Raw genomic sequence first — 144,179 nt, 5'->3', positions numbered from 1 at the left:
CCAGCTCATACACAGTGCATAAAATATATTTATATATATACCCTTATACACCAATTTAATTAAAAATCTCACAAAATTCTTCTAAGTCCCTCGGGAAGAGTGAAAGACGCGCACGTTCAATTTCAGAGCTCCTAGACCTTCCTATAAGAAGTTAGCCAAAAAGTAGCTTCGAAAAACGCTTAGGTTAAGTTTCAGAGTTGCTTCTAATGTACCCAAGCTGGACTTAGACATAATTTCACTCTCACAACATTATGGCTGGTTGGAGACAGTCCGAACCACAAGTACCGGGTCCATGGTTCTGGGCGTATACTGGGGGGACGGGGACGACTCCCATTAACCCCTGACTATACCGGGGATACGCTTATCACAATGCCTTTCTGGTCTGTGCTGAAGCAGGGCATTCTGGCAGCCAAGTGGCTTGACTTTTTTGTTAGTGAGCCTGGTTACCCCCTCTCGGAACTACAGACTTAGAAATCGCCAGCTCATATACAGTGCATAAAATATATTTATATATATACCCTTATACACCATTTTAATAAAAAATATCACAAAATTCTTCTAAGTCCCTCGGGAAGAGTGAAAGACGCGCACGTTCATTTTCAGAGCTCCTAGACCTTCCTATAAGAAGTTAGCCAAAAAGTAGCTTCGAAAAACGCTTAGGTTAAGTTTCAGAGTTGCTTCTAATGTACCGAAGCTGGACTTAGACATAATTTCACTCTCACAACATTATGGCTGTTTGGAGACAGTCCGAACCACAAGTACCGGGTCCATGGTTCTGGGCGTATACTGGGGGGACGGGGACGACTCCCATTAACCCCTGACTATACCGGGGATACGCTTATCACAATGCCTTTCTGGTCTGTGCTGAAGCAGGGCATTCTGGCAGCCAAGTGGCTTGACTTTTTTTAGTGAGCCTGGTTACCCCCTCTCGGAACTACAGACTTAGAAATCGCCAGCTCATATACAGTGCATAAAATATATTTATATATATACCCTTATACACCATTTTAATAAAAAATATCACAAAATTCTTCTAAGTCCCTAGGGAAGAGTGAAAGACGTGCACGTTCATTTTAAGAGCTCCTAGACCTTCCTATAAGAAGTTAGCCAAAAAGTAGCTTCGAAAAACGCTTAGGTTAAGTTTCAGAGTTGCTTCTAATGTACCAAAGCTGGACTTAGACATAATTTCACTCTCACAACATTATGGCTGGTTGGAGACAGTCCGAACCACAAGTACCGGGTCCATGGTTCTGGGCGTATACTGGGGGGACGGGGACGACTCCCATTAACCCCTGACTATACCGGAGATACGCTTATCACAATGCCTTTCTGGTCTGTGCTGAAGCAGGGCATTCTGGCAGCCAAGTGGCTTGACCTTTATTAGTGATCCTGGTTACCCCCTCTCGGAACCACAGACTTAGAAATCGCCAGCTCATACACAGTGCATAAAATATATTTATATATATACCCTTATACACCAATTTAATTAAAAATCTCACAAAATTCTTCTAAGTCCCTCGGGAAGAGTGAAAGACGCGCACGTTCAATTTCAGAGCTCCGAGACCTTCCTATAAGAAGTTAGCCAAAAAGTAGCTTCGAAAAACGCTTAGGTTAAGTTTCAGAGTTGCTTCTAATGTACCAAAGCTGGACATTGACATAATTTCACTCTCACAACATTATGGCTGGTTGGAGACAGTCCGAACCACAAGTACCGGGTCCATGGTTCTGGGCGTATGCTGGGGGGTCGGGGGGGACTCCCATTAACCCCTGACTATACCGGGGATACGCTTATCACAATGCCTTTCTGGTCTGTGCTGAAGCAGGGCATTCTGGCAGCCAAGTGGCTTGACTTTTTTTAGTGAGCCTGGTTACCCCCTCTCGGAACTACAGACTTAGAAATCGCCAGCTCATATACAGTGCATAAAATATATTTATATATATACCCTTATACACCATTTTAATAAAAAATATCACAAAATTCTTCTAAGTCCCTCGGGAAGAGTGAAAGACGCGCACGTTCATTTTCAGAGCTCCTAGACCTTCCTATAAGAAGTTAGCCAAAAAGTAGCTTCGAAAAACGCTTAGGTTAAGTTTCAGAGTTGCTTCTAATGTACCGAAGCTGGACTTAGACATAATTTCACTCTCACAACATTATGGCTGGTTGGAGACAGTCCGAACCACAAGTACCGGGTCCATGGTTCTGGGCGTATACTGGGGGGACGGGGACGACTCCCATTAACCCCTGACTATACCGGAGATACGCTTATCACAATGCCTTTCTGGTCTGTGCTGAAGCAGGGCATTCTGGCAGCCAAGTGGCTTGACCTTTATTAGTGATCCTGGTTACCCCCTCTCGGAACCACAGACTTAGAAATCGCCAGCTCATACACAGTGCATAAAATATATTTATATATATACCCTTATACACCAATTTAATTAAAAATCTCACAAAATTCTTCTAAGTCCCTCGGGAAGAGTGAAAGACGCGCACGTTCAATTTCAGAGCTCCGAGACCTTCCTATAAGAAGTTAGCCAAAAAGTAGCTTCGAAAAACGCTTAGGTTAAGTTTCAGAGTTGCTTCTAATGTACCAAAGCTGGACATTGACATAATTTCACTCTCACAACATTATGGCTGGTTGGAGACAGTCCGAACCACAAGTACCGGGTCCATGGTTCTGGGCGTATACTGGGGGGACGGGGACGACTCCCATTAGCCCCTGACTATACCGGAGATACGCTTATCACAATGCCTTTCTGGCCTGTGCTGAAGCAGGGCATTCTGGCAGCCAAGTGGCTTGACCTTTATTAGTGATCCTGGTTACCCCCTCTCGGAACCACAGACTTAGAAATCGCCAGCTCATATACAGTGCATAAAATATATTTATATATATACCCTTATACACCATTTTAATAAAAAATATCACAAAATTCTTCTAAGTCCCTCGGGAAGAGTGAAAGACGCGCACGTTCAATTTCAGAGCTCCTAGACCTTCCTATAAGAAGTTAGCCAAAAAGTAGCTTCGAAAAACGCTTAGGTTAAGTTTCAGAGTTGCTTCTAATGTACCAAAGCTGGACATTGACATAATTTCACTCTCACAACATTATGGCTGGTTGGAGACAGTCCGAACCACAAGTACCGGGTCCATGGTTCTGGGCGTATACTGGGGGGACGGGGACGACTCCCATTAGCCCCTGACTATACCGGAGATACGCTTATCACAATGCCTTTCTGGCCTGTGCTGAAGCAGGGCATTCTGGCAGCCAAGTGGCTTGACCTTTATTAGTGATCCTGGTTACCCCCTCTCGGAACCACAGACTTAGAAATCGCCAGCTCATATACAGTGCATAAAATATATTTATATATATACCCTTATACACCATTTTAATAAAAAATATCACAAAATTCTTCTAAGTCCCTCGGGAAGAGTGAAAGACGCGCACGTTCAATTTCAGAGCTCCTAGACCTTCCTATAAGAAGTTAGCCAAAAAGTAGCTTCGAAAAACGCTTAGGTTAAGTTTCAGAGTTGCTTCTAATGTACCGAAGCTGGACTTAGACATAATTTCACTCTCACAACATTATGGCTGGTTGGAGACAGTCCGAACCACAAGTACCGGGTCCATGGTTCTGGGCGTATGCTGGGGGGTCGGGGGGGACTCCCATTAACCCCTGACTATACAGGGGATACGCTTATCACAATGCCTTTCTGGTCTGTGCTGAAGCAGGGCATTCTGGCAGCCAAGTGGCTTGACTTTTTTTAGTGAGCCTGGTTACCCCCTCTCGGAACTACAGACTTAGAAATCGCCAGCTCATATACAGTGCATAAAATATATTTATATATATACCCTTATACACCATTTTAATAAAAAATATCACAAAATTCTTCTAAGTCCCTCGGGAAGAGTGAAAGACGCGCACGTTCATTTTCAGAGCTCCTAGACCTTCCTATAAGAAGTTAGCCAAAAAGTAGCTTCGAAAAACGCTTAGGTTAAGTTTCAGAGTTGCTTCTAATGTACCGAAGCTGGACTTAGACATAATTTCACTCTCACAACATTATGGCTGGTTGGAGACAGTCCGAACCACAAGTACCGGGTCCATGGTTCTGGGCGTATGCTGGGGGGTCGGGGGGGACTCCCATTAACCCCTGACTATACCGGGGATATGCTTATCACAATGCCTTTCTGGTCTGTGCTGAAGCAGGGCATTCTGGCAGCCAAGTGGCTTGACCTTTATTAGTGAGCCTGGTTACCCCCTCTCGGAACTACAGACTTAGAAATCGCCAGCTCATATACAGTGCATAAAATATATTTATATATATACCCTTATACACCATTTTAATAAAAAATATCACAAAATTCTTCTAAGTCCATAGGGAAGAGTGAAAGACGCGCACGTTCAATTTCAGAGCTCCTAGACCTTCCTATAAGAAGTTAGCCAAAAAGTAGCTTCGAAAAACGCTTAGGTTAAGTTTCAGAGTTGCTTCTAATGTACCAAAGCTGGACTTAGACATAATTTCACTCTCACAACATTATGGCTGGTTGGAGACAGTCCGAACCACAAGTACCGGGTCCATGGTTCTGGGCGTATACTGGGGGGACGGGGACGACTCCCATTAACCCCTGACTATACCGGAGATACGCTTATCACAATGCCTTTCTGGTCTGTGCTGAAGCAGGGCATTCTGGCAGCCAAGTGGCTTGACCTTTATTAGTGATCCTGGTTACCCCCTCTCGGAACCACAGACTTAGAAATCGCCAGCTCATACACAGTGCATAAAATATATTTATATATATACCCTTATACACCAATTTAATTAAAAATCTCACAAAATTCTTCTAAGTCCCTCGGGAAGAGTGAAAGACGCGCACGTTCAATTTCAGAGCTCCGAGACCTTCCTATAAGAAGTTAGCCAAAAAGTAGCTTCGAAAAACGCTTAGGTTAAGTTTCAGAGTTGCTTCTAATGTACCAAAGCTGGACATTGACATAATTTCACTCTCACAACATTATGGCTGGTTGGAGACAGTCCGAACCACAAGTACCGGGTCCATGGTTCTGGGCGTATACTGGGGGGACGGGGACGACTCCCATTAACCCCTGACTATACCGGAGATACGCTTATCACAATGCCTTTCTGGCCTGTGCTGAAGCAGGGCATTCTGGCAGCCAAGTGGCTTGACCTTTATTAGTGATCCTGGTTACCCCCTCTCGGAACCACAGACTTAGAAATCGCCAGCTCATATACAGTGCATAAAATATATTTATATATATACCCTTATACACCATTTTAATAAAAAATATCACAAAATTCTTCTAAGTCCCTCGGGAAGAGTGAAAGACGCGCACGTTCAATTTCAGAGCTCCTAGACCTTCCTATAAGAAGTTAGCCAAAAAGTAGCTTCGAAAAACGCTTAGGTTAAGTTTCAGAGTTGCTTCTAATGTACCGAAGCTGGACTTAGACATAATTTCACTCTCACAACATTATGGCTGGTTGGAGACAGTCCGAACCACAAGTACCGGGTCCATGGTTCTGGGCGTATGCTGGGGGGTCGGGGGGGACTCCCATTAACCCCTGACTATACCGGGGATACGCTTATCACAATGCCTTTCTGGTCTGTGCTGAAGCAGGGCATTCTGGCAGCCAAGTGGCTTGACTTTTTTTAGTGAGCCTGGTTACCCCCTCTCGGAACTACAGACTTAGAAATCGCCAGCTCATATACAGTGCATAAAATATATTTATATATATACCCTTATACACCATTTTAATAAAAAATATCACAAAATTCTTCTAAGTCCCTCGGGAAGAGTGAAAGACGCGCACGTTCATTTTCAGAGCTCCTAGACCTTCCTATAAGAAGTTAGCCAAAAAGTAGCTTCGAAAAACGCTTAGGTTAAGTTTCAGAGTTGCTTCTAATGTACCGAAGCTGGACTTAGACATAATTTCACTCTCACAACATTATGGCTGGTTGGAGACAGTCCGAACCACAAGTACCGGGTCCATGGTTCTGGGCGTATGCTGGGGGGTCGGGGGGGACTCCCATTAACCCCTGACTATACCGGGGATACGCTTATCACAATGCCTTTCTGGTCTGTGCTGAAGCAGGGCATTCTGGCAGCCAAGTGGCTTGACCTTTATTAGTGAGCCTGGTTACCCCCTCTCGGAACTACAGACTTAGAAATCGCCAGCTCATATACAGTGCATAAAATATATTTATATATATACCCTTATACACCATTTTAATAAAAAATATCACAAAATTCTTCTAAGTCCATAGGGAAGAGTGAAAGACGCGCACGTTCAATTTCAGAGCTCCGAGACCTTCCTATAAGAAGTTAGCCAAAAAGTAGCTTCGAAAAACGCTTAGGTTAAGTTTCAGAGTTGCTTCTAATGTACCAAAGCTGGACTTAGACATAATTTCACTCTCACAACATTATGGCTGGTTGGAGACAGTCCGAACCACAAGTACCGGGTCCATGGTTCTGGGCGTATACTGGGGGGACGGGGACGACTCCCATTAACCCCTGACTATACCGGAGATACGCTTATCACAATGCCTTTCTGGTCTGTGCTGAAGCAGGGCATTCTTGCAGCCAAGTGGCTTGACCTTTATTAGTGATCCTGGTTACCCCCTCTCGGAACCACAGACTTAGAAATCGCCAGCTCATATACAGTGCATAAAATATATTTATATATATACCCTTATACACCATTTTAATAAAAAATATCACAAAATTCTTCTAAGTCCCTCGGGAAGAGTGAAAGACGCGCACGTTCAATTTCAGAGCTCCTAGACCTTCCTATAAGAAGTTAGCCAAAAAGTAGCTTCGAAAAACGCTTAGGTTAAGTTTCAGAGTTGCTTCTAATGTACCCAAGCTGGACTTAGACATAATTTCACTCTCACAACATTATGGCTGGTTGGAGACAGTCCGAACCACAAGTACCGGGTCCATGGTTCTGGGCGTATACTGGGGGGACGGGGACGACTCCCATTAACCCCTGACTATACCGGGGATACGCTTATCACAATGCCTTTCTGGTCTGTGCTGAAGCAGGGCATTCTGGCAGCCAAGTGGCTTGAATTTTTTTTAGTGAGCCTGGTTACCCCCTCTCGGAACTACAGACTTAGAAATCGCCAGCTCATATACAGTGCATAAAATATATTTATATATATATATATACCCTTATACACCATTTTAATAAAAAATATCACAAAATTCTTCTAAGTCCCTCGGGAAGAGTGAAAGACGCGCACGTTCATTTTCAGAGCTCCTAGACCTTCCTATAAGAAGTTAGCCAAAAAGTAGCTTCGAAAAACGCTTAGGTTAAGTTTCAGAGTTGCTTCTAATGTACCGAAGCTGGACTTAGACATAATTTCACTCTCACAACATTATGGCTGGTTGGAGACAGTCCGAACCACAAGTACCGGGTCCATGGTTCTGGGCGTATGCTGGGGGGTCGGGGGGGACTCCCATTAACCCCTGACTATACCGGGGATACGCTTATCACAATGCCTTTCTGGTCTGTGCTGAAGCAGGGCATTCTGGCAGCCAAGTGGCTTGACCTTTATTAGTGTGCCTGGTTACCCCCTCTCGGAACTACAGACTTAGAAATCGCCAGCTTATATACAGTGCATAAAATATATTTATATATATATATACCCTTATACACCATTTTAATAAAAAATATCACAAAATTCTTCTAAGTCTCTCGGGAAGAGTGAAAGACGCGCACGTTCATTTTCAGAGCTCCTAGACCTTCCTATAAGATGTTATCCAAAAAGTAGCTTCGAAAAACGCTTAGGTTAAGTTTCAGAGTTGCTTCTAATGTACCAAAGCTGGACTTAGACATAATTTCACTCTCACAACATTATGGCTGGTTGGAGACAGTCCGAACCACAAGTACCGGGTCCATGGTTCTGGGCGTATACTGAGGGGACGGGGACGACTCCCATTAACCCCTGACTATTCCGGGGATACGCTTATCACAATGCCTTTCTGGTCTGTGCTGAAGCAGGGCATTCTGGCAGCCAAGTGGCTTGACTTTTTTTAGTGAGCCTGGTTACCCCCTCTCGGAACTACAGACTTAGAAATCGCCAGCTCATATACAGTGCATAAAATATATTTATATATATACCCTTATACACCATTTTAATAAAAAATATCACAAAATTCTTCTAAGTCCCTAGGGAAGAGTGAAAGACGTGCACGTTCATTTTCAGAGCTCCTAGACCTTCCTATAAGAAGTTAGCCAAAAAGTAGCTTCGAAAAACGCTTAGGTTAAGTTTCAGAGTTGCTTCTAATGTACCAAAGCTGGACTTAGACATAATTTCACTCTCACAACATTATGGCTGGTTGGAGACAGTCCGAACCACAAGTACCGGGTCCATGGTTCTGGGCGTATACTGGGGGGACGGGGACGACTCCCATTAACCCCTGACTATACCGGAGATACGCTTATCACAATGCCTTTCTGGTCTGTGCTGAAGCAGGGCATTCTGGCAGCCAAGTGGCTTGACCTTTATTAGTGATCCTGGTTACCCCCTCTCGGAACCACAGACTTAGAAATCGCCAGCTCATACACAGTGCATAAAATATATTTATATATATAACCTTATACACCAATTTAATTAAAAATCTTACAAAATTCTTCTAAGTCCCTCGGGAAGAGTGAAAGACGCGCACGTTCAATTTCAGAGCTCCGAGACCTTCCTATAAGAAGTTAGCCAAAAAGTAGCTTCGAAAAACGCTTAGGTTAAGTTTCAGAGTTGCTTCTAATGTACCAAAGCTGGACATTGACATAATTTCACTCTCACAACATTATGGCTGGTTGGAGACAGTCCGAACCACAAGTACCGGGTCCATGGTTCTGGGCGTATACTGGGGGGACGGGGACGACTCCCATTAACCCCTGACTATACCGGAGATACGCTTATCACAATGCCTTTCTGGCCTGTGCTGAAGCAGGGCATTCTGGCAGCCAAGTGGCTTGACCTTTATTAGTGATCCTGGTTACCCCCTCTCGGAACCACAGACTTAGAAATCGCCAGCTCATATACAGTGCATAAAATATATTTATATATATACCCTTATACACCATTTTAATAAAAAATATCACAAAATTCTTCTAAGTCCCTCGGGAAGAGTGAAAGACGCGCACGTTCAATTTCAGAGCTCCTAGACCTTCCTATAAGAAGTTAGCCAAAAAGTAGCTTCGAAAAACGCTTAGGTTAAGTTTCAGAGTTGCTTCTAATGTACCCAAGCTGGACTTAGACATAATTTCACTCTCACAACATTATGGCTGGTTGGAGACAGTCCGAACCACAAGTACCGGGTCCATGGTTCTGGGCGTATACTGGGGGGACGGGGACGACTCCCATTAACCCCTGACTATACCGGGGATACGCTTATCACAATGCCTTTCTGGTCTGTGCTGAAGCAGGGCATTCTGGCAGCCAAGTGGCTTGAATTTTTTTTAGTGAGCCTGGTTACCCCCTCTCGGAACTACAGACTTAGAAATCGCCAGCTCATATACAGTGCATAAAATATATTTATATATATATATATACCCTTATACACCATTTTAATAAAAAATATCACAAAATTCTTCTAAGTCCCTCGGGAAGAGTGAAAGACGCGCACGTTCATTTTCAGAGCTCCTAGACCTTCCTATAAGAAGTTAGCCAAAAAGTAGCTTCGAAAAACGCTTAGGTTAAGTTTCAGAGTTGCTTCTAATGTACCGAAGCTGGACTTAGACATAATTTCACTCTCACAACATTATGGCTGGTTGGAGACAGTCCGAACCACAAGTACCGGGTCCATGGTTCTGGGCGTATGCTGGGGGGTCGGGGGGGACTCCCATTAACCCCTGACTATACCGGGGATACGCTTATCACAATGCCTTTCTGGTCTGTGCTGAAGCAGGGCATTCTGGCAGCCAAGTGGCTTGACCTTTATTAGTGTGCCTGGTTACCCCCTCTCGGAACTACAGACTTAGAAATCGCCAGCTTATATACAGTGCATAAAATATATTTATATATATATATACCCTTATACACCATTTTAATAAAAAATATCACAAAATTCTTCTAAGTCTCTCGGGAAGAGTGAAAGACGCGCACGTTCATTTTCAGAGCTCCTAGACCTTCCTATAAGATGTTATCCAAAAAGTAGCTTCGAAAAACGCTTAGGTTAAGTTTCAGAGTTGCTTCTAATGTACCAAAGCTGGACTTAGACATAATTTCACTCTCACAACATTATGGCTGGTTGGAGACAGTCCGAACCACAAGTACCGGGTCCATGGTTCTGGGCGTATACTGAGGGGACGGGGACGACTCCCATTAACCCCTGACTATTCCGGGGATACGCTTATCACAATGCCTTTCTGGTCTGTGCTGAAGCAGGGCATTCTGGCAGCCAAGTGGCTTGACTTTTTTTAGTGAGCCTGGTTACCCCCTCTCGGAACTACAGACTTAGAAATCGCCAGCTCATATACAGTGCATAAAATATATTTATATATATACCCTTATACACCATTTTAATAAAAAATATCACAAAATTCTTCTAAGTCCCTAGGGAAGAGTGAAAGACGTGCACGTTCATTTTCAGAGCTCCTAGACCTTCCTATAAGAAGTTAGCCAAAAAGTAGCTTCGAAAAACGCTTAGGTTAAGTTTCAGAGTTGCTTCTAATGTACCAAAGCTGGACTTAGACATAATTTCACTCTCACAACATTATGGCTGGTTGGAGACAGTCCGAACAACAAGTACCGGGTCCATGGTTCTGGGCGTATACTGGGGGGACGGGGACGACTCCCATTAACCCCTGACTATACCGGAGATACGCTTATCACAATGCCTTTCTGGTCTGTGCTGAAGCAGGGCATTCTGGCAGCCAAGTGGCTTGACCTTTATTAGTGATCCTGGTTACCCCCTCTCGGAACCACAGACTTAGAAATCGCCAGCTCATACACAGTGCATAAAATATATTTATATATATAACCTTATACACCAATTTAATTAAAAATCTTACAAAATTCTTCTAAGTCCCTCGGGAAGAGTGAAAGACGCGCACGTTCAATTTCAGAGCTCCGAGACCTTCCTATAAGAAGTTAGCCAAAAAGTAGCTTCGAAAAACGCTTAGGTTAAGTTTCAGAGTTGCTTCTAATGTACCAAAGCTGGACATTGACATAATTTCACTCTCACAACATTATGGCTGGTTGGAGACAGTCCGAACCACAAGTACCGGGTCCATGGTTCTGGGCGTATACTGGGGGGACGGGGACGACTCCCATTAACCCCTGACTATACCGGAGATACGCTTATCACAATGCCTTTCTGGCCTGTGCTGAAGCAGGGCATTCTGGCAGCCAAGTGGCTTGACCTTTATTAGTGATCCTGGTTACCCCCTCTCGGAACCACAGACTTAGAAATCGCCAGCTCATATACAGTGCATAAAATATATTTATATATATACCCTTATACACCATTTTAATAAAAAATATCACAAAATTCTTCTAAGTCCCTCGGGAAGAGTGAAAGACGCGCACGTTCAATTTCAGAGCTCCTAGACCTTCCTATAAGAAGTTAGCCAAAAAGTAGCTTCGAAAAACGCTTAGGTTAAGTTTCAGAGTTGCTTCTAATGTACCCAAGCTGGACTTAGACATAATTTCACTCTCACAACATTATGGCTGGTTGGAGACAGTCCGAACCACAAGTACCGGGTCCATGGTTCTGGGCGTATACTGGGGGGACGGGGACGACTCCCATTAACCCCTGACTATACCGGGGATACGCTTATCACAATGCCTTTCTGGTCTGTGCTGAAGCAGGGCATTCTGGCAGCCAAGTGGCTTGACTTTTTTTAGTGAGCCTGGTTACCCCCTCTCGGAACTACAGACTTAGAAATCGCCAGCTCATATACAGTGCATAAAATATATTTATATATATACCCTTATACACCATTTTAATAAAAAATATCACAAAATTCTTCTAAGTCCCTCGGGAAGAGTGAAAGACGCGCACGTTCATTTACAGAGCTCGTAGACCTTCCTATAAGAAGTTAGCCAAAAAGTAGCTTCGAAAAACGCTTAGGTTAAGTTTCAGAGTTGCTTCTAATGTACCGAAGCTGGACTTAGACATAATTTCACTCTCACAACATTATGGCTGGTTGGAGACAGTCCGAACCACAAGTACCGGGTCCATGGTTCTGGGCGTATGCTGGGGGGTCGGGGGGGACTCCCATTAACCCCTGACTATACCGGGGATACGCTTATCACAATGCCTTTCTGGTCTGTGCTGAAGCAGGGCATTCTGGCAGCCAAGTGGCTTGACCTTTATTAGTGAGCCTGGTTACCCCCTCTCGGAACTACAGACTTAGAAATCGCCAGCTCATATACAGTGCATAAAATATATTTATATATATACCCTTATACACCATTTTAATAAAAAATATCACAAAATTCTTCTAAGTCCATAGGGAAGAGTGAAAGACGCGCACGTTCAATTTCAGAGCTCCGAGACCTTCCTATAAGAAGTTAGCCAAAAAGTAGCTTCGAAAAACGCTTAGGTTAAGTTTCAGAGTTGCTTCTAATGTACCAAAGCTGGACTTAGACATAATTTCACTCTCACAACATTATGGCTGGTTGGAGACAGTCCGAACCACAAGTACCGGGTCCATGGTTCTGGGCGTATACTGGGGGGACGGGGACGACTCCCATTAACCCCTGACTATACCGGAGATACGCTTATCACAATGCCTTTCTGGTCTGTGCTGAAGCAGGGCATTCTGGCAGCCAAGTGGCTTGACCTTTATTAGTGATCCTGGTTACCCCCTCTCGGAACCACAGACTTAGAAATCGCCAGCTCATATACAGTGCATAAAATATATTTATATATATACCCTTATACACCATTTTAATAAAAAATATCACAAAATTCTTCTAAGTCCCTCGGGAAGAGTGAAAGACGCGCACGTTCAATTTCAGAGCTCCTAGACCTTCCTATAAGAAGTTAGCCAAAAAGTAGCTTCGAAAAACGCTTAGGTTAAGTTTCAGAGTTGCTTCTAATGTACCCAAGCTGGACTTAGACATAATTTCACTCTCACAACATTATGGCTGGTTGGAGACAGTCCGAACCACAAGTACCGGGTCCATGGTTCTGGGCGTATACTGGGGGGACGGGGACGACTCCCATTAACCCCTGACTATACCGGGGATACGCTTATCACAATGCCTTTCTGGTCTGTGCTGAAGCAGGGCATTCTGGCAGCCAAGTGGCTTGAATTTTTTTTAGTGAGCCTGGTTACCCCCTCTCGGAACTACAGACTTAGAAATCGCCAGCTCATATACAGTGCATAAAATATATTTATATATATATATATACCCTTATACACCATTTTAATAAAAAATATCACAAAATTCTTCTAAGTCCCTCGGGAAGAGTGAAAGACGCGCACGTTCATTTTCAGAGCTCCTAGACCTTCCTATAAGAAGTTAGCCAAAAAGTAGCTTCGAAAAACGCTTAGGTTAAGTTTCAGAGTTGCTTCTAATGTACCGAAGCTGGACTTAGACATAATTTCACTCTCACAACATTATGGCTGGTTGGAGACAGTCCGAACCACAAGTACCGGGTCCATGGTTCTGGGCGTATGCTGGGGGGTCGGGGGGGACTCCCATTAACCCCTGACTATACCGGGGATACGCTTATCACAATGCCTTTCTGGTCTGTGCTGAAGCAGGGCATTCTGGCAGCCAAGTGGCTTGACCTTTATTAGTGTGCCTGGTTACCCCCTCTCGGAACTACAGACTTAGAAATCGCCAGCTTATATACAGTGCATAAAATATATTTATATATATATATACCCTTATACACCATTTTAATAAAAAATATCACAAAATTCTTCTAAGTCTCTCGGGAAGAGTGAAAGACGCGCACGTTCATTTTCAGAGCTCCTAGACCTTCCTATAAGATGTTATCCAAAAAGTAGCTTCGAAAAACGCTTAGGTTAAGTTTCAGAGTTGCTTCTAATGTACCAAAGCTGGACTTAGACATAATTTCACTCTCACAACATTATGGCTGGTTGGAGACAGTCCGAACCACAAGTACCGGGTCCATGGTTCTGGGCGTATACTGGGGGGACGGGGACGACTCCCATTAACCCCTGACTATACCGGAGATACGCTTATCACAATGCCTTTCTGGTCTGTGCTGAAGCAGGGCATTCTTGCAGCCAAGTGGCTTGACCTTTATTAGTGATCCTGGTTACCCCCTCTCGGAACCACAGACTTAGAAATCGCCAGCTCATATACAGTGCATAAAATATATTTATATATATACCCTTATACACCATTTTAATAAAAAATATCACAAAATTCTTCTAAGTCCCTCGGGAAGAGTGAAAGACGCGCACGTTCAATTTCAGAGCTCCTAGACCTTCCTATAAGAAGTTAGCCAAAAAGTAGCTTCGAAAAACGCTTAGGTTAAGTTTCAGAGTTGCTTCTAATGTACCCAAGCTGGACTTAGACATAATTTCACTCTCACAACATTATGGCTGGTTGGAGACAGTCCGAACCACAAGTACCGGGTCCATGGTTCTGGGCGTATACTGGGGGGACGGGGACGACTCCCATTAACCCCTGACTATACCGGGGATACGCTTATCACAATGCCTTTCTGGTCTGTGCTGAAGCAGGGCATTCTGGCAGCCAAGTGGCTTGAATTTTTTTTAGTGAGCCTGGTTACCCCCTCTCGGAACTACAGACTTAGAAATCGCCAGCTCATATACAGTGCATAAAATATATTTATATATATATATATACCCTTATACACCATTTTAATAAAAAATATCACAAAATTCTTCTAAGTCCCTCGGGAAGAGTGAAAGACGCGCACGTTCATTTTCAGAGCTCCTAGACCTTCCTATAAGAAGTTAGCCAAAAAGTAGCTTCGAAAAACGCTTAGGTTAAGTTTCAGAGTTGCTTCTAATGTACCGAAGCTGGACTTAGACATAATTTCACTCTCACAACATTATGGCTGGTTGGAGACAGTCCGAACCACAAGTACCGGGTCCATGGTTCTGGGCGTATGCTGGGGGGTCGGGGGGGACTCCCATTAACCCCTGACTATACCGGGGATACGCTTATCACAATGCCTTTCTGGTCTGTGCTGAAGCAGGGCATTCTGGCAGCCAAGTGGCTTGACCTTTATTAGTGTGCCTGGTTACCCCCTCTCGGAACTACAGACTTAGAAATCGCCAGCTTATATACAGTGCATAAAATATATTTATATATATATATACCCTTATACACCATTTTAATAAAAAATATCACAAAATTCTTCTAAGTCTCTCGGGAAGAGTGAAAGACGCGCACGTTCATTTTCAGAGCTCCTAGACCTTCCTATAAGATGTTATCCAAAAAGTAGCTTCGAAAAACGCTTAGGTTAAGTTTCAGAGTTGCTTCTAATGTACCAAAGCTGGACTTAGACATAATTTCACTCTCACAACATTATGGCTGGTTGGAGACAGTCCGAACCACAAGTACCGGGTCCATGGTTCTGGGCGTATACTGAGGGGACGGGGACGACTCCCATTAACCCCTGACTATTCCGGGGATACGCTTATCACAATGCCTTTCTGGTCTGTGCTGAAGCAGGGCATTCTGGCAGCCAAGTGGCTTGACTTTTTTTAGTGAGCCTGGTTACCCCCTCTCGGAACTACAGACTTAGAAATCGCCAGCTCATATACAGTGCATAAAATATATTTATATATATACCCTTATACACCATTTTAATAAAAAATATCACAAAATTCTTCTAAGTCCCTAGGGAAGAGTGAAAGACGTGCACGTTCATTTTCAGAGCTCCTAGACCTTCCTATAAGAAGTTAGCCAATAAGTAGCTTCGAAAAACGCTTAGGTTAAGTTTCAGAGTTGCTTCTAATGTACCAAAGCTGGACTTAGACATAATTTCACTCTCACAACATTATGGCTGGTTGGAGACAGTCCGAACCACAAGTACCGGGTCCATGGTTCTGGGCGTATACTGGGGGGACGGGGACGACTCCCATTAACCCCTGACTATACCGGAGATACGCTTATCACAATGCCTTTCTGGTCTGTGCTGAAGCAGGGCATTCTGGCAGCCAAGTGGCTTGACCTTTATTAGTGATCCTGGTTACCCCCTCTCGGAACCACAGACTTAGAAATCGCCAGCTCATATACAGTGCATAAAATATATTTATATATATACCCTTATACACCATTTTAATAAAAAATATCACAAAATTCTTCTAAGTCCCTCGGGAAGAGTGAAAGACGCGCACGTTCAATTTCAGAGCTCCTAGACCTTCCTATAAGAAGTTAGCCAAAAAGTAGCTTCGAAAAACGCTTAGGTTAAGTTTCAGAGTTGCTTCTAATGTACCCAAGCTGGACTTAGACATAATTTCACTCTCACAACATTATGGCTGGTTGGAGACAGTCCGAACCACAAGTACCGGGTCCATGGTTCTGGGCGTATACTGGGGGGACGGGGACGACTCCCATTAACCCCTGACTATACCGGGGATACGCTTATCACAATGCCTTTCTGGTCTGTGCTGAAGCAGGGCATTCTGGCAGCCAAGTGGCTTGAATTTTTTTTAGTGAGCCTGGTTACCCCCTCTCGGAACTACAGACTTAGAAATCGCCAGCTCATATACAGTGCATAAAATATATTTATATATATATATATACCCTTATACACCATTTTAATAAAAAATATCACAAAATTCTTCTAAGTCCCTCGGGAAGAGTGAAAGACGCGCACGTTCATTTTCAGAGCTCCTAGACCTTCCTATAAGAAGTTAGCCAAAAAGTAGCTTCGAAAAACGCTTAGGTTAAGTTTCAGAGTTGCTTCTAATGTACCGAAGCTGGACTTAGACATAATTTCACTCTCACAACATTATGGCTGGTTGGAGACAGTCCGAACCACAAGTACCGGGTCCATGGTTCTGGGCGTATGCTGGGGGGTCGGGGGGGACTCCCATTAACCCCTGACTATACCGGGGATACGCTTATCACAATGCCTTTCTGGTCTGTGCTGAAGCAGGGCATTCTGGCAGCCAAGTGGCTTGACCTTTATTAGTGTGCCTGGTTACCCCCTCTCGGAACTACAGACTTAGAAATCGCCAGCTTATATACAGTGCATAAAATATATTTATATATATATATACCCTTATACACCATTTTAATAAAAAATATCACAAAATTCTTCTAAGTCTCTCGGGAAGAGTGAAAGACGCGCACGTTCATTTTCAGAGCTCCTAGACCTTCCTATAAGATGTTATCCAAAAAGTAGCTTCGAAAAACGCTTAGGTTAAGTTTCAGAGTTGCTTCTAATGTACCAAAGCTGGACTTAGACATAATTTCACTCTCACAACATTATGGCTGGTTGGAGACAGTCCGAACCACAAGTACCGGGTCCATGGTTCTGGGCGTATACTGGGGGGACGGGGACGACTCCCATTAACCCCTGACTATACCGGAGATACGCTTATCACAATGCCTTTCTGGTCTGTGCTGAAGCAGGGCATTCTTGCAGCCAAGTGGCTTGACCTTTATTAGTGATCCTGGTTACCCCCTCTCGGAACCACAGACTTAGAAATCGCCAGCTCATATACAGTGCATAAAATATATTTATATATATACCCTTATACACCATTTTAATAAAAAATATCACAAAATTCTTCTAAGTCCCTCGGGAAGAGTGAAAGACGCGCACGTTCAATTTCAGAGCTCCTAGACCTTCCTATAAGAAGTTAGCCAAAAAGTAGCTTCGAAAAACGCTTAGGTTAAGTTTCAGAGTTGCTTCTAATGTACCCAAGCTGGACTTAGACATAATTTCACTCTCACAACATTATGGCTGGTTGGAGACAGTCCGAACCACAAGTACCGGGTCCATGGTTCTGGGCGTATACTGGGGGGACGGGGACGACTCCCATTAACCCCTGACTATACCGGGGATACGCTTATCACAATGCCTTTCTGGTCTGTGCTGAAGCAGGGCATTCTGGCAGCCAAGTGGCTTGAATTTTTTTTAGTGAGCCTGGTTACCCCCTCTCGGAACTACAGACTTAGAAATCGCCAGCTCATATACAGTGCATAAAATATATTTATATATATATATATACCCTTATACACCATTTTAATAAAAAATATCACAAAATTCTTCTAAGTCCCTCGGGAAGAGTGAAAGACGCGCACGTTCATTTTCAGAGCTCCTAGACCTTCCTATAAGAAGTTAGCCAAAAAGTAGCTTCGAAAAACGCTTAGGTTAAGTTTCAGAGTTGCTTCTAATGTACCGAAGCTGGACTTAGACATAATTTCACTCTCACAACATTATGGCTGGTTGGAGACAGTCCGAACCACAAGTACCGGGTCCATGGTTCTGGGCGTATGCTGGGGGGTCGGGGGGGACTCCCATTAACCCCTGACTATACCGGGGATACGCTTATCACAATGCCTTTCTGGTCTGTGCTGAAGCAGGGCATTCTGGCAGCCAAGTGGCTTGACCTTTATTAGTGTGCCTGGTTACCCCCTCTCGGAACTACAGACTTAGAAATCGCCAGCTTATATACAGTGCATAAAATATATTTATATATATATATACCCTTATACACCATTTTAATAAAAAATATCACAAAATTCTTCTACGTCTCTCGGGAAGAGTGAAAGACGCGCACGTTCATTTTCAGAGCTCCTAGACCTTCCTATAAGATGTTATCCAAAAAGTAGCTTCGAAAAACGCTTAGGTTAAGTTTCAGAGTTGCTTCTAATGTACCAAAGCTGGACTTAGACATAATTTCACTCTCACAACATTATGGCTGGTTGGAGACAGTCCGAACCACAAGTACCGGGTCCATGGTTCTGGGCGTATACTGAGGGGACGGGGACGACTCCCATTAACCCCTGACTATTCCGGGGATACGCTTATCACAATGCCTTTCTGGTCTGTGCTGAAGCAGGGCATTCTGGCAGCCAAGTGGCTTGACTTTTTTTAGTGAGCCTGGTTACCCCCTCTCGGAACTACAGACTTAGAAATCGCCAGCTCATATACAGTGCATAAAATATATTTATATATATACCCTTATACACCATTTTAATAAAAAATATCACAAAATTCTTCTAAGTCCCTAGGGAAGAGTGAAAGACGTGCACGTTCATTTTCAGAGCTCCTAGACCTTCCTATAAGAAGTTAGCCAAAAAGTAGCTTCGAAAAACGCTTAGGTTAAGTTTCAGAGTTGCTTCTAATGTACCAAAGCTGGACTTAGACATAATTTCACTCTCACAACATTATGGCTGGTTGGAGACAGTCCGAACCACAAGTACCGGGTCCATGGTTCTGGGCGTATACTGGGGGGACGGGGACGACTCCCATTAACCCCTGACTATACCGGAGATACGCTTATCACAATGCCTTTCTGGTCTGTGCTGAAGCAGGGCATTCTGGCAGCCAAGTGGCTTGACCTTTATTAGTGATCCTGGTTACCCCCTCTCGGAACCACAGACTTAGAAATCGCCAGCTCATACACAGTGCATAAAATATATTTATATATATAACCTTATACACCAATTTAATTAAAAATCTTACAAAATTCTTCTAAGTCCCTCGGGAAGAGTGAAAGACGCGCACGTTCAATTTCAGAGCTCCGAGACCTTCCTATAAGAAGTTAGCCAAAAAGTAGCTTCGAAAAACGCTTAGGTTAAGTTTCAGAGTTGCTTCTAATGTACCAAAGCTGGACATTGACATAATTTCACTCTCACAACATTATGGCTGGTTGGAGACAGTCCGAACCACAAGTACCGGGTCCATGGTTCTGGGCGTATACTGGGGGGACGGGGACGACTCCCATTAACCCCTGACTATACCGGAGATACGCTTATCACAATGCCTTTCTGGCCTGTGCTGAAGCAGGGCATTCTGGCAGCCAAGTGGCTTGACCTTTATTAGTGATCCTGGTTACCCCCTCTCGGAACCACAGACTTAGAAATCGCCAGCTCATATACAGTGCATAAAATATATTTATATATATACCCTTATACACCATTTTAATAAAAAATATCACAAAATTCTTCTAAGTCCCTCGGGAAGAGTGAAAGACGCGCACGTTCAATTTCAGAGCTCCTAGACCTTCCTATAAGAAGTTAGCCAAAAAGTAGCTTCGAAAAACGCTTAGGTTAAGTTTCAGAGTTGCTTCTAATGTACCCAAGCTGGACTTAGACATAATTTCACTCTCACAACATTATGGCTGGTTGGAGACAGTCCGAACCACAAGTACCGGGTCCATGGTTCTGGGCGTATACTGGGGGGACGGGGACGACTCCCATTAACCCCTGACTATACCGGGGATACGCTTATCACAATGCCTTTCTGGTCTGTGCTGAAGCAGGGCATTCTGGCAGCCAAGTGGCTTGACTTTTTTTAGTGAGCCTGGTTACCCCCTCTCGGAACTACAGACTTAGAAATCGCCAGCTCATATACAGTGCATAAAATATATTTATATATATACCCTTATACACCATTTTAATAAAAAATATCACAAAATTCTTCTAAGTCCCTCGGGAAGAGTGAAAGACGCGCACGTTCATTTACAGAGCTCGTAGACCTTCCTATAAGAAGTTAGCCAAAAAGTAGCTTCGAAAAACGCTTAGGTTAAGTTTCAGAGTTGCTTCTAATGTACCGAAGCTGGACTTAGACATAATTTCACTCTCACAACATTATGGCTGGTTGGAGACAGTCCGAACCACAAGTACCGGGTCCATGGTTCTGGGCGTATGCTGGGGGGTCGGGGGGGACTCCCATTAACCCCTGACTATACCGGGGATACGCTTATCACAATGCCTTTCTGGTCTGTGCTGAAGCAGGGCATTCTGGCAGCCAAGTGGCTTGACCTTTATTAGTGAGCCTGGTTACCCCCTCTCGGAACTACAGACTTAGAAATCGCCAGCTCATATACAGTGCATAAAATATATTTATATATATACCCTTATACACCATTTTAATAAAAAATATCACAAAATTCTTCTAAGTCCATAGGGAAGAGTGAAAGACGCGCACGTTCAATTTCAGAGCTCCGAGACCTTCCTATAAGAAGTTAGCCAAAAAGTAGCTTCGAAAAACGCTTAGGTTAAGTTTCAGAGTTGCTTCTAATGTACCAAAGCTGGACTTAGACATAATTTCACTCTCACAACATTATGGCTGGTTGGAGACAGTCCGAACCACAAGTACCGGGTCCATGGTTCTGGGCGTATACTGGGGGGACGGGGACGACTCCCATTAACCCCTGACTATACCGGAGATACGCTTATCACAATGCCTTTCTGGTCTGTGCTGAAGCAGGGCATTCTGGCAGCCAAGTGGCTTGACCTTTATTAGTGATCCTGGTTACCCCCTCTCGGAACCACAGACTTAGAAATCGCCAGCTCATATACAGTGCATAAAATATATTTATATATATACCCTTATACACCATTTTAATAAAAAATATCACAAAATTCTTCTAAGTCCCTCGGGAAGAGTGAAAGACGCGCACGTTCAATTTCAGAGCTCCTAGACCTTCCTATAAGAAGTTAGCCAAAAAGTAGCTTCGAAAAACGCTTAGGTTAAGTTTCAGAGTTGCTTCTAATGTACCCAAGCTGGACTTAGACATAATTTCACTCTCACAACATTATGGCTGGTTGGAGACAGTCCGAACCACAAGTACCGGGTCCATGGTTCTGGGCGTATACTGGGGGGACGGGGACGACTCCCATTAACCCCTGACTATACCGGGGATACGCTTATCACAATGCCTTTCTGGTCTGTGCTGAAGCAGGGCATTCTGGCAGCCAAGTGGCTTGAATTTTTTTTAGTGAGCCTGGTTACCCCCTCTCGGAACTACAGACTTAGAAATCGCCAGCTCATATACAGTGCATAAAATATATTTATATATATATATATACCCTTATACACCATTTTAATAAAAAATATCACAAAATTCTTCTAAGTCCCTCGGGAAGAGTGAAAGACGCGCACGTTCATTTTCAGAGCTCCTAGACCTTCCTATAAGAAGTTAGCCAAAAAGTAGCTTCGAAAAACGCTTAGGTTAAGTTTCAGAGTTGCTTCTAATGTACCGAAGCTGGACTTAGACATAATTTCACTCTCACAACATTATGGCTGGTTGGAGACAGTCCGAACCACAAGTACCGGGTCCATGGTTCTGGGCGTATGCTGGGGGGTCGGGGGGGACTCCCATTAACCCCTGACTATACCGGGGATACGCTTATCACAATGCCTTTCTGGTCTGTGCTGAAGCAGGGCATTCTGGCAGCCAAGTGGCTTGACCTTTATTAGTGTGCCTGGTTACCCCCTCTCGGAACTACAGACTTAGAAATCGCCAGCTTATATACAGTGCATAAAATATATTTATATATATATATACCCTTATACACCATTTTAATAAAAAATATCACAAAATTCTTCTAAGTCTCTCGGGAAGAGTGAAAGACGCGCACGTTCATTTTCAGAGCTCCTAGACCTTCCTATAAGATGTTATCCAAAAAGTAGCTTCGAAAAACGCTTAGGTTAAGTTTCAGAGTTGCTTCTAATGTACCAAAGCTGGACTTAGACATAATTTCACTCTCACAACATTATGGCTGGTTGGAGACAGTCCGAACCACAAGTACCGGGTCCATGGTTCTGGGCGTATACTGGGGGGACGGGGACGACTCCCATTAACCCCTGACTATACCGGAGATACGCTTATCACAATGCCTTTCTGGTCTGTGCTGAAGCAGGGCATTCTGGCAGCCAAGTGGCTTGACCTTTATTAGTGATCCTGGTTACCCCCTCTCGGAACCACAGACTTAGAAATCGCCAGCTCATATACAGTGCATAAAATATATTTATATATATACCCTTATACACCATTTTAATAAAAAATATCACAAAATTCTTCTAAGTCCCTCGGGAAGAGTGAAAGACGCGCACGTTCAATTTCAGAGCTCCTAGACCTTCCTATAAGAAGTTAGCCAAAAAGTAGCTTCGAAAAACGCTTAGGTTAAGTTTCAGAGTTGCTTCTAATGTACCCAAGCTGGACTTAGACATAATTTCACTCTCACAACATTATGGCTGGTTGGAGACAGTCCGAACCACAAGTACCGGGTCCATGGTTCTGGGCGTATACTGGGGGGACGGGGACGACTCCCATTAACCCCTGACTATACCGGGGATACGCTTATCACAATGCCTTTCTGGTCTGTGCTGAAGCAGGGCATTCTGGCAGCCAAGTGGCTTGAATTTTTTTTAGTGAGCCTGGTTACCCCCTCTCGGAACTACAGACTTAGAAATCGCCAGCTCATATACAGTGCATAAAATATATTTATATATATATATATACCCTTATACACCATTTTAATAAAAAATATCACAAAATTCTTCTAAGTCCCTCGGGAAGAGTGAAAGACGCGCACGTTCATTTTCAGAGCTCCTAGACCTTCCTATAAGAAGTTAGCCAAAAAGTAGCTTCGAAAAACGCTTAGGTTAAGTTTCAGAGTTGCTTCTAATGTACCGAAGCTGGACTTAGACATAATTTCACTCTCACAACATTATGGCTGGTTGGAGACAGTCCGAACCACAAGTACCGGGTCCATGGTTCTGGGCGTATGCTGGGGGGTCGGGGGGGACTCCCATTAACCCCTGACTATACCGGGGATACGCTTATCACAATGCCTTTCTGGTCTGTGCTGAAGCAGGGCATTCTGGCAGCCAAGTGGCTTGACCTTTATTAGTGTGCCTGGTTACCCCCTCTCGGAACTACAGACTTAGAAATCGCCAGCTTATATACAGTGCATAAAATATATTTATATATATATATACCCTTATACACCATTTTAATAAAAAATATCACAAAATTCTTCTAAGTCTCTCGGGAAGAGTGAAAGACGCGCACGTTCATTTTCAGAGCTCCTAGACCTTCCTATAAGATGTTATCCAAAAAGTAGCTTCGAAAAACGCTTAGGTTAAGTTTCAGAGTTGCTTCTAATGTACCAAAGCTGGACTTAGACATAATTTCACTCTCACAACATTATGGCTGGTTGGAGACAGTCCGAACCACAAGTACCGGGTCCATGGTTCTGGGCGTATACTGGGGGGACGGGGACGACTCCCATTAACCCCTGACTATACCGGAGATACGCTTATCACAATGCCTTTCTGGTCTGTGCTGAAGCAGGGCATTCTGGCAGCCAAGTGGCTTGACCTTTATTAGTGATCCTGGTTACCCCCTCTCGGAACCACAGACTTAGAAATCGCCAGCTCATATACAGTGCATAAAATATATTTATATATATACCCTTATACACCATTTTAATAAAAAATATCACAAAATTCTTCTAAGTCCCTCGGGAAGAGTGAAAGACGCGCACGTTCAATTTCAGAGCTCCTAGACCTTCCTATAAGAAGTTAGCCAAAAAGTAGCTTCGAAAAACGCTTAGGTTAAGTTTCAGAGTTGCTTCTAATGTACCCAAGCTGGACTTAGACATAATTTCACTCTCACAACATTATGGCTGGTTGGAGACAGTCCGAACCACAAGTACCGGGTCCATGGTTCTGGGCGTATACTGGGGGGACGGGGACGACTCCCATTAACCCCTGACTATACCGGGGATACGCTTATCACAATGCCTTTCTGGTCTGTGCTGAAGCAGGGCATTCTGGCAGCCAAGTGGCTTGAATTTTTTTTAGTGAGCCTGGTTACCCCCTCTCGGAACTACAGACTTAGAAATCGCCAGCTCATATACAGTGCATAAAATATATTTATATATATATATATACCCTTATACACCATTTTAATAAAAAATATCACAAAATTCTTCTAAGTCCCTCGGGAAGAGTGAAAGACGCGCACGTTCATTTTCAGAGCTCCTAGACCTTCCTATAAGAAGTTAGCCAAAAAGTAGCTTCGAAAAACGCTTAGGTTAAGTTTCAGAGTTGCTTCTAATGTACCGAAGCTGGACTTAGACATAATTTCACTCTCACAACATTATGGCTGGTTGGAGACAGTCCGAACCACAAGTACCGGGTCCATGGTTCTGGGCGTATGCTGGGGGGTCGGGGGGGACTCCCATTAACCCCTGACTATACCGGGGATACGCTTATCACAATGCCTTTCTGGTCTGTGCTGAAGCAGGGCATTCTGGCAGCCAAGTGGCTTGACCTTTATTAGTGTGCCTGGTTACCCCCTCTCGGAACTACAGACTTAGAAATCGCCAGCTTATATACAGTGCATAAAATATATTTATATATATATATACCCTTATACACCATTTTAATAAAAAATATCACAAAATTCTTCTAAGTCTCTCGGGAAGAGTGAAAGACGCGCACGTTCATTTTCAGAGCTCCTAGACCTTCCTATAAGATGTTATCCAAAAAGTAGCTTCGAAAAACGCTTAGGTTAAGTTTCAGAGTTGCTTCTAATGTACCAAAGCTGGACTTAGACATAATTTCACTCTCACAACATTATGGCTGGTTGGAGACAGTCCGAACCACAAGTACCGGGTCCATGGTTCTGGGCGTATACTGAGGGGACGGGGACGACTCCCATTAACCCCTGACTATTCCGGGGATACGCTTATCACAATGCCTTTCTGGTCTGTGCTGAAGCAGGGCATTCTGGCAGCCAAGTGGCTTGACTTTTTTTAGTGAGCCTGGTTACCCCCTCTCGGAACTACAGACTTAGAAATCGCCAGCTCATATACAGTGCATAAAATATATTTATATATATACCCTTATACACCATTTTAATAAAAAATATCACAAAATTCTTCTAAGTCCCTAGGGAAGAGTGAAAGACGTGCACGTTCATTTTCAGAGCTCCTAGACCTTCCTATAAGAAGTTAGCCAAAAAGTAGCTTCGAAAAACGCTTAGGTTAAGTTTCAGAGTTGCTTCTAATGTACCAAAGCTGGACTTAGACATAATTTCACTCTCACAACATTATGGCTGGTTGGAGACAGTCCGAACCACAAGTACCGGGTCCATGGTTCTGGGCGTATACTGGGGGGACGGGGACGACTCCCATTAACCCCTGACTATACCGGAGATACGCTTATCACAATGCCTTTCTGGTCTGTGCTGAAGCAGGGCATTCTGGCAGCCAAGTGGCTTGACCTTTATTAGTGATCCTGGTTACCCCCTCTCGGAACCACAGACTTAGAAATCGCCAGCTCATACACAGTGCATAAAATATATTTATATATATAACCTTATACACCAATTTAATTAAAAATCTTACAAAATTCTTCTAAGTCCCTCGGGAAGAGTGAAAGACGCGCACGTTCAATTTCAGAGCTCCGAGACCTTCCTATAAGAAGTTAGCCAAAAAGTAGCTTCGAAAAACGCTTAGGTTAAGTTTCAGAGTTGCTTCTAATGTACCAAAGCTGGACATTGACATAATTTCACTCTCACAACATTATGGCTGGTTGGAGACAGTCCGAACCACAAGTACCGGGTCCATGGTTCTGGGCGTATACTGGGGGGACGGGGACGACTCCCATTAACCCCTGACTATACCGGAGATACGCTTATCACAATGCCTTTCTGGCCTGTGCTGAAGCAGGGCATTCTGGCAGCCAAGTGGCTTGACCTTTATTAGTGATCCTGGTTACCCCCTCTCGGAACCACAGACTTAGAAATCGCCAGCTCATATACAGTGCATAAAATATATTTATATATATACCCTTATACACCATTTTAATAAAAAATATCACAAAATTCTTCTAAGTCCCTCGGGAAGAGTGAAAGACGCGCACGTTCAATTTCAGAGCTCCTAGACCTTCCTATAAGAAGTTAGCCAAAAAGTAGCTTCGAAAAACGCTTAGGTTAAGTTTCAGAGTTGCTTCTAATGTACCCAAGCTGGACTTAGACATAATTTCACTCTCACAACATTATGGCTGGTTGGAGACAGTCCGAACCACAAGTACCGGGTCCATGGTTCTGGGCGTATACTGGGGGGACGGGGACGACTCCCATTAACCCCTGACTATACCGGGGATACGCTTATCACAATGCCTTTCTGGTCTGTGCTGAAGCAGGGCATTCTGGCAGCCAAGTGGCTTGAATTTTTTTTAGTGAGCCTGGTTACCCCCTCTCGGAACTACAGACTTAGAAATCGCCAGCTCATATACAGTGCATAAAATATATTTATATATATATATATACCCTTATACACCATTTTAATAAAAAATATCACAAAATTCTTCTAAGTCCCTCGGGAAGAGTGAAAGACGCGCACGTTCATTTTCAGAGCTCCTAGACCTTCCTATAAGAAGTTAGCCAAAAAGTAGCTTCGAAAAACGCTTAGGTTAAGTTTCAGAGTTGCTTCTAATGTACCGAAGCTGGACTTAGACATAATTTCACTCTCACAACATTATGGCTGGTTGGAGACAGTCCGAACCACAAGTACCGGGTCCATGGTTCTGGGCGTATGCTGGGGGGTCGGGGGGGACTCCCATTAACCCCTGACTATACCGGGGATACGCTTATCACAATGCCTTTCTGGTCTGTGCTGAAGCAGGGCATTCTGGCAGCCAAGTGGCTTGACCTTTATTAGTGTGCCTGGTTACCCCCTCTCGGAACTACAGACTTAGAAATCGCCAGCTTATATACAGTGCATAAAATATATTTATATATATATATACCCTTATACACCATTTTAATAAAAAATATCACAAAATTCTTCTAAGTCTCTCGGGAAGAGTGAAAGACGCGCACGTTCATTTTCAGAGCTCCTAGACCTTCCTATAAGATGTTATCCAAAAAGTAGCTTCGAAAAACGCTTAGGTTAAGTTTCAGAGTTGCTTCTAATGTACCAAAGCTGGACTTAGACATAATTTCACTCTCACAACATTATGGCTGGTTGGAGACAGTCCGAACCACAAGTACCGGGTCCATGGTTCTGGGCGTATACTGGGGGGACGGGGACGACTCCCATTAACCCCTGACTATACCGGAGATACGCTTATCACAATGCCTTTCTGGTCTGTGCTGAAGCAGGGCATTCTGGCAGCCAAGTGGCTTGACCTTTATTAGTGATCCTGGTTACCCCCTCTCGGAACCACAGACTTAGAAATCGCCAGCTCATATACAGTGCATAAAATATATTTATATATATACCCTTATACACCATTTTAATAAAAAATATCACAAAATTCTTCTAAGTCCCTCGGGAAGAGTGAAAGACGCGCACGTTCAATTTCAGAGCTCCTAGACCTTCCTATAAGAAGTTAGCCAAAAAGTAGCTTCGAAAAACGCTTAGGTTAAGTTTCAGAGTTGCTTCTAATGTACCCAAGCTGGACTTAGACATAATTTCACTCTCACAACATTATGGCTGGTTGGAGACAGTCCGAACCACAAGTACCGGGTCCATGGTTCTGGGCGTATACTGGGGGGACGGGGACGACTCCCATTAACCCCTGACTATACCGGGGATACGCTTATCACAATGCCTTTCTGGTCTGTGCTGAAGCAGGGCATTCTGGCAGCCAAGTGGCTTGAATTTTTTTTAGTGAGCCTGGTTACCCCCTCTCGGAACTACAGACTTAGAAATCGCCAGCTCATATACAGTGCATAAAATATATTTATATATATATATATACCCTTATACACCATTTTAATAAAAAATATCACAAAATTCTTCTAAGTCCCTCGGGAAGAGTGAAAGACGCGCACGTTCATTTTCAGAGCTCCTAGACCTTCCTATAAGAAGTTAGCCAAAAAGTAGCTTCGAAAAACGCTTAGGTTAAGTTTCAGAGTTGCTTCTAATGTACCGAAGCTGGACTTAGACATAATTTCACTCTCACAACATTATGGCTGGTTGGAGACAGTCCGAACCACAAGTACCGGGTCCATGGTTCTGGGCGTATGCTGGGGGGTCGGGGGGGACTCCCATTAACCCCTGACTATACCGGGGATACGCTTATCACAATGCCTTTCTGGTCTGTGCTGAAGCAGGGCATTCTGGCAGCCAAGTGGCTTGACCTTTATTAGTGTGCCTGGTTACCCCCTCTCGGAACTACAGACTTAGAAATCGCCAGCTTATATACAGTGCATAAAATATATTTATATATATATATACCCTTATACACCATTTTAATAAAAAATATCACAAAATTCTTCTAAGTCTCTCGGGAAGAGTGAAAGACGCGCACGTTCATTTTCAGAGCTCCTAGACCTTCCTATAAGATGTTATCCAAAAAGTAGCTTCGAAAAACGCTTAGGTTAAGTTTCAGAGTTGCTTCTAATGTACCAAAGCTGGACTTAGACATAATTTCACTCTCACAACATTATGGCTGGTTGGAGACAGTCCGAACCACAAGTACCGGGTCCATGGTTCTGGGCGTATACTGGGGGGACGGGGACGACTCCCATTAACCCCTGACTATACCGGAGATACGCTTATCACAATGCCTTTCTGGTCTGTGCTGAAGCAGGGCATTCTGGCAGCCAAGTGGCTTGACCTTTATTAGTGATCCTGGTTACCCCCTCTCGGAACCACAGACTTAGAAATCGCCAGCTCATATACAGTGCATAAAATATATTTATATATATACCCTTATACACCATTTTAATAAAAAATATCACAAAATTCTTCTAAGTCCCTCGGGAAGAGTGAAAGACGCGCACGTTCAATTTCAGAGCTCCTAGACCTTCCTATAAGAAGTTAGCCAAAAAGTAGCTTCGAAAAACGCTTAGGTTAAGTTTCAGAGTTGCTTCTAATGTACCCAAGCTGGACTTAGACATAATTTCACTCTCACAACATTATGGCTGGTTGGAGACAGTCCGAACCACAAGTACCGGGTCCATGGTTCTGGGCGTATACTGGGGGGACGGGGACGACTCCCATTAACCCCTGACTATACCGGGGATACGCTTATCACAATGCCTTTCTGGTCTGTGCTGAAGCAGGGCATTCTGGCAGCCAAGTGGCTTGAATTTTTTTTAGTGAGCCTGGTTACCCCCTCTCGGAACTACAGACTTAGAAATCGCCAGCTCATATACAGTGCATAAAATATATTTATATATATATATATACCCTTATACACCATTTTAATAAAAAATATCACAAAATTCTTCTAAGTCCCTCGGGAAGAGTGAAAGACGCGCACGTTCATTTTCAGAGCTCCTAGACCTTCCTATAAGAAGTTAGCCAAAAAGTAGCTTCGAAAAACGCTTAGGTTAAGTTTCAGAGTTGCTTCTAATGTACCGAAGCTGGACTTAGACATAATTTCACTCTCACAACATTATGGCTGGTTGGAGACAGTCCGAACCACAAGTACCGGGTCCATGGTTCTGGGCGTATGCTGGGGGGTCGGGGGGGACTCCCATTAACCCCTGACTATACCGGGGATACGCTTATCACAATGCCTTTCTGGTCTGTGCTGAAGCAGGGCATTCTGGCAGCCAAGTGGCTTGACCTTTATTAGTGTGCCTGGTTACCCCCTCTCGGAACTACAGACTTAGAAATCGCCAGCTTATATACAGTGCATAAAATATATTTATATATATATATACCCTTATACACCATTTTAATAAAAAATATCACAAAATTCTTCTAAGTCTCTCGGGAAGAGTGAAAGACGCGCACGTTCATTTTCAGAGCTCCTAGACCTTCCTATAAGATGTTATCCAAAAAGTAGCTTCGAAAAACGCTTAGGTTAAGTTTCAGAGTTGCTTCTAATGTACCAAAGCTGGACTTAGACATAATTTCACTCTCACAACATTATGGCTGGTTGGAGACAGTCCGAACCACAAGTACCGGGTCCATGGTTCTGGGCGTATACTGAGGGGACGGGGACGACTCCCATTAACCCCTGACTATTCCGGGGATACGCTTATCACAATGCCTTTCTGGTCTGTGCTGAAGCAGGGCATTCTGGCAGCCAAGTGGCTTGACTTTTTTTAGTGAGCCTGGTTACCCCCTCTCGGAACTACAGACTTAGAAATCGCCAGCTCATATACAGTGCATAAAATATATTTATATATATACCCTTATACACCATTTTAATAAAAAATATCACAAAATTCTTCTAAGTCCCTAGGGAAGAGTGAAAGACGTGCACGTTCATTTTCAGAGCTCCTAGACCTTCCTATAAGAAGTTAGCCAAAAAGTAGCTTCGAAAAACGCTTAGGTTAAGTTTCAGAGTTGCTTCTAATGTACCAAAGCTGGACTTAGACATAATTTCACTCTCACAACATTATGGCTGGTTGGAGACAGTCCGAACCACAAGTACCGGGTCCATGGTTCTGGGCGTATACTGGGGGGACGGGGACGACTCCCATTAACCCCTGACTATACCGGAGATACGCTTATCACAATGCCTTTCTGGTCTGTGCTGAAGCAGGGCATTCTGGCAGCCAAGTGGCTTGACCTTTATTAGTGATCCTGGTTACCCCCTCTCGGAACCACAGACTTAGAAATCGCCAGCTCATACACAGTGCATAAAATATATTTATATATATAACCTTATACACCAATTTAATTAAAAATCTTACAAAATTCTTCTAAGTCCCTCGGGAAGAGTGAAAGACGCGCACGTTCAATTTCAGAGCTCCGAGACCTTCCTATAAGAAGTTAGCCAAAAAGTAGCTTCGAAAAACGCTTAGGTTAAGTTTCAGAGTTGCTTCTAATGTACCAAAGCTGGACATTGACATAATTTCACTCTCACAACATTATGGCTGGTTGGAGACAGTCCGAACCACAAGTACCGGGTCCATGGTTCTGGGCGTATACTGGGGGGACGGGGACGACTCCCATTAACCCCTGACTATACCGGAGATACGCTTATCACAATGCCTTTCTGGCCTGTGCTGAAGCAGGGCATTCTGGCAGCCAAGTGGCTTGACCTTTATTAGTGATCCTGGTTACCCCCTCTCGGAACCACAGACTTAGAAATCGCCAGCTCATATACAGTGCATAAAATATATTTATATATATACCCTTATACACCATTTTAATAAAAAATATCACAAAATTCTTCTAAGTCCCTCGGGAAGAGTGAAAGACGCGCACGTTCAATTTCAGAGCTCCTAGACCTTCCTATAAGAAGTTAGCCAAAAAGTAGCTTCGAAAAACGCTTAGGTTAAGTTTCAGAGTTGCTTCTAATGTACCCAAGCTGGACTTAGACATAATTTCACTCTCACAACATTATGGCTGGTTGGAGACAGTCCGAACCACAAGTACCGGGTCCATGGTTCTGGGCGTATACTGGGGGGACGGGGACGACTCCCATTAACCCCTGACTATACCGGGGATACGCTTATCACAATGCCTTTCTGGTCTGTGCTGAAGCAGGGCATTCTGGCAGCCAAGTGGCTTGACTTTTTTTAGTGAGCCTGGTTACCCCCTCTCGGAACTACAGACTTAGAAATCGCCAGCTCATATACAGTGCATAAAATATATTTATATATATACCCTTATACACCATTTTAATAAAAAATATCACAAAATTCTTCTAAGTCCCTCGGGAAGAGTGAAAGACGCGCACGTTCATTTACAGAGCTCGTAGACCTTCCTATAAGAAGTTAGCCAAAAAGTAGCTTCGAAAAACGCTTAGGTTAAGTTTCAGAGTTGCTTCTAATGTACCGAAGCTGGACTTAGACATAATTTCACTCTCACAACATTATGGCTGGTTGGAGACAGTCCGAACCACAAGTACCGGGTCCATGGTTCTGGGCGTATGCTGGGGGGTCGGGGGGGACTCCCATTAACCCCTGACTATACCGGGGATACGCTTATCACAATGCCTTTCTGGTCTGTGCTGAAGCAGGGCATTCTGGCAGCCAAGTGGCTTGACCTTTATTAGTGAGCCTGGTTACCCCCTCTCGGAACTACAGACTTAGAAATCGCCAGCTCATATACAGTGCATAAAATATATTTATATATATACCCTTATACACCATTTTAATAAAAAATATCACAAAATTCTTCTAAGTCCATAGGGAAGAGTGAAAGACGCGCACGTTCAATTTCAGAGCTCCGAGACCTTCCTATAAGAAGTTAGCCAAAAAGTAGCTTCGAAAAACGCTTAGGTTAAGTTTCAGAGTTGCTTCTAATGTACCAAAGCTGGACTTAGACATAATTTCACTCTCACAACATTATGGCTGGTTGGAGACAGTCCGAACCACAAGTACCGGGTCCATGGTTCTGGGCGTATACTGGGGGGACGGGGACGACTCCCATTAACCCCTGACTATACCGGAGATACGCTTATCACAATGCCTTTCTGGTCTGTGCTGAAGCAGGGCATTCTGGCAGCCAAGTGGCTTGACCTTTATTAGTGATCCTGGTTACCCCCTCTCGGAACCACAGACTTAGAAATCGCCAGCTCATATACAGTGCATAAAATATATTTATATATATACCCTTATACACCATTTTAATAAAAAATATCACAAAATTCTTCTAAGTCCCTCGGGAAGAGTGAAAGACGCGCACGTTCAATTTCAGAGCTCCTAGACCTTCCTATAAGAAGTTAGCCAAAAAGTAGCTTCGAAAAACGCTTAGGTTAAGTTTCAGAGTTGCTTCTAATGTACCCAAGCTGGACTTAGACATAATTTCACTCTCACAACATTATGGCTGGTTGGAGACAGTCCGAACCACAAGTACCGGGTCCATGGTTCTGGGCGTATACTGGGGGGACGGGGACGACTCCCATTAACCCCTGACTATACCGGGGATACGCTTATCACAATGCCTTTCTGGTCTGTGCTGAAGCAGGGCATTCTGGCAGCCAAGTGGCTTGAATTTTTTTAGTGAGCCTGGTTACCCCCTCTCGGAACTACAGACTTAGAAATCGCCAGCTCATATACAGTGCATAAAATATATTTATATATATATATACCCTTATACACCATTTTAATAAAAAATATCACAAAATTCTTCTAAGTCCCTCGGGAAGAGTGAAAGACGCGCACGTTCATTTTCAGAGCTCCTAGACCTTCCTATAAGAAGTTAGCCAAAAAGTAGCTTCGAAAAACGCTTAGGTTAAGTTTCAGAGTTGCTTCTAATGTACCGAAGCTGGACTTAGACATAATTTCACTCTCACAACATTATGGCTGGTTGGAGACAGTCCGAACCACAAGTACCGGGTCCATGGTTCTGGGCGTATGCTGGGGGGTCGGGGGGGACTCCCATTAACCCCTGACTATACCGGGGATACGCTTATCACAATGCCTTTCTGGTCTGTGCTGAAGCAGGGCATTCTGGCAGCCAAGTGGCTTGACCTTTATTAGTGTGCCTGGTTACCCCCTCTCGGAACTACAGACTTAGAAATCGCCAGCTCATATACAGTGCATAAAATATATTTATATATATATATATACCCTTATACACCATTTTAATAAAAAATATCACAAAATTCTTCTAAGTCTCTCGGGAAGAGTGAAAGACGCGCACGTTCATTTTCAGAGCTCCTAGACCTTCCTATAAGATGTTATCCAAAAAGTAGCTTCGAAAAACGCTTAGGTTAAGTTTCAGAGTTGCTTCTAATGTACCAAAGCTGGACTTAGACATAATTTCACTCTCACAACATTATGGCTGGTTGGAGACAGTCCGAACCACATGTACCGGGTCCATGGTTCTGGGCGTATACTGGGGGGACGGGGACGACTCCCATTAACCCCTGACTATACCGGGGATACGCTTATCACAATGCCTTTCTGGTCTGTGCTGAAGCAGGGCATTCTGGCAGCCAAGTGGCTTGACTTTTTTTTAGTGAGCCTGGTTACCCCCTCTCGGAACTACAGACTTAGAAATCGCCAGCTCATATACAGTGCATAAAATATATTTATATATATACCCTTATACACCATTTTAATAAAAAAATATCACAAAATTCTTCTAAGTCTCTCGGGAAGAGTGAAAGACGCGCACGTTCATTTTCAGAGCTCCTAGACCTTCCTATAAGAAGTTATCCAAAAAGTAGCTTCGAAAAACGCTTAGGTTAAGTTTCAGAGTTGCTTCTAATGTACCAAAGCTGGACTTAGACATAATTTCACTCTCACAACATTATGGCTGGTTGGAGACAGTCCGAACCACAAGTACCGGGTCCATGGTTCTGGGCGTATACTGGGGGGACGGGGACGACTCCCATTAACCCCTGACTATACCGGAGATACGCTTATCACAATGCCTTTCTGGTCTGTGCTGAAGCAGGGCATTCTGGCAGCCAAGTGGCTTGACCTTTATTAGTGATCCTGGTTACCCCCTCTCGGAACCACAGACTTAGAAATCGCCAGCTCATATACAGTGCATAAAATATATTTATATATATACCCTTATACACCATTTTAATAAAAAATATCACAAAATTCTTCTAAGTCCCTCGGGAAGAGTGAAAGACGCGCACGTTCATTTTCAGAGCTCCTAGACCTTCGTATAAGAAGTTAGCCGAAAAGTAGCTTCGAAAAACGCTTAGGTTAAGTTTCAGAGTTACTTCTAATGTACCAAAGCTGGACTTAGACATAATTTCACTCTCACAACATAATGGCTGGTTGGAGACAGTCCGAACCACAAGTACCGGGTCCATGGTTCTGGGCGTATACTGGGGGGACGGGGACGACTCCCATTAACCCCTGACTATACCGGGGATACGCTTATCACAATGCCTTTCTGGTCTGTGCTGAAGCAGGGCATTCTGGCAGCCAAGTGGCTTGACTTTTTTTAGTGAGCCTGGTTACCCCCTCTCGGAACTACAGACTTAGAAATCGCCAGCTCATATACAGTGCATAAAATATATTTATATATATACCCTTATACACCATTTTAATAAAAAATATCACAAAATTCTTCTAAGTCCCTCGGGAAGAGTGAAAGACGCGCACGTTCAATTTCAGAGCTCCGAGACCTTCGTATAAGAAGTTAGCCAAAAAGTAGCTTCGAAAAACGCTTAGGTTAAGTTTCAGAGTTGCTTCTAATGTACCAAAGCTGGACTTAGACATAATTTCACTCTCACAACATTATGGCTGGTTGGAGACAGTCCGAACCACAAGTACCGGGTCCATGGTTCTGGGCGTATACTGGGGGGACGGGGACGACTCCCATTAACACCTGACTATACCGGAGATACGCTTATCACAATGCCTTTCTGGTCTGTGCTGAAGCAGGGCATTCTGGCAGCCAAGTGGCTTGACCTTTATTAGTGATCCTGGTTACCCCCTCTCGGAACCACAGACTTATAAATCGCCAGCTCATATACAGTGCATAAAATATATTTATATATATACCCTTATACACCAATTTAATAAAAAATATCACAAAATTCTTCTAAGTCCCTCGGGAAGAGTGAAAGACGCGCACGTTCAATTTCAGAGCTCCGAGACCTTCCTATAAGAAGTTAGCCAAAAAGTAGCTTCGAAAAACGCTTAGGTTAAGTTTCAGAGTTGCTTCTAATGTACCAAAGCTGGACTTAGACATAATTTCACTCTCACAACATTATGGCTGGTTGGAGACAGTCCGAACCACAAGTACCGGGTCCATGGTTCTGGGCGTATACTGGGGGGACGGGGACGACTCCCATTAACCCCTGACTATACCGGAGATACGCTTATCACAATGCCTTTCTGGTCTGTGCTGAAGCAGGGCATTCTGGCAGCCAAGTGGCTTGACCTTTATTAGTGATCCTGGTTACCCCCTCTCGGAACCACAGACTTATAAATCGCAAGCTCATATACAGTGCATAAAATATATTTATATATATACCCTTATACACCATTTTAATAAAAAATATCACAAAATTCTTCTAAGTCCCTCGGGAAGAGTGAAAGACGCGCACGTTCATTTTCAGAGCTCCTAGACCTTCCTATAAGAAGTTAGCCGAAAAGTAGCTTCGAAAAACGCTTAGGTTAAGTTTCAGAGTTACTTCTAATGTACCAAAGCTGGACTTAGACATAATTTCACTCTCACAACATAATGGCTGGTTGGAGACAGTCCGAACCACAAGTACCGGGTCCATGGTTCTGGGCGTATACTGGGGGGACGGGGACGACTCCCATTAACCCCTGACTATACCGGGGATACGCTTATCACAATGCCTTTCTGGTCTGTGCTGAAGCAGGGCATTCTGGCAGCCAAGTGGCTTGACTTTTTTTTAGTGAGCCTGGTTACCCCCTCTCGGAACTACAGACTTAGAAATCGCCAGCTCATATACAGTGCATAAAATATATTTATATATATACCCTTATACACCATTTTAATAAAAAATATCACAAAATTCTTCTAAGTCCCTAGGGAAGGGTGAAAGACGCGCACGTTCATTTTCAGAGCTCCTAGACCTTCCTATAAGAAGTTATCCAAAAAGTAGCTTCGAAAAACGCTTAGGTTAAGTTTCAGAGTTGCTTCTAATGTACCAAAGCTGGACTTAGACATAATTTCACTCTCACAACATTATGGCTGGTTGGAGACAGTCCGAACCACAAGTACCGGGTCCATGGTTCTGGGCGTATACTGGGGGGACGGGGACGACTCCCATTAACCCCTGACTATACCGGGGATACGCTTATCACAATGCCTTTCTGGTCTGTGCTGAAGCAGGGCATTCTGGCAGCCAAGTGGCTTGACTTTTTTTAGTGAGCCTGGTTACCCCCTCTCGGAACTACAGACTTAGAAATCGCCAGCTCATATACAGTGCATAAAATATATTTATATATATATCCTTATACACCATTTTAATAAAAAATATCACAAAATTCTTCTAAGTCCCTCGGGAAGAGTGAAAGACGCGCACGTTCATTTTCAGAGCTCCTAGACCTTCCTATAAGAAGTTAGCCAAAAATTAGCTTCGAAAAACGCTTAGGTTAAGTTTCAGAGTTGCTTCTAATGAACCGAAGCTGGACTTAGACATAATTTCACTCTCACAACATTATGGCTGGTTGGAGACAGTCCGAACCACACATACCGGGTCCATTGTTCTTGGCATATACTGGGGGGACGAGGACGACTCCCATTAACGCCTGACTATACCGGGGATACGCGTATCACAATGCCTTACTGGTCTGTGCTGAAGCAGGGCATTCTGGAAGCCAAGTGGCTTGACCTTTATTAGTGAGCCTGGTTACCCCCTCTCGGAACCACAGACTTAGAAATCGCCAGCTCATATACAGTGCATAAAATATATTTATATATGTACCCTTATACACCATTTTAATAAAAAATATCACAAAATTCTTCCAAGTCCCTCGGAAAGAGTGAAAGATGCGCACGTTCAATTTCAGAGCTCCGAGACCTTCGTATAAGAAGTTAGCCAAAAAGTAGCTTCGAAAAACGCTTAGGTTAAGTTTCAGAGTTGCTTCTAATGTACCAAAGCTGGACTTAGACATAATTTCACTCTCACAACATTATGGCTGGTTGGAGACAGTCCGAACCACAAGTACCGGGTCCATGGTTCTGGGCGTATACTGGGGGGACGGGGACGACTCCCATTAACCCCTGACTATACCGGAGATACGCTTATCACAATGCCTTTCTGGTCTGTGCTGAAGCAGGGCATTCTGGCAGCCAAGTGGCTTGACCTTTATTAGTGATCCTGGTTACCCCCTCTCGGAACCACAGACTTATAAATCGCAAGCTCATATACAGTGCATAAAATATATTTATATATATACCCTTATACACCATTTTAATAAAAAATATCACAAAATTCTTCTAAGTCCCTCGGGAAGAGTGAAAGACGCGCACGTTCATTTTCAGAGCTCCTAGACCTTCCTATAAGAAGTTAGCCGAAAAGTAGCTTCGAAAAACGCTTAGGTTAAGTTTCAGAGTTACTTCTAATGTACCAAAGCTGGACTTAGACATAATTTCACTCTCACAACATAATGGCTGGTTGGAGACAGTCCGAACCACAAGTACCGGGTCCATGGTTCTGGGCGTATACTGGGGGGACGGGGACGACTCCCATTAACCCCTGACTATACCGGGGATACGCTTATCACAATGCCTTTCTGGTCTGTGCTGAAGCAGGGCATTCTGGCAGCCAAGTGGCTTGACTTTTTTTTAGTGAGCCTGGTTACCCCCTCTCGGAACTACAGACTTAGAAATCGCCAGCTCATATACAGTGCATAAAATATATTTATATATATACCCTTATACACCATTTTAATAAAAAATATCACAAAATTCTTCTAAGTCCCTAGGGAAGGGTGAAAGACGCGCACGTTCATTTTCAGAGCTCCTAGACCTTCCTATAAGAAGTTATCCAAAAAGTAGCTTCGAAAAACGCTTAGGTTAAGTTTCAGAGTTGCTTCTAATGTACCAAAGCTGGACTTAGACATAATTTCACTCTCACAACATTATGGCTGGTTGGAGACAGTCCGAACCACAAGTACCGGGTCCATGGTTCTGGGCGTATACTGGGGGGACGGGGACGACTCCCATTAACCCCTGACTATACCGGGGATACGCTTATCACAATGCCTTTCTGGTCTGTGCTGAAGCAGGGCATTCTGGCAGCCAAGTGGCTTGACTTTTTTTAGTGAGCCTGGTTACCCCCTCTCGGAACTACAGACTTAGAAATCGCCAGCTCATATACAGTGCATAAAATATATTTATATATATATCCTTATACACCATTTTAATAAAAAATATCACAAAATTCTTCTAAGTCCCTCGGGAAGAGTGAAAGACGCGCACGTTCATTTTCAGAGCTCCTAGACCTTCCTATAAGAAGTTAGCCAAAAATTAGCTTCGAAAAACGCTTAGGTTAAGTTTCAGAGTTGCTTCTAATGAACCGAAGCTGGACTTAGACATAATTTCACTCTCACAACATTATGGCTGGTTGGAGACAGTCCGAACCACACATACCGGGTCCATTGTTCTTGGCATATACTGGGGGGACGAGGACGACTCCCATTAACGCCTGACTATACCGGGGATACGCGTATCACAATGCCTTACTGGTCTGTGCTGAAGCAGGGCATTCTGGAAGCCAAGTGGCTTGACCTTTATTAGTGAGCCTGGTTACCCCCTCTCGGAACCACAGACTTAGAAATCGCCAGCTCATATACAGTGCATAAAATATATTTATATATGTACCCTTATACACCATTTTAATAAAAAATATCACAAAATTCTTCCAAGTCCCTCGGAAAGAGTGAAAGATGCGCACGTTCAATTTCAGAGCTCCGAGACCTTCGTATAAGAAGTTAGCCAAAAAGTAGCTTCGAAAAACGCTTAGGTTAAGTTTCAGAGTTGCTTCTAATGTACCAAAGCTGGACTTAGACATAATTTCACTCTCACAACATTATGGCTGGTTGGAGACAGTCCGAACCACAAGTACCGGGTCCATGGTTCTGGGCGTATACTGGGGGGACGGGGACGACTCCCATTAACCCCTGACTATACCGGAGATACGCTTATCACAATGCCTTTCTGGTCTGTGCTGAAGCAGGGCATTCTGGCAGCCAAGTGGCTTGACCTTTATTAGTGATCCTGGTTACCCCCTCTCGGAACCACAGACTTATAAATCGCAAGCTCATATACAGTGCATAAAATATATTTATATATATACCCTTATACACCATTTTAATAAAAAATATCACAAAATTCTTCTAAGTCCCTCGGGAAGAGTGAAAGACGCGCACGTTCATTTTCAGAGCTCCTAGACCTTCCTATAAGAAGTTAGCCGAAAAGTAGCTTCGAAAAACGCTTAGGTTAAGTTTCAGAGTTACTTCTAATGTACCAAAGCTGGACTTAGACATAATTTCACTCTCACAACATAATGGCTGGTTGGAGACAGTCCGAACCACAAGTACCGGGTCCATGGTTCTGGGCGTATACTGGGGGGACGGGGACGACTCCCATTAACCCCTGACTATACCGGGGATACGCTTATCACAATGCCTTTCTGGTCTGTGCTGAAGCAGGGCATTCTGGCAGCCAAGTGGCTTGACTTTTTTTTAGTGAGCCTGGTTACCCCCTCTCGGAACTACAGACTTAGAAATCGCCAGCTCATATACAGTGCATAAAATATATTTATATATATACCCTTATACACCATTTTAATAAAAAATATCACAAAATTCTTCTAAGTCCCTAGGGAAGGGTGAAAGACGCGCACGTTCATTTTCAGAGCTCCTAGACCTTCCTATAAGAAGTTATCCAAAAAGTAGCTTCGAAAAACGCTTAGGTTAAGTTTCAGAGTTGCTTCTAATGTACCAAAGCTGGACTTAGACATAATTTCACTCTCACAACATTATGGCTGGTTGGAGACAGTCCGAACCACAAGTACCGGGTCCATGGTTCTGGGCGTATACTGGGGGGACGGGGACGACTCCCATTAACCCCTGACTATACCGGGGATACGCTTATCACAATGCCTTTCTGGTCTGTGCTGAAGCAGGGCATTCTGGCAGCCAAGTGGCTTGACTTTTTTTAGTGAGCCTGGTTACCCCCTCTCGGAACTACAGACTTAGAAATCGCCAGCTCATATACAGTGCATAAAATATATTTATATATATATCCTTATACACCATTTTAATAAAAAATATCACAAAATTCTTCTAAGTCCCTCGGGAAGAGTGAAAGACGCGCACGTTCATTTTCAGAGCTCCTAGACCTTCCTATAAGAAGTTAGCCAAAAATTAGCTTCGAAAAACGCTTAGGTTAAGTTTCAGAGTTGCTTCTAATGAACCGAAGCTGGACTTAGACATAATTTCACTCTCACAACATTATGGCTGGTTGGAGACAGTCCGAACCACACATACCGGGTCCATTGTTCTTGGCATATACTGGGGGGACGAGGACGACTCCCATTAACGCCTGACTATACCGGGGATACGCGTATCACAATGCCTTACTGGTCTGTGCTGAAGCAGGGCATTCTGGAAGCCAAGTGGCTTGACCTTTATTAGTGAGCCTGGTTACCCCCTCTCGGAACCACAGACTTAGAAATCGCCAGCTCATATACAGTGCATAAAATATATTTATATATGTACCCTTATACACCATTTTAATAAAAAATATCACAAAATTCTTCCAAGTCCCTCGGAAAGAGTGAAAGATGCGCACGTTCAATTTCAGAGCTCCGAGACCTTCGTATAAGAAGTTAGCCAAAAAGTAGCTTCGAAAAACGCTTAGGTTAAGTTTCAGAGTTGCTTCTAATGTACCAAAGCTGGACTTAGACATAATTTCACTCTCACAACATTATGGCTGGTTGGAGACAGTCCGAACCACAAGTACCGGGTCCATGGTTCTGGGCGTATACTGGGGGGACGGGGACGACTCCCATTAACCCCTGACTATACCGGAGATACGCTTATCACAATGCCTTTCTGGTCTGTGCTGAAGCAGGGCATTCTGGCAGCCAAGTGGCTTGACCTTTATTAGTGATCCTGGTTACCCCCTCTCGGAACCACAGACTTATAAATCGCAAGCTCATATACAGTGCATAAAATATATTTATATATATACCCTTATACACCATTTTAATAAAAAATATCACAAAATTCTTCTAAGTCCCTCGGGAAGAGTGAAAGACGCGCACGTTCATTTTCAGAGCTCCTAGACCTTCCTATAAGAAGTTAGCCGAAAAGTAGCTTCGAAAAACGCTTAGGTTAAGTTTCAGAGTTACTTCTAATGTACCAAAGCTGGACTTAGACATAATTTCACTCTCACAACATAATGGCTGGTTGGAGACAGTCCGAACCACAAGTACCGGGTCCATGGTTCTGGGCGTATACTGGGGGGACGGGGACGACTCCCATTAACCCCTGACTATACCGGGGATACGCTTATCACAATGCCTTTCTGGTCTGTGCTGAAGCAGGGCATTCTGGCAGCCAAGTGGCTTGACTTTTTTTTAGTGAGCCTGGTTACCCCCTCTCGGAACTACAGACTTAGAAATCGCCAGCTCATATACAGTGCATAAAATATATTTATATATATACCCTTATACACCATTTTAATAAAAAATATCACAAAATTCTTCTAAGTCCCTAGGGAAGGGTGAAAGACGCGCACGTTCATTTTCAGAGCTCCTAGACCTTCCTATAAGAAGTTATCCAAAAAGTAGCTTCGAAAAACGCTTAGGTTAAGTTTCAGAGTTGCTTCTAATGTACCAAAGCTGGACTTAGACATAATTTCACTCTCACAACATTATGGCTGGTTGGAGACAGTCCGAACCACAAGTACCGGGTCCATGGTTCTGGGCGTATACTGGGGGGACGGGGACGACTCCCATTAACCCCTGACTATACCGGGGATACGCTTATCACAATGCCTTTCTGGTCTGTGCTGAAGCAGGGCATTCTGGCAGCCAAGTGGCTTGACTTTTTTTAGTGAGCCTGGTTACCCCCTCTCGGAACTACAGACTTAGAAATCGCCAGCTCATATACAGTGCATAAAATATATTTATATATATATCCTTATACACCATTTTAATAAAAAATATCACAAAATTCTTCTAAGTCCCTCGGGAAGAGTGAAAGACGCGCACGTTCATTTTCAGAGCTCCTAGACCTTCCTATAAGAAGTTAGCCAAAAATTAGCTTCGAAAAACGCTTAGGTTAAGTTTCAGAGTTGCTTCTAATGAACCGAAGCTGGACTTAGACATAATTTCACTCTCACAACATTATGGCTGGTTGGAGACAGTCCGAACCACACATACCGGGTCCATTGTTCTTGGCATATACTGGGGGGACGAGGACGACTCCCATTAACGCCTGACTATACCGGGGATACGCGTATCACAATGCCTTACTGGTCTGTGCTGAAGCAGGGCATTCTGGAAGCCAAGTGGCTTGACCTTTATTAGTGAGCCTGGTTACCCCCTCTCGGAACCACAGACTTAGAAATCGCCAGCTCATATACAGTGCATAAAATATATTTATATATGTACCCTTATACACCATTTTAATAAAAAATATCACAAAATTCTTCCAAGTCCCTCGGAAAGAGTGAAAGATGCGCACGTTCATTTTCAGAGCTCCTAGACCTTCCTATAAGAAGTTAGCCAAAAAGTAGCTTCGAAAAACGCTTAGGTTAAGTTTCAGAGTTGCTTCTAATGTACCGAAGCTGGACTTAGACATCATTTCACTCTCACAACATTATGGCTGGTTGGAGACAGTCCGAACCACAAATACCGGGTTCATGGTTTTATGCGTATACTGGGGGGACGAGGACGACTCCCATTAACCCCTGACTATACCGGGGATATGCGTATCACAATGCCTTACTGGTCTGTGCTGAAGCAGGGCATTCTGGCAGCCAAGTGGCTTGACCTTTATTAGTGAGCCTGGTTACCCCCTCTCGGAACCACAGACTTAGAAATCGCCAGCTCATATACAGTGCATAAAATATATTTATATATGTACCCTTATACACAATTTTAATAAAAAATATCACAAAATTCTTCTAAGTCCCTCGGGAAGAGTGAAAGATGCGCACGTTCATTTTCAGCGCTGCTAGACCTTCCTATAAGAAGTTAGCCAAAAAGTAGCTTCGAAAAACGCTTAGGTTAAGTTTCAGAGTTGCTTCTAATGTACCGAAGGTGGACTTAGACATAATTTCACTCTCACAACATTATGGCTGGTTGGAGACAGTCCGAACCACAAATACCGGGTCCATGGTTCTGGGCATATACTGGGGGGACGAGGACGACTCCCATTAACCCCTGACTATACCGGGGATACGCGTATCACAATGCCTTTCTGGTCTGTGCTGAAGCAGGGCATTCTGGCAGCCAAGTGACTTGAACTTTATTTGTGAGCCTGGTTACCCCCTCTCGGAACCACAGACTTAGAAATCGCCAGCTCATATACAGTGCATAAAATATATTTATATATGTACCCTTATACACCATTTTAATAAAAAATATCACAAAATTCTTCCAAGTCCCTCGGAAAGAGTGAAAGATGCGCACGTTCATTTTCAGAGCTCCTAGACCTTCCTATAAGAAGTTAGCCAATAAGTAGCTTCGAAAAACGCTTAGGTTAAGTTTCAGAGTTGCTTCTAATGTACCAAAGCTGGACTTAGACATAATTTCACTCTCACAACATTATGGCTGGTTGGAGACAGTCCGAACCACAAGTACCGGGTCCATGGTTCTGGGCGTATACTGGGGGGACGGGGACGACTCCCATTAACCCCTGACTAAACTGGGGATACGCTTATCACAATGCCTTTCTGGTCTGTGCTGAAGCAGGGCATTCTGGCAGCCAAGTGGCTTGACTTTTTTTTAGTGAGCCTGGTTACCCCCTCTCGGAACTACAGACTTAGAAATCGCCAGCTCATATACAGTGCATAAAATATATTTATATATGTACCCTTATACACCATTTTAATAAAAAATATCACAAAATTCTTCTAAGTCCCTCGGGAAGAGTAAAAGATGCGCACGTTCATTTTCAGAGCTCCTAGACCTTCCTATAAGAAGTTAGCCAAAAAGTAGCTTCGAAAAACGCTTGGGTTAAGTTTCAGAGTTGCTTTTAATGTATCGAAGCTGGACTTAGACATAATTTCACTCTCACAACATTATGGCTGGTTGGAGACAGTCCGAACCACAAATACCGGGTCCATGGTTCTGGGCATATACTGGGGGGACGGGGACGACTCCCATTAACCCCTGACTATACCGGGGATACGCGTATCACAATGCCTTACTGGTCTGTGCTGAAGCAGGGCATTCTGGCAGCCAAGTGGCTTGACCTTTATTAGTGAGCCTGGTTACCCCCTCTCGGAACCACAGACTTAGAAATCGCCAGCTCATACAGTATACAGTGCATAAAATATATTTATATATGTACCCTTATACACCATTTTAATAAAAAATATCACAAAATTCTTCTAAGTCCCTCGGGACCAGTGAAAGATGCGCACGTTCATTTTCAGAGCTCCTAGACCTTCCTATAAGAAGTTAGCCAAAAAGTAGCTTCGAAAAACGCTTAGGTCAAGTTTCAGAGTTGCTTCTAATGTACCAAAGCTGGACTTAGACATAATTTCACTCTCACAACATTATGGCTGGTTGGAGACAGTCCGAACCACAAGTACCGGGTCCATGGTTCTGGGCGTATACTGGGGGGACGGGGACGACTCCCATTAACCCCTGACTATACCGGGGATACGCTTATCACAATGCCTTTCTGGTCTGTGCTGAAGCAGGGCATTCTGGCAGCCAAGTGGCTTGACTTTTTTTAGTGAGCCTGGTTACCCCCTCTCGGAACTACAGACTTAGAAATCGCCAGCTCATATACAGTGCATAAAATATATTTATATATATACTCTTATACACCATTTTAATAAAAAATATCACAAAATTCTTCTAAGTCCCTCGGGAAGAGTGAAAGACGCGCACGTTCATTTTCAGAGCTCCTAGACCTTCCTATAAGAAGTTAGCCAAAAATTAGCTTCGAAAAAACGCTTAGGTTAAGTTTCAGAGTTGCTTCTAATGAACCGAAGCTGGACTTAGACATAATTTCACTCTCACAACATTATGGCTGGTTGGAGACTGTCCGAACCACACATACCGGGTCCATTGTTCTTGGCATATACTGGGGGGACGAGGACGACTCCCATTAACGCCTGACTATACCGGGGATACGCGTATCACAATGCCTTACTGGTCTGTGCTGAAGCAGGGCATTCTGGAAGCCAAGTGGCTTGAACTTTATTAGTGAGCCTGGTTACCCCCTCTCGGAACCACAGACTTAGAAATCGCCAGCTCATATACAGTGCATAAAATATATTTATATATGTACCCTTATACACCATTTTAATAAAAAATATCACAAAATTCTTCCAAGTCCCTCGGAAAGAGTGAAAGATGCGCACGTTCATTTTCAGAGCTCCTAGACCTTCCTATAAGAAGTTAGCCAAAAAGTAGCTTCGAAAAACGCTTAGGTTAAGTTTCAGAGTTGCTTCTAATGTACCGAAGCTGGACTTAGACATCATTTCACTCTCACAACATTATGGCTGGTTGGAGACAGTCCGAACCACAAATACCGGGTCCATGGTTCTGGGCATATACTGGGGGGACAAGGACGACTCCCATTAACCCCTGACTATACCGGGGATACGCGTATCACAATGCCTTACTGGTCTGTGCTGAAGCAGGGCATTCTGGCAGCCAAGTGGCTTGACCTTTATTAGTGAGCCTGGTTACCCCCTCTCGGAACCACAGACTTAGAAATCGCCAGCTCATATACAGTGCATAAAATATATTTATATATGTACCCTTATACACCATTTTAATAAAAAATATCACAAAATTCTTCTAAGTCCCTCGGGAAGAGTAAAAGATGCGCACGTTCATTTTCAGAGCTCCTAGACCTTCCTATAAGAAGTTAGCCAAAAAGTAGCTTCGAAAAACGCTTGGGTTAAGTTTCAGAGTTGCTTTTAATGTATCGAAGCTGGACTTAGACATAATTTCACTCTCACAACATTATGGCTGGTTGGAGACAGTCCGAACCACAAATATCGGGTCCATGGTTCTGGGCATATACTGGGGGGACGGGGACGACTCCCATTAACCCCTGACTATACCGGGGATACGCGTATCACAATGCCTTACTGGTCTGTGCTGAAGCAGGGCATTCTGGCAGCCAAGTGGCTTGACCTTTATTAGTGAGCCTGGTTACCCCCTCTCGGAACCACAGACTTAGAAATCGCCAGCTCATACAGTATACAGTGCATAAAATATATTTATATATGTACCCTTATACACCATTTTAATAAAAAATATCACAAAATTCTTCTAAGTCCCTCGGGACCAGTGAAAGATGCGCACGTTCATTTTCAGAGCTCCTAGACCTTCCTAAAAGAAGTTAGCCAAAAAGTAGCTTCGAAAAACGCTTAGGTTAAGTTTCAGAGTTGCTTCTAATGTACCGAAGCTGGACTTAGACATAATTTCACTCTCACAACATTATGGCTGGTTGGAGACAGTCCGAACCACACATACCGGGTCCATGGTTCTTGGCATATACTGGGGGGACGAGGACGACTCCCATTAACGCCTGACTATACCGGGGATACGCGTATCACAATGCCTTACTGGTCTGTGCTGAAGCAGGGCATTCTGGAAGCCAAGTGGCTTGACCTTTATTAGTGAGCCTGGTTACCCCCTCTCGGAACCACAGACTTAGAAATCGCCAGCTCATATACAGTGCATAAAATATATTTATATATGTACCCTTATACACCATTTTAATAAAATATATCACAAAATTCTTCCAAGTCCCTCGGAAAGAGTGAAAGATGCGCACGTTCATTTTCAGAGCTCCTAGACCTTCCTATAAGAAGTTAGCCAAAAAGTAGCTTCGAAAAACGCTTAGGTTAAGTTTCAGAGTTTCTTCTAATGTACCGAAGCTGGACTTAGACATAATTTCACTCTCACAACATTATGGCTGGTTGGAGACAGTCCGAACCACAAATACCGGGTTCATGGTTTTATGCGTATACTGGGGGGACGAGGACGACTCCCATTAACCCCTGACTATACCGGGGATATGCGTATCACAATGCCTTACTGGTCTGTGCTGAAGCAGGGCATTCTGGCAGCCAAGTGGCTTGACCTTTATTAGTGAGCCTGGTTACCCCCTCTCGGAACCACAGACTTAGAAATCGCCAGCTCATACAGTATACAGTGCATAAAATATATTTATATATGTACCCTTATACACCATTTTAATAAAAAATATCACAAAATTCTTCTAAGTCCCTCGGGACCAGTGAAAGATGCGCACGTTCATTTTCAGAGCTCCTAGACCTTCCTAAAAGAAGTTAGCCAAAAAGTAGCTTCGAAAAACGCTTAGGTTAAGTTTCAGAGTTGCTTCTAATGTACCGAAGCTGGACTTAGACATAATTTCACTCTCACAACATTATGGCTGGTTGGAGACAGTCCGAACCACACATACCGGGTCCATGGTTCTTGGCATATACTGGGGGGACGAGGACGACTCCCATTAACGCCTGACTATACCGGGGATACGCGTATCACAATGCCTTACTGGTCTGTGCTGAAGCAGGGCATTCTGGAAGCCAAGTGGCTTGACCTTTATTAGTGAGCCTGGTTACCCCCTCTCGGAACCACAGACTTAGAAATCGCCAGCTCATATACAGTGCATAAAATATATTTATATATGTACCCTTATACACCATTTTAATAAAATATATCACAAAATTCTTCCAAGTCCCTCGGAAAGAGTGAAAGATGCGCACGTTCATTTTCAGAGCTCCTAGACCTTCCTATAAGAAGTTAGCCAAAAAGTAGCTTCGAAAAACGCTTAGGTTAAGTTTCAGAGTTTCTTCTAATGTACCGAAGCTGGACTTAGACATAATTTCACTCTCACAACATTATGGCTGGTTGGAGACAGTCCGAACCACAAATACCGGGTTCATGGTTTTATGCGTATACTGGGGGGACGAGGACGACTCCCATTAACCCCTGACTATACCGGGGATATGCGTATCACAATGCCTTACTGGTCTGTGCTGAAGCAGGGCATTCTGGCAGCCAAGTGGCTTGACCTTTATTAGTGAGCCTGGTTACCCCCTCTCGGAACCACAGACTTAGAAATCGCCAGCTCATATACAGTGCATAAAATATATTTATATATGTACCCTTATACACAATTTTAATAAAAAATATCACAAAATTCTTCTAAGTCCCTCGGGAAGAGTGAAAGATGCGCACGTTCATTTTCAGCGCTGCTAGACCTTCCTATAAGAAGTTAGCCAAAAAGTAGCTTCGAAAAACGCTTAGGTTAAGTTTCAGAGTTGCTTCTAATGTACCGAAGGTGGACTTAGACATAATTTCACTCTCACAACATTATGGCTGGTTGGAGACAGTCCGAACCACAAATACCGGGTCCATGGTTCTGGGCATATACTGGGGGGACGAGGACGACTCCCATTAACCCCTGACTATACCGGGGATACGCGTATCACAATGCCTTTCTGGTCTGTGCTGAAGCAGGGCATTCTGGCAGCCAAGTGACTTGAACTTTATTTGTGAGCCTGGTTACCCCCTCTCGGAACCACAGACTTAGAAATCGCCAGCTCATATACAGTGCATAAAATATATTTATATATGTACCCTTATACACCATTTTAATAAAAAATATCACAAAATTCTTCCAAGTCCCTCGGAAAGAGTGAAAGATGCGCACGTTCATTTTCAGAGCTCCTAGACCTTCCTATAAGAAGTTAGCCAATAAGTAGCTTCGAAAAACGCTTAGGTTAAGTTTCAGAGTTGCTTCTAATGTACCAAAGCTGGACTTAGACATAATTTCACTCTCACAACATTATGGCTGGTTGGAGACAGTCCGAACCACAAGTACCGGGTCCATGGTTCTGGGCGTATACTGGGGGGACGGGGACGACTCCCATTAACCCCTGACTAAACTGGGGATACGCTTATCACAATGCCTTTCTGGTCTGTGCTGAAGCAGGGCATTCTGGCAGCCAAGTGGCTTGACTTTTTTTTAGTGAGCCTGGTTACCCCCTCTCGGAACTACAGACTTAGAAATCGCCAGCTCATATACAGTGCATAAAATATATTTATATATATACCCTTATACACCATTTTAATAAAAAATATCACAAAATTCTTCTAAGTCCCTAGGGAAGAGTGAAAGACGCGCACGTTCATTTTCAGAGCTCCTAGACCTTCCTATAAGAAGTTATCCAAAAAGTAGCTTCGAAAAACGCTTAGGTTAAGTTTCAGAGTTGCTTCTAATGTACCAAAGCTGGACTTAGACATAATTTCACTCTCACAACATTATGGCTGGTTGGAGACAGTCCGAACCACAAGTACCGGGTCCATGGTTCTGGGCGTATACTGGGGGGACGGGGACGACTCCCATTAACCCCTGACTATACCGGGGATACGCTTATCACAATGCCTTTCTGGTCTGTGCTGAAGCAGGGCATTCTGGCAGCCAAGTGGCTTGACTTTTTTTAGTGAGCCTGGTTACCCCCTCTCGGAACTACAGACTTAGAAATCGCCAGCTCATATACAGTGCATAAAATATATTTATATATATACCCTTATACACCAATTTAATAAAAAATATCACAAAATTCTTCTAAGTCCCTCGGGAAGAGTGAAAGACGCGCACGTTCAATTTCAGAGCTCCGAGACCTTCCTATAAGAAGTTAGCCAAAAAGTAGCTTCGAAAAACGCTTAGGTTAAGTTTCAGAGTTGCTTCTAATGTACCAAAGCTGGACTTAGACATCATTTCACTCTCACAACATTATGGCTGGTTGGAGACAGTCCGAACCACAAGTACCGGGTCCATGGTTCTGGGCGTATACTGGGGGGACGGGGACGACTCCCATTAACCCCTGACTATACCGGGGATACGCTTATCACAATGCCTTTCTGGTCTGTGCTGAAGCAGGGCATTCTGGCAGCCAAGTGGCTTGACTTTTTTTAGTGAGCCTGGTTACCCCCTCTCGGAACTACAGACTTAGAAATCGCCAGCTCATATACAGTGCATAAAATATATTTATATATATACCCTTATACACCATTTTAATAAAAAATATCACAAAATTCTTCTAAGTCCCTAGGGAAGAGTGAAAGACGCGCACGTTCATTTTCAGAGCTCCTAGACCTTCCTATAAGAAGTTAGCCAAAAAGTAGCTTCGAAAAACGCTTAGGTTAAGTTTCAGAGTTGCTTCTAATGTACCAAAGCTGGACTTAGACATAATTTCACTCTCACAACATTATGGCTGGTTGGAGACAGTCCGAACCACAAGTACCGGGTCCATGGTTCTGGGCGTATACTGGGGGGACGGGGACGACTCCCATTAACCCCTGACTATACCGGAGATACGCTTATCACAATGCCTTTCTGGTCTGTGCTGAAGCAGGGCATTCTGGCAGCCAAGTGGCTTGACCTTTATTAGTGTGCCTGGTTACCCCCTCTCGGAACTACAGACTTAGAAATCGCCAGCTCATATACAGTGCATAAAATATATTTATATATATATACCCTTATACACCATTTTAATAAAAAATATCACAAAATTCTTCTAAGTCTCTCGGGAAGAGTGAAAGACGCGCACCTTCAATTTCAGAGCTCCGAGACCTTCCTATAAGAAGTTAGCCAAAAAGTAGCTTCGAAAAACTCTTAGGTTAAGTTTCAGAGTTGCTTCTAATGTACCAAAGCTGGACTTAGACATAATTTCACTCTCACAACATTATGGCTGGTTGGAGACAGTCCGAACCACAAGTACAGGGTCCATGGTTCTGGGCGTATGCTGGGGGACGGGGGGGACTCCCATTAACCCATGACTATACCGGGGATACGCTTATCACAATGCCTTTCTGGTCTGTGCTGAAGCAGGGCATTCTGGCAGCCAAGTGGCTTGACCTTTATTAGTGTGCCTGGTTACCCCCTCTCGGAACTACAGACTTAGAAATCGCCAGCTCATATACAGTGCATAAAATATATTTATATATATATACCCTTATACACCAATTTAATAAAAAATATCACAAAATTCTTCTAAGTCCCTCGGGAAGAGTGAAAGACGCGCACGTTCAATTTCAGAGCTCCGAGACCTTCCTATAAGAAGTTAGCCAAAAAGTGGCTTCGAAAAACGCTTAGGTTAAGTTTCAGAGTTGCTTCTAATGTACCAAAGCTGGACTTAGACATAATTTCACTCTCACAACATTATGGCTGGTTGGAGACAGTCCGAACCACAAGTACCGGGTCCATGGTTCTGGGCGTATACTGGGGGGACGGGGACGACTCCCATTAACCCCTGACTATACCGGAGATACGCTTATCACAATGCCTTTCTGGTCTGTGCTGAAGCAGGGCATTCTGGCAGCCAAGTGGCTTGACCTTTATTAGTGATCCTGGTTACCCCCTCTCGGAACCACAGACTTATAAATCGCAAGCTCATATACAGTGCATAAAATATATTTATATATATACCCTTATACACCATTTTAATAAAAAATATCACAAAATTCTTCTAAGTCCCTCGGGAAGAGTGAAAGACGCGCACGTTCATTTTCAGAGCTCCTAGACCTTCCTATAAGAAGTTAGCCGAAAAGTAGCTTCGAAAAACGCTTAGGTTAAGTTTCAGAGTTACTTCTAATGTACCAAAGCTGGACATAGACATAATTTCACTCTCACAACATTATGGCTGGTTGGAGACAGTCCGAACCACAAGTACCGGGTCCATGGTTCTGGGCGTATACTGGGGGGACGGGGACGACTCCCATTAACCCCTGACTATACCGGAGATACGCTTATCACAATGCCTTTCTGGTCTGTGCTGAAGCAGGGCATTCTGGCAGCCAAGTGGCTTGACCTTTATTAGTGATCCTGGTTACCCCCTCTCGGAACCACAGACTTAGAAATCGCCAGCTCATATACAGTGCATAAAATATATTTATATATATACCCTTATACACCAATTTAATAAAAAATATCACAAAATTCTTCTAAGTCCCTCGGGAAGAGTGAAAGACGCGCACGTTCAATTTCAGAGCTCCGAGACCTTCCTATAAGAAGTTAGCCAAAAAGTAGCTTCGAAAAACGCTTAGTTTAAGTTTCAGAGTTGCTTCTAATGTACCAAAGCTGGACTTAGACATAATTTCACTCTCACAACATTATGGCTGGTTGGAGACAGTCCGAACCACAAGTACCGGGTCCATGGTTCTGGGCGTATACTGGGGGGACGGGGACGACTCCCATTAACCCCTGACTATACCGGAGATACGCTTATCACAATGCCTTTCTGGTCTGTGCTGAAGCAGGGCATTCTGGCAGCCAAGTGGCTTGACCTTTATTAGTGATCCTGGTTACCCCCTCTCGGAACCACAGACTTATAAATCGCCAGCTCATATACAGTGCATAAAATATATTTATATATATACCCTTATACACCATTTTAATAAAAAATATCACAAAATTCTTCTAAGTCCCTCGGGAAGAGTGAAAGACGCGCACGTTCATTTTCAGAGCTCCTAGACCTTCCTATAAGAAGTTAGCCGAAAAGTAGCTTCGAAAAACGCTTAGGTTAAGTTTCAGAGTTACTTCTAATGTACCAAAGCTGGACATAGACATAATTTCACTCTCACAACATTATGGCTGGTTGGAGACAGTCCGAACCACAAGTACCGGGTCCATGGTTCTGGGCGTATACTGGGGGGACGGGGACGACTCCCATTAACCCCTGACTATACCGGAGATACGCTTATCACAATGCCTTTCTGGTCTGTGCTGAAGCAGGGCATTCTGGCAGCCAAGTGGCTTGACCTTTATTAGTGATCCTGGTTACCCCCTCTCGGAACCACAGACTTAGAAATCGCCAGCTCATATACAGTGCATAAAATATATTTATATATATACCCTTATACACCAATTTAATAAAAAATATCACAAAATTCTTCTAAGTCCCTCGGGAAGAGTGAAAGACGCGCACGTTCAATTTCAGAGCTCCGAGACCTTCCTATAAGAAGTTAGCCAAAAAGTAGCTTCGAAAAACGCTTAGGTTAAGTTTCAGAGTTGCTTCTAATGTACCAAAGCTGGACTTAGACATAATTTCACTCTCACAACATTATGGCTGGTTGGAGACAGTCCGAACCACAAGTACCGGGTCCATGGTTCTGGGCGTATACTGGGGGGACGGGGACGACTCCCATTAACCCCTGACTATACCGGAGATACGCTTATCACAATGCCTTTCTGGTCTGTGCTGAAGCAGGGCATTCTGGCAGCCAAGTGGCTTGACCTTTATTAGTGATCCTGGTTACCCCCTCTCGGAACCACAGACTTATAAATCGCCAGCTCATATACAGTGCATAAAATATATTTATAGATATACCCTTATACACCATTTTAATAAAAAATATCACAAAATTCTTCTAAGTCCCTCGGGAAGAGTGAAAGACGCGCACGTTCATTTTCAGAGCTCCTAGACCTTCCTATAAGAAGTTAGCCGAAAAGTAGCTTCGAAAAACGCTTAGGTTAAGTTTCAGAGTTACTTCTAATGTACCAAAGCTGGACATAGACATAATTTCACTCTCACAACATTATGGCTAGTTGGAGACAGTCCGAACCACAAGTACCGGGTCCATGGTTCTGGGCGTATACTGGGGGGACGGGGACGACTCCCATTAACCCCTGACTATACCGGAGATACGCTTATCACAATGCCTTTCTGGTCTGTGCTGAAGCAGGGCATTCTGGCAGCCAAGTGGCTTGACCTTTATTAGTGATCCTGGTTACCCCCTCTCGGAACCACAGACTTAGAAATCGCCAGCTCATATACAGTGCATAAAATATATTTATATATATACCCTTATACACCAATTTAATAAAAAATATCACAAAATTCTTCTAAGTCCCTCGGGAAGAGTGAAAGACGCGCACGTTCAATTTCAGAGCTCCGAGACCTTCCTATAAGAAGTTAGCCAAAAAGTAGCTTCGAAAAACGCTTAGGTTAAGTTTCAGAGTTGCTTCTAATGTACCAAAGCTGGACCTTGACATAATTTCACTCTCACAACATTATGGCTGGTTGGAGACAGTCCGAACCACAAGTACCGGGTCCATGGTTCTGGGCGTATACTGGGGGGACGGGGACGACTCCCATTGACCCCTGACTATACCGGAGATACGCTTATCACAATGCCTTTCTGGTCTGTGCTGAAGCAGGGCATTCTGGCAGCCAAGTGGCTTGACCTTTATGAGTGATCCTGGTTACCCCCTCTCGGAACCACAGACTTATAAATCGCCAGCTCATATACAGTGCATAAAATATATTTATATATATACCCTTATACACCATTTTAATAAAAAATATCACAAAATTCTTCTAAGTCCCTCGGGAAGAGTGAAAGACGCGCACGTTCATTTTCAGAGCTCCTAGACCTTCCTATAAGAAGTTAGCCGAAAAGTAGCTTCGAAAAACGCTTAGGTTAAGTTTCAGAGTTACTTCTAATGTACCAAAGCTGGACATAGACATAATTTCACTCTCACAACATTATGGCTGGTTGGAGACAGTCCGAACCACAAGTACCGGGTCCATGGTTCTGGGCGTATACTGGGGGGACGGGGACGACTCCCATTAACCCCTGACTATACCCGAGATACGCTTATCACAATGCCTTTCTGGTCTGTGCTGAAGCAGGGCATTCTGGCAGCCAAGTGGCTTGACCTTTATTAGTGATCCTGGTTACCCCCTCTCGGAACCACAGACTTATAAATCGCCAGCTCATATACAGTGCATAAAATATATTTATATATATATACCCTTATACACCATTTTAATAAAAAATATCACAAAATTCTTCTAAGTCCCTCGGGAAGAGTGAAAGACGCGCACGTTCATTTTCAGAGCTCCTAGACCTTCCTATAAGAAGTTAGCCGAAAAGTAGCTTCTAAAAACGCTTAGGTTAAGTTTCAGAGTTACTTCTAATGTACCAAAGCTGGACATAGACATAATTTCACTCTCACAACATTATGGCTAGTTGGAGACAGTCCGAACCACAAGTACCGGGTCCATGGTTCTGGGCGTATACTGGGGGGACGGGGACGACTCCCATTAACCCCTGACTATACCGGAGATACGCTTATCACAATGCCTTTCTGGTCTGTGCTGAAGCAGGGCATTCTGGCAGCCAAGTGGCTTGACCTTTATTAGTGTGCCTGGTTACCCCCTCTCGGAACTACAGACTTAGAAATCGCCAGCTCATATACAGTGCATAAAATATATTTATATATATATACCCTTATACACCATTTTAATAAAAAATATCACAAAATTCTTCTAAGTCTCTCGGGAAGAGTGAAAGACGCGCACCTTCAATTTCAGAGCTCCGAGACCTTCCTATAAGAAGTTAGCCAAAAAGTAGCTTCGAAAAACTCTTAGGTTAAGTTTCAGAGTTGCTTCTAATGTACCAAAGCTGGACTTAGACATAATTTCACTCTCACAACATTATGGCTGGTTGGAGACAGTCCGAACCAAAAGTACAGGGTCCATGGTTCTGGGCGTATACTGGGGGACGGGGGGGACTCCCATTAACCCCTGACTATACCGGGGATACGCTTATCACAATGCCTTTCTGGTCTGTGCTGAAGCAGGGCATTCTGGCAGCCAAGTGGCTTGACCTTTATTAGTGTGCCTGGTTACCCCCTCTCGGAACTACAGACTTAGAAATCGCCAGCTCATATACAGTGCATAAAATATATTTATATATATATACCCTTATACACCAATTTAATAAAAAATATCACAAAATTCTTCTAAGTCCCTCGGGAAGAGTGAAAGACGCGCACGTTCAATTTCAGAGCTCCGAGACCTTCCTATAAGAAGTTAGCCAAAAAGTAGCTTCGAAAAACGCTTAGGTTAAGTTTCAGAGTTGCTTCTAATGTACCAAAGCTGGACTTAGACATAATTTCACTCTCACAACATTATGGCTGGTTGGAGACAGTCCGAACCACAAGTACCGGGTCCATGGTTCTGGGCGTATACTGGGGGGACGGGGACGACTCCCATTAACCCCTGACTATACCGGAGATACGCTTATCACAATGCCTTTCTGGTCTGTGCTGAAGCAGGGCATTCTGGCAGCCAAGTGGCTTGACCTTTATGAGTGATCCTGGTTACCCCCTCTCGGAACCACAGACTTATAAATCGCCAGCTCATATACAGTGCATAAAATATATTTATATATATACCCTTATACACCATTTTAATAAAAAATATCACAAAATTCTTCTAAGTCCCTCGGGAAGAGTGAAAGACGCGCACGTTCATTTTCAGAGCTCCTAGACCTTCCTATAAGAAGTTAGCCGAAAAGTAGCTTCGAAAAACGCTTAGGTTAAGTTTCAGAGTTACTTCTAATGTACCAAAGCTGGACATAGACATAATTTCACTCTCACAACATTATGGCTGGTTGGAGACAGTCCGAACCACAAGTACCGGGTCCATGGTTCTGGGCGTATACTGGGGGGACGGGGACGACTCCCATTAACCCCTGACTATACCCGAGATACGCTTATCACAATGCCTTTCTGGTCTGTGCTGAAGCAGGGCATTCTGGCAGCCAAGTGGCTTGACCTTTATTAGTGATCCTGGTTACCCCCTCTCGGAACCACAGACTTATAAATCGCCAGCTCATATACAGTGCATAAAATATATTTATATATATATACCCTTATACACCATTTTAATAAAAAATATCACAAAATTCTTCTAAGTCCCTCGGGAAGAGTGAAAGACGCGCACGTTCATTTTCAGAGCTCCTAGACCTTCCTATAAGAAGTTAGCCGAAAAGTAGCTTCTAAAAACGCTTAGGTTAAGTTTCAGAGTTACTTCTAATGTACCAAAGCTGGACATAGACATAATTTCACTCTCACAACATTATGGCTAGTTGGAGACAGTCCGAACCACAAGTACCGGGTCCATGGTTCTGGGCGTATACTGGGGGGACGGGGACGACTCCCATTAACCCCTGACTATACCGGAGATACGCTTATCACAATGCCTTTCTGGTCTGTGCTGAAGCAGGGCATTCTGGCAGCCAAGTGGCTTGACCTTTATTAGTGTGCCTGGTTACCCCCTCTCGGAACTACAGACTTAGAAATCGCCAGCTCATATACAGTGCATAAAATATATTTATATATATATACCCTTATACACCATTTTAATAAAAAATATCACAAAATTCTTCTAAGTCTCTCGGGAAGAGTGAAAGACGCGCACCTTCAATTTCAGAGCTCCGAGACCTTCCTATAAGAAGTTAGCCAAAAAGTAGCTTCGAAAAACTCTTAGGTTAAGTTTCAGAGTTGCTTCTAATGTACCAAAGCTGGACTTAGACATAATTTCACTCTCACAACATTATGGCTGGTTGGAGACAGTCCGAACCAAAAGTACAGGGTCCATGGTTCTGGGCGTATACTGGGGGACGGGGGGGACTCCCATTAACCCCTGACTATACCGGGGATACGCTTATCACAATGCCTTTCTGGTCTGTGCTGAAGCAGGGCATTCTGGCAGCCAAGTGGCTTGACCTTTATTAGTGTGCCTGGTTACCCCCTCTCGGAACTACAGACTTAGAAATCGCCAGCTCATATACAGTGCATAAAATATATTTATATATATATACCCTTATACACCAATTTAATAAAAAATATCACAAAATTCTTCTAAGTCCCTCGGGAAGAGTGAAAGACGCGCACGTTCAATTTCAGAGCTCCGAGACCTTCCTATAAGAAGTTAGCCAAAAAGTAGCTTCGAAAAACGCTTAGGTTAAGTTTCAGAGTTGCTTCTAATGTACCAAAGCTGGACTTAGACATAATTTCACTCTCACAACATTATGGCTGGTTGGAGACAGTCCGAACCACAAGTACCGGGTCCATGGTTCTGGGCGTATACTGGGGGGACGGGGACGACTCCCATTAACCCCTGACTATACCGGGGATACGCTTATCACAATGCCTTTCTGGTCTGTGCTGAAGCAGGGCATTCTGGCAGCCAAGTGGCTTGACTTTTTTTAGTGAGCCTGGTTACCCCCTCTCGGAACTACAGACTTAGAAATCGCCAGCTCATATACAGTGCATAAAATATATTTATATATATACCCTTATACACCATTTTAATAAAAAATATCACAAAATTCTTCTAAGTCCCTAGGGAAGAGTGAAAGACGCGCACGTTCATTTTCAGAGCTCCTAGACCTTCCTATAAGAAGTTAGCCAAAAAGTAGCTTCGAAAAACGCTTAGGTTAAGTTTCAGAGTTGCTTCTAATGTACCAAAGCTGGACTTAGACATAATTTCACTCTCACAACATTATGGCTGGTTGGAGACAGTCCGAACCACAAGTACCGGGTCCATGGTTCTGGGCGTATACTGGGGGGACGGGGACGACTCCCATTAACCCCTGACTATACCGGAGATACGCTTATCACAATGCCTTTCTGGTCTGTGCTGAAGCAGGGCATTCTGGCAGCCAAGTGGCTTGACCTTTATTAGTGTGCCTGGTTACCCCCTCTCGGAACTACAGACTTAGAAATCGCCAGCTCATATACAGTGCATAAAATATATTTATATATATATACCCTTATACACCATTTTAATAAAAAATATCACAAAATTCTTCTAAGTCTCTCGGGAAGAGTGAAAGACGCGCACCTTCAATTTCAGAGCTCCGAGACCTTCCTATAAGAAGTTAGCCAAAAAGTAGCTTCGAAAAACTCTTAGGTTAAGTTTCAGAGTTGCTTCTAATGTACCAAAGCTGGACTTAGACATAATTTCACTCTCACAACATTATGGCTGGTTGGAGACAGTCCGAACCACAAGTACAGGGTCCATGGTTCTGGGCGTATGCTGGGGGACGGGGGGGACTCCCATTAACCCATGACTATACCGGGGATACGCTTATCACAATGCCTTTCTGGTCTGTGCTGAAGCAGGGCATTCTGGCTGCCAAGTGGCTTGACCTTTATTAGTGTGCCTGGTTACCCCCTCTCGGAACTACAGACTTAGAAATCGCCAGCTCATATACAGTGCATAAAATATATTTATATATATATACCCTTATACACCAATTTAATAAAAAATATCACAAAATTCTTCTAAGTCCCTCGGGAAGAGTGAAAGACGCGCACGTTCAATTTCAGAGCTCCGAGACCTTCCTATAAGAAGTTAGCCAAAAAGTGGCTTCGAAAAACGCTTAGGTTAAGTTTCAGAGTTGCTTCTAATGTACCAAAGCTGGACTTAGACATAATTTCACTCTCACAACATTATGGCTGGTTGGAGACAGTCCGAACCACAAGTACCGGGTCCATGGTTCTGGGCGTATACTGGGGGGACGGGGACGACTCCCATTAACCCCTGACTATACCGGAGATACGCTTATCACAATGCCTTTCTGGTCTGTGCTGAAGCAGGGCATTCTGGCAGCCAAGTGGCTTGACCTTTATTAGTGATCCTGGTTACCCCCTCTCGGAACCACAGACTTATAAATCGCCAGCTCATATACAGTGCATAAAATATATTTATATATATACCCTTATACACCATTTTAATAAAAAATATCACAAAATTCTTCTAAGTCCCTCGGGAAGAGTGAAAGACGCGCACGTTCATTTTCAGAGCTCCTAGACCTTCCTATAAGAAGTTAGCCGAAAAGTAGCTTCGAAAAACGCTTAGGTTAAGTTTCAGAGTTACTTCTAATGTACCAAAGCTGGACATAGACATAATTTCACTCTCACAACATTATGGCTGGTTGGAGACAGTCCGAACCACAAGTACCGGGTCCATGGTTCTGGGCGTATACTGGGGGGACGGGGACGACTCCCATTAACCCCTGACTATACCGGAGATACGCTTATCACAATGCCTTTCTGGTCTGTGCTGAAGCAGGGCATTCTGGCAGCCAAGTGGCTTGACCTTTATTAGTGATCCTGGTTACCCCCTCTCGGAACCACAGACTTAGAAATCGCCAGCTCATATACAGTGCATAAAATATATTTATATATATACCCTTATACACCAATTTAATAAAAAATATCACAAAATTCTTCTAAGTCCCTCGGGAAGAGTGAAAGACGCGCACGTTCAATTTCAGAGCTCCGAGACCTTCCTATAAGAAGTTAGCCAAAAAGTAGCTTCGAAAAACGCTTAGTTTAAGTTTCAGAGTTGCTTCTAATGTACCAAAGCTGGACTTAGACATAATTTCACTCTCACAACATTATGGCTGGTTGGAGACAGTCCGAACCACAAGTACCGGGTCCATGGTTCTGGGCGTATACTGGGGGGACGGGGACGACTCCCATTAACCCCTGACTATACCGGAGATACGCTTATCACAATGCCTTTCTGGTCTGTGCTGAAGCAGGGCATTCTGGCAGCCAAGTGGCTTGACCTTTATTAGTGATCCTGGTTACCCCCTCTCGGAACCACAGACTTATAAATCGCCAGCTCATATACAGTGCATAAAATATATTTATATATATACCCTTATACACCATTTTAATAAAAAATATCACAAAATTCTTCTAAGTCCCTCGGGAAGAGTGAAAGACGCGCACGTTCATTTTCAGAGCTCCTAGACCTTCCTATAAGAAGTTAGCCGAAAAGTAGCTTCGAAAAACGCTTAGGTTAAGTTTCAGAGTTACTTCTAATGTACCAAAGCTGGACATAGACATAATTTCACTCTCACAACATTATGGCTAGTTGGAGACAGTCCGAACCACAAGTACCGGGTCCATGGTTCTGGGCGTATACTGGGGGGACGGGGACGACTCCCATTAACCCCTGACTATACCGGAGATACGCTTATCACAATGCCTTTCTGGTCTGTGCTGAAGCAGGGCATTCTGGCAGCCAAGTGGCTTGACCTTTATTAGTGTGCCTGGTTACCCCCTCTCGGAACTACAGACTTAGAAATCGCCAGCTCATATACAGTGCATAAAATATATTTATATATATATACCCTTATACACCATTTTAATAAAAAATATCACAAAATTCTTCTAAGTCTCTCGGGAAGAGTGAAAGACGCGCACCTTCAATTTCAGAGCTCCGAGACCTTCCTATAAGAAGTTAGCCAAAAAGTAGCTTCGAAAAACTCTTAGGTTAAGTTTCAGAGTTGCTTCTAATGTACCAAAGCTGGACTTAGACATAATTTCACTCTCACAACATTATGGCTGGTTGGAGACAGTCCGAACCAAAAGTACAGGGTCCATGGTTCTGGGCGTATACTGGGGGACGGGGGGGACTCCCATTAACCCCTGACTATACCGGGGATACGCTTATCACAATGCCTTTCTGGTCTGTGCTGAAGCAGGGCATTCTGGCAGCCAAGTGGCTTGACCTTTATTAGTGTGCCTGGTTACCCCCTCTCGGAACTACAGACTTAGAAATCGCCAGCTCATATACAGTGCATAAAATATATTTATATATATATACCCTTATACACCAATTTAATAAAAAATATCACAAAATTCTTCTAAGTCCCTCGGGAAGAGTGAAAGACGCGCACGTTCAATTTCAGAGCTCCGAGACCTTCCTATAAGAAGTTAGCCAAAAAGTAGCTTCGAAAAACGCTTAGGTTAAGTTTCAGAGTTGCTTCTAATGTACCAAAGCTGGACTTAGACATAATTTCACTCTCACAACATTATGGCTGGTTGGAGACAGTCCGAACCACAAGTACCGGGTCCATGGTTCTGGGCGTATACTGGGGGGACGGGGACGACTCCCATTAACCCCTGACTATACCGGGGATACGCTTATCACAATGCCTTTCTGGTCTGTGCTGAAGCAGGGCATTCTGGCAGCCAAGTGGCTTGACTTTTTTTAGTGAGCCTGGTTACCCCCTCTCGGAACTACAGACTTAGAAATCGCCAGCTCATATACAGTGCATAAAATATATTTATATATATACCCTTATACACCATTTTAATAAAAAATATCACAAAATTCTTCTAAGTCCCTAGGGAAGAGTGAAAGACGCGCACGTTCATTTTCAGAGCTCCTAGACCTTCCTATAAGAAGTTAGCCAAAAAGTAGCTTCGAAAAACGCTTAGGTTAAGTTTCAGAGTTGCTTCTAATGTACCAAAGCTGGACTTAGACATAATTTCACTCTCACAACATTATGGCTGGTTGGAGACAGTCCGAACCACAAGTACCGGGTCCATGGTTCTGGGCGTATACTGGGGGGACGGGGACGACTCCCATTAACCCCTGACTATACCGGAGATACGCTTATCACAATGCCTTTCTGGTCTGTGCTGAAGCAGGGCATTCTGGCAGCCAAGTGGCTTGACCTTTATTAGTGTGCCTGGTTACCCCCTCTCGGAACTACAGACTTAGAAATCGCCAGCTCATATACAGTGCATAAAATATATTTATATATATATACCCTTATACACCATTTTAATAAAAAATATCACAAAATTCTTCTAAGTCTCTCGGGAAGAGTGAAAGACGCGCACCTTCAATTTCAGAGCTCCGAGACCTTCCTATAAGAAGTTAGCCAAAAAGTAGCTTCGAAAAACTCTTAGGTTAAGTTTCAGAGTTGCTTCTAATGTACCAAAGCTGGACTTAGACATAATTTCACTCTCACAACATTATGGCTGGTTGGAGACAGTCCGAACCACAAGTACAGGGTCCATGGTTCTGGGCGTATGCTGGGGGACGGGGGGGACTCCCATTAACCCATGACTATACCGGGGATACGCTTATCACAATGCCTTTCTGGTCTGTGCTGAAGCAGGGCATTCTGGCAGCCAAGTGGCTTGACCTTTATTAGTGTGCCTGGTTACCCCCTCTCGGAACTACAGACTTAGAAATCGCCAGCTCATATACAGTGCATAAAATATATTTATATATATATACCCTTATACACCAATTTAATAAAAAATATCACAAAATTCTTCTAAGTCCCTCGGGAAGAGTGAAAGACGCGCACGTTCAATTTCAGAGCTCCGAGACCTTCCTATAAGAAGTTAGCCAAAAAGTGGCTTCGAAAAACGCTTAGGTTAAGTTTCAGAGTTGCTTCTAATGTACCAAAGCTGGACTTAGACATAATTTCACTCTCACAACATTATGGCTGGTTGGAGACAGTCCGAACCACAAGTACCGGGTCCATGGTTCTGGGCGTATACTGGGGGGACGGGGACGACTCCCATTAACCCCTGACTATACCGGAGATACGCTTATCACAATGCCTTTCTGGTCTGTGCTGAAGCAGGGCATTCTGGCAGCCAAGTGGCTTGACCTTTATTAGTGATCCTGGTTACCCCCTCTCGGAACCACAGACTTATAAATCGCCAGCTCATATACAGTGCATAAAATATATTTATATATATACCCTTATACACCATTTTAATAAAAAATATCACAAAATTCTTCTAAGTCCCTCGGGAAGAGTGAAAGACGCGCACGTTCATTTTCAGAGCTCCTAGACCTTCCTATAAGAAGTTAGCCGAAAAGTAGCTTCGAAAAACGCTTAGGTTAAGTTTCAGAGTTACTTCTAATGTACCAAAGCTGGACATAGACATAATTTCACTCTCACAACATTATGGCTGGTTGGAGACAGTCCGAACCACAAGTACCGGGTCCATGGTTCTGGGCGTATACTGGGGGGACGGGGACGACTCCCATTAACCCCTGACTATACCGGAGATACGCTTATCACAATGCCTTTCTGGTCTGTGCTGAAGCAGGGCATTCTGGCAGCCAAGTGGCTTGACCTTTATTAGTGATCCTGGTTACCCCCTCTCGGAACCACAGACTTAGAAATCGCCAGCTCATATACAGTGCATAAAATATATTTATATATATACCCTTATACACCAATTTAATAAAAAATATCACAAAATTCTTCTAAGTCCCTCGGGAAGAGTGAAAGACGCGCACGTTCAATTTCAGAGCTCCGAGACCTTCCTATAAGAAGTTAGCCAAAAAGTAGCTTCGAAAAACGCTTAGTTTAAGTTTCAGAGTTGCTTCTAATGTACCAAAGCTGGACTTAGACATAATTTCACTCTCACAACATTATGGCTGGTTGGAGACAGTCCGAACCACAAGTACCGGGTCCATGGTTCTGGGCGTATACTGGGGGGACGGGGACGACTCCCATTAACCCCTGACTATACCGGAGATACGCTTATCACAATGCCTTTCTGGTCTGTGCTGAAGCAGGGCATTCTGGCAGCCAAGTGGCTTGACCTTTATTAGTGATCCTGGTTACCCCCTCTCGGAACCACAGACTTATAAATCGCCAGCTCATATACAGTGCATAAAATATATTTATATATATACCCTTATAAACCATTTTAATAAAAAATATCACAAAATTCTTCTAAGTCCCTCGGGAAGAGTGAAAGACGCGCACGTTCATTTTCAGAGCTCCTAGACCTTCCTATAAGAAGTTAGCCGAAAAGTAGCTTCGAAAAACGCTTAGGTTAAGTTTCAGAGTTACTTCTAATGTACCAAAGCTGGACATAGACATAATTTCACTCTCACAACATTATGGCTGGTTGGAGACAGTCCGAACCACAAGTACCGGGTCCATGGTTCTGGGCGTATACTGGGGGGACGGGGACGACTCCCATTAACCCCTGACTATACCGGAGATACGCTTATCACAATGCCTTTCTGGTCTGTGCTGAAGCAGGGCATTCTGGCAGCCAAGTGGCTTGACCTTTATTAGTGATCCTGGTTACCCCCTCTCGGAACCACAGACTTAGAAATCGCCAGCTCATATACAGTGCATAAAATATATTTATATATATACCCTTATACACCAATTTAATAAAAAATATCACAAAATTCTTCTAAGTCCCTCGGGAAGAGTGAAAGACGCGCACGTTCAATTTCAGAGCTCCGAGACCTTCCTATAAGAAGTTAGCCAAAAAGTAGCTTCGAAAAACGCTTAGGTTAAGTTTCAGAGTTGCTTCTAATGTACCAAAGCTGGACTTAGACATAATTTCACTCTCACAACATTATGGCTGGTTGGAGACAGTCCGAACCACAAGTACCGGGTCCATGGTTCTGGGCGTATACTGGGGGGACGGGGACGACTCCCATTAACCCCTGACTATACAGGAGATACGCTTATCACAATGCCTTTCTGGTCTGTGCTGAAGCAGGGCATTCTGGCAGCCAAGTGGCTTGACCTTTATTAGTGATCCTGGTTACCCCCTCTCGGAACCACAGACTTATAAATCGCCAGCTCATATACAGTGCATAAAATATATTTATAGATATACCCTTATACACCATTTTAATAAAAAATATCACAAAATTCTTCTAAGTCCCTCGGGAAGAGTGAAAGACGCGCACGTTCATTTTCAGAGCTCCTAGACCTTCCTATAAGAAGTTAGCCGAAAAGTAGCTTCGAAAAACGCTTAGGTTAAGTTTCAGAGTTACTTCTAATGTACCAAAGCTGGACATAGACATAATTTCACTCTCACAACATTATGGCTAGTTGGAGACAGTCCGAACCACAAGTACCGGGTCCATGGTTCTGGGCGTATACTGGGGGGACGGGGACGACTCCCATTAACCCCTGACTATACCGGAGATACGCTTATCACAATGCCTTTCTGGTCTGTGCTGAAGCAGGGCATTCTGGCAGCCAAGTGGCTTGACCTTTATTAGTGATCCTGGTTACCCCCTCTCGGAACCACAGACTTAGAAATCGCCAGCTCATATACAGTGCATAAAATATATTTATATATATACCCTTATACACCAATTTAATAAAAAATATCACAAAATTCTTCTAAGTCCCTCGGGAAGAGTGAAAGACGCGCACGTTCAATTTCAGAGCTCCGAGACCTTCCTATAAGAAGTTAGCCAAAAAGTAGCTTCGAAAAACGCTTAGGTTAAGTTTCAGAGTTGCTTCTAATGTACCAAAGCTGGACCTTGACATAATTTCACTCTCACAACATTATGGCTGGTTGGAGACAGTCCGAACCACAAGTACCGGGTCCATGGTTCTGGGCGTATACTGGGGGGACGGGGACGACTCCCATTGACCCCTGACTATACCGGAGATACGCTTATCACAATGCCTTTCTGGTCTGTGCTGAAGCAGGGCATTCTGGCAGCCAAGTGGCTTGACCTTTATGAGTGATCCTGGTAACCCCCTCTCGGAACCACAGACTTATAAATCGCCAGCTCATATACAGTGCATAAAATATATTTATATATATACCCTTATACACCATTTTAATAAAAAATATCACAAAATTCTTCTAAGTCCCTCGGGAAGAGTGAAAGACGCGCACGTTCATTTTCAGAGCTCCTAGACCTTCCTATAAGAAGTTTGCCGAAAAGTAGCTTCGAAAAACGCTTAGGTTAAGTTTCAGAGTTACTTCTAATGTACCAAAGCTGGACATAGACATAATTTCACTCTCACAACATTATGGCTGGTTGGAGACAGTCCGAACCACAAGTACCGGGTCCATGGTTCTGGGCGTATACTGGGGGGACGGGGACGACTCCCATTAACCCCTGACTATACCCGAGATACGCTTATCACAATGCCTTTCTGGTCTGTGCTGAAGCAGGGCATTCTGGCAGCCAAGTGGCTTGACCTTTATTAGTGATCCTGGTTACCCCCTCTCGGAACCACAGACTTATAAATCGCCAGCTCATATACAGTGCATAAAATATATTTATATATATATACCCTTATACACCATTTTAATAAAAAATATCACAAAATTCTTCTAAGTCCCTCGGGAAGAGTGAAAGACGCGCACGTTCATTTTCAGAGCTCCTAGACCTTCCTATAAGAAGTTAGCCGAAAAGTAGCTTCTAAAAACGCTTAGGTTAAGTTTCAGAGTTACTTCTAATGTACCAAAGCTGGACATAGACATAATTTCACTCTCACAACATTATGGCTAGTTGGAGACAGTCCGAACCACAAGTACCGGGTCCATGGTTCTGGGCGTATACTGGGGGGACGGGGACGACTCCCATTAACCCCTGACTATACCGGAGATACGCTTATCACAATGCCTTTCTGGTCTGTGCTGAAGCAGGGCATTCTGGCAGCCAAGTGGCTTGACCTTTATTAGTGTGCCTGGTTACCCCCTCTCGGAACTACAGACTTAGAAATCGCCAGCTCATATACAGTGCATAAAATATATTTATATATATATACCCTTATACACCATTTTAATAAAAAATATCACAAAATTCTTCTAAGTCTCTCGGGAAGAGTGAAAGACGCGCACCTTCAATTTCAGAGCTCCGAGACCTTCCTATAAGAAGTTAGCCAAAAAGTAGCTTCGAAAAACTCTTAGGTTAAGTTTCAGAGTTGCTTCTAATGTACCAAAGCTGGACTTAGACATAATTTCACTCTCACAACATTATGGCTGGTTGGAGACAGTCCGAACCAAAAGTACAGGGTCCATGGTTCTGGGCGTATACTGGGGGACGGGGGGGACTCCCATTAACCCCTGACTATACCGGGGATACGCTTATCACAATGCCTTTCTGGTCTGTGCTGAAGCAGGGCATTCTGGCAGCCAAGTGGCTTGACTTTTTTTAGTGAGCCTGGTTACCCCCTCTCGGAACTACAGACTTAGAAATCGCCAGCTCATATACAGTGCATAAAATATATTTATATATATACCCTTATACACCATTTTAATAAAAAATATCACAAAATTCTTCTAAGTCCCTAGGGAAGAGTGAAAGACGCGCACGTTCATTTTCAGAGCTCCTAGACCTTCCTATAAGAAGTTAGCCAAAAAGTAGCTTCGAAAAACGCTTAGGTTAAGTTTCAGAGTTGCTTCTAATGTACCAAAGCTGGACTTAGACATAATTTCACTCTCACAACATTATGGCTGGTTGGAGACAGTCCGAACCACAAGTACCGGGTCCATGGTTCTGGGCGTATACTGGGGGGACGGGGACGACTCCCATTAACCCCTGACTATACCGGAGATACGCTTATCACAATGCCTTTCTGGTCTGTGCTGAAGCAGGGCATTCTGGCAGCCAAGTGGCTTGACCTTTATTAGTGTGCCTGGTTACCCCCTCTCGGAACTACAGACTTAGAAATCGCCAGCTCATATACAGTGCATAAAATATATTTATATATATATACCCTTATACACCATTTTAATAAAAAATATCACAAAATTCTTCTAAGTCTCTCGGGAAGAGTGAAAGACGCGCACCTTCAATTTCAGAGCTCCGAGACCTTCCTATAAGAAGTTAGCCAAAAAGTAGCTTCGAAAAACTCTTAGGTTAAGTTTCAGAGTTGCTTCTAATGTACCAAAGCTGGACTTAGACATAATTTCACTCTCACAACATTATGGCTGGTTGGAGACAGTCCGAACCACAAGTACAGGGTCCATGGTTCTGGGCGTATGCTGGGGGACGGGGGGGACTCCCATTAACCCATGACTATACCGGGGATACGCTTATCACAATGCCTTTCTGGTCTGTGCTGAAGCAGGGCATTCTGGCAGCCAAGTGGCTTGACCTTTATTAGTGTGCCTGGTTACCCCCTCTCGGAACTACAGACTTAGAAATCGCCAGCTCATATACAGTGCATAAAATATATTTATATATATATACCCTTATACACCAATTTAATAAAAAATATCACAAAATTCTTCTAAGTCCCTCGGGAAGAGTGAAAGACGCGCACGTTCAATTTCAGAGCTCCGAGACCTTCCTATAAGAAGTTAGCCAAAAAGTGGCTTCGAAAAACGCTTAGGTTAAGTTTCAGAGTTGCTTCTAATGTACCAAAGCTGGACTTAGACATAATTTCACTCTCACAACATTATGGCTGGTTGGAGACAGTCCGAACCACAAGTACCGGGTCCATGGTTCTGGGCGTATACTGGGGGGACGGGGACGACTCCCATTAACCCCTGACTATACCGGAGATACGCTTATCACAATGCCTTTCTGGTCTGTGCTGAAGCAGGGCATTCTGGCAGCCAAGTGGCTTGACCTTTATTAGTGATCCTGGTTACCCCCTCTCGGAACCACAGACTTATAAATCGCCAGCTCATATACAGTGCATAAAATATATTTATATATATACCCTTATACACCATTTTAATAAAAAATATCACAAAATTCTTCTAAGTCCCTAGGGAAGAGTGAAAGACGCGCACGTTCATTTTCAGAGCTCCTAGACCTTCCTATAAGAAGTTAGCCAAAAAGTAGCTTCGAAAAACGCTTAGGTTAAGTTTCAGAGTTGCTTCTAATGTACCAAAGCTGGACTTAGACATAATTTCACTCTCACAACATTATGGCTGGTTGGAGACAGTCCGAACCACAAGTACCGGGTCCATGGTTCTGGGCGTATACTGGGGGGACGGGGACGACTCCCATTAACCCCTGACTATACCGGAGATACGCTTATCACAATGCCTTTCTGGTCTGTGCTGAAGCAGGGCATTCTGGCAGCCAAGTGGCTTGACCTTTATTAGTGTGCCTGGTTACCCCCTCTCGGAACTACAGACTTAGAAATCGCCAGCTCATATACAGTGCATAAAATATATTTATATATATATACCCTTATACACCATTTTAATAAAAAATATCACAAAATTCTTCTAAGTCTCTCGGGAAGAGTGAAAGACGCGCACCTTCAATTTCAGAGCTCCGAGACCTTCCTATAAGAAGTTAGCCAAAAAGTAGCTTCGAAAAACTCTTAGGTTAAGTTTCAGAGTTGCTTCTAATGTACCAAAGCTGGACTTAGACATAATTTCACTCTCACAACATTATGGCTGGTTGGAGACAGTCCGAACCAAAAGTACAGGTTCCATGGTTCTGGGCGTATACTGGGGGACGGGGGGGACTCCCATTAACCCCTGACTATACCGGGGATACGCTTATCACAATGCCTTTCTGGTCTGTGCTGAAGCAGGGCATTCTGGCAGCCAAGTGGCTTGACCTTTATTAGTGTGCCTGGTTACCCCCTCTCGGAACTACAGACTTAGAAATCGCCAGCTCATATACAGTGCATAAAATATATTTATATATATATACCCTTATACACCAATTTAATAAAAAATATCACAAAATTCTTCTAAGTCCCTCGGGAAGAGTGAAAGACGCGCACGTTCAATTTCAGAGCTCCGAGACCTTCCTATAAGAAGTTAGCCAAAAAGTAGCTTCGAAAAACGCTTAGGTTAAGTTTCAGAGTTGCTTCTAATGTACCAAAGCTGGACTTAGACATAATTTCACTCTCACAACATTATGGCTGGTTGGAGACAGTCCGAACCACAAGTACCGGGTCCATGGTTCTGGGCGTATACTGGGGGGACGGGGACGACTCCCATTAACCCCTGACTATACCGGGGATACGCTTATCACAATGCCTTTCTGGTCTGTGCTGAAGCAGGGCATTCTGGCAGCCAAGTGGCTTGACTTTTTTTAGTGAGCCTGGTTACCCCCTCTCGGAACTACAGACTTAGAAATCGCCAGCTCATATACAGTGCATAAAATATATTTATATATATACCCTTATACACCATTTTAATAAAAAATATCACAAAATTCTTCTAAGTCCCTAGGGAAGAGTGAAAGACGCGCACGTTCATTTTCAGAGCTCCTAGACCTTCCTATAAGAAGTTAGCCAAAAAGTAGCTTCGAAAAACGCTTAGGTTAAGTTTCAGAGTTGCTTCTAATGTACCAAAGCTGGACTTAGACATAATTTCACTCTCACAACATTATGGCTGGTTGGAGACAGTCCGAACCACAAGTACCGGGTCCATGGTTCTGGGCGTATACTGGGGGGACGGGGACGACTCCCATTAACCCCTGACTATACCGGAGATACGCTTATCACAATGCCTTTCTGGTCTGTGCTGAAGCAGGGCATTCTGGCAGCCAAGTGGCTTGACCTTTATTAGTGTGCCTGGTTACCCCCTCTCGGAACTACAGACTTAGAAATCGCCAGCTCATATACAGTGCATAAAATATATTTATATATATATACCCTTATACACCATTTTAATAAAAAATATCACAAAATTCTTCTAAGTCTCTCGGGAAGAGTGAAAGACGCGCACCTTCAATTTCAGAGCTCCGAGACCTTCCTATAAGAAGTTAGCCAAAAAGTAGCTTCGAAAAACTCTTAGGTTAAGTTTCAGAGTTGCTTCTAATGTACCAAAGCTGGACTTAGACATAATTTCACTCTCACAACATTATGGCTGGTTGGAGACAGTCCGAACCACAAGTACAGGGTCCATGGTTCTGGGCGTATGCTGGGGGACGGGGGGGACTCCCATTAACCCATGACTATACCGGGGATACGCTTATCACAATGCCTTTCTGGTCTGTGCTGAAGCAGGGCATTCTGGCAGCCAAGTGGCTTGACCTTTATTAGTGTGCCTGGTTACCCCCTCTCGGAACTACAGACTTAGAAATCGCCAGCTCATATACAGTGCATAAAATATATTTATATATATATACCCTTATACACCAATTTAATAAAAAATATCACAAAATTCTTCTAAGTCCCTCGGGAAGAGTGAAAGACGCGCACGTTCAATTTCAGAGCTCCGAGACCTTCCTATAAGAAGTTAGCCAAAAAGTGGCTTCGAAAAACGCTTAGGTTAAGTTTCAGAGTTGCTTCTAATGTACCAAAGCTGGACTTAGACATAATTTCACTCTCACAACATTATGGCTGGTTGGAGACAGTCCGAACCACAAGTACCGGGTCCATGGTTCTGGGCGTATACTGGGGGGACGGGGACGACTCCCATTAACCCCTGACTATACCGGAGATACGCTTATCACAATGCCTTTCTGGTCTGTGCTGAAGCAGGGCATTCTGGCAGCCAAGTGGCTTGACCTTTATTAGTGATCCTGGTTACCCCCTCTCGGAACCACAGACTTATAAATCGCCAGCTCATATACAGTGCATAAAATATATTTATATATATACCCTTATACACCATTTTAATAAAAAATATCACAAAATTCTTCTAAGTCCCTAGGGAAGAGTGAAAGACGCGCACGTTCATTTTCAGAGCTCCTAGACCTTCCTATAAGAAGTTAGCCAAAAAGTAGCTTCGAAAAACGCTTAGGTTAAGTTTCAGAGTTGCTTCTAATGTACCAAAGCTGGACTTAGACATAATTTCACTCTCACAACATTATGGCTGGTTGGAGACAGTCCGAACCACAAGTACCGGGTCCATGGTTCTGGGCGTATACTGGGGGGACGGGGACGACTCCCATTAACCCCTGACTATACCGGAGATACGCTTATCACAATGCCTTTCTGGTCTGTGCTGAAGCAGGGCATTCTGGCAGCCAAGTGGCTTGACCTTTATTAGTGTGCCTGGTTACCCCCTCTCGGAACTACAGACTTAGAAATCGCCAGCTCATATACAGTGCATAAAATATATTTATATATATATACCCTTATACACCATTTTAATAAAAAATATCACAAAATTCTTCTAAGTCTCTCGGGAAGAGTGAAAGACGCGCACCTTCAATTTCAGAGCTCCGAGACCTTCCTATAAGAAGTTAGCCAAAAAGTAGCTTCGAAAAACTCTTAGGTTAAGTTTCAGAGTTGCTTCTAATGTACCAAAGCTGGACTTAGACATAATTTCACTCTCACAACATTATGGCTGGTTGGAGACAGTCCGAACCACAAGTACAGGGTCCATGGTTCTGGGCGTATGCTGGGGGACGGGGGGGACTCCCATTAACCCATGACTATACCGGGGATACGCTTATCACAATGCCTTTCTGGTCTGTGCTGAAGCAGGGCATTCTGGCAGCCAAGTGGCTTGACCTTTATTAGTGTGCCTGGTTACCCCCTCTCGGAACTACAGACTTAGAAATCGCCAGCTCATATACAGTGCATAAAATATATTTATATATATATACCCTTATACACCAATTTAATAAAAAATATCACAAAATTCTTCTAAGTCCCTCGGGAAGAGTGAAAGACGCGCACGTTCAATTTCAGAGCTCCGAGACCTTCCTATAAGAAGTTAGCCAAAAAGTGGCTTCGAAAAACGCTTAGGTTAAGTTTCAGAGTTGCTTCTAATGTACCAAAGCTGGACTTAGACATAATTTCACTCTCACAACATTATGGCTGGTTGGAGACAGTCCGAACCACAAGTACCGGGTCCATGGTTCTGGGCGTATACTGGGGGGACGGGGACGACTCCCATTAACCCCTGACTATACCGGAGATACGCTTATCACAATGCCTTTCTGGTCTGTGCTGAAGCAGGGCATTCTGGCAGCCAAGTGGCTTGACCTTTATTAGTGATCCTGGTTACCCCCTCTCGGAACCACAGACTTATAAATCGCCAGCTCATATACAGTGCATAAAATATATTTATATATATACCCTTATACACCATTTTAATAAAAAATATCACAAAATTCTTCTAAGTCCCTCGGGAAGAGTGAAAGACGCGCACGTTCATTTTCAGAGCTCCTAGACCTTCCTATAAGAAGTTAGCCGAAAAGTAGCTTCGAAAAACGCTTAGGTTAAGTTTCAGAGTTACTTCTAATGTACCAAAGCTGGACATAGACATAATTTCACTCTCACAACATTATGGCTGGTTGGAGACAGTCCGAACCACAAGTACCGGGTCCATGGTTCTGGGCGTATACTGGGGGGACGGGGACGACTCCCATTAACCCCTGACTATACCGGAGATACGCTTATCACAATGCCTTTCTGGTCTGTGCTGAAGCAGGGCATTCTGGCAGCCAAGTGGCTTGACCTTTATTAGTGATCCTGGTTACCCCCTCTCGGAACCACAGACTTAGAAATCGCCAGCTCATATACAGTGCATAAAATATATTTATATATATACCCTTATACACCAATTTAATAAAAAATATCACAAAATTCTTCTAAGTCCCTCGGGAAGAGTGAAAGACGCGCACGTTCAATTTCAGAGCTCCGAGACCTTCCTATAAGAAGTTAGCCAAAAAGTAGCTTCGAAAAACGCTTAGTTTAAGTTTCAGAGTTGCTTCTAATGTACCAAAGCTGGACTTAGACATAATTTCACTCTCACAACATTATGGCTGGTTGGAGACAGTCCGAACCACAAGTACCGGGTCCATGGTTCTGGGCGTATACTGGGGGGACGGGGACGACTCCCATTAACCCCTGACTATACCGGAGATACGCTTATCACAATGCCTTTCTGGTCTGTGCTGAAGCAGGGCATTCTGGCAGCCAAGTGGCTTGACCTTTATTAGTGATCCTGGTTACCCCCTCTCGGAACCACAGACTTATAAATCGCCAGCTCATATACAGTGCATAAAATATATTTATATATATACCCTTATACACCATTTTAATAAAAAATATCACAAAATTCTTCTAAGTCCCTCGGGAAGAGTGAAAGACGCGCACGTTCATTTTCAGAGCTCCTAGACCTTCCTATAAGAAGTTAGCCGAAAAGTAGCTTCGAAAAACGCTTAGGTTAAGTTTCAGAGTTACTTCTAATGTACCAAAGCTGGACATAGACATAATTTCACTCTCACAACATTATGGCTGGTTGGAGACAGTCCGAACCACAAGTACCGGGTCCATGGTTCTGGGCGTATACTGGGGGGACGGGGACGACTCCCATTAACCCCTGACTATACCGGAGATACGCTTATCACAATGCCTTTCTGGTCTGTGCTGAAGCAGGGCATTCTGGCAGCCAAGTGGCTTGACCTTTATTAGTGATCCTGGTTACCCCCTCTCGGAACCACAGACTTAGAAATCGCCAGCTCATATACAGTGCATAAAATATATTTATATATATACCCTTATACACCAATTTAATAAAAAATATCACAAAATTCTTCTAAGTCCCTCGGGAAGAGTGAAAGACGCGCACGTTCAATTTCAGAGCTCCGAGACCTTCCTATAAGAAGTTAGCCAAAAAGTAGCTTCGAAAAACGCTTAGGTTAAGTTTCAGAGTTGCTTCTAATGTACCAAAGCTGGACTTAGACATAATTTCACTCTCACAACATTATGGCTGGTTGGAGACAGTCCGAACCACAAGTACCGGGTCCATGGTTCTGGGCGTATACTGGGGGGACGGGGACGACTCCCATTAACCCCTGACTATACCGGAGATACGCTTATCACAATGCCTTTCTGGTCTGTGCTGAAGCAGGGCATTCTGGCAGCCAAGTGGCTTGACCTTTATTAGTGATCCTGGTTACCCCCTCTCGGAACCACAGACTTAGAAATCGCCAGCTCATATACAGTGCATAAAATATATTTATATATATACCCTTATACACCAATTTAATAAAAAATATCACAAAATTGTCTAAGTCCCTCGGGAAGAGTGAAAGACGCGCACGTTCAATTTCAGAGCTCCGAGACCTTCCTATAAGAAGTTAGCCAAAAAGTAGCTTCGAAAAACGCTTAGGTTAAGTTTCAGAGTTGCTTCTAATGTACCAAAGCTGGACCTTGACATAATTTCACTCTCACAACATTATGGCTGGTTGGAGACAGTCCGAACCACAAGTACCGGGTCCATGGTTCTGGGCGTATACTGGGGGGACGGGGACGACTCCCATTGACCCCTGACTATACCGGAGATACGCTTATCACAATGCCTTTCTGGTCTGTGCTGAAGCAGGGCATTCTGGCAGCCAAGTGGCTTGACCTTTATGAGTGATCCTGGTTACCCCCTCTCGGAACCACAGACTTAGAAATCGCCAGCTCATATACAGTGCATAAAATATATTTATATATATATACCCTTATACACCATTTTAATAAAAAATATCACAAAATTCTTCTAAGTCTCTCGGGAAGAGTGAAAGACGCGCACCTTCAATTTCAGAGCTCCGAGACCTTCCTATAAGAAGTTAGCCAAAAAGTAGCTTCGAAAAACTCTTAGGTTAAGTTTCAGAGTTGCTTCTAATGTACCAAAGCTGGACTTAGACATAATTTCACTCTCACAACATTATGGCTGGTTGGAGACAGTCCGAACCAAAAGTACAGGGTCCATGGTTCTGGGCGTATACTGGGGGACGGGGGGGACTCCCATTAACCCCTGACTATACCGGGGATACGCTTATCACAATGCTTTTCTGGTCTGTGCTGAAGCAGGGCATTCTGGCAGCCAAGTGGCTTGACCTTTATTAGTGTGCCTGGTTACCCCCTCTCGGAACTACAGACTTAGAAATCGCCAGCTCATATACAGTGCATAAAATATATTTATATATATATACCCTTATACACCAATTTAATAAAAAATATCACAAAATTCTTCTAAGTCCCTCGGGAAGAGTGAAAGACGCGCACGTTCAATTTCAGAGCTCCGAGACCTTCCTATAAGAAGTTAGCCAAAAAGTAGCTTCGAAAAACGCTTAGGTTAAGTTTCAGAGTTGCTTCTAATGTACCAAAGCTGGACTTAGACATAATTTCACTCTCACAACATTATGGCTGGTTGGAGACAGTCCGAACCACAAGTACCGGGTCCATGGTTCTGGGCGTATACTGGGGGGACGACTCCCATTAACCCCTGACTATACCGGGGATACGCTTATCACAATGCCTTTCTGGTCTGTGCTGAAGCAGGGCATTCTGGCAGCCAAGTGGCTTGACTTTTTTTAGTGAGCCTGGTTACCCCCTCTCGGAACTACAGACTTAGAAATCGCCAGCTCATATACAGTGCATAAAATATATTTATATATATACCCTTATACACCATTTTAATAAAAAATATCACAAAATTCTTCTAAGTCCCTAGGGAAGAGTGAAAGACGCGCACGTTCATTTTCAGAGCTCCTAGACCTTCCTATAAGAAGTTAGCCAAAAAGTAGCTTCGAAAAACGCTTAGGTTAAGTTTCAGAGTTGCTTCTAATGTACCAAAGCTGGACTTAGACATAATTTCACTCTCACAACATTATGGCTGGTTGGAGACAGTCCGAACCACAAGTACCGGGTCCATGGTTCTGGGCGTATACTGGGGGGACGGGGACGACTCCCATTAACCCCTGACTATACCGGAGATACGCTTATCACAATGCCTTTCTGGTCTGTGCTGAAGCAGGGCATTCTGGCAGCCAAGTGGCTTGACCTTTATTAGTGTGCCTGGTTACCCCCTCTCGGAACTACAGACTTAGAAATCGCCAGCTCATATACAGTGCATAAAATATATTTATATATATATACCCTTATACACCATTTTAATAAAAAATATCACAAAATTCTTCTAAGTCTCTCGGGAAGAGTGAAAGACGCGCACCTTCAATTTCAGAGCTCCGAGACCTTCCTATAAGAAGTTAGCCAAAAAGTAGCTTCGAAAAACTCTTAGGTTAAGTTTCAGAGTTGCTTCTAATGTACCAAAGCTGGACTTAGACATAATTTCACTCTCACAACATTATGGCTGGTTGGAGACAGTCCGAACCACAAGTACAGGGTCCATGGTTCTGGGCGTATGCTGGGGGACGGGGGGGACTCCCATTAACCCATGACTATACCGGGGATACGCTTATCACAATGCCTTTCTGGTCTGTGCTGAAGCAGGGCATTCTGGCAGCCAAGTGGCTTGACCTTTATTAGTGTGCCTGGTTACCCCCTCTCGGAACTACAGACTTAGAAATCGCCAGCTCATATACAGTGCATAAAATATATTTATATATATACAGTATACCCTTATACACCAATTTAATAAAAAATATCACAAAATTCTTCTAAGTCCCTCGGGAAGAGTGAAAGACGCGCACGTTCAATTTCAGAGCTCCGAGACCTTCCTATAAGAAGTTAGCCAAAAAGTGGCTTCGAAAAACGCTTAGGTTAAGTTTCAGAGTTGCTTCTAATGTACCAAAGCTGGACTTAGACATAATTTCACTCTCACAACATTATGGCTGGTTGGAGACAGTCCGAACCACAAGTACCGGGTCCATGGTTCTGGGCGTATACTGGGGGGACGGGGACGACTCCCATTAACCCCTGACTATACCGGAGATACGCTTATCACAATGCCTTTCTGGTCTGTGCTGAAGCAGGGCATTCTGGCAGCCAAGTGGCTTGACCTTTATTAGTGATCCTGGTTACCCCCTCTCGGAACCACAGACTTATAAATCGCCAGCTCATATACAGTGCATAAAATATATTTATATATATACCCTTATACACCATTTTAATAAAAAATATCACAAAATTCTTCTAAGTCCCTCGGGAAGAGTGAAAGACGCGCACGTTCATTTTCAGAGCTCCTAGACCTTCCTATAAGAAGTTAGCCGAAAAGTAGCTTCGAAAAACGCTTAGGTTAAGTTTCAGAGTTACTTCTAATGTACCAAAGCTGGACATAGACATAATTTCACTCTCACAACATTATGGCTGGTTGGAGACAGTCCGAACCACAAGTACCGGGTCCATGGTTCTGGGCGTATACTGGGGGGACGGGGACGACTCCCATTAACCCCTGACTATACCGGAGATACGCTTATCACAATGCCTTTCTGGTCTGTGCTGAAGCAGGGCATTCTGGCAGCCAAGTGGCTTGACCTTTATTAGTGATCCTGGTTACCCCCTCTCGGAACCACAGACTTAGAAATCGCCAGCTCATATACAGTGCATAAAATATATTTATATATATACCCTTATACACCAATTTAATAAAAAATATCACAAAATTCTTCTAAGTCCCTCGGGAAGAGTGAAAGACGCGCACGTTCAATTTCAGAGCTCCGAGACCTTCCTATAAGAAGTTAGCCAAAAAGTAGCTTCGAAAAACGCTTAGTTTAAGTTTCAGAGTTGCTTCTAATGTACCAAAGCTGGACTTAGACATAATTTCACTCTCACAACATTATGGCTGGTTGGAGACAGTCCGAACCACAAGTACCGGGTCCATGGTTCTGGGCGTATACTGGGGGGACGGGGACGACTCCCATTAACCCCTGACTATACCGGAGATACGCTTATCACAATGCCTTTCTGGTCTGTGCTGAAGCAGGGCATTCTGGCAGCCAAGTGGCTTGACCTTTATTAGTGATCCTGGTTACCCCCTCTCGGAACCACAGACTTATAAATCGCCAGCTCATATACAGTGCATAAAATATATTTATATATATACCCTTATACACCATTTTAATAAAAAATACCACAAAATTCTTCTAAGTCCCTCGGGAAGAGTGAAAGACGCGCACGTTCATTTTCAGAGCTCCTAGACCTTCCTATAAGAAGTTAGCCGAAAAGTAGCTTCGAAAAACGCTTAGGTTAAGTTTCAGAGTTACTTCTAATGTACCAAAGCTGGACATAGACATAATTTCACTCTCACAACATTATGGCTGGTTGGAGACAGTCCGAACCACAAGTACCGGGTCCATGGTTCTGGGCGTATACTGGGGGGACGGGGACGACTCCCATTAACCCCTGACTATACCGGAGATACGCTTATCACAATGCCTTTCTGGTCTGTGCTGAAGCAGGGCATTCTGGCAGCCAAGTGGCTTGACCTTTATTAGTGATCCTGGTTACCCCCTCTCGGAACCACAGACTTAGAAATCGCCAGCTCATATACAGTGCATAAAATATATTTATATATATACCCTTATACACCAATTTAATAAAAAATATCACAAAATTCTTCTAAGTCCCTCGGGAAGAGTGAAAGACGCGCACGTTCAATTTCAGAGCTCCGAGACCTTCCTATAAGAAGTTAGCCAAAAAGTAGCTTCGAAAAACGCTTAGGTTAAGTTTCAGAGTTGCTTCTAATGTACCAAAGCTGGACTTAGACATAATTTCACTCTCACAACATTATGGCTGGTTGGAGACAGTCCGAACCACAAGTACCGGGTCCATGGTTCTGGGCGTATACTGGGGGGACGGGGACGACTCCCATTAACCCCTGACTATACCGGAGATACGCTTATCACAATGCCTTTCTGGTCTGTGCTGAAGCAGGGCATTCTGGCAGCCAAGTGGCTTGACCTTTATTAGTGATCCTGGTTACCCCCTCTCGGAACCACAGACTTATAAATCGCCAGCTCATATACAGTGCATAAAATATATTTATAGATATACCCTTATACACCATTTTAATAAAAAATATCACAAAATTCTTCTAAGTCCCTCGGGAAGAGTGAAAGACGCGCACGTTCATTTTCAGAGCTCCTAGACCTTCCTATAAGAAGTTAGCCGAAAAGTAGCTTCGAAAAACGCTTAGGTTAAGTTTCAGAGTTACTTCTAATGTACCAAAGCTGGACATAGACATAATTTCACTCTCACAACATTATGGCTAGTTGGAGACAGTCCGAACCACAAGTACCGGGTCCATGGTTCTGGGCGTATACTGGGGGGACGGGGACGACTCCCATTAACCCCTGACTATACCGGAGATACGCTTATCACAATGCCTTTCTGGTCTGTGCTGAAGCAGGGCATTCTGGCAGCCAAGTGGCTTGACCTTTATTAGTGATCCTGGTTACCCCCTCTCGGAACCACAGACTTAGAAATCGCCAGCTCATATACAGTGCATAAAATATATTTATATATATACCCTTATACACCAATTTAATAAAAAATATCACAAAATTCTTCTAAGTCCCTCGGGAAGAGTGAAAGACGCGCACGTTCAATTTCAGAGCTCCGAGACCTTCCTATAAGAAGTTAGCCAAAAAGTAGCTTCGAAAAACGCTTAGGTTAAGTTTCAGAGTTGCTTCTAATGTACCAAAGCTGGACCTTGACATAATTTCACTCTCACAACATTATGGCTGGTTGGAGACAGTCCGAACCACAAGTACCGGGTCCATGGTTCTGGGCGTATACTGGGGGGACGGGGACGACTCCCATTGACCCCTGACTATACCGGAGATACGCTTATCACAATGCCTTTCTGGTCTGTGCTGAAGCAGGGCATTCTGGCAGCCAAGTGGCTTGACCTTTATGAGTGATCCTGGTTACCCCCTCTCGGAACCACAGACTTATAAATCGCCAGCTCATATACAGTGCATAAAATATATTTATATATATACCCTTATACACCATTTTAATAAAAAATATCACAAAATTCTTCTAAGTCCCTCGGGAAGAGTGAAAGACGCGCACGTTCATTTTCAGAGCTCCTAGACCTTCCTATAAGAAGTTAGCCGAAAAGTAGCTTCGAAAAACGCTTAGGTTAAGTTTCAGAGTTACTTCTAATGTACCAAAGCTGGACATAGACATAATTTCACTCTCACAACATTATGGCTGGTTGGAGACAGTCCGAACCACAAGTACCGGGTCCATGGTTCTGGGCGTATACTGGGGGGACGGGGACGACTCCCATTAACCCCTGACTATACCCGAGATACGCTTATCACAATGCCTTTCTGGTCTGTGCTGAAGCAGGGCATTCTGGCAGCCAAGTGGCTTGACCTTTATTAGTGATCCTGGTTACCCCCTCTCGGAACCACAGACTTATAAATCGCCAGCTCATATACAGTGCATAAAATATATTTATATATATATACCCTTATACACCATTTTAATAAAAAATATCACAAAATTCTTCTAAGTCCCTCGGGAAGAGTGAAAGACGCGCACGTTCATTTTCAGAGCTCCTAGACCTTCCTATAAGAAGTTAGCCGAAAAGTAGCTTCTAAAAACGCTTAGGTTAAGTTTCAGAGTTACTTCTAATGTACCAAAGCTGGACATAGACATAATTTCACTCTCACAACATTATGGCTAGTTGGAGACAGTCCGAACCACAAGTACCGGGTCCATGGTTCTGGGCGTATACTGGGGGGACGGGGACGACTCCCATTAACCCCTGACTATACCGGAGATACGCTTATCACAATGCCTTTCTGGTCTGTGCTGAAGCAGGGCATTCTGGCAGCCAAGTGGCTTGACCTTTATTAGTGTGCCTGGTTACCCCCTCTCGGAACTACAGACTTAGAAATCGCAAGTTCATATACAGTGCATAAAATATATTTATATATATATACCCTTATACACCATTTTAATAAAAAATATCACAAAATTCTTCTAAGTCTCTCGGGAAGAGTGAAAGACGCGCACCTTCAATTTCAGAGCTCCGAGACCTTCCTATAAGAAGTTAGCCAAAAAGTAGCTTCGAAAAACTCTTAGGTTAAGTTTCAGAGTTGCTTCTAATGTACCAAAGCTGGACTTAGACATAATTTCACTCTCACAACATTATGGCTGGTTGGAGACAGTCCGAACCAAAAGTACAGGTTCCATGGTTCTGGGCGTATACTGGGGGACGGGGGGGACTCCCATTAACCCCTGACTATACCGGGGATACGCTTATCACAATGCCTTTCTGGTCTGTGCTGAAGCAGGGCATTCTGGCAGCCAAGTGGCTTGACCTTTATTAGTGTGCCTGGTTACCCCCTCTCGGAACTACAGACTTAGAAATCGCCAGCTCATATACAGTGCATAAAATATATTTATATATATATACCCTTATACACCAATTTAATAAAAAATATCACAAAATTCTTCTAAGTCCCTCGGGAAGAGTGAAAGACGCGCACGTTCAATTTCAGAGCTCCGAGACCTTCCTATAAGAAGTTAGCCAAAAAGTAGCTTCGAAAAACGCTTAGGTTAAGTTTCAGAGTTGCTTCTAATGTACCAAAGCTGGACTTAGACATAATTTCACTCTCACAACATTATGGCTGGTTGGAGACAGTCCGAACCACAAGTACCGGGTCCATGGTTCTGGGCGTATACTGGGGGGACGGGGACGACTCCCATTAACCCCTGACTATACCGGGGATACGCTTATCACAATGCCTTTCTGGTCTGTGCTGAAGCAGGGCATTCTGGCAGCCAAGTGGCTTGACTTTTTTTAGTGAGCCTGGTTACCCCCTCTCGGAACTACAGACTTAGAAATCGCCAGCTCATATACAGTGCATAAAATATATTTATATATATACCCTTATACACCATTTTAATAAAAAATATCACAAAATTCTTCTAAGTCCCTAGGGAAGAGTGAAAGACGCGCACGTTCATTTTCAGAGCTCCTAGACCTTCCTATAAGAAGTTAGCCAAAAAGTAGCTTCGAAAAACGCTTAGGTTAAGTTTCAGAGTTGCTTCTAATGTACCAAAGCTGGACTTAGACATAATTTCACTCTCACAACATTATGGCTGGTTGGAGACAGTCCGAACCACAAGTACCGGGTCCATGGTTCTGGGCGTATACTGGGGGGACGGGGACGACTCCCATTAACCCCTGACTATACCGGAGATACGCTTATCACAATGCCTTTCTGGTCTGTGCTGAAGCAGGGCATTCTGGCAGCCAAGTGGCTTGACCTTTATTAGTGTGCCTGGTTACCCCCTCTCGGAACTACAGACTTAGAAATCGCCAGCTCATATACAGTGCATAAAATATATTTATATATATATACCCTTATACACCATTTTAATAAAAAATATCACAAAATTCTTCTAAGTCTCTCGGGAAGAGTGAAAGACGCGCACCTTCAATTTCAGAGCTCCGAGACCTTCCTATAAGAAGTTAGCCAAAAAGTAGCTTCGAAAAACTCTTAGGTTAAGTTTCAGAGTTGCTTCTAATGTACCAAAGCTGGACTTAGACATAATTTCACTCTCACAACATTATGGCTGGTTGGAGACAGTCCGAACCACAAGTACAGGGTCCATGGTTCTGGGCGTATGCTGGGGGACGGGGGGGACTCCCATTAACCCATGACTATACCGGGGATACGCTTATCACAATGCCTTTCTGGTCTGTGCTGAAGCAGGGCATTCTGGCAGCCAAGTGGCTTGACCTTTATTAGTGTGCCTGGTTACCCCCTCTCGGAACTACAGACTTAGAAATCGCCAGCTCATATACAGTGCATAAAATATATTTATATATATATACCCTTATACACCAATTTAATAAAAAATATCACAAAATTCTTCTAAGTCCCTCGGGAAGAGTGAAAGACGCGCACGTTCAATTTCAGAGCTCCGAGACCTTCCTATAAGAAGTTAGCCAAAAAGTGGCTTCGAAAAACGCTTAGGTTAAGTTTCAGAGTTGCTTCTAATGTACCAAAGCTGGACTTAGACATAATTTCACTCTCACAACATTATGGCTGGTTGGAGACAGTCCGAACCACAAGTACCGGGTCCATGGTTCTGGGCGTATACTGGGGGGACGGGGACGACTCCCATTAACCCCTGACTATACCGGAGATACGCTTATCACAATGCCTTTCTGGTCTGTGCTGAAGCAGGGCATTCTGGCAGCCAAGTGGCTTGACCTTTATTAGTGATCCTGGTTACCCCCTCTCGGAACCACAGACTTATAAATCGCCAGCTCATATACAGTGCATAAAATATATTTATATATATACCCTTATACACCATTTTAATAAAAAATATCACAAAATTCTTCTAAGTCCCTCGGGAAGAGTGAAAGACGCGCACGTTCATTTTCAGAGCTCCTAGACCTTCCTATAAGAAGTTAGCCGAAAAGTAGCTTCGAAAAACGCTTAGGTTAAGTTTCAGAGTTACTTCTAATGTACCAAAGCTGGACATAGACATAATTTCACTCTCACAACATTATGGCTGGTTGGAGACAGTCCGAACCACAAGTACCGGGTCCATGGTTCTGGGCGTATACTGGGGGGACGGGGACGACTCCCATTAACCCCTGACTATACCGGAGATACGCTTATCACAATGCCTTTCTGGTCTGTGCTGAAGCAGGGCATTCTGGCAGCCAAGTGGCTTGACCTTTATTAGTGTGCCTGGTTACCCCCTCTCGGAACTACAGACTTAGAAATCGCCAGCTCATATACAGTGCATAAAATATATTTATATATATATACCCTTATACACCATTTTAATAAAAAATATCACAAAATTCTTCTAAGTCTCTCGGGAAGAGTGAAAGACGCGCACCTTCAATTTCAGAGCTCCGAGACCTTCCTATAAGAAGTTAGCCAAAAAGTAGCTTCGAAAAACTCTTAGGTTAAGTTTCAGAGTTGCTTCTAATGTACCAAAGCTGGACTTAGACATAATTTCACTCTCACAACATTATGGCTGGTTGGAGACAGTCCGAACCACAAGTACAGGGTCCATGGTTCTGGGCGTATGCTGGGGGACGGGGGGGACTCCCATTAACCCATGACTATACCGGAGATACGCTTATCACAATGCCTTTCTGGTCTGTGCTGAAGCAGGGCATTCTGGCAGCCAAGTGGCTTGACTTTTTTTAGTGAGCCTGGTTACCCCCTCTCGGAACTACAGACTTAGAAATCGCCAGCTCATATACAGTGCATAAAATATATTTATATATATACCCTTATACACCATTTTAATAAAAAATATCACAAAATTCTTCTAAGTCCCTAGGGAAGAGTGAAAGACGCGCACGTTCATTTTCAGAGCTCCTAGACCTTCCTATAAGAAGTTAGCCAAAAAGTAGCTTCGAAAAACGCTTAGGTTAAGTTTCAGAGTTGCTTCTAATGTACCAAAGCTGGACTTAGACATAATTTCACTCTCACAACATTATGGCTGGTTGGAGACAGTCCGAACCACAAGTACCGGGTCCATGGTTCTGGGCGTATACTGGGGGGACGGGGACGACTCCCATTAACCCCTGACTATACCGGAGATACGCTTATCACAATGCCTTTCTGGTCTGTGCTGAAGCAGGGCATTCTGGCAGCCAAGTGGCTTGACCTTTATTAGTGTGCCTGGTTACCCCCTCTCGGAACTACAGACTTAGAAATCGCCAGCTCATATACAGTGCATAAAATATATTTATATATATACAGTATACCCTTATACACCAATTTAATAAAAAATATCACAAAATTCTTCTAAGTCCCTCGGGAAGAGTGAAAGACGCGCACGTTCAATTTCAGAGCTCCGAGACCTTCCTATAAGAAGTTAGCCAAAAAGTGGCTTCGAAAAACGCTTAGGTTAAGTTTCAGAGTTGCTTCTAATGTACCAAAGCTGGACTTAGACATAATTTCACTCTCACAACATTATGGCTGGTTGGAGACAGTCCGAACCACAAGTACCGGGTCCATGGTTCTGGGCGTATACTGGGGGGACGGGGACGACTCCCATTAACCCCTGACTATACCGGAGATACGCTTATCACAATGCCTTTCTGGTCTGTGCTGAAGCAGGGCATTCTGGCAGCCAAGTGGCTTGACCTTTATTAGTGATCCTGGTTACCCCCTCTCGGAACCACAGACTTATAAATCGCCAGCTCATATACAGTGCATAAAATATATTTATATATATACCCTTATACACCATTTTAATAAAAAATATCACAAAATTCTTCTAAGTCCCTCGGGAAGAGTGAAAGACGCGCACGTTCATTTTCAGAGCTCCTAGACCTTCCTATAAGAAGTTAGCCGAAAAGTAGCTTCGAAAAACGCTTAGGTTAAGTTTCAGAGTTACTTCTAATGTACCAAAGCTGGACATAGACATAATTTCACTCTCACAACATTATGGCTGGTTGGAGACAGTCCGAACCACAAGTACCGGGTCCATGGTTCTGGGCGTATACTGGGGGGACGGGGACGACTCCCATTAACCCCTGACTATACCGGAGATACGCTTATCACAATGCCTTTCTGGTCTGTGCTGAAGCAGGGCATTCTGGCAGCCAAGTGGCTTGACCTTTATTAGTGATCCTGGTTACCCCCTCTCGGAACCACAGACTTAGAAATCGCCAGCTCATATACAGTGCATAAAATATATTTATATATATACCCTTATACACCAATTTAATAAAAAATATCACAAAATTCTTCTAAGTCCCTCGGGAAGAGTGAAAGACGCGCACGTTCAATTTCAGAGCTCCGAGACCTTCCTATAAGAAGTTAGCCAAAAAGTAGCTTCGAAAAACGCTTAGTTTAAGTTTCAGAGTTGCTTCTAATGTACCAAAGCTGGACTTAGACATAATTTCACTCTCACAACATTATGGCTGGTTGGAGACAGTCCGAACCACAAGTACCGGGTCCATGGTTCTGGGCGTATACTGGGGGGACGGGGACGACTCCCATTAACCCCTGACTATACCGGAGATACGCTTATCACAATGCCTTTCTGGTCTGTGCTGAAGCAGGGCATTCTGGCAGCCAAGTGGCTTGACCTTTATTAGTGATCCTGGTTACCCCCTCTCGGAACCACAGACTTATAAATCGCCAGCTCATATACAGTGCATAAAATATATTTATATATATACCCTTATACACCATTTTAATAAAAAATACCACAAAATTCTTCTAAGTCCCTCGGGAAGAGTGAAAGACGCGCACGTTCATTTTCAGAGCTCCTAGACCTTCCTATAAGAAGTTAGCCGAAAAGTAGCTTCGAAAAACGCTTAGGTTAAGTTTCAGAGTTACTTCTAATGTACCAAAGCTGGACATAGACATAATTTCACTCTCACAACATTATGGCTGGTTGGAGACAGTCCGAACCACAAGTACCGGGTCCATGGTTCTGGGCGTATACTGGGGGGACGGGGACGACTCCCATTAACCCCTGACTATACCGGAGATACGCTTATCACAATGCCTTTCTGGTCTGTGCTGAAGCAGGGCATTCTGGCAGCCAAGTGGCTTGACCTTTATTAGTGATCCTGGTTACCCCCTCTCGGAACCACAGACTTAGAAATCGCCAGCTCATATACAGTGCATAAAATATATTTATATATATACCCTTATACACCAATTTAATAAAAAATATCACAAAATTCTTCTAAGTCCCTCGGGAAGAGTGAAAGACGCGCACGTTCAATTTCAGAGCTCCGAGACCTTCCTATAAGAAGTTAGCCAAAAAGTAGCTTCGAAAAACGCTTAGGTTAAGTTTCAGAGTTGCTTCTAATGTACCAAAGCTGGACTTAGACATAATTTCACTCTCACAACATTATGGCTGGTTGGAGACAGTCCGAACCACAAGTACCGGGTCCATGGTTCTGGGCGTATACTGGGGGGACGGGGACGACTCCCATTAACCCCTGACTATACCGGAGATACGCTTATCACAATGCCTTTCTGGTCTGTGCTGAAGCAGGGCATTCTGGCAGCCAAGTGGCTTGACCTTTATTAGTGATCCTGGTTACCCCCTCTCGGAACCACAGACTTATAAATCGCCAGCTCATATACAGTGCATAAAATATATTTATAGATATACCCTTATACACCATTTTAATAAAAAATATCACAAAATTCTTCTAAGTCCCTCGGGAAGAGTGAAAGACGCGCACGTTCATTTTCAGAGCTCCTAGACCTTCCTATAAGAAGTTAGCCGAAAAGTAGCTTCGAAAAACGCTTAGGTTAAGTTTCAGAGTTACTTCTAATGTACCAAAGCTGGACATAGACATAATTTCACTCTCACAACATTATGGCTAGTTGGAGACAGTCCGAACCACAAGTACCGGGTCCATGGTTCTGGGCGTATACTGGGGGGACGGGGACGACTCCCATTAACCCCTGACTATACCGGAGATACGCTTATCACAATGCCTTTCTGGTCTGTGCTGAAGCAGGGCATTCTGGCAGCCAAGTGGCTTGACCTTTATTAGTGATCCTGGTTACCCCCTCTCGGAACCACAGACTTAGAAATCGCCAGCTCATATACAGTGCATAAAATATATTTATATATATACCCTTATACACCAATTTAATAAAAAATATCACAAAATTCTTCTAAGTCCCTCGGGAAGAGTGAAAGACGCGCACGTTCAATTTCAGAGCTCCGAGACCTTCCTATAAGAAGTTAGCCAAAAAGTAGCTTCGAAAAACGCTTAGGTTAAGTTTCAGAGTTGCTTCTAATGTACCAAAGCTGGACCTTGACATAATTTCACTCTCACAACATTATGGCTGGTTGGAGACAGTCCGAACCACAAGTACCGGGTCCATGGTTCTGGGCGTATACTGGGGGGACGGGGACGACTCCCATTGACCCCTGACTATACCGGAGATACGCTTATCACAATGCCTTTCTGGTCTGTGCTGAAGCAGGGCATTCTGGCAGCCAAGTGGCTTGACCTTTATGAGTGATCCTGGTTACCCCCTCTCGGAACCACAGACTTATAAATCGCCAGCTCATATACAGTGCATAAAATATATTTATATATATACCCTTATACACCATTTTAATAAAAAATATCACAAAATTCTTCTAAGTCCCTCGGGAAGAGTGAAAGACGCGCACGTTCATTTTCAGAGCTCCTAGACCTTCCTATAAGAAGTTAGCCGAAAAGTAGCTTCGAAAAACGCTTAGGTTAAGTTTCAGAGTTACTTCTAATGTACCAAAGCTGGACATAGACATAATTTCACTCTCACAACATTATGGCTGGTTGGAGACAGTCCGAACCACAAGTACCGGGTCCATGGTTCTGGGCGTATACTGGGGGGACGGGGACGACTCCCATTAACCCCTGACTATACCCGAGATACGCTTATCACAATGCCTTTCTGGTCTGTGCTGAAGCAGGGCATTCTGGCAGCCAAGTGGCTTGACCTTTATTAGTGATCCTGGTTACCCCCTCTCGGAACCACAGACTTATAAATCGCCAGCTCATATACAGTGCATAAAATATATTTATATATATATACCCTTATACACCATTTTAATAAAAAATATCACAAAATTCTTCTAAGTCCCTCGGGAAGAGTGAAAGACGCGCACGTTCATTTTCAGAGCTCCTAGACCTTCCTATAAGAAGTTAGCCGAAAAGTAGCTTCTAAAAACGCTTAGGTTAAGTTTCAGAGTTACTTCTAATGTACCAAAGCTGGACATAGACATAATTTCACTCTCACAACATTATGGCTAGTTGGAGACAGTCCGAACCACAAGTACCGGGTCCATGGTTCTGGGCGTATACTGGGGGGACGGGGACGACTCCCATTAACCCCTGACTATACCGGAGATACGCTTATCACAATGCCTTTCTGGTCTGTGCTGAAGCAGGGCATTCTGGCAGCCAAGTGGCTTGACCTTTATTAGTGTGCCTGGTTACCCCCTCTCGGAACTACAGACTTAGAAATCGCAAGTTCATATACAGTGCATAAAATATATTTATATATATATACCCTTATACACCATTTTAATAAAAAATATCACAAAATTCTTCTAAGTCTCTCGGGAAGAGTGAAAGACGCGCACCTTCAATTTCAGAGCTCCGAGACCTTCCTATAAGAAGTTAGCCAAAAAGTAGCTTCGAAAAACTCTTAGGTTAAGTTTCAGAGTTGCTTCTAATGTACCAAAGCTGGACTTAGACATAATTTCACTCTCACAACATTATGGCTGGTTGGAGACAGTCCGAACCAAAAGTACAGGTTCCATGGTTCTGGGCGTATACTGGGGGACGGGGGGGACTCCCATTAACCCCTGACTATACCGGGGATACGCTTATCACAATGCCTTTCTGGTCTGTGCTGAAGCAGGGCATTCTGGCAGCCAAGTGGCTTGACCTTTATTAGTGTGCCTGGTTACCCCCTCTCGGAACTACAGACTTAGAAATCGCCAGCTCATATACAGTGCATAAAATATATTTATATATATATACCCTTATACACCAATTTAATAAAAAATATCACAAAATTCTTCTAAGTCCCTCGGGAAGAGTGAAAGACGCGCACGTTCAATTTCAGAGCTCCGAGACCTTCCTATAAGAAGTTAGCCAAAAAGTAGCTTCGAAAAACGCTTAGGTTAAGTTTCAGAGTTGCTTCTAATGTACCAAAGCTGGACTTAGACATAATTTCACTCTCACAACATTATGGCTGGTTGGAGACAGTCCGAACCACAAGTACCGGGTCCATGGTTCTGGGCGTATACTGGGGGGACGGGGACGACTCCCATTAACCCCTGACTATACCGGGGATACGCTTATCACAATGCCTTTCTGGTCTGTGCTGAAGCAGGGCATTCTGGCAGCCAAGTGGCTTGACTTTTTTTAGTGAGCCTGGTTACCCCCTCTCGGAACTACAGACTTAGAAATCGCCAGCTCATATACAGTGCATAAAATATATTTATATATATACCCTTATACACCATTTTAATAAAAAATATCACAAAATTCTTCTAAGTCCCTAGGGAAGAGTGAAAGACGCGCACGTTCATTTTCAGAGCTCCTAGACCTTCCTATAAGAAGTTAGCCAAAAAGTAGCTTCGAAAAACGCTTAGGTTAAGTTTCAGAGTTGCTTCTAATGTACCAAAGCTGGACTTAGACATAATTTCACTCTCACAACATTATGGCTGGTTGGAGACAGTCCGAACCACAAGTACCGGGTCCATGGTTCTGGGAGTATACTGGGGGGACGGGGACGACTCCCATTAACCCCTGACTATACCGGAGATACGCTTATCACAATGCCTTTCTGGTCTGTGCTGAAGCAGGGCATTCTGGCAGCCAAGTGGCTTGACCTTTATTAGTGTGCCTGGTTACCCCCTCTCGGAACTACAGACTTAGAAATCGCCAGCTCATATACAGTGCATAAAATATATTTATATATATATACCCTTAAACACCATTTTAATAAAAAATATCACAAAATTCTTCTAAGTCTCTCGGGAAGAGTGAAAGACGCGCACCTTCAATTTCAGAGCTCCGAGACCTTCCTATAAGAAGTTAGCCAAAAAGTAGCTTCGAAAAACTCTTAGGTTAAGTTTCAGAGTTGCTTCTAATGTACCAAAGCTGGACTTAGACATAATTTCACTCTCACAACATTATGGCTGGTTGGAGACAGTCCGAACCACAAGTACAGGGTCCATGGTTCTGGGCGTATGCTGGGGGACGGGGGGGACTCCCATTAACCCATGACTATACCGGGGATACGCTTATCACAATGCCTTTCTGGTCTGTGCTGAAGCAGGGCATTCTGGCAGCCAAGTGGCTTGACCTTTATTAGTGTGCCTGGTTACCCCCTCTCGGAACTACAGACTTAGAAATCGCCAGCTCATATACAGTGCATAAAATATATTTATATATATATACCCTTATACACCAATTTAATAAAAAATATCACAAAATTCTTCTAAGTCCCTCGGGAAGAGTGAAAGACGCGCACGTTCAATTTCAGAGCTCCGAGACCTTCCTATAAGAAGTTAGCCAAAAAGTGGCTTCGAAAAACGCTTAGGTTAAGTTTCAGAGTTGCTTCTAATGTACCAAAGCTGGACTTAGACATAATTTCACTCTCACAACATTATGGCTGGTTGGAGACAGTCCGAACCACAAGTACCGGGTCCATGGTTCTGGGCGTATACTGGGGGGACGGGGACGACTCCCATTAACCCCTGACTATACCGGAGATACGCTTATCACAATGCCTTTCTGGTCTGTGCTGAAGCAGGGCATTCTGGCAGCCAAGTGGCTTGACCTTTATTAGTGATCCTGGTTACCCCCTCTCGGAACCACAGACTTATAAATCGCCAGCTCATATACAGTGCATAAAATATATTTATATATATACCCTTATACACCATTTTAATAAAAAATATCACAAAATTCTTCTAAGTCCCTCGGGAAGAGTGAAAGACGCGCACGTTCATTTTCAGAGCTCCTAGACCTTCCTATAAGAAGTTAGCCGAAAAGTAGCTTCGAAAAACGCTTAGGTTAAGTTTCAGAGTTACTTCTAATGTACCAAAGCTGGACATAGACATAATTTCACTCTCACAACATTATGGCTGGTTGGAGACAGTCCGAACCACAAGTACCGGGTCCATGGTTCTGGGCGTATACTGGGGGGACGGGGACGACTCCCATTAACCCCTGACTATACCGGAGATACGCTTATCACAATGCCTTTCTGGTCTGTGCTGAAGCAGGGCATTCTGGCAGCCAAGTGGCTTGACCTTTATTAGTGATCCTGGTTACCCCCTCTCGGAACCACAGACTTAGAAATCGCCAGCTCATATACAGTGCATAAAATATATTTATATATATACCCTTATACACCAATTTAATAAAAAATATCACAAAATTCTTCTAAGTCCCTCGGGAAGAGTGAAAGACGCGCACGTTCAATTTCAGAGCTCCGAGACCTTCCTATAAGAAGTTAGCCAAAAAGTAGCTTCGAAAAACGCTTAGTTTAAGTTTCAGAGTTGCTTCTAATGTACCAAAGCTGGACTTAGACATAATTTCACTCTCACAACATTATGGCTGGTTGGAGACAGTCCGAACCACAAGTACCGGGTCCATGGTTCTGGGCGTATACTGGGGGGACGGGGACGACTCCCATTAACCCCTGACTATACCGGAGATACGCTTATCACAATGCCTTTCTGGTCTGTGCTGAAGCAGGGCATTCTGGCAGCCAAGTGGCTTGACCTTTATTAGTGATCCTGGTTACCCCCTCTCGGAACCACAGACTTATAAATCGCCAGCTCATATACAGTGCATAAAATATATTTATATATATACCCTTATACACCATTTTAATAAAAAATATCACAAAATTCTTCTAAGTCCCTCGGGAAGAGTGAAAGACGCGCACGTTCATTTTCAGAGCTCCTAGACCTTCCTATAAGAAGTTAGCCGAAAAGTAGCTTCGAAAAACGCTTAGGTTAAGTTTCAGAGTTACTTCTAATGTACCAAAGCTGGACATAGACATAATTTCACTCTCACAACATTATGGCTGGTTGGAGACAGTCCGAACCACAAGTACCGGGTCCATGGTTTTGGGCGTATACTGGGGGGACGGGGACGACTCCCATTAACCCCTGACTATACCGGAGATACGCTTATCACAATGCCTTTCTGGTCTGTGCTGAAGCAGGGCATTCTGGCAGCCAAGTGGCTTGACCTTTATTAGTGATCCTGGTTACCCCCTCTCGGAACCACAGACTTAGAAATCGCCAGCTCATATACAGTGCATAAAATATATTTATATATATACCCTTATACACCAATTTAATAAAAAATATCACAAAATTCTTCTAAGTCCCTCGGGAAGAGTGAAAGACGCGCACGTTCAATTTCAGAGCTCCGAGACCTTCCTATAAGAAGTTAGCCAAAAAGTAGCTTCGAAAAACGCTTAGGTTAAGTTTCAGAGTTGCTTCTAATGTACCAAAGCTGGACTTAGACATAATTTCACTCTCACAACATTATGGCTGGTTGGAGACAGTCCGAACCACAAGTACCGGGTCCATGGTTCTGGGCGTATACTGGGGGGACGGGGACGACTCCCATTAACCCCTGACTATACCGGAGATACGCTTATCACAATGCCTTTCTGGTCTGTGCTGAAGCAGGGCATTCTGGCAGCCAAGTGGCTTGACCTTTATTAGTGATCCTGGTTACCCCCTCTCGGAACCACAGACTTATAAATCGCCAGCTCATATACAGTGCATAAAATATATTTATAGATATACCCTTATACACCATTTTAATAAAAAATATCACAAAATTCTTCTAAGTCCCTCGGGAAGAGTGAAAGACGCGCACGTTCATTTTCAGAGCTCCTAGACCTTCCTATAAGAAGTTAGCCGAAAAGTAGCTTCGAAAAACGCTTAGGTTAAGTTTCAGAGTTACTTCTAATGTACCAAAGCTGGACATAGACATAATTTCACTCTCACAACATTATGGCTAGTTGGAGACAGTCCGAACCACAAGTACCGGGTCCATGGTTCTGGGCGTATACTGGGGGGACGGGGACGACTCCCATTAACCCCTGACTATACCGGAGATACGCTTATCACAATGCCTTTCTGGTCTGTGCTGAAGCAGGGCATTCTGGCAGCCAAGTGGCTTGACCTTTATTAGTGATCCTGGTTACCCCCTCTCGGAACCACAGACTTAGAAATCGCCAGCTCATATACAGTGCATAAAATATATTTATATATATACCCTTATACACCAATTTAATAAAAAATATCACAAAATTCTTCTAAGTCCCTCGGGAAGAGTGAAAGACGCGCACGTTCAATTTCAGAGCTCCGAGACCTTCCTATAAGAAGTTAGCCAAAAAGTAGCTTCGAAAAACGCTTAGGTTAAGTTTCAGAGTTGCTTCTAATGTACCAAAGCTGGACCTTGACATAATTTCACTCTCACAACATTATGGCTGGTTGGAGACAGTCCGAACCACAAGTACCGGGTCCATGGTTCTGGGCGTATACTGGGGGGACGGGGACGACTCCCATTGACCCCTGACTATACCGGAGATACGCTTATCACAATGCCTTTCTGGTCTGTGCTGAAGCAGGGCATTCTGGCAGCCAAGTGGCTTGACCTTTATGAGTGATCCTGGTTACCCCCTCTCGGAACCACAGACTTATAAATCGCCAGCTCATATACAGTGCATAAAATATATTTATATATATACCCTTATACACCATTTTAATAAAAAATATCACAAAATTCTTCTAAGTCCCTCGGGAAGAGTGAAAGACGCGCACGTTCATTTTCAGAGCTCCTAGACCTTCCTATAAGAAGTTAGCCGAAAAGTAGCTTCGAAAAACGCTTAGGTTAAGTTTCAGAGTTACTTCTAATGTACCAAAGCTGGACATAGACATAATTTCACTCTCACAACATTATGGCTGGTTGGAGACAGTCCGAACCACAAGTACCGGGTCCATGGTTCTGGGCGTATACTGGGGGGACGGGGACGACTCCCATTAACCCCTGACTATACCCGAGATACGCTTATCACAATGCCTTTCTGGTCTGTGCTGAAGCAGGGCATTCTGGCAGCCAAGTGGCTTGACCTTTATTAGTGATCCTGGTTACCCCCTCTCGGAACCACAGACTTATAAATCGCCAGCTCATATACAGTGCATAAAATATATTTATATATATATACCCTTATACACCATTTTAATAAAAAATATCACAAAATTCTTCTAAGTCCCTCGGGAAGAGTGAAAGACGCGCACGTTCATTTTCAGAGCTCCTAGACCTTCCTATAAGAAGTTAGCCGAAAAGTAGCTTCTAAAAACGCTTAGGTTAAGTTTCAGAGTTACTTCTAATGTACCAAAGCTGGACATAGACATAATTTCACTCTCACAACATTATGGCTAGTTGGAGACAGTCCGAACCACAAGTACCGGGTCCATGGTTCTGGGCGTATACTGGGGGGACGGGGACGACTCCCATTAACCCCTGACTATACCGGAGATACGCTTATCACAATGCCTTTCTGGTCTGTGCTGAAGCAGGGCATTCTGGCAGCCAAGTGGCTTGACCTTTATTAGTGTGCCTGGTTACCCCCTCTCGGAACTACAGACTTAGAAATCGCCAGCTCATATACAGTGCATAAAATATATTTATATATATATACCCTTATACACCATTTTAATAAAAAATATCACAAAATTCTTCTAAGTCTCTCGGGAAGAGTGAAAGACGCGCACCTTCAATTTCAGAGCTCCGAGACCTTCCTATAAGAAGTTAGCCAAAAAGTAGCTTCGAAAAACTCTTAGGTTAAGTTTCAGAGTTGCTTCTAATGTACCAAAGCTGGACTTAGACATAATTTCACTCTCACAACATTATGGCTGGTTGGAGACAGTCCGAACCAAAAGTACAGGGTCCATGGTTCTGGGCGTATACTGGGGGACGGGGGGGACTCCCATTAACCCCTGACTATACCGGGGATACGCTTATCACAATGCCTTTCTGGTCTGTGCTGAAGCAGGGCATTCTGGCAGCCAAGTGGCTTGACCTTTATTAGTGTGCCTGGTTACCCCCTCTCGGAACTACAGACTTAGAAATCGCCAGCTCATATACAGTGCATAAAATATATTTATATATATATACCCTTATACACCAATTTAATAAAAAATATCACAAAATTCTTCTAAGTCCCTCGGGAAGAGTGAAAGACGCGCACGTTCAATTTCAGAGCTCCGAGACCTTCCTATAAGAAGTTAGCCAAAAAGTAGCTTCGAAAAACGCTTAGGTTAAGTTTCAGAGTTGCTTCTAATGTACCAAAGCTGGACTTAGACATAATTTCACTCTCACAACATTATGGCTGGTTGGAGACAGTCCGAACCACAAGTACCGGGTCCATGGTTCTGGGCGTATACTGGGGGGACGGGGACGACTCCCATTAACCCCTGACTATACCGGAGATACGCTTATCACAATGCCTTTCTGGTCTGTGCTGAAGCAGGGCATTCTGGCAGCCAAGTGGCTTGACCTTTATTAGTGATCCTGGTTACCCCCTCTCGGAACCACAGACTTATAAATCGCCAGCTCATATACAGTGCATAAAATATATTTATATATATACCCTTATACACCATTTTAATAAAAAATATCACAAAATTCTTCTAAGTCTCTCGGGAAGAGTGAAAGACGCGCACCTTCAATTTCAGAGCTCCGAGACCTTCCTATAAGAAGTTAGCCAAAAAGTAGCTTCGAAAAACTCTTAGGTTAAGTTTCAGAGTTGCTTCTAATGTACCAAAGCTGGACTTACAGTAGACATAATTTCACTCTCACAACATTATGGCTGGTTGGAGACAGTCCGAACCACAAGTACAGGGTCCATGGTTCTGGGCGTATGCTGGGGGACGGGGGGGACTCCCATTAACCCCTGACTATACCGGGGATACGCTTATCACAATGCCTTTCTGGTCTGTGCTGAAGCAGGGCATTCTGGCAGCCAAGTGGCTTGACTTTTTTTAGTGAGCCTGGTTACTCCCTCTCGGAACTACAGACTTAGAAATCGCCAGCTCATATACAGTGCATAAAATATATTTATATATATACCCTTATACACCATTTTAATAAAAAATATCACAAAATTCTTCTAAGTCCCTCGGGAAGAGTGAAAGACGCGCACGTTCAATTTCAGAGCTCCTAGACCTTCCTATAAGAAGTTAGCCGAAAAGTAGCTTCGAAAAACGCTTAGGTTAAGTTTCAGAGTTACTTCTAATGTACCAAAGCTGGACTTAGACATAATTTCACTCTCACAACATTATGGCTGGTTGGAGACAGTCCGAACCACAAGTACCGGGTCCATGGTTCTGGGCGTATACTGGGGGGACGGGGACGACTCCCATTAACCCCTGACTATACCGGAGATACGCTTATCACAATGCCTTTCTGGTCTGTGCTGAAGCAGGGCATTCTGGCAGGCAAGTGGCTTGACCTTTATTAGTGTGCCTGGTTACCCCCTCTCGGAACTACAGACTTAGAAATCGCCAGCTCATATACAGTGCATAAAATATATTTATATATATATACCCTTATACACCATTTTAATAAAAAATATCACAAAATTCTTCTAAGTCTCTCGGGAAGAGTGAAAGACGCGCACCTTCAATTTCAGAGCTCCGAGACCTTCCTATAAGAAGTTAGCCAAAAAGTAGCTTCGAAAAACTCTTAGGTTAAGTTTCAGAGTTGCTTCTAATGTACCAAAGCTGGACTTAGACATAATTTCACTCTCACAACATTATGGCTGGTTGGAGACAGTCCGAACCAAAAGTACAGGGTCCATGGTTCTGGGCGTATACTGGGGGACGGGGGGGACTCCCATTAACCCCTGACTATACCGGGGATACGCTTATCACAATGCCTTTCTGGTCTGTGCTGAAGCAGGGCATTCTGGCAGCCAAGTGGCTTGACCTTTATTAGTGTGCCTGGTTACCCCCTCTCGGAACTACAGACTTAGAAATCGCCAGCTCATATACAGTGCATAAAATATATTTATATATATATACCCTTATACACCAATTTAATAAAAAATATCACAAAATTCTTCTAAGTCCCTCGGGAAGAGTGAAAGACGCGCACGTTCAATTTCAGAGCTCCGAGACCTTCCTATAAGAAGTTAGCCAAAAAGTAGCTTCGAAAAACGCTTAGGTTAAGTTTCAGAGTTGCTTCTAATGTACCAAAGCTGGACTTAGACATAATTTCACTCTCACAACATTATGGCTGGTTGGAGACAGTCCGAACCACAAGTACCGGGTCCATGGTTCTGGGCGTATACTGGGGGGACGGGGACGACTCCCATTAACCCCTGACTATACCGGAGATACGCTTATCACAATGCCTTTCTGGTCTGTGCTGAAGCAGGGCATTCTGGCAGCCAAGTGGCTTGACCTTTATTAGTGATCCTGGTTACCCCCTCTCGAAACCACAGACTTAGAAATCGCCAGCTCATATACAGTGCATAAAATATATTTATATATATACCCTTATACACCAATTTAATAAAAAATATCAAAAAATTCTTCTAAGTCCCTCGGGAAGAGTGAAAGACGCGCACGTTCAATTTCAGAGCTCCGAGACCTTCCTATAAGAAGTTAGCCAAAAAGTAGCTTCGAAAAACGCTTAGGTTAAGTTTCAGAGTTGCTTCTAATGTACCAAAGCTGGACTTAGACATAATTTCACTCTCACAACATTATGGCTGGTTGGAGACAGTCCGAACCACAAGTACCGGGTCCATGGTTCTGGGCGTATACTGGGGGGACGGGGACGACTCCCATTAACCCCTGACTATACCGGAGATACGCTTATCACAATGCCTTTCTGGTCTGTGCTGAAGCAGGGCATTCTGGCAGCCAAGTGGCTTGACCTTTATTAGTGATCCTGGTTACCCCCTCTCGGAACCACAGACTTAGAAATCGCCAGCTCATATACAGTGCATAAAATATATTTATATATATACCCTTATACACCATTTTAATAAAAAATATCACAAAATTCTTCTAAGTCTCTCGGGAAGAGTGAAAGACGCGCACCTTCAATTTCAGAGCTCCGAGACCTTCCTATAAGAAGTTAGCCAAAAAGTAGCTTCGAAAAACTCTTAGGTTAAGTTTCAGAGTTGCTTCTAATGTACCCAAGCTGGACTTAGACATAATTTCACTCTCACAACATTATGGCTGGTTGGAGACAGTCCGAACCACAAGTACCGGGTCCATGGTTCTGGGCGTATACTGGGGGGACGGGGACGACTCCCATTAACCCCTGACTATACCGGGGATACGCTTATCACAATGCCTTTCTGGTCTGTGCTGAAGCAGGGCATTCTGGCAGCCAAGTGGCTTGACCTTTATTAGTGTGCCTGGTTACCCCCTCTCGGAACTACAGACTTAGAAATCGCCAGCTCATATACAGTGCATAAAATATATTTATATATATATACCCTTATACACCAATTTAATAAAAAATATCACAAAATACTTCTAAGTCCCTCGGGAAGAATGAAAGACGCGCACGTTCATTTTCAGAGCTCCTAGACCTTCCTATAAGAAGTTAGCCAAAAAGTAGCTTCGAAAAACGCTTAGGTTAAGTTTCAGAGTTGCTTCTAATGTACCAAAGCTGGACTTAGACATAATTTCACTCTCACAACATTATGGCTGGTTGGAGACAGTCCGAACCACAAGTACCGGGTCCATGGTTCTGGGCGTATACTGGGGGGACGGGGACGACTCCCATTAACCCCTGACTATACCGGAGATACGCTTATCACAATGCCTTTCTGGTCTGTGCTGAAGCAGGGCATTCTGGCAGCCAAGTGGCTTGACCTTTATTAGTGATCCTGGTTACCCCCTCTCGGAACCACAGACTTAGAAATCGCCAGCTCATATACAGTGCATAAAATATATTTATATATATACCCTTATACACCATTTTAATAAAAAATATCACAAAATTCTTCTAAGTCTCTCGGGAAGAGTGAAAGACGCGCACCTTCAATTTCAGAGCTCCGAGACCTTCCTATAAGAAGTTAGCCAAAAAGTAGCTTCGAAAAACTCTTAGGTTAAGTTTCAGAGTTGCTTCTAATGTACCAAAGCTGGACTTACAGTAGACATAATTTCACTCTCACAACATTATGGCTGGTTGGAGACAGTCCGAACCACAAGTACAGGGTCCATGGTTCTGGGCGTATGCTGGGGGACGGGGGGGACTCCCATTAACCCCTGACTATACCGGGGATACGCTTATCACAATGCCTTTCTGGTCTGTGCTGAAGCAGGGCATTCTGGCAGCCAAGTGGCTTGACTTTTTTTAGTGAGCCTGGTTACTCCCTCTCGGAACTACAGACTTAGAAATCGCCAGCTCATATACAGTGCATAAAATATATTTATATATATACCCTTATACACCATTTTAATAAAAAATATCACAAAATTCTTCTAAGTCCCTCGGGAAGAGTGAAAGACGCGCACGTTCAATTTCAGAGCTCCTAGACCTTCCTATAAGAAGTTAGCCGAAAAGTAGCTTCGAAAAACGCTTAGGTTAAGTTTCAGAGTTACTTCTAATGTACCAAAGCTGGACTTAGACATAATTTCACTCTCACAACATTATGGCTGGTTGGAGACAGTCCGAACCACAAGTACCGGGTCCATGGTTCTGGGCGTATACTGGGGGGACGGGGACGACTCCCATTAACCCCTGACTATACCGGAGATACGCTTATCACAATGCCTTTCTGGTCTGTGCTGAAGCAGGGCATTCTGGCAGCCAAGTGGCTTGACCTTTATTAGTGTGCCTGGTTACCCCCTCTCGGAACTACAGACTTAGAAATCGCCAGCTCATATACAGTGCATAAAATATATTTATATATATATACCCTTATACACCATTTTAATAAAAAATATCACAAAATTCTTCTAAGTCCCTCGGGAAGAGTGAAAGACGCGCACCTTCAATTTCAGAGCTCCTAGACCTTCCTATAAGAAGTTAGCCAAAAAGTAGCTTCGAAAAACTCTTAGGTTAAGTTTCAGAGTTGCTTCTAATGTACCAAAGCTGGACTTACTGTAGACATAATTTCACTCTCACAACATTATGGCTGGTTGGAGACAGTCCGAACCACAAGTACCGGGTCTATGGTTCTGGGCGTATACTGGGGGGACGGGGACGACTTCCATTAACCCCTGACTATACCGGGGATTCGCTTATCACAATGCCTTTCTGGTCTGTGCTGAAGCAGGGCATTCTGGCAGCCAAGTGGCTTGACCTTTATTAGTGAGCCTGGTTACCCCCTCTCGGAACTACAGACTTAGAAATCGCCAGCTCATATACAGTGCATAAAATATATTTATATATATATACCCTTATACACCAATTTAATAAAAAAAAACAAAATTCTTCTAAGTCCCTCGGGAAGAGTGAAAGACGCGCACGTTCATTTTCAGAGCTCCTAGACCTTCCTATAAGAAGTAAGCCAATAAGTAGCTTCGAAAAACGCTTAGGTTAAGTTTCAGAGTTGCTTCTAATGTACCCAAGCTGGACTTAGACATAATTTCACTCTCACAACATTATGGCTGGTTGGAGACAGTCCGAACCACAAGTACCGGGTCCATGGTTCTGGGCGTATACTGTGGGGACGGGGACGACACCCATTAACCCCTGACAATACCGGGGATACGCTTATCACAATGCCTTTCTGGTCTGTGCTGAAGCAGGGCATTCTGGCAGCCAAGTGGCTTGACTTTTTTTAGTGAGCCTGGTTACCCCCTCTCGGAACTACAGACTTAGAAATCGCCAGCTCATATACAGTGCATAAAATATATTTATATATATACCCTTATACACCATTTTAATAAAAAATATCACAAAATTCTTCTAAGTCCCTCGGGAAGAGTGAAAGACGCGCACGTTCATTTTCAGATCTCCTAGACCTTCCTATAAGAAGTTAGCCGAAAAGTAGGTTCGAAAAACGCTTAGGTTAAGTTTCAGAGTTACTTCTAATGTACCAAAGCTGGACTTAGACATAATTTCACTCTCACAACATTATGGCTGGTTGGAGACAGTCCGAACCACAAGTACCGGGTCCATGGTTCTGGGCGTATACTGGGGGGACGGGGACGACACCCATTAACCCCTGACTATACCGGAGATACGCTTATCACAATGCCTTTCTGGTCTGTGCTGAAGCAGGGCATTCTGGCAGCCAAGTGGCTTGACCTTTATTAGTGTGCCTGGTTACCCCCTCTCGGAACTACAGACTTAGAAATCGCCAGCTCATATACAGTGCATAAAATATATTTATATATATATATATACCCTTATACACCATTTTAATAAAAAAATATCACAAAATTCTTCTAAGTCCCTCGGGAAGAGTGAAAGACGCGCACGTTCATTTTCAGAGCTCCTAGACCTTCCTATAAGAAGTAAGCCAATAAGTAGCTTCGAAAAACGCTTAGGTTAAGTTTCAGAGTTGCTTCTAATGTACCAAAGCTGGACTTAGACATAATTTCACTCTCACAACATTATGGCTGGTTGGAGACAGTCCGAACCACAAGTACCGGGTCCATGGTTCTGGGCGTATACTGGGGGGACGGGGACGACACCCATTAACCCCTGACTATACCGGAGATACGCTTATCACAATGCCTTTCTGGTCTGTGCTGAAGCAGGGCATTCTGGCAGCCAAGTGGCTTGACCTTTATTAGTGATCCTGGTTACCCCCTCTCGGAACCACAGACTTAGAAATCGCCAGCTCATATACAGTGCATAAAATATATTTATATATATACCCTTATACACCATTTTAATAAAAAATATCACAAAATTCTTCTAAGTCCCTAGGGAAGAGTGAAAGACGCGCACGTTCATTTTCAGATCTCCTAGACCTTCCTATAAGAAGTTAGCCAAAAAGTAGCTTCGAAAAACGCTTAGGTTAAGTTTCAGAGTTGCTTCTAATGTACCAAAGCTGGACTTAGACATAATTTCACTCTCACAACATTATGGCTGGTTGGAGACATTCCGAACCACAAGTACCGGGTCCATGGTTCTGGGCGTATACTGGGGGGACGGGGACGACTCCCATTAACCCCTGACTATACCGGAGATACGCTTATCACAATGCCTTTCTGGTCTGTGCTGAAGCAGGGCATTCTGGCAGCCAAGTGGCTTGACCTTTATTAGTGATCCTGGTTACCCCCTCTCGGAACCACAGACTTAGAAATCGCCAGCTCATATACAGTGCATAAAATATATTTATATATATACCTTTATACACCAATTTAATAAAAAATATCACAAAATTCTTCTAAGTCCCTCGGGAAGAGTGAAAGACGCGCACGTTCAATTTCAGAGCCCCGAGACCTTCCTATAAGAAGTTAGCCAAAAAGTAGCTTCGAAAAACGCTTAGGTTAAGTTTCAGAGTTGCTTCTAATGTACCCAAGCTGGACTTAGACATAATTTCACTCTCACAACATTATGGCTGGTTGGAGACAGTCCGAACCACAAGTACCGGGTCCATGGTTCTGGGCGTATACTGGGGGGACGGGGACGACACCCATTAACCCCTGACTATACCGGGGATACGCTTATCACAATGCCTTTCTGGTCTGTGCTGAAGCAGGGCATTCTGGCAGCCAAGTGGCTTGACTTTTTTTAGTGAGCCTGGTTACCCCCTCTCGGAACTACAGACTTAGAAATCGCCAGCTCATATACAGTGCATAAAATATATTTATATATATATATACCCTTATACACCATTTTAATAAAAAATATCACAAAATTCTTCTAAGTCCCTCGGGAAGAGTGAAAGACGCGCACGTTCATTTTCAGAGCTCCTAGACCTTCCTATAAGAAGTTAGCCGAAAAGTAGGTTCGAAAAACGCTTAGGTTAAGTTTCAGAGTTACTTCTAATGTACCAAAGCTGGACTTAGACATAATTTCACTCTCACAACATTATGGCTGGTTGGAGACAGTCCGAACCACAAGTACCGGGTCCATGGTTCTGGGCGTATACTGGGGGGACGGGGACGACACCCATTAACCCCTGACTATACCGGAGATACGCTTATCACAATGCCTTTCTGGTCTGTGCTGAAGCAGGGCATTCTGGCAGCCAAGTGGCTTGACCTTTATTAGTGTGCCTGGTTACCCCCTCTCGGAACTACAGACTTAGAAATCGCCAGCTCATATACAGTGCATAAAATATATTTATATATATATATATACTCTTATACACCATTTTAATAAAAAATATCACAAAATTCTTCTAAGTCCCTCGGGAAGAGTGAAAGACGCGCACCTTCAATTTCAGAGCTCCTAGACCTTCCTATAAGAAGTTAGCCAAAAAGTAGCTTCGAAAAACTCTTAGGTTAAGTTTCAGAGTTGCTTCTAATGTACCAAAGCTGGACTTAGACATAATTTCACTCTCACAACATTATGGCTGGTTGGAGACAGTCCGAACCACAAGTACCGGGTCCATGGTTCTGGGCGTATACTGTGGGGACAAGGACGACACCCATTAACCCCTGACTATTCCGGGGATACGCTTATCACAATGCCTTTCTGGTCTGTGCTGAAGCAGGGCATTCTGGCAGCCAAGTGGCTTGACTTTTTTTAGTGAGCCTGGTTACCCCCTCTCGGAACTACAGACTTAGAAATCGCCAGCTCATATACAGTGCATAAAATATATTTATATATATACCCTTATACACCATTTTAATAAAAAATATCACAAAATTCTTCTAAGTCCCTCGGGAAGAGTGAAAGACGCGCACGTTCATTTTCAGAGCTCCTAGACCTTCCTATAAGAAGTTAGCCGAAAAGTAGGTTCGAAAAACGCTTAGGTTAAGTTTCAGAGTTACTTCTAATGTACCAAAGCTGGACTTAGACATAATTTCACTCTCACAACATTATGGCTGGTTGGAGACAGTCCGAACCACAAGTACCGGGTCCATGGTTCTGGGCGTATACTGGGGGGACGGGGACGACACCCATTAACCCCTGACTATACCGGAGATACGCTTATCACAATGCCTTTCTGGTCTGTGCTGAAGCAGGGCATTCTGGCAGCCAAGTGGCTTGACCTTTATTAGTGTGCCTGGTTACCCCCTCTCGGAACTACAGACTTAGAAATCGCCAGCTCATATACAGTGCATAAAATATATTTATATATATATATATATACCCTTATACACCATTTTAATAAAAAATATCACAAAATTCTTCTAAGTCCCTCGGGAAGAGTGAAAGACGCGCACCTTCAATTTCAGAGCTCCTAGACCTTCCTATAAGAAGTTAGCCAAAAAGTAGCTTCGAAAAACGCTTAGGTTAAGTTTCAGAGTTGCTTTTAATGTACCAAAGCTGGACTTAGACATAATTTCACTCTCACAACATTATGGCTGGTTGGAGACAGTCCGAACCACAAGTACCGGGTCCATGGTTCTGGGCGTATACTGGGGGGACGGGGACGACTCCCATTAACCCCTGACTATACCGGAGATACGCTTATCACAATGCCTTTCTGGTCTGTGCAGAAGCAGGGCATTCTGGCAGCCAAGTGGCTTGACCTTTATTAGTGATCCTGGTTACCCCCTCTCGGAACCACAGACTTAGAAATCGCCAGCTCATATACAGTGCATAAAATATATTTATATATATACCCTTTTACACCAATTTAATAAAAAATATCACAAAATTCTTCTAAGTCCCTCGGGAAGAGTGAAAGACGCGCACGTTCATTTTCAGAGCTCCTAGACCTTCCTATAAGAAGTTAGCCAAAAAGTAGCTTCGAAAAACGCTTAGGTTAAGTTTCAGAGTTGCTTCTAATGTACCAAAGCTGGACTTAGACATAATTAAACTCTCACAACATTATGGCTGGTTGGAGACAGTCCGAACCACAAGTACCGGGTCCATGGTTCTGGGCGTATACTGTGGGGACGGGGACGACACCCATTAACCCCTGACTATACCGGGGATACGCTTATCACAATGCCTTTCTGGTCTGTGCTGAAGCAGGGCATTCTGGCAGCCAAGTGGCTTGACTTTTTTTAGTGAGCCTGGTTACCCCCTCTCGGAACTACAGACTTAGAAATCGCCAGCTCATATACAGTGCATAAAATATATTTATATATATACCCTTATACACCATTTTAATAAAAAATATCACAAAATTCTTCTAAGTCTCTCGGGAAGAGTGAAAGACGCGCACGTTCATTTTCAGAGCTCCTAGACCTTCCTATAAGAAGTTAGCCGAAAAGTAGGTTCGAAAAACGCTTAGGTTAAGTTTCAGAGTTACTTCTAATGTACCAAAGCTGGACTTAGACATAATTTCACTCTCACAACATTATGGCTGGTTGGAGACAGTCCGAACCACAAGTACCGGGTCCATGGTTCTGGGCGTATACTGGGGGGACGGGGACGACACCCATTAACCCCTGACTATACCGGAGATACGCTTATCACAATGCCTTTCTGGTCTGTGCTGAAGCAGGGCATTCTGGCAGCCAAGTGGCTTGACCTTTATTAGTGTGCCTGGTTACCCCCTCTCGGAACTACAGACTTAGAAATCGCCAGCTCATATACAGTGCATAAAATATATTTATATATATATATATACCCTTATACACCATTTTAATAAAAAATATCACAAAATTCTTCTAAGTCCCTCGGGAAGAGTGAAAGATGCGCACCTTCAATTTCAGAGCTCCTAGACCTTCCTATAAGAAGTTAGCCAAAAAGAAGCTTCGAAAAACTCTTAGGTTAAGTTTCAGAGTTGCTTCTAATGTACCAAAGCTGGACTTAGACATAATTTCACTCTCACAACATTATGGCTGGTTGGAGACAGTCCGAACCACAAGTACCGGGTCCATGGTTCTGGGCGTATACTGGGGGGACGGGGACGATTCCCATTAACCCCTGACTATACCGGGGATACGCTTATCACAATGCCTTTCTGGTCTGTGCTGAAGCAGGGCATTCTGGCAGCCAAGTGGCTTGACCTTTATTAGTGAGCCTGGTTACCCCCTCTCGGAACTACAGACTTAGAAATCGCCAGCTCATATACAGTGCATAAAATATATTTATATATATACCCTTATACACCATATTAATAAAAAATATCACAAAATTCTTCTAAGTTTCTCGGGAAGAGTGAAAGACGCGCACGTTCATTTTTAGAGCTCCTAGACCTTCCTATAAGAAGTTAGCCAAAAAGTAGCTTTGAAAAACGCTTAGGTTAAGTTTCAGAGTTGCTTCTAATGTACCAAAGCTGGACTTAGACATAATTTCACTCTCACAACATTATGGCTGGTTGGAGACAGTCCGAACCACAAGTACCGGGTCCATGGTTCTGGGCGTATACTGGGGGGACGGGGACGACTCCCATTAACCCCTGACTATACCGGAGATACGCTTATCACAATGCCTTTCTGGTCTGTGCTGAAGCAGGGCATTCTGGCAGCCAAGTGGCTTGACCTTTATTAGTGATCCTGGTTACCCCCTCTCGGAACCACAGACTTAGAAATCGCCAGCTCATATACAGTGCATAAAATATATTTATATATATACCCTTTTACACCAATTTAATAAAAAATATCACAAAATTCTTCTAAGTTCCTCGGGAATAGTGAAAGACGCGCACGTTCATTTTCAGAGCTCCTACACCTTCCTATAAGAAGTTAGCCAAAAAGTAGCTTCGAAAAACGCTTAGGTTAAGTTTCAGAGTTGCTTCTAATGTACCAAAGCTGGACTTAGACATAATTTCACTCTCACAACATTATGGCTGGTTGGAGACAGTCCGAACCACAAGTACCGGGTCCATGGTTCTGGGCGTATACTGGGGGGACGGGGACGACTCCCATTAACCCCTGACTATACCGGAGATACGCTTATCACAATGCCTTTCTGGTCTGTGCTGAAGCAGGGCATTCTGGCAGCCAAGTGGCTTGACCTTTATTAGTGATCCTGGTTACCCCCTCTCGGAACCACAGACTTAGAAATCGCCAGCTCATATACAGTGCATAAAATATATTTATATATATACCCTTATACACCAATTTAATAAAAAATATCACAAAATTCTTCTAAGTCCCTCGGGAAGAGTGAAAGACGCGCACGTTCAATTTCAGAGCTCCGAGACCTTCCTATAAGAAGTTAGCCAAAAAGTAGCTTCGAAAAACGCTTAGGTTAAGTTTCAGAGTTGCTTCTAATGTACCCAAGCTGGACTTGGACATAATTTCACTCTCACAACATTATGGCTGGTTGGAGACAGTCCGAACCACAAGTACCGGGTCCATGGTTCTGGGCGTATACTGTGGGGACGGGGACGACACCCATTAACCCCTGACTATACCGGGGATACGCTTATCACAATGCCTTTCTGGTCTGTGCTGAAGCAGGGCATTCTGGCAGCCAAGTGGCTTGACTTTTTTTAGTGAGCCTGGTTACCCCCTCTCGGAACTACAGACTTAGAAATCGCCAGCTCATATACAGTGCATAAAATATATTTATATATATACCCTTATACACCATTTTAATAAAAAATATCACAAAATTCTTCTAAGTCCCTCGGGAAGAGTGAAAGACGCGCACGTTCATTTTCAGAGCTCCTAGACCTTCCTATAAGAAGTTAGCCGAAAAGTAGGTTCGAAAAACGCTTAGGTTAAGTTTCAGAGTTACTTCTAATGTACCAAAGCTGGACTTAGACATAATTTCACTCTCACAACATTATGGCTGGTTGGAGACAGTCCGAACCACAAGTACCGGGTCCATGGTTCTGGGCGTATACTGGGGGGACGGGGACGACACCCATTAACCCCTGACTATACCGGAGATACGCTTATCACAATGCCTTTCTGGTCTGTGCTGAAGCAGGGCATTCTGGCAGCCAAGTGGCTTGACCTTTATTAGTGTGCCTGGTTACCCCCTCTCGGAACTACAGACTTAGAAATCGCCAGCTCATATACAGTGCATAAAATATATTTATATATATATATATACCCTTATTCACCATTTTAATAAAAAATATCACAAAATTCTTCTAAGTCCCTCGGGAAGAGTGAAAGACGCGCACCTTCAATTTCAGAGCTCCTAGACCTTCCTATAAGAAGTTAGCCAAAAAGTAGCTTCGAAAAACTCTTAGGTTAAGTTTCAGAGTTGCTTCTAATGTACCAAAGCTGGACTTAGACATAATTTCACTCTCACAACATTATGGCTGGTTGGAGACAGTCCGAACCACAAGTACCGGGTCTATGGTTCTGGGCGTATATTGGGGGGACGGGGACGACTTCCATTAACCCCTGACTATACCGGGGATACGCTTATCACAATGCCTTTCTGGTCTGTGCTGAAGCAGGGCATTCTGGCAGCCAAGTGGCTTGACCTTTATTAGTGAGCCTGGTTACCCCCTCTCGGAACTACAGACTTAGAAATCGCCAGCTCATATACAGTGCATAAAATATATTTATATATATACCCTTATACACCATATTAATAAAAAATATCACAAAATTCTTCTAAGTTTCTCGGGAAGAGTGAAAGACGCGCACGTTCATTTTTAGAGCTCCTAGACCTTCCTATAAGAAGTTAGCCAAAAAGTAGCTTCGAAAAACGCTTAGGTTAAGTTTCAGAGTTGCTTCTAATGTACCAAAGCTGGACTTAGACATAATTTCACTCTCACAACATTATGGCTGGTTGGAGACAGTCCGAACCACAAGTACCGGGTCCATGGTTCTGGGCGTATACTGGGGGGACGGGGACGACTCCCATTAACCCCTGACTATACCGGAGATACGCTTATCACAATGCCTTTCTGGTCTGTGCTGAAGCAGGGCATTCTGGCAGCCAAGTGGCTTGACCTTTATTAGTGATCCTGGTTACCCCCTCTCGGAACCACAGACTTAGAAATCGCCAGCTCATATACAGTGCATAAAATATATTTATATATATACCCTTTTACACCAATTTAATAAAAAATATCACAAAATTCTTCTAAGTCCCTCGGGAAGAGTGAAAGACGCGCACGTTCATTTTCAGAGCTCCTAGACCTTCCTATAAGAAGTTAGCCAAAAAGTAGCTACGAAAAACGCTTAGGTTAAGTTTCAGAGTTGCTTCTAATGTACCAAAGCTGGACTTAGACATAATTTCACTCTCACAACATTATGGCTGGTTGGAGACAGTCCGAACCACAAGTACCGGGTCCATGGTTCTGGGCGTATACTGGGGGGACGGGGACGACTCCCATTAACCCCTGACTATACCGGAGATACGCTTATCACAATGCCTTTCTGGTCTGTGCTGAAGCAGGGCATTCTGGCAGCCAAGTGGCTTGACCTTTATTAGTGTGCCTGGTTACCCCCTCTCGGAACTACAGACTTAGAAATCGCCAGCTCATATACAGTGCATAAAATATATTTATATATATATACCCTTATACACCATTTTAATAAAAAATATCACAAAATTCTTCTAAGTCCCTCGGGAAGAGTGAAAGACGCGCACGTTCATTTTCAGAGCTCCTAGACCTTCCTATAAGAAGTTATCCAAAAAGTAGCTTCGAAAAACGCTTAGGTTAAGTTTCAGAGTTGCTTCTAATGTACCAAAGCTGGACTTAGACATAATTTCACTCTCACAACATTATGGCTGGTTGGAGACAGTCCGAACCACAAGTACCGGGTCCATGGTTCTGGGCGTATACTGGGGGGACGGGGACGACTCCCATTAACCCCTGACTATACCGGAGATACGCTTATCACAATGCCTTTCTGGTCTGTGCTGAAGCAGGGCATTCTGGCAGCCAAGTGGCTTGACCTTTATTAGTGAGCCTGGTTACCCCCTCTCGGAACTACAGACTTAGAAATCGCCAGCTCATATACAGTGTATAAAATATATTTATATATATACCCTTATACACCATATTAATAAAAAATATCACAAAATTCTTCTAAGTTTCTCGGGAAGAGTGAAAGACGCGCACGTTCATTTTCAGAGCTCCTAGACCTTCTTATAAGAAGTTAGCCAAAAAGTAGCTTCGAAAAACGCTTAGGTTAAGTTTCAGAGTTGCTTCTAATGTACCACAGCTGGACTTAGACATAATTTCACTCTCACAACATTATGGCTGGTTGGAGACAGTCCGAACCACAAGTACCGGGTCCATGGTTCTGGGCGTATGCTGGGGGGTCGGGGGGGACTCCCATTAACCCCTGACTATACCGGAGATACGCTTATCACAATGCCTTTCTGGTCTGTGCTGAAGCAGGGCATTCTGGCAGCCAAGTGGCTTGACCTTTATTAGTGATCCTGGTTACCCCCTCTCGGAACCACAGACTTAGAAATCGCCAGCTCATATACAGTGCATAAAATATATTTATATATACCCTTATACACCAATTTAATAAAAAATATCTCAAAATTCTTCTAAGTCCCTCGGGAAGAGTGAAAGACGCGCACGTTCATTTTCAGAGCTCCTAGACCTTCCTATAAGAAGTTAGCCAAAAAGTAGCTTCGAAAAACGCTTAGGTTAAGTTTCAGAGTTGCTTCTAATGTACCAAAGCTGGACTTAGACATAATTTCACTCTCACAACATTATGGCTGGTTGGAGACAGTCCGAACCACAAGTACCGGGTCCATGGTTCTGGGCGTATACTGGGGGGACGGGGACGACTCCCATTAACCCCTGACTATACCGGGGATACGCTTATCACAATGCCTTTCTGGTCTGTGCTGAAGCAGGGCATTCTGGCAGCCAAGTGGCTTGACTTTTTTTTAGTGAGCCTGGTTACCCCCTCTCGGAACTACAGACTTAGAAATCGCCAGCTCATATACAGTGCATAAAATATATTTATATATATACCCTTATACACCATTTTAATAAAAAATATCACAAAATTCTTCTAAGTCCCTCGGAAAGAGTGAAAGACGCGCACGTTCAATTTCAGAGCTCCGAGACCTTCCTATAAGAAGTTAGCCAAAAAGTAGCTTCGAAAAACGCTTAGGTTAAGTTTCAGAGTTGCTTCTAATGTACCACAGCTGGACTTAGACATAATTTCACTCTCACAACATTATGGCTGGTTGGAGACAGTCCGAACCACAAGTACCGGGTCCATGGTTCTGGGCGTATGCTGGGGGGTCGGGGGGGACTCCCATTAACCCCTGACTATACCGGAGATACGCTTATCACAATGCCTTTCTGGTCTGTGCTGAAGCAGGGCATTCTGGCAGCCAAGTGGCTTGACCTTTATTAGTGATCCTGGTTACCCCCTCTCGGAACCACAGACTTAGAAATCGCCAGCTCATATACAGTGCATAAAATATATTTATATATACCCTTATACACCAATTTAATAAAAAATATCTCAAAATTCTTCTAAGTCCCTCGGGAAGAGTGAAAGACGCGCACGTTCATTTTCAGAGCTCCTAGACCTTCCTATAAGAAGTTAGCCAAAAAGTAGCTTCGAAAAACGCTTAGGTTAAGTTTCAGAGTTGCTTCTAATGTACCAAAGCTGGACTTAGACATAATTTCACTCTCACAACATTATGGCTGGTTGGAGACAGTCCGAACCACAAGTACCGGGTCCATGGTTCTGGGCGTATACTGGGGGGACGGGGACGACTCCCATTAACCCCTGACTATACCGGGGATACGCTTATCACAATGCCTTTCTGGTCTGTGCTGAAACAGGGCATTCTGGCAGCCAAGTGGCTTGACCTTTTTTAGTGAGCCTGGTTACCCCCTCTCGGAACTACAGACTTAGAAATCGCCAGCTCATATACAGTGCATAAAATATATTTATATATATACCCTTATACACCATTTTAATAAAAAATATCACAAAATTCTTCTAAGTCCCTCGGGAAGAGTGAAAGACGCGCACGTTCATTTTCAGAGCTCCTAGACCTTCCTATAAGAAGTTAGCCAAAAAGTAGCTTCGAAAAACGCTTAGGTTAAGTTTCAGAGTTGCTTCTAATGTACCAAAGCTGGACTTAGACATAATTTCACTCTCACAACATTATGGCTGGTTGGAGACAGTCCGAACCACAAGTACCGGGTCCATGGTTCTGGGCGTATACTGGGGGGATGGGGACGACTCCCATTAACCCCTGACTATACCGGGGATACGCTTATCACAATGCCTTTCTGGTCTGTGCTGAAGCAGGGCATTCTGGCAGCCAAGTGGCTTGACTTTTTTTTAGTGAGCCTGGTTACCCCCTCTCGGAACTACAGACTTAGAAATCGCCAGCTCATATACAGTGCATAAAATATATTTATATATATACCCTTATACACCATTTTAATAAAAAATATCACAAAATTCTTCTAAGTCCCTCGGAAAGAGTGAAAGACGCGCACGTTCAATTTCAGAGCTCCGAGACCTTCCTATAAGAAGTTAGCCAAAAAGTAGCTTCGAAAAACGCTTAGGTTAAGTTTCAGAGTTGCTTCTAATGTACCAAAGCTGGACTTAGACATAATTTCACTCTCACAACATTATGGCTGGTTGGAGACAGTCCGAACCACAAGTACCGGGTCCATGGTTCTGGGCGTATACTGGGGGGACGGGGACGACTCCCATTAACCCCTGACTATACCGGAGATACGCTTATCACAATGCCTTTCTGGTCTGTGCTGAAGCAGGGCATTCTGGCAGCCAAGTGGCTTGACCTTTATTAGTGATCCTGGTTACCCCCTCTCGGAACCACAGACTTATAAATCGCCAGCTCATATACAGTGCATAAAATATATTTATATATATACCCTTATACACCATTTTAATAAAAAAATATCACAAAATTCTTCTAAGTCCCTCGGGAAGAGTGAAAGACGCGCACGTTCATTTTCAGAGCTCCTAGACCTTCCTATAAGAAGTTAGCCGAAAAGTAGCTTCGAAAAACGCTTAGGTTAAGTTTCAGAGTTACTTCTAATGTACCAAAGCTGGACTTAGACATAATTTCACTCACAACATTTTGGCTGGTTGGAGACAGTCCGAACCACAAGTACCGGGTCCATGGTTCTGGGCGTATACTGGGGGGACGGGGACGACTCCCATTAACCCCTGACTATACCGGAGATACGCTTATCACAATGCCTTTCTGGTCTGTGCTGAAGCAGGGCATTCTGGCAGCCAAGTGGCTTGACCTTTATTAGTGTGCCTGGTTACCCCCTCTCGGAACTACAGACTTAGAAATCACCAGCTCATATACAGTGCATAAAATATATTTATATATATATACCCTTATACACCATTTTAATAAAAAATATCACAAAATTCTTCTAAGTCCCTCGGGAAGAGTGAAAGACGCGCACCTTCAATTTCAGAGCTCCGAGACCTTCCTATAAGAAGTTAGCCAAAAAGTAGCTTCGAAAAACGCTTAGGTTAAGTTTCAGAGTTGCTTCTAATGTACCAAAGCTGGACTTAGACATAATTTCACTCTCACAACATTATGGCTGGTTGGAGACAGTCCGAACCACAAGTACCGGGTCCATGGTTCTGGGCGTATACTGGGGGGACGGGGACGACTCCCATTAACCCCTGACTATACCAGAGATACGCTTATCACAATGCCTTTCTGGTCTGTGCTGAAGCAGGGCATTCTGGCAGCCAAGTGGCTTGACCTTTATTAGTGATCCTGGTTACCCCCTCTCGAAACCACAGACTTAGAAATCGCCAGCTCATATACAGTGCATAAAATATAATTATATATATACCCTTATACACCATTTTAATAAAAAATATCACAAAATTCTTCTAAGTCCCTAGGGAAGAGTGAAAGACGCGCACGTTCATTTTCAGAGATCCGAGACCTTCCTATAAGAAGTTAGCCAAAAAGTAGCTTCGAAAAACGCTTAGGTTAAGTTTCAGAGTTGCTTCTAATGTACCCAAGCTGGACTTAGACATAATTTCACTCTCACAACATTATGGCTGGTTGGAGACAGTCCGAACCACAAGTACCGGGTCCATGGTTCTGGGCGTATACTGGGGGGACGGGGACGACTCCCATTAACCCCTGACTATACCGGAGATACGCTTATCACAATGCCTTTCTGGTCTGTGCTGAAGCAGGGCATTCTGGCAGCCAAGTGGCTTGACCTTTATTAGTGTGCCTGGTTACCCCCTCTCGGAACTACAGACTTAGAAATCGCCAGCTCATATACAGTGCATAAAATATATTTATATATATATACCCTTATACACCATTTTAATAAAAAATATCACAAAATTCTTCTAAGTCCCTCGGGAAGAGTGAAAGACGCGCACCTTCAATTTCAGAGCTCCTAGACCTTCCTATAAGAAGTTATCCAAAAAGTAGCTTCGAAAAACGCTTAGGTTAAGTTTCAGAGTTGCTTCTAATGTACCAAAGCTGGACTTAGACATAATTTCACTCTCACAACATTATGGCTGATTGGAGACAGTCCGAACCACAAGTACCGGGTCCATGGTTCTGGGCGTATACTGGGGGGACGGGGACGACTCCAATTAACCCCTGACTATACCGGAGATACGCTTATCACAATGCCTTTCTGGTCTGTGCTGAAGCAGGGCATTCTGGCAGCCAAGTGGCTTGACCTTTATTAGTGATCCTGGTTACCCCCTCTCGGAACCACAGACTTAGAAATCGCCAGCTCATATACAGTGCATAAAATATATTTATATATATACCCTTATACACCAATTTAATAAAAAATATCACAAAATTCTTCTAAGTCCCTCGGGAAGAGTGAAAGACGCGCACGTTCAATTTCAGAGCTCCGAGACCTTCCTATAAGAAGTTAGCCAAAAAGTAGCTTCGAAAAACGCTTAGGTTAAGTTTCAGAGTTGCTTCTAATGTACAAAAGCTGGACATAGACATAATTTCACTCTCACAACATTATGGCTGGTTGGAGACAGTCCGAACCACAATTACCGGGTCCATGGTTCTGGGCGTATACTGGGGGGACGGGGACGACTCCCATTAACCCCTGACTATTCCGGAGATACGCTTATCACAATGCCTTTCTGGTCTGTGCTGAAGCAGGGCATTCTGGCAGCCAAGTGGCTTGACCTTTATTAGTGATCCTGGTTACCCCCTCTCGGAACCACAGACTTAGAAATCGCCAGCTCATATACAGTGCATAAAATATATTTATATATATATACCCTTATACTGTACACCATTTTAATAAAAAATATCACAAAATTCTTCTAAGTCCCTCGGGAAGAGTGAAAGACGCGCACGTGCAATTTCAGAGCTCCTAGACCTTCCTATAAGAAGTTAGCCAAAAAGTAGCTTCGAAAAACGCTTAGGTTAAGTTTCAGAGTTGCTTCTAATGTACCCAAGCTGGACTTAGACATAATTTCACTCTCACAACATTATGGCTGGTTGGAGACAGTCCGAACCACAAGTACCGGGTCCATGGTTCTGGGCGTATACTGGGGGGACGGGGACGACTCCCATTAACCCCTGACTATACCGGGGATACGCTTATCACAATGCCTTTCTGGTCTGTGCTGAAGCAGGGCATTCTGGCAGCCAAGTGGCTTGACCTTTATTGGTGAGCCTGGTTACCCCCTCTCGGAACCACAGACTTAGAAATCGCCAGCTCATATACAGTGCATAAAATATATTTATATATATACCCTTTTACACCATTTTAATAAAAAATATCACAAAATTCTTCTAAGTCCCTCGGGAAGAGTGAAAGACGCGCACGTTCATTTTCAGAGCTCCTAGACCTTCCTATAAGAAGTTATCCAAAAAGTAGCTTCGAAAAACGCTTAGGTTAAGTTTCAGAGTTGCTTCTAATGTACCAAAGCTGGACTTAGACATAATTTCACTCTCACAACATTATGGCTGGTTGGAGACAGTCCGAACCACAAGTACCGGGTCCATGGTTCTGGACGTATGCTGGGGGGACGGGGACGACTCCCATTAACCCCTGACTATACCGGGGATACGCTTATCACAATGCCTTTCTGGTCTGTGCTGAAGCAGGGCATTCTGGCAGCCAAGTGGCTTGACCTTTATTAGTGTGCCTGGTTACCCCCTCTCGGAACTACAGACTTAGAAATCGCCAGCTCATATACAGTGCATAAAATATATTTATATATATACCCTTATACACCATTTTAATAAAAAATATCACAAAATTCTTCTAAGTCCCTCGGGAAGAGTGAAAGACGCGCACGTTCATTTTCAGAGCTCCTAGACCTTCCTATAAGATGTTAGCCAAAAAGTAGCTTCGAAAAACGCTTAGGTTAAGTTTCAGAGTTGCTTCTAATGTACCGAAGCTGGACTTAGACATAATTTCACTCTCACAACATTATGGCTGGTTGGAGACAGTCCGAACCACAAGTACCGGGTCCATGGTTCTGGGCATATGCTGGGGGGTCGGGGGGGACTCCCATTAACCCCTGACTATACCGGGGATACGCTTATCACAATGCCTTTCTGGTCTGTGCTGAAGCAGGGCATTCTGGCAGCCAAGTGGCTTGACCTTTATTAGTGATCCTGGTTACCCCCTCTCGGAACCACAGACTTAGAAATCGCCAGCTCATATACAGTGCATAAAATATATTTATATATATACCCTTATACACCATTTTAATAAAAAATATCACAAAATTCTTCTAAGTCCCTCGGGAAGAGTGAAAGACGCGCACGTGCAATTTCAGAGCTCCTAGACCTTCCTATAAGAAGTTAGCCAAAAAGTAGCTTCGAAAAACGCTTAGGTTAAGTTTCAGAGTTGCTTCTAATGTACCCAAGCTGGACTTAGACATAATTTCACTCTCACAACATTATGGCTGGTTGGAGACAGTCCGAACCACAAGTACCGGGTCCATGGTTCTGGGCGTATACTGGGGGGACGGGGACGACTCCCATTAACCCCTGACTATACCGGAGATACGCTTATCACAATGCCTTTCTGGTCTGTGCTGAAGCAGGGCATTCTGGCAGCCAAGTGGCTTGACCTTTATTAGTGTGCCTGGTTACCCCCTCTCGGAACTACAGACTTAGAAATCGCCAGCTCATATACAGTGCATAAAATATATTTATATATATATACCCTTATACACCATTTTAATAAAAAATATCACAAAATTCTTCTAAGTCCCTCGGGAAGAGTGAAAGACGCGCACCTTCAATTTCAGAGCTCCTAGACCTTCCTATAAGAAGTTATCCAAAAAGTAGCTTCGAAAAACGCTTAGGTTAAGTTTCAGAGTTGCTTCTAATGTACCAAAGCTGGACTTAGACATAATTTCACTCTCACAACATTATGGCTGATTGGAGACAGTCCGAACCACAAGTACCGGGTCCATGGTTCTGGGCGTATACTGGGGGGACGGGGACGACTCCAATTAACCCCTGACTATACCGGAGATACGCTTATCACAATGCCTTTCTGGTCTGTGCTGAAGCAGGGCATTCTGGCAGCCAAGTGGCTTGACCTTTATTAGTGATCCTGGTTACCCCCTCTCGGAACCACAGACTTAGAAATCGCCAGCTCATATACAGTGCATAAAATATATTTATATATATACCCTTATACACCAATTTAATAAAAAATATCACAAAATTCTTCTAAGTCCCTCGGGAAGAGTGAAAGACGCGCACGTTCAATTTCAGAGCTCCGAGACCTTCCTATAAGAAGTTAGCCAAAAAGTAGCTTCGAAAAACGCTTAGGTTAAGTTTCAGAGTTGCTTCTAATGTACAAAAGCTGGACATAGACATAATTTCACTCTCACAACATTATGGCTGGTTGGAGACAGTCCGAACCACAAGTACCGGGTCCATGGTTCTGGGCGTATACTGGGGGGACGGGGACGACTCCCATTAACCCCTGACTATTCCGGAGATACGCTTATCACAATGCCTTTCTGGTCTGTGCTGAAGCAGGGCATTCTGGCAGCCAAGTGGCTTGACCTTTATTAGTGATCCTGGTTACCCCCTCTCGGAACCACAGACTTAGAAATCGCCAGCTCATATACAGTGCATAAAATATATTTATATATATATACCCTTATACTGTACACCATTTTAATAAAAAATATCACAAAATTCTTCTAAGTCCCTCGGGAAGAGTGAAAGACGCGCACGTGCAATTTCAGAGCTCCTAGACCTTCCTATAAGAAGTTAGCCAAAAAGTAGCTTCGAAAAACGCTTAGGTTAAGTTTCAGAGTTGCTTCTAATGTACCCAAGCTGGACTTAGACATAATTTCACTCTCACAACATTATGGCTGGTTGGAGACAGTCCGAACCACAAGTACCGGGTCCATGGTTCTGGGCGTATACTGGGGGGACGGGGACGACTCCCATTAACCCCTGACTATACCGGGGATACGCTTATCACAATGCCTTTCTGGTCTGTGCTGAAGCAGGGCATTCTGGCAGCCAAGTGGCTTGACCTTTATTGGTGAGCCTGGTTACCCCCTCTCGGAACCACAGACTTAGAAATCGCCAGCTCATATACAGTGCATAAAATATATTTATATATATACCCTTTTACACCATTTTAATAAAAAATATCACAAAATTCTTCTAAGTCCCTCGGGAAGAGTGAAAGACGCGCACGTTCATTTTCAGAGCTCCTAGACCTTCCTATAAGAAGTTATCCAAAAAGTAGCTTCGAAAAACGCTTAGGTTAAGTTTCAGAGTTGCTTCTAATGTACCAAAGCTGGACTTAGACATAATTTCACTCTCACAACATTATGGCTGGTTGGAGACAGTCCGAACCACAAGTACCGGGTCCATGGTTCTGGACGTATGCTGGGGGGACGGGGACGACTCCCATTAACCCCTGACTATACCGGGGATACGCTTATCACAATGCCTTTCTGGTCTGTGCTGAAGCAGGGCATTCTGGCAGCCAAGTGGCTTGACCTTTATTAGTGTGCCTGGTTACCCCCTCTCGGAACTACAGACTTAGAAATCGCCAGCTCATATACAGTGCATAAAATATATTTATATATATACCCTTATACACCATTTTAATAAAAAATATCACAAAATTCTTCTAAGTCCCTCGGGAAGAGTGAAAGACGCGCACGTTCATTTTCAGAGCTCCTAGACCTTCCTATAAGATGTTAGCCAAAAAGTAGCTTCGAAAAACGCTTAGGTTAAGTTTCAGAGTTGCTTCTAATGTACCGAAGCTGGACTTAGACATAATTTCACTCTCACAACATTATGGCTGGTTGGAGACAGTCCGAACCACAAGTACCGGGTCCATGGTTCTGGGCATATGCTGGGGGGTCGGGGGGGACTCCCATTAACCCCTGACTATACCGGGGATACGCTTATCACAATGCCTTTCTGGTCTGTGCTGAAGCAGGGCATTCTGGCAGCCAAGTGGCTTGACCTTTATTAGTGATCCTGGTTACCCCCTCTCGGAACCACAGACTTAGAAATCGCCAGCTCATATACAGTGCATAAAATATATTTATATATATACCCTTATACACCATTTTAATAAAAAATATCACAAAATTCTTCTAAGTCCCTCGGGAAGAGTGAAAGACGCGCACGTGCAATTTCAGAGCTCCTAGACCTTCCTATAAGAAGTTAGCCAAAAAGTAGCTTCGAAAAACGCTTAGGTTAAGTTTCAGAGTTGCTTCTAATGTACCCAAGCTGGACTTAGACATAATTTCACTCTCACAACATTATGGCTGGTTGGAGACAGTCCGAACCACAAGTACCGGGTCCATGGTTCTGGGCATATGCTGGGGGGTCGGGGGGGACTCCCATTAACCCCTGACTATACCGGGGATACGCTTATCACAATGCCTTTCTGGTCTGTGCTGAAGCAGGGCATTCTGGCAGCCAAGTGGCTTGACCTTTATTAGTGTGCCTGGTTACCCCCTCTCGGAACTACAGACTTAGAAATCGCCAGCTCATATACAGTGCATAAAATATATTTATATATATATACCCTTATACACCATTTTAATAAAAAATATCACAAAATTCTTCTAAGTCTCTCGGGAAGAGTGAAAGACGCGCACGTTCATTTTCAGAGCTCCTAGACCTTCCTATAAGAAGTTATCCAAAAAGTAGCTTCGAAAAACGCTTAGGTTAAGTTTCAGAGTTGCTTCTAATGTTCCAAAGCTGGACTTAGACATAATTTCACTCTCACAACATTATGGCTGGTTGGAGACAGTCCGAACCACAAGTACCGGGTCCATGGTTCTGGGCGTATACTGGGGGGACGGGGACGACTCCCATTAACCCCTGACTATACCGGAGATACGCTTATCACAATGCCTTTCTGGTCTGTGCTGAAGCAGGGCATTCTGGCAGCCAAGTGGCTTGACCTTTATTAGTGATCCTGGTTACCCCCTCTCGGAACCACAGACTTAGAAATCGCCAGCTCATATACAGTGCATAAAATATATTTATATATATACCCTTATACACCAATTTAATAAAAAATATCACAAAATTCTTCTAAGTCCCTCGGGAAGAGTGAAAGACGCGCACGTTCAATTTCAGAGCTCCGAGACCTTCCTATAAGAAGTTAGCCAAAAAGTAGCTTCGAAAAACGCTTAGGTTAAGTTTCAGAGTTGCTTCTAATGTACCATAGCTGGACATAGACATAATTTCACTCTCACAACATTATGGCTGGTTGGAGACAGTCCGAACCACAAGTACCGGGTCCATGGTTCTGGGCGTATACTGGGGGGACGGGGACGACTCCCATTAACCCCTGACTATACCGGAGATACGCTTATCACAATGCCTTTCTGGTCTGTGCTGAAGCAGGGCATTCTGGCAGCCAAGTGGCTTGACCTTTATTAGTGATCCTGGTTACCCCCTCTCGGAACCACAGACTTAGAAATCGCCAGCTCATATACAGTGCATAAAATATATTTATATATATACCCTTATACACCATTTTAATAAAAAATATCACAAAATTCTTCTAAGTCCCTCGGGAAGAGTGAAAGACGCGCACGTTCAATTTCAGAGCTTTTAGACCTTCCTATAAGAAGTTAGCAAAAAAGTAGCTTCGAAAAACGCTTAGGTTAAGTTTCAGAGTTGCTTCTAATGTACCCAAGCTGGACTTAGACATAATTTCACTCTCACAACATTATGGCTGGTTGGAGACAGTCCGAACCACAAGTACCGGGTCCATGGTTATGGGCGTATACTGGGGGGACGGGGACGACTCCCATTAACCCCTGACTATACCGGGGATACGCTTATCACAATGCCTTTCTGGTCTGTGCTGAAGCAGGGCATTCTGGCAGCCAAGTGGCTTGACCTTTATTAGTGAGCCTGGTTACCCCCTCTCGGAACCACAGACTTAGAAATCGCCAGCTCATATACAGTGCATAAAATATATTTATATATATACCCTTTTACACCATTTTAATAAAAAATATCACAAAATTCTTCTAAGTCCCTCGGGAAGAGTGAAAGACGCGCACGTTCATTTTCAGAGCTCCTAGACCTTCCTATAAGAAGTTATCCAAAAAGTAGCTTCGAAAAACGCTTAGGTTAAGTTTCAGAGTTGCTTCTAATGTACCAAAGCTGGACTTAGACATAATTTCACTCTCACAACATTATGGCTGGTTGGAGACAGTCCGAACCACAAGTACCGGGTCCATGGTTCTGGACGTATGCTGGGGGGACGGGGGGGACTCCCATTAACCCCTGACTATACCGGGGATACGCTTATCACAATGCCTTTCTGGTCTGTGCTGAAGCAGGGCATTCTGGCAGCCAAGTGTCTTGACCTTTATTAGTGTGCCTGGTTACCCCCTCTCGGAACTACAGACTTAGAAATCGCCAGCTCATATACAGTGCATAAAATATATTTATATATATATACCCTTATACACCATTTTAATAAAAAATATCACAAAACTCTTCTAAGTCTCTCGGGAAGAGTGAAAGACGCGCACGTTCATTTTCAGAGCTCCTAGACCTTCCTATAAGAAGTTATCCAAAAAGTAGCTTCGAAAAACGCTTAGGTTAAGTTTCAGAGTTGCTTCTAATGTACCAAAGCTGGACTTAGACATAATTTCACTCTCACAACATTATGGCTGGTTGGAGACAGTCCGAACCACAAGTACCGGGTCCATGGTTCTGGGCGTATACTGGGGGGACGGGGACGACTCCCATTAACCCCTGACTATACCGGGGATACGCTTATCACAATGCCTTTCTGGTCTGTGCTGAAGCAGGGCATTCTGGCAGCCAAGTGGCTTGACTTTTTTTGGCGAGCCTGGTTACCCCCTCTCGGAACTACAGACTTAGAAATCGCCAGCTCATATACAGTGCATAAAATATATTTATATATATACCCTTATACACCATTTTAATAAAAAATATCACAAAATTCTTCTAAGTCCCTCGGGAAGAGTAAAAGACGCGCACGTTCATTTTCAGAGCTCCTAGACCTTCCTATAAGAAGTTAGCCAAAAAGTAGCTTCGAAAAACGCTTAGGTTAAGTTTCAGAGTTGCTTCTAATGTACTGAAGCTGGACTTAGACATAATTTCACTCTCACAACATTATGGCTGGTTGGAGACAGTCCGAACCACAAGTACCGGGTCCATGGTACTGGGCGTATGCTGGGGGGTCGGGGGGGACTCCCATTAACCCCTGACTATTCCGGGGATACGCTTATCACAATGCCTTTCTGGTCTGTGCTGAAGCAGGGCATTCTGGCAGCCAAGTGGCTTGACCTTTATTAGTGTGCCTGGTTACCCCCTCTCGGAACTACAGACTTAGAAATCGCCAGCTCATATACAGTGCATAAAATATATTTATATATATATACCCTTATACACCATTTTAATAAAAAATATCACAAAATTCTTCTAAGTCTCTCGGGAAGAGTGAAAGACGCGCACGTTCATTTTAAGAGCTCCTAGACCTTCCTATAAGAAGTTATCCAAAAAGTAGCTTCGAAAAACGCTTAGGTTAAGTTTCAGAGTTGCTTCTAATGTACAAAAGCTGGACATAGACATAATTTCACTCTCACAACATTATGGCTGGTTGGAGACAGTCCGAACCACAAGTACCGGGTCCATGGTTCTGGGCGTATACTGGGGGGACGGGGACGACTCCCATTAACCCCTGACTATACCGGAGATACGCTTATCACAATGCCTTTCTGGTCTGTGCTGAAGCAGGGCATTCTGGCAGCCAAGTGGCTTGACCTTTATTAGTGAGCCTGGTTACCCCCTCTCGGAACCACAGACTTAGAAATCGCCAGCTCATATACAGTGCATAAAATATATTTATATATATACCCTTATACACCATTTTAATAAAAAATATCACAAAATTCTTCTAAGTCCCTCGGGAAGAGTGAAAGACGCGCACGTGCAATTTCAGAGCTCCTAAACCTTCCTATAAGAAGTTATCCAAAAAGTAGCTTCGAAAAACGCTTAGGTTAAGTTTCAGAGTTGCTTCTAATGTACCAAAGCTGGACTTAGACATAATTTCACTCTCACAACATTATGGCTGGTTGGAGACAGTCCGAACCACAAGTACCGGGTCCATGGTTCTGGACGTATGCTGGGGGGACGGGGACGACTCCCATTAACCCCTGACTATACCGGGGATACGCTTATCACAATGCCTTTCTGGTCTGTGCTGAAGCAGGGCATTCTGGCAGCCAAGTGGCTTGACCTTTATTAGTGTGCCTGGTTACCCCCTCTCGGAACTACAGACTTAGAAATCGCCAGCTCATATACAGTGCATAAAATATATTTATATATATACCCTTATACACCATTTTAATAAAAAATATCACAAAATTCTTCTAAGTCCCTCGGGAAGAGTGAAAGACGCGCACGTTCATTTTCAGAGCTCCTAGACCTTCCTATAAGAAGTTAGCCAAAAAGTAGCTTCGAAAAACGCTTAGGTTAAGTTTCAGAGTTGCTTCTAATGTACCGAAGCTGGACTTAGACATAATTTCACTCTCACAACATTATGGCTGGTTGGAGACAGTCCGAACCACAAGTACCGGGTCCATGGTTCTGGGCATATGCTGGGGGGTCGGGGGGGACTCCCATTAACCCCTGACTATACCGGGGATACGCTTATCACAATGCCTTTCTGGTCTGTGCTGAAGCAGGGCATTCTGGCAGCCAAGTGGCTTGACCTTTATTAGTGATCCTGGTTACCCCCTCTCGGAACCACAGACTTAGAAATCGCCAGCTCATATACAGTGCATAAAATATATTTATATATATACCCTTTTACACCATTTTAATAAAAAATATCACAAAATTCTTCTAAGTCCCTCGGGAAGAGTGAAAGACGCGCACGTTCATTTTCAGAACTCCTAGACCTTCCTATAAGAAGTTATCCAAAAAGTAGCTTCGAAAAACGCTTAGGTTAAGTTTCAGAGTTGCTTCTAATGTACCAAAGCTGGACTTAGACATAATTTCACTCTCACAACATTATGGCTGGTTGGAGACAGTCCGAACCACAAGTACCGGGTCCATGGTTCTGGACGTATGCTGGGGGGACGGGGACGACTCCCATTAACCCCTGACTATACCGGGGATACGCTTATCACAATGCCTTTCTGGTCTGTGCTGAAGCAGGGCATTCTGGCAGCCAAGTGGCTTGACCTTTATTAGTGTGCCTGGTTACCCCCTCTCGGAACTACAGACTTAGAAATCGCCAGCTCATATACAGTGCATAAAATATATTTATATATATACCCTTATACACCATTTTAATAAAAAATATCACAAAATTCTTCTAAGTCCCTCGGGAAGAGTGAAAGACGCGCACGTTCATTTTCAGAGATCCTAGACCTTCCTATAAGAAGTTAGGAAAAAGTAGCTTCGAAAAACGCTTAGGTTAAGTTTCAGAGTTGCTTCTAATGTACCGAAGCTGGACTTAGACATAATTTCACTCTCACAACATTATGGCTGGTTGGAGACAGTCCGAACCACAAGTACCGGGTCCATGGTTCTGGGCGTATACTGGGGGGACGGGGACGACTCCCATTAACCCCTGACTATACCGGAGATACGCTTATCACAATGCCTTTCTGGTCTGTGCTGAAGCAGGGCATTCTGGCAGCCAAGTGGCTTGACCTTTATTAGTGATCCTGGTTACCCCCTCTCGGAACCACAGACTTAGAAATCGCCAGCTCATATACAGTGCATAAAATATATTTATATATATACCCTTATACACCATTTCAATAAAAAATATCACAAAATTCTTCTAAGTCCCTCGGGAAGAGTGAAAGACGCGCACGTTCATTTTCAGAGATCCTAGACCTTCCTATAAGAAGTTAGGAAAAAGTAGCTTCGAAAAACGCTTAGGTTAAGTTTCAGAGTTGCTTCTAATGTACCGAAGCTGGACTTAGACATAATTTCACTCTCACTACATTATGGCTGGTTGGAGACAGTCCGAACCACAAGTACCGGGTCCATGGTTCTGGGCGTATACTGGGGGGACGGGGACGACTCCCATTAACCCCTGACTATACCGGAGATACGCTTATCACAATGCCTTTCTGGTCTGTGCTGAAGCAGGGCATTCTGGCAGCCAAGTGGCTTGACCTTTATTAGTGATCCTGGTTACCCCCTCTCGGAACCACAGACTTAGAAATCGCCAGCTCATATACAGTGCATAAAATATATTTATATATATACCCTTATACACCATTTCAATAAAAAATATCACAAAATTCTTCTAAGTCCCTCGGGAAGAGTGAAAGACGCGCACGTTCAATTTCAGAGCTCCTAGAACTTCCTATAAGAAGTTAGCAAAAAAGTAGCTTCGAAAAACGCTTAGGTTAAGTTTCAGAGTTGCTTCTAATGTACCCAAGCTGGACTTAGACATAATTTCACTCTCACAACATTATGGCTGGTTGGAGACAGTCCGAACCACAAGTACCGGGTCCATGGTTATGGGCGTATACTGGGGGGATGGGGACGACTCCCATTAACCCCTGACTATACCGGGGATACGCTTATCACAATGCCTTTCTGGTCTGTGCTGAAGCAGGGCATTCTGGCAGCCAAGTGGCTTGACCTTTATTAGTGAGCCTGGTTACCCCCTCTCGGAACCACAGACTTAGAAATCGCCAGCTCATATACAGTGCATAAAATATATTTATATATATACCCTTATACACCATTTTAATAAAAAATATCACAAAATTCTTCTAAGTCCCTAGGGAAGAGTGAAAGACGCGCACGTTCATTTTCAGAGCTCCTAGACCTTCCTATAAGAAGTTAGGAAAAAGTAGCTTCGAAAAACGCTTAGGTTAAGTTTCAGAGTTGCTTCTAATGTACCGAAGCTGGACTTAGACATAATTTCACTCTCACAACATTATGGCTGGTTGGAGACAGTCCGAACCACAAGTACCGGGTCCATGGTTCTGGGCGTATACTGGGGGGACGGGGACGACTCCCATTAACCCCTGACTATACCGGGGATACGCTTATCACAATGCCTTTCTGGTCTGTGCTGAAGCAGGGCATTCTGGCAGCCAAGTGGCTTGACCTTTATTAGTGATCCTGGTTACCCCCTCTCGGAACCACAGACTTAGAAATCGCCAGCTCATATACAGTGCATAAAATATATTTATATATATACCCTTTTACACCATTTTAATAAAAAATATCACAAAATTCTTCTAAGTCCCTCGGGAAGAGTGAAAGACGCGCACGTTCATTTTCAGAACTCCTAGACCTTCCTATAAGAAGTTATCCAAAAAGTAGCTTCGAAAAACGCTTAGGTTAAGTTTCAGAGTTGCTTCTAATGTACCAAAGCTGGACTTAGACATAATTTCACTCTCACAACATTATGGCTGGTTGGAGACAGTCCGAACCACAAGTACCGGGTCCATGGTTCTGGACGTATGCTGGGGGGACGGGGACGACTCCCATTAACCCCTGACTATACCGGGGATACGCTTATCACAATGCCTTTCTGGTCTGTGCTGAAGCAGGGCATTCTGGCAGCCAAGTGGCTTGACCTTTATTAGTGATCCTGGTTACCCCCTCTCGGAACCACAGACTTAGAAATCGCCAGCTCATATACAGTGCATAAAATATATTTATATATATACCCTTATACACCATTTTAATAAAAAATATCACAAAATTCTTCTAAGTCCCTCGGGAAGAGTGAAAGACGCGCACGTTCAATTTCAGAGCTCCTAGAACTTCCTATAAGAAGTTAGCAAAAAAGTAGCTTCGAAAAACGCTTAGGTTAAGTTTCAGAGTTGCTTCTAATGTACCAAAGCTGGACTTAGACATAATTTCACTCTCACAACATTATGGCTGGTTGGAGACAGTCCGAACCACAAGTACCGAGTCCATGGTTATGGGCGTATACTGGGGGGACGGGGACGACTCCCATTAACCCCTGACTATACCAGGGATACGCTTATCACAATGCCTTTCTGGTCTGTGCTGAAGCAGGGCATTCTGGCAGCCAAGTGGCTTGACCTTTATTAGTGAGCCTGGTTACCCCCTCTCGGAACCACAGACTTAGAAATCGCCAGCTCATATACAGTGCATAAAATATATTTATATATATACCCTTTTACACCATTTTAATAAAAAATATCACAAAATTCTTCTAAGTCCCTCGGGAAGAGTGAAAGACGCGCACGTTCATTTTCAGAGCTCCTAGACCTTCCTATAAGAAGTTATCCAAAAAGTAGCTTCGAAAAACGCTTAGGTTAAGTTTCAGAGTTGCTTCTAATGTACCAAAGCTGGACTTAGACATAATTTCACTCTCACAACATTATGGCTGGTTGGAGACAGTCCGAACCACAAGTACCGGGTCCATGGTTATGGGCGTATACTGGGGGGACGGGGACGACTCCCATTAACCCCTGACTATACCGGGGATACGCTTATCACAATGCCTTTCTGGTCTGTGCTGAAGCAGGGCATTCTGGCAGCCAAGTGGCTTGACCTTTATAAGTGAGCCTGGTTACCCCCTCTCGGAACCACAGACTTAGAAATCGCCAGCTCATATACAGTGCATAAAATATATTTATATATATACCCTTATACACCATTTTAATAAAAAATATCACAAAATTCTTCTAAGTCCCTCGGGAAGAGTGAAAGACGCGCACGTTCATTTTCAGAGCTCCTAGACCTTCCTATAAGAAGTTAGGAAAAAGTAGCTTCGAAAAACGCTTAGGTTAAGTTTCAGAGTTGCTTCTAATGTACCGAAGCTGGACTTAGACATAATTTCACTCTCACAACATTATGGCTGGTTGGAGACAGTCCGAACCACAAGTACCGGGTCCATGGTTCTGGGCGTATACTGGGGGGACGGGGACGACTCCCATTAACCCCTGACTATACCGGGGATACGCTTATCACAATGCCTTTCTGGTCTGTGCTGAAGCAGGGCATTCTGGCAGCCAAGTGGCTTGACCTTTATTAGTGATCCTGGTTACCCCCTCTCGGAACCACAGACTTAGAAATCGCCAGCTCATATACAGTGCATAAAATATATTTATATATATACCCTTTTACACCATTTTAATAAAAAATATCACAAAATTCTTCTAAGTCCCTCGGGAAGAGTGAAAGACGCGCACGTTCATTTTCAGAACTCCTAGACCTTCCTATAAGAAGTTATCCAAAAAGTAGCTTCGAAAAACGCTTAGGTTAAGTTTCAGAGTTGCTTCTAATGTACCAAAGCTGGACTTAGACATAATTTCACTCTCACAACATTATGGCTGGTTGGAGACAGTCCGAACCACAAGTACCGGGTCCATGGTTCTGGACGTATGCTGGGGGGACGGGGACGACTCCCATTAACCCCTGACTATACCGGGGATACGCTTATCACAATGCCTTTCTGGTCTGTGCTGAAGCAGGGCATTCTGGCAGCCAAGTGGCTTGACCTTTATTAGTGTGCCTGGTTACCCCCTCTCGGAACTACAGACTTAGAAATCGCCAGCTCATATACAGTGCATAAAATATATTTATATATATACCCTTATACACCATTTTAATAAAAAATATCACAAAATTCTTCTAAGTCCCTCGGGAAGAGTGAAAGACGCGCACGTTCATTTTCAGAGCTCCTAGACCTTCCTATAAGAAGTTAGCCAAAAAGTAGCTTCGAAAAACGCTTAGGTTAAGTTTCAGAGTTGCTTCTAATGTACCGAAGCTGGACTTAGACATAATTTCACTCTCACAACATTATGGCTGGTTGGAGACAGTCCGAACCACAAGTACCGGGTCCATGGTTATGGGCGTATACTGGGGGGACGGGGACGACTCCCATTAACCCCTGACTATACCGGGGATACGCTTATCACAATGCCTTTCTGGTCTGTGCTGAAGCAGGGCATTCTGGCAGCCAAGTGGCTTGACCTTTATTAGTGAGCCTGGTTACCCCCTCTCGGAACCACAGACTTAGAAATCGCCAGCTCATATACAGTGCATAAAATATATTTATATATATACCCTTTTACACCATTTTAATAAAAAATATCACAAAATTCTTCTAAGTCCCTCGGGAAGAGTGAAAGACGCGCACGTTCATTTTCAGAGCTCCTAGACCTTCCTATAAGAAGTTATCCAAAAAGTAGCTTCGAAAAACGCTAAGGTTAAGTTTCAGAGTTGCTTCTAATGTACCAAAGCTGGACTTAGACATAATTTCACTCTCACAACATTATGGCTGGTTGGAGACAGTCCGAACCACAAGTACCGGGTCCATGGTTCTGGACGTATGCTGGGGGGACGGGGGGGACTCCCATTAACCCCTGACTATACCGGGGATACGCTTATCACAATGCCTTTCTGGTCTGTGCTGAAGCAGGGCATTCTGGCAGCCAAGTGGCTTGACCTTTATTAGTGTGCCTGGTTACCCCCTCTCGGAACTACAGACTTAGAAATCGCCAGCTCATATACAGTGCATAAAATATATTTATATATATATACCCTTATACACCATTTTAATAAAAAATATCACAAAATTCTTCTAAGTCTCTCGGGAAGAGTGAAAGACGCGCACGTTCATTTTCAGAGCTCCTAGACCTTCCTATAAGAAGTTATCCAAAAAGTAGCTTCGAAAAACGCTTAGGTTAAGTTTCAGAGTTGCTTCTAATGTACCAAAGCTGGACTTAGACATAATTTCACTCTCACAACATTATGGCTGGTTGGAGACAGTCCGAACCACAAGTACCGGGTCCATGGTTCTGGGCGTATACTGGGGGGACGGGGACGACTCCCATTAACCCCTGACTATACCGGGGACACGCTTATCACAATGCCTTTCTGGTCTGTGCTGAAGCAGGGCATTCTGGCAGCCAAGTGGCTTGACTTTTTTTAGTGAGCCTGGTTACCCCCTCTCGGAACTACAGACTTAGAAATCGCCAGCTCATATACAGTGCATAAAATATATTTATATATATACCCTTATACACCATTTTAATAAAAAATATCACAAAATTCTTCTAAGTCCCTCGGGAAGAGTGAAAGACGCGCACGTTCATTTTCAGAGCTCCTAGACCTTCCTATAAGAAGTTAGCCAAAAAGTAGCTTCGAAAAACGTTTAGGTTAAGTTTCAGAGTTGCTTCTAATGTACCGAAGCTGGACTTAGACATAATTTCACTCTCACAACATTATGGCTGGTTGGAGACAGTCCGAACCACAAGTACCGGGTCCATGGTACTGGGCGTATGCTGGGGGGTCGGGGGGGACTCCCATTAACCCCTGACTATTCCGGGGATACGCTTATCACAATGCCTTTCTGGTCTGTGCTGAAGCAGGGCATTCTGGCAGCCAAGTGGCTTGACTTTTTTTAGTGAGCCTGGTTACCCCCTCTCGGAACTACAGACTTAGAAATCGCCAGCTCATATACAGTGCATAAAATATATTTATATATATACCCTTATACACCATTTTAATAAAAAATATCACAAAATTCTTCTAAGTCCCTCGGGAAGAGTGAAAGACGCGCACGTTCATTTTCAGAGCTCCTAGACCTTCCTATAAGAAGTTAGCCAAAAAGTAGCTTCGAAAAACGTTTAGGTTAAGTTTCAGAGTTGCTTCTAATGTACCGAAGCTGGACTTAGACATAATTTCACTCTCACAACATTATGGCTGGTTGGAGACAGTCCGAACCACAAGTACCGGGTCCATGGTACTGGGCGTATGCTGGGGGGTCGGGGGGGACTCCCATTAACCCCTGACTATTCCGGGGATACGCTTATCACAATGCCTTTCTGGTCTGTGCTGAAGCAGGGCATTCTGGCAGCCAAGTGGCTTGACCTTTATTAGTGTGCCTGGTTACCCCCTCTCGGAACTACAGACTTAGAAATCGCCAGCTCATATACAGTGCATAAAATATATTTATATATATATACCATTATACACCATTTTAATAAAAAATATCACAAAATTCTTCTAAGTCTCTCGGGAAGAGTGAAAGAAGCGCACGTTCATTTTCAGAGCTCCTAGACCTTCCTATAAGAAGTTATCCAAAAAGTAGCTTCGAAAAACGCTTAGGTTAAGTTTCAGAGTTGCTTCTAATGTACCAAAGCTGGACTTAGACATAATTTCACTCTCACAACATTATGGCTGGTTGGAGACAGTCCGAACCACAAGTACCGGGTCCATGGTTCTGGGCGTATACTGGGGGGACGGGGACGACTCCCATTAACCCCTGACTATACCGGGGATACGCTTATCACAATGCCTTTCTGGTCTGTGCTGAAGCAGGGCATTCTGGCAGCCAAGTGGCTTGACCTTTATTAGTGTGCCTGGTTACCCCCTCTCGGAACTACAGACTTAGAAATCGCCAGCTCATATACAGTGCATAAAATATATTTATATATATACCCTTATACACCATTTTAATAAAAAATATCACAAAATTCTTCTAAGTCCCTCGGGAAGAGTGAAAGACGCGCACGTTCATTTTCAGAGCTCCTAGACCTTCCTATAAGAAGTTAGCCAAAAAGTAGCTTCGAAAAACGTTTAGGTTAAGTTTCAGAGTTGCTTCTAATGTACCGAAGCTGGACTTAGACATAATTTCACTCTCACAACATTATGGCTGGTTGGAGACAGTCCGAACCACAAGTACCGGGTCCATGGTACTGGGTGTATGCTGGGGGGTCGGGGGGGACTCCCATTAACCCCTGACTATTCCGGGGATACGCTTATCACAATGCCTTTCTGGTCTGTGCTGAAGCAGGGCATTCTGGCAGCCAAGTGGCTTGACCTTTATTAGTGATCCTGGTTACCCCCTCTCGGAACCACAGACTTAGAAATCGCCAGCTCATATACAGTGCATAAAATATATTTATATATATACCCTTATACACCAATTTAATAAAAAATATCACAAAATTCTTCTAAGTCCCTCGGGAAGAGTGAAAGACGCGCACGTTCAATTTCAGAGCTCCGAGACCTTCCTATAAGAATTTAGCCAAAAAGTAGCTTCGAAAAACGCTTAGGTTAAGTTTCAGAGTTGCTTCTAATGTACAAAAGCTGGACATAGACATAATTTCACTCTCACAACATTATGGCTGGTTGGAGACAGTCCGAACCACAAGTACCGGGTCCATGGTTCTGGGCGTATACTGGGGGGACGGGGACGACTCCCATTAACCCCTGACTATACCGGAGATACGCTTATCACAATGCCTTTCTGGTCTGTGCTGAAGCAGGGCATTCTGGCAGCCAAGTGGCTTGACCTTTATTAGTGTGCCTGGTTACCCCCTCTCGGAACTACAGACTTAGAAATCGCCAGCTCATATACAGTGCATAAAATATATTTATATATATATACCCTTATACACCATTTTAATAAAAAATATCACAAAATTCTTCTAAGTCTCTCGGGAAGAGTGAAAGACGCGCACGTTCATTTGCAGAGCTCCTAGACCTTCCTATAAGAAGTTATACAAAAAGTAGCTTCGAAAAACGCTTAGGTTAAGTTTCAGAGTTGCTTCTAATGTACCAAAGCTGGACTTAGACATAATTTCACTCTCACAACATTATGGCTGGTTGGAGACAGTCCGAACCACAAGTACCGGGTCCATGGTTCTGGGCGTATACTGGGGGGACGGGGACGACTCCCATTAACCCCTGACTATACCGGGGATACGCTTATCACAATGCCTTTCTGGTCTGTGCTGAAGCAGGGCATTCTGGCAGCCAAGTGGCTTGACTTTTTTTAGTGAGCCTGGTTACCCCCTCTCGGAACTACAGACTTAGAAATCGCCAGCTCATATACAGTGCATAAAATATATTTATATATATACCCTTATACACCATTTTAATAAAAAATATCACAAAATTCTTCTAAGTCCCTCGGGAAGAGTGAAAGACGCGCACGTTCATTTTCAGAGTTCCTAGACCTTCCTATAAGAAGTTAGCCAAAAAGTAGCTTCGAAAAACGTTTAGGTTAAGTTTCAGAGTTGCTTCTAATGTACCGAAGCTGGACTTAGACATAATTTCACTCTCACAACATTATGGCTGGTTGGAGACAGTCCGAACCACAAGTACCGGGTCCATGGTTCTGGGCGTATACTGGGGGGACGGGGACGACTCCCATTAACCCCTGAATTTACCGGAGATACACTTATCACAATGCCTTTCTGGTCTGTGCTGAAGCAGGGCATTCTGGCAGCCAAGTGGCTTGACCTTTATTAGTGATCCTGGTTACCCCCTCTCGGAACCACAGACTTAGAAATCGCCAGCTCATATACAGTGCATAAAATATATTTATATATATACCCTTATACACCAATTTAATAAAAAATATCACAAAATTCTTCTAAGGCCCTCGGGAAGAGTGAAAGACGCGCACGTTCATTTTCAGAGCTCGTAGACCTTCCTATAAGAAGTTAGCCAAAAAGTAGCTTCGAAAAACGCTTAGGTTAAGTTTCAGAGTTGCTTCTAATGTACAAAAGCTGGACATAGACATAATTTCACTCTCACAACATTATGGCTGGTTGGAGACAGTCCGAACCACAAGTACCGGGTCCATGGTTCTGGGCGTATACTGGGGGGACGGGGACGACTCCCATTAACCCCTGACTATACCGGAGATACGCTTATCACAATGCCTTTCTGGTCTGTGCTGAAGCAGGGCATTCTGGCAGCCAAGTGGCTTGACCTTTATTAGTGTGCCTGGTTACCCCCTCTCGGAACTACAGACTTAGAAATCGCCAGCTCATATACAGTGCATAAAATATATTTATATATATATACCCTTATACACCATTTTAATAAAAAATATCACAAAATTCTTCTAAGTCTCTCGGGAAGAGTGAAAGACGCGCACGTTCATTTGCAGAGCTCCTAGACCTTCCTATAAGAAGTTATACAAAAAGTAGCTTCGAAAAACGCTTAGGTTAAGTTTCAGAGTTGCTTCTAATGTACCAAAGCTGGACTTAGACATAATTTCACTCTCACAACATTATGGCTGGTTGGAGACAGTCCGAACCTCAAGTACCGGGTCCATGGTTCTGGGCGTATACTGGGGGGACGGGGACGACTCCCATTAACCCCTGACTATACCGGGGATACGCTTATCACAATGCCTTTCTGGTCTGTGCTGAAGCAGGGCATTCTGGCAGCCAAGTGGCTTGACTTTTTTTAGTGAGCCTGGTTACCCCCTCTCGGAACTACAGACTTAGAAATCGCCAGCTCATATACAGTGCATAAAATATATTTATATATATACCCTTATACACCATTTTAATAAAAAATATCACAAAATTCTTCTAAGTCCCTAAGGAAGAGTGAAAGACGCGCACGTTCATTTTCAGAGTTCCTAGACCTTCCTATAAGAAGTTAGCCAAAAAGTAGCTTCGAAAAACGTTTAGGTTAAGTTTCAGAGTTGCTTCTAATGTACCGAAGCTGGACTTAGACATAATTTCACTCTCACAACATTATGGCTGGTTGGAGACAGTCCGAACCACAAGTACCGGGTCCATGGTACTGGGCGTATGCTGGGGGGTCGGGGGGGAATCCCATTAACCCCTGACTATTCCGGGGATACGCTTATCACAATGCCTTTCTGGTCTGTGCTGAAGCAGGGCATTCTGGCAGCCAAGTGGCTTGACCTTTATTAGTGTGCCTGGTTACCCCCTCTCGGAACTACAGACTTAGAAATCGCCAGCTCATATACAGTGCATAAAATATATTTATATATATATACCCTTATACACCATTTTAATAAAAAATATCACAAAATTCTTCTAAGTCTCTCGGGAAGAGTGAAAGACGCGCACGTTCATTTTAAGAGCTCCTAGACCTTCCTATAAGAAGTTATCCAAAAAGTAGCTTCGAAAAACGCTTAGGTTAAGTTTCAGAGTTGCTTCTAATGTACCAAAGCTGGACTTAGACATAATTTCACTCTCACAACATTATGGCTGGTTGGAGACAGTCCGAACCACAAGTACCGGGTCCATGGTTCTGGGCGTATACTGGGGGGACGGGGACGACTCCCATTAACCCCTGAATTTACCGGAGATACACTTATCACAATGCCTTTCTGGTCTGTGCTGAAGCAGGGCATTCTGGCAGCCAAGTGGCTTGACCTTTATTAGTGATCCTGGTTACCCCCTCTCGGAACCACAGACTTAGAAATCGCCAGCTCATATACAGTGCATAAAATATATTTATATATATACCCTTATACACCAATTTAATAAAAAATATCACAAAATTCTTCTAAGTCCCTCGGGAAGAGTGAAAGACGCGCACGTTCAATTTCAGAGCTCCGAGACCTTCCTATAAGAAGTTAGCCAAAAAGTAGCTTCGAAAAACGCTTAGGTTAAGTTTCAGAGTTGCTTCTAATGTACAAAAGCTGGACATAGACATAATTTCACTCTCACAACATTATGGCTGGTTGGAGACAGTCCGAACCACAAGTACCGGGTCCATGGTTCTGGGCGTATACTGGGGGGACGGGGACGACTCCCATTAACCCCTGACTATACCGGAGATACGCTTATCACAATGCCTTTCTGGTCTGTGCTGAAGCAGGGCATTCTGGCAGCCAAGTGGCTTGACCTTTATTAGTGATCCTGGTTACCCCCTCTCGGAACCACAGACTTAGAAATCGCCAGCTCATATACAGTGCATAAAATATATTTATATATATACCCTTATACACCATTTTAATAAAAAATATCACAAAATTCTTCTAAGTCCCTCAGGAAGAGTGAAAGATGCGCACGTTCATTTTCAGAGCTCCTAGACCTTCCTATAAGAAGTTAGCCAAAAAGTAGCTTCGAAAAACGCTTAGGTTAAGTTTCAGAGTTGCTTCTAATGTACCGAAGCTGGACTTAGACATAATTTCACTCTCACAACATTATGGCTGGTTGGAGACAGTCCGAACCACAAGTACCGGGTCCATGGTTCTGGGCGTATACTGGGGGGACGGGGACGACTCCCATTAACCCCTGACTATACCGGAGATACGCTTATCACAATGCCTTTCTGGTCTGTGCTGAAGCAGGGCATTCTGGCAGCCAAGTGGCTTGACCTTTATTAGTGTGCCTGGTTACCCCCTCTCGGAACTACAGACTTAGAAATCGCCAGCTCATATACAGTGCATAAAATATATTTATATATATATACCCTTATACACCATTTTAATAAAAAATATCACAAAATTCTTCTAAGTCTCTCGGGAAGAGTGAAAGACGCGCACGTTCATTTACAGAGCTCCTAGACCTTCCTATAAGAAGTTATACAAAAAGTAGCTTCGAAAAACGCTTAGGTTAAGTTTCAGAGTTGCTTCTAATGTACCAAAGCTGGACTTAGACATAATTTCACTCTCACAACATTATGGCTGGTTGGAGACAGTCCGAACCTCAAGTACCGGGTCCATGGTTCTGGGCGTATACTGGGGGGACGGGGACGACTCCCATTAACCCCTGACTATACCGGGGATACGCTTATCACAATGCCTTTCTGGTCTGTGCTGAAGCAGGGCATTCTGGCAGCCAAGTGGCTTGACTTTTTTTAGTGAGCCTGGTTACCCCCTCTCGGAACTACAGACTTAGAAATCGCCAGCTCATATACAGTGCATAAAATATATTTATATATATACCCTTATACACCATTTTAATAAAAAATATCACAAAATTCTTCTAAGTCCCTCAGGAAGAGTGAAAGACGCGCACGTTCATTTTCAGAGTTCCTAGACCTTCCTATAAGAAGTTAGCCAAAAAGTAGCTTCGAAAAACGTTTAGGTTAAGTTTCAGAGTTGCTTCTAATGTACCGAAGCTGGACTTAGACATAATTTCACTCTCACAACATTATGGCTGGTTGGAGACAGTCCGAACCACAAGTACCGGGTCCATGGTACTGGGCGTATGCTGGGGGGTCGGGGGGGAATCCCATTAACCCCTGACTATTCCGGGGATACGCTTATCACAATGCCTTTCTGGTCTGTGCTGAAGCAGGGCATTCTGGCAGCCAAGTGGCTTGACCTTTATTAGTGTGCCTGGTTACCCCCTCTCGGAACTACAGACTTAGAAATCGCCAGCTCATATACAGTGCATAAAATATATTTATATATATATACCCTTATACACCATTTTAATAAAAAATATCACAAAATTCTTCTAAGTCTCTCGGGAAGAGTGAAAGACGCGCACGTTCATTTTAAGAGCTCCTAGACCTTCCTATAAGAAGTTATCCAAAAAGTAGCTTCGAAAAACGCTTAGGTTAAGTTTCAGAGTTGCTTCTAATGTACCAAAGCTGGACTTAGACATAATTTCACTCTCACAACATTATGGCTGGTTGGAGACAGTCCGAACCACAAGTACCGGGTCCATGGTTCTGGGCGTATACTGGGGGGACGGGGACGACTCCCATTAACCCCTGAATTTACCGGAGATACACTTATCACAATGCCTTTCTGGTCTGTGCTGAAGCAGGGCATTCTGGCAGCCAAGTGGCTTGACCTTTATTAGTGATCCTGGTTACCCCCTCTCGGAACCACAGACTTAGAAATCGCCAGCTCATATACAGTGCATAAAATATATTTATATATATACCCTTATACACCAATTTAATAAAAAATATCACAAAATTCTTCTAAGTCCCTCGGGAAGAGTGAAAGACGCGCACGTTCAATTTCAGAGCTCCGAGACCTTCCTATAAGAAGTTAGCCAAAAAGTAGCTTCGAAAAACGCTTAGGTTAAGTTTCAGAGTTGCTTCTAATGTACAAAAGCTGGACATAGACATAATTTCACTCTCACAACATTATGGCTGGTTGGAGACAGTCCGAACCACAAGTACCGGGTCCATGGTTCTGGGCGTATACTGGGGGGACGGGGACGACTCCCATTAACCCCTGACTATACCGGAGATACGCTTATCACAATGCCTTTCTGGTCTGTGCTGAAGCAGGGCATTCTGGCAGCCAAGTGGCTTGACCTTTATTAGTGATCCTGGTTACCCCCTCTCGGAACCACAGACTTAGAAATCGCCAGCTCATATACAGTGCATAAAATATATTTATATATATACCCTTATACACCATTTTAATAAAAAATATCACAAAATTCTTCTAAGTCCCTCAGGAAGAGTGAAAGATGCGCACGTTCATTTTCAGAGCTCCTAGACCTTCCTATAAGAAGTTAGCCAAAAAGTAGCTTCGAAAAACGCTTAGGTTAAGTTTCAGAGTTGCTTCTAATGTACCGAAGCTGGACTTAGACATAATTTCACTCTCACAACATTATGGCTGGTTGGAGACAGTCCGAACCACAAGTACCGGGTCCATGGTTCTGGGCGTATACTGGGGGGACGGGGGGGACTCCCATTAACCCCTGACTATACCGGGGATACGCTTATCACAATGCCTTTCTGGTCTGTGCTGAAGCAGGGCATTCTGGCAGCCAAGTGGCTTGACTTTTTTTAGTGAGCCTGGTTACCCCCTCTCGGAACTACAGACTTAGAAATCGCCAGCTCATATACAGTGCATAAAATATATTTATATATATATACCCTTATACACCATTTTAATAAAAAATATCACAAAATTCTTCTAAGTCTCTCGGGAAGAGTGAAAGACGCGCACGTTCATTTTAAGAGCTCCTAGACCTTCCTATAAGAAGTTATCCAAAAAGTAGCTTCGAAAAACGCTTAGGTTAAGTTTCAGAGTTGCTTCTAATGTACCAAAGCTGGACTTAGACATAATTTCACTCTCACAACATTATGGCTGGTTGGAGACAGTCCGAACCACAAGTACCGGGTCCATGGTTCTGGGCGTATACTGGGGGGACGGGGACGACTCCCATTAACCCCTGACTATACCGGAGATACACTTATCACAATGCCTTTCTGGTCTGTGCTGAAGCAGGGCATTCTGGCAGCCAAGTGGCTTGACCTTTATTAGTGATCCTGGTTACCCCCTCTCGGAACCACAGACTTAGAAATCGCCAGCTCATATACAGTGCATAAAATATATTTATATATATACCCTTATACACCAATTTAATAAAAAATATCACAAAATTCTTCTAAGTCCCTCGGGAAGAGTGAAAGACGCGCACGTTCAATTTCAGAGCTCCGAGACCTTCCTATAAGAAGTTAGCCAAAAAGTAGCTTCGAAAAACGCTTAGGTTAAGTTTCAGAGTTGCTTCTAATGTACAAAAGCTGGACATAGACATAATTTCACTCTCACAACATTATGGCTGGTTGGAGACAGTCCGAACCACAAGTACCGGGTCCATGGTTCTGGGCGTATACTGGGGGGACGGGGACGACTCCCATTAACCCCTGACTATACCGGAGATACGCTTATCACAATGCCTTTCTGGTCTGTGCTGAAGCAGGGCATTCTGGCAGCCAAGTGGCTTGACCTTTATTAGTGATCCTGGTTACCCCCTCTCGGAACCACAGACTTAGAAATCGCCAGCTCATATACAGTGCATAAAATATATTTATATATATACCCTTGTACACCATTTTAATAAAAAATATCACAAAATTCTTCTAAGTCCCTCAGGAAGAGTGAAAGATGCGCACGTTCATTTTCAGAGCTCCTAGACCTTCCTATAAGAAGTTAGCCAAAAAGTAGCTTCGAAAAACGCTTAGGTTAAGTTTCAGAGTTGCTTCTAATGTACCGAAGCTGGACATAGACATAATTTCACTCTCACAACATTATGGCTGGTTGGAGACAGTCCGAACCACAAGTACCGGGTCCATGGTTCTGGGCGTATACTGGGGGGACGGGGACGACTCCCATTAACCCCTGACTATACCGGGGATACGCTTATCACAATGCCTTTCTGGTCTGTGCTGAAGCAGGGCATTCTGGCAGCCAAGTGGCTTGACCTTTATTAGTGTGCCTGGTTACCCCCTCTCGGAACTACAGACTTAGAAATCGCCAGCTCATATACAGTGCATAAAATATATTTATATATATATACCCTTATACACCATTTTAATAAAAAATATCACAAAATTCTTCTAAGTCCCTCGGGAAGAGTGAAAGACGCGCACGTTCATTTTCAGAGCTCCTAGACCTTCCTATAAGAAGTTAGCCAAAAAGTAGCTTCGAAAAACGCTTAGGTTAAGTTTCAGAGTTGCTTCTAATGTACCGAAGCTGGACTTAGACATAATTTCACTCTCACAACATTATGGCTGGTTGGAGACAGTCCGAACCACAAGTACCGGGTCCATGGTTCTGGGCGTATGCTGGGGGGTCGGGGGGGACTCCCATTAACCCCTGACTATACCGGGGATACGCTTATCACAATGCCTTTCTGGTCTGTGCTGAAGCAGGGCATTCTGGCAGCCAAGTGGCTTGACCTTTATTAGTGTGCCTGGTTACCCCCTCTCGGAACTACAGACTTAGAAATCGCCAGCTCATATACAGTGCATAAAATATATTTATATATATATACCCTTATACACCATTTTAATAAAAAATATCACAAAATTCTTCTAAGTCTCTCGGGAAGAGTGAAAGACGCGCACGTTCATTTTCAGAGCTCCTAGACCTTCCTATAAGAAGTTATCCAAAAAGTAGCTTCGAAAAACGCTTAGGTTAAGTTTCAGAGTTGCTTCTAATGTACCAAAGCTGGACTTAGACATAATTTCACTCTCACAACATTATGGCTGGTTGGAGACAGTCCGAACCACAAGTACCGGGTCCATGGTACTGGGCGTATGCTGGGGGGTCGGGGGGGAATCCCATTAACCCCTGACTATTCCGGGGATACGCTTATCACAATGCCTTTCTGGTCTGTGCTGAAG

Source organism: Ascaphus truei, chromosome 3 (genome assembly GCF_040206685.1).
Source record: "Ascaphus truei isolate aAscTru1 chromosome 3, aAscTru1.hap1, whole genome shotgun sequence".
NCBI lineage: Eukaryota > Metazoa > Chordata > Amphibia > Anura > Ascaphidae > Ascaphus > Ascaphus truei.
The sequence above is the reverse complement of the archived record's forward strand: the minus strand, read 5'-3'. Positions refer to the sequence as shown.